This window comes from Oryza sativa, chromosome 3 (assembly GCF_034140825.1).
Source record: "Oryza sativa Japonica Group chromosome 3, ASM3414082v1".
Taxonomy (NCBI): Eukaryota; Viridiplantae; Streptophyta; class Magnoliopsida; order Poales; family Poaceae; genus Oryza; species Oryza sativa.
Genome location: NC_089037.1, coordinates 15,505,285 through 15,649,463, shown reverse-complemented (window position 1 = coordinate 15,649,463; position 144,179 = coordinate 15,505,285). Strand labels below are relative to the sequence as shown.

At 45.2% G+C, this 144,179-nt stretch overlaps 5 protein-coding genes, 2 long non-coding RNA genes and 2 other non-coding genes across 12 annotated transcripts in view; 4 read left to right on the top strand and 5 right to left on the bottom strand.

The window, feature by feature from the left end:
* Positions 1-2,381, top strand: part of LOC9272415 (uncharacterized) — a 2,550-nt gene extending 169 nt beyond the window's left edge. Inside the window, exon 2 of the mRNA XM_015773100.2 lies at positions 2,015-2,381. Within this exon, the coding sequence (XP_015628586.1) occupies positions 2,015-2,149 (135 nt within the window). The 3' untranslated portion in view covers positions 2,150-2,381. The remainder of the gene's footprint in view (positions 1-2,014) is intronic.
* A 69,729-nt stretch (positions 2,382-72,110) lies between these two features.
* On the bottom strand, positions 72,111-73,740 carry LOC4332989 (heavy metal-associated isoprenylated plant protein 23). Of its 3 annotated transcripts, none has more exons than XM_026023793.2 (3): positions 73,391-73,740; positions 72,894-73,113; positions 72,111-72,748 (listed from the first exon to the last, which is right to left on the bottom strand). In XM_026023793.2, exons 2-3 carry the CDS (start codon positions 73,057-73,059, stop codon positions 72,441-72,443), a joined length of 474 nt encoding a protein of 157 aa, XP_025879578.1. In that variant the 5' UTR covers positions 73,060-73,113; positions 73,391-73,740; the 3' UTR covers positions 72,111-72,440. The 3 variants fall into 3 exon arrangements, with proteins under 3 accessions (XP_025879578.1, XP_015630105.1, XP_066164355.1); XM_015774619.3 differs by having other exon boundaries at positions 73,349-73,737; XM_066308258.1 differs by lacking the exon at positions 73,391-73,740 and adding an exon at positions 73,245-73,261.
* Positions 73,741-78,651: 4,911 nt separating this feature from the next.
* LOC4332988 (uncharacterized) lies at positions 78,652-83,486 on the top strand. 2 transcript variants are annotated; one of them, XM_015776029.3, is made up of 7 exons: positions 78,652-78,982; positions 79,086-79,159; positions 79,550-80,887; positions 81,688-81,885; positions 81,976-82,127; positions 82,593-83,106; positions 83,189-83,486. In XM_015776029.3, exons 3-6 carry the CDS (start codon positions 79,555-79,557, stop codon positions 83,055-83,057), a joined length of 2,148 nt encoding a protein of 715 aa, XP_015631515.1. In that variant the 5' UTR covers positions 78,652-78,982; positions 79,086-79,159; positions 79,550-79,554; the 3' UTR covers positions 83,058-83,106; positions 83,189-83,486. The 2 variants fall into 2 exon arrangements, with proteins under 2 accessions (XP_015631515.1, XP_015631513.1); XM_015776027.3 differs by having other exon boundaries at positions 82,593-83,486.
* Positions 83,487-87,281: 3,795 nt separating this feature from the next.
* Positions 87,282-88,909, bottom strand: LOC4332986 (3-ketoacyl-CoA synthase 19). The gene has a single exon (XM_015774651.3). The coding sequence runs from the start codon at positions 88,827-88,829 to the stop codon at positions 87,411-87,413; it is 1,419 nt and encodes a 472-aa protein (XP_015630137.1). The 5' UTR covers positions 88,830-88,909; the 3' UTR covers positions 87,282-87,410.
* Positions 88,910-90,063: 1,154 nt separating this feature from the next.
* Positions 90,064-90,136, top strand: TRNAW-CCA (transfer RNA tryptophan (anticodon CCA)). Its single transcript has one exon. It is a non-coding gene; the product is annotated as a tRNA-Trp (tRNA).
* Positions 90,137-96,136: 6,000 nt separating this feature from the next.
* On the bottom strand, positions 96,137-96,208 carry TRNAW-CCA (transfer RNA tryptophan (anticodon CCA)). Its single transcript has one exon. It is a non-coding gene; the product is annotated as a tRNA-Trp (tRNA).
* A 5,757-nt stretch (positions 96,209-101,965) lies between these two features.
* LOC9269580 (3-ketoacyl-CoA synthase 19-like) lies at positions 101,966-103,487 on the top strand. Its single transcript, XM_015774045.3, has one exon. The coding sequence runs from the start codon at positions 101,975-101,977 to the stop codon at positions 103,373-103,375; it is 1,401 nt and encodes a 466-aa protein (XP_015629531.1). The 5' UTR covers positions 101,966-101,974; the 3' UTR covers positions 103,376-103,487.
* A 3,564-nt stretch (positions 103,488-107,051) lies between these two features.
* Positions 107,052-108,609, bottom strand: LOC136355586 (uncharacterized). Its single transcript, XR_010739866.1, has 3 exons — positions 108,399-108,609; positions 107,898-107,968; positions 107,052-107,375 (listed from the first exon to the last, which is right to left on the bottom strand). It is a non-coding gene; the product is annotated as an uncharacterized lncRNA (long non-coding RNA).
* A 27,054-nt stretch (positions 108,610-135,663) lies between these two features.
* LOC9271349 (uncharacterized) lies at positions 135,664-137,806 on the bottom strand. Its single transcript, XR_001544806.3, has 2 exons — positions 137,249-137,806; positions 135,664-136,947 (listed from the first exon to the last, which is right to left on the bottom strand). It is a non-coding gene; the product is annotated as an uncharacterized lncRNA (long non-coding RNA).
* Positions 137,807-144,179: the final 6,373 nt, after the last annotated feature.

The window sequence follows — 144,179 nt, the reverse complement described above, 5'->3', positions numbered from 1 at the left end:
GGCTAGTGAATTTTTCGCCATCGATTTAGGGCTACGATTTGCTTGTTTTTTTTTTTCCCTGTCAATTTCTGCCCGTTGCTAAGCTAGCGAGTAGCTCGTAATCTTTTGGGGTAGTTTTCCCCTGTACTAAGCTATTTGAATTAGTGGAAATTTGTATGCTTATCTCCAGATGCGGCCTAAATAGTTGTTATTGTGGCCCGCGGCTATTGGTGTCCTAAACTTCATTTTTAATCTTTTGTGCTGTATGCTTAACAAATCTTAGAACTGGACTCATGTGTTGGAAATTTGTGGTTTCACTGCCACCACCTGATGATATACACCTCTTTATCTTATGGAAATCGCACTTCTGAGTGATTAATTGCAAATGTTTTGGTGCTGTGTGCACGAGTCATCATCAACGGTGCTTTTCTGGCTGCAATTGCTCTTTTATGTTTCCATCTTTTTTCCACTAGGTGATTTGTGCTTTTTTGGGGAAACAAATGAGGCAACCCTTGTCTAGTGGGCTGTGAAAGAATCCCCTTCTTTTATTATAACTCTGTAACGTTGTTTCTCCTTTTGATTTCCTGTTCTGATTCATAAATAACACTTCTGTTCAATATGTGTTTGTTTCTATTAATTTATAATAACACTTCTGTTCAATATGTGTTTGTTTCTATTAATTTATGATTGTAATGCATGGTTACTCTAAAGCAGGTCAATTCTTCTTTATATTTATGCATGTCAGTCATTTAGTATAGGAAGTCTATATGTTTTCTTTGCTGGTAATGGTCCACTATTTCAGGCTTTAACTGTTCAGAGAGTTTTAATCTCATAAGGTGTTCTTACACAGATATTGAGATAATTGTAAATACAGTGAAACATGTAATGTACTTGTTAGATCTCTTGTTGTCTTCTATGTTCAGAGGCATGCCTCCAATTATTGTGGATGTCAATCAAACATTCTCATGAAGCTGTACCATTTTCTTCGTCTGTCCTCTTTGAGCATGAAATTCATAGTAATGTCATTCCTCTCTCTGAAAAGTTAGATCGTTGTCTATGCTAATCTGATGAGGAAGATGCTAAATACAGTTCTTACTACATGGAAGCTTGAGTTTGACAGTCTCACTATTGTCCATTTGTTATCTAATTAATGTAATTGCTTCAAAAGAAAAATGTTGTTTTTGGACTGTGATAGACAATAGCTTCTTATTACATGTTGTACTAAACATGTTGCAATCTAATTGAGTAAACTTTTTTTGTTGCGAGAAGATTAAACTTATTTATGTTTTGGTTTGATTCAGGATGGGAGAACAGTGGTCTTAGTTAAAAATGCTGCTAACTCCATCCCATATTAAAGCTACTATATCCATAATATGGGATGGAGGTAATATCTTTTAAGCACATTTTATGTTTTGGTTTGATTCAGGATGGGAGAACAGTGGTCTTAGTTAAAAATGCTGCTAACTCCATCCCATATTAAAGCTACTATATCCATAATATGGGATGGAGGTAATATCTTTTTAGGCTGATTTCTGCTTTCTCCACTCAGCTTCCCAATGTCATGCTAATGTCTACTACCTCCGCCCCAAAAATCACTTTTCTACACAAATCTAGATAGTCACTTGTCTAGATTTGTGTAGAGAAAATGATTGGAACAGAGGTAGTAGTTATCTGTTGCCCTTATGTGCATCTTCATGGTTAGTCTGTAGACCAATCAACCTCTTCCTTCATATTGAGAATCGAAAACTAAATATTTGCGTTGATTTTATCTAAAAAGAATTTGCGGGTGGTGGTCCTAATTTGCCAGTCAAAACATTTTGGACAGTTGTAGAATATGTATAAATTCTTGAATTTGTTTAATTAGTGGACCTGAGCCTGTGACTACATGGAGTGTACCGTTACCGTGTACATGTCTCAACCTATTGTTAGCTAATCTGGTGATTTTTTTTTTAAAAAAAAAATTCAAGCAAGGTCCCTAACTTTGCCTTGAAAAAGAAATTAATCTGAATAGCAACTTCGTTTCTTCATACTTCAGGATGCAGAGGAAGCTGCAAGGAAAGCTGAAGCAGCACAGAAGCGAGAGGCAGATATAGCTTCAGGAGCAGTACAAATGAATGGGCGAGAGCTGTTCAAGCATGAACCCTGGGTCTTTGACAATAGTATCTACTAAGACGAATGAACTCCGAGAAATTCACAACCATATGTGCTATATCTTCAATTGTGAAGTTCAACAGAGTAGTCTGCATGCAGAGGTAGTAGATATTGTTAGCTTAAGTGTATTTCATATTGTTAAGCATTGCACTTAAGCTAAGCATACGATTTGTTGTCTGTGTTACCGACTTGTGAATTCATATGATTCATATCTTTATGACCTCTATGAAGGCATTCGGATTCCGTAGAAAGCTGCCTGTGTTATCGACTTGTGAAGCATATATCTTCCGAAACGCTTCTCTCCACACGTCCGAGCAGAGGGAAATAATCGGACCGTATAGCATTCCAAGTACTCCCTATAAATGGTGAAATAAGAGGGTGAAATAAGAGTACAGAATAAGGTGATAGCAACAGCAGGCGGTTGTCATCTACGTTTAGGGATGCATGTGTCAGTGGTGCACTTTGAACTGTACCACGTTTTGAACTTTAAATGGCTTTGGACGATTTTTTTTTCTAAATTACTTATCTAAATTTAATCTAATTATACCATTATATGCTACAATTAAATCTTTATAATAAGATTTTACATAACTATATTTCAATAAAGAAAATATGCATGTTACATATAGAGTAAATTGCACCAGTAGTCTTTAAACTTGTCATGAGGTTTCACTTAGATCCACGAACTTGCAAAGCGCATATCGAGATCTCTAAACTTAGCTTATTTTGTATCACCCTGGTCCAAAAACTTGTTTGACAATGGTTTTTCCTATATGGCATATGCCATGTGGACGATGACATGGCCTTTTTTTACCATTTCCCCCTTTTCTTTTTCCTCCTCTTCTTTTATTTCTTCCTCTGCTAGAGCCACCTCGAGCTCCTCCGTGTCGACCGCCGTTGTCACCATGCGTCGCTGCTACTAGAGTCACTTTGAGCTCCTCTGCCTCGATTGCCGCTAGCGCTGAGCATCGCTACTACCAAAGCCGCGCCAACCATAGTCGCCACCGTATACCAGCCACGATGTCTATCCTATTTCTGTCGGATGATGAGCCCGAGCTCGTTCGTGCTGACCCGAGCTTCTCCACCGTCGTTGCTACTCTGTGTTGTTGCCGCTCTAGGCTACCGCCACCGCGCCGAGCCTTCGGTTAAAAATCGAGCTCAGCCACTGCCGTCGTTGCTCCGGACTACAACCACCACGCCTGAGCCACTGATTCAACCTTGGCCCCGTGCCATCTCAGGCTCGAGCTCAGCCGCCGCTGCCCTTGCGGCTCAGTCTCCGCCTGCACTACCCCGAGCACAACCTCGCCTAAATTCTATGGAGCCCGCCATGGCGCCGACGGAGTTGACAGCCGGAGGGGGAGGAGGCGGCATCATGGGGAAAGAAGGGGGCGGCGGCGCCGACAGAGTTGACCTCCACTCCTCTTGCATGGATGGACGACACCAAAGTAATGGTAGGCGGTGGCTGGAAGGTGAGAAAGGAGCAAGAGGCCAAAGGAGAGAGAAATGAAAGAGGAAGAAGGGAGAAAAAAGAAATAATAATAATAAAGCGCCTTGTAGTCATCCACGTGGCATGCCATGTAGGCAAGACCACGGTTAAGTGAGGTTTTGGACTGGAATAATACAATAAACCAAGTTAAGAGACCTCAATACACCATTTGTAAGTTCGTGGAACTAAATTAAACATGTTTGCAAGTTTAAGAACCGCCGGTGTAATTTACTCTTACATATAAGTACATTTTTACTATTGTACCGTAGTTAGCTTTTTCCCAATGTTGTATCTAAGTGAAATATTTTTTTACCAAGCGGTGAAACATTTTTAACCAAACGATGAATCATCTAAAACAATTTTTATTAAAACATTTTATTAAGTGATAAAACATCTTAAATTTTTTTTACACGGTAAAAAACCGTTCGGGTTTTGACTGGGATTCCGAATTTCCGATCCCCAGTCATCGCCAGTATCTTTTGTCCCTCAAGAGCAGACACATAACAAAAATACAAAACTGAAAAATACATTTATGGGGTCTGTCTCAGAGTTTCAACGCTCCCTCTTTTTCCGCGCGTACGCTTTTCAAACTGTTAAGCGGTGTATTTTTTTTAAAAGTTTTCTATAGAAAAATTGTTTTAAAAAAATATATTAATCTATTTTTCAAATTTTCTAGGCTAATATTTAATTAATCACATGTTAATGGGTAATATCGTTTCCGTGTGGTTAGGTAGAGTTCCTAACTTGCGAAAAAACCCGTAAGCCTCGGCAGCCGTTTTACAGGCAGCCTCCTCGAGGAAAACCCCCATCTAGCATGCTCCTAAAGTTTTCAACCAAAACTTATTCTTAAAATTTTTAGTAAAAAATAAAAAAAATCCTCCATACATACACTTGCATGGCTCGGTTGGAGGCTTGGAGCCTGGGTTTGGCTGGTAGGGCCTGATCGTGCACATGCCCCAAGCGCAGCAGAGCGGTTCGAGGCAGGGATCCAGGCCGTGTTGCCCCTGGGTGGCTAGGTCGCAACAGATCGGCCCAGGCGGCTCGGCGAGCGAGCGAGCAAGGCAGATTTTGTGGCAGCGAGGCCGGCCCACGCCGAAGGCCGACTCGGTTCCGATGGCCCACGCAGCAAGGCAGCGTGAGAAGACCGAATCCGAGTTGGAGCGGGACAGCGTGACGTGTCGTAGGATTTCTGTGTCTGCGGTTGCCAGTTTTTCAGAGAGAGTCGTATTCGGTATAGGAGTTGCAATCCTATTTTTCCTGTTATATAAATAGATGATCGAGAGATCTAATCTAGATAGTAAGATATTATTAGTAAAGTAAGAAATTGCTAAAGTGCTTCGGAGGCACATCCAATGTCCTTAGAAGGAAAGCACCGTGTGGAGGAGCGCGGTGATGAGATCGACAAGAGACAGGCCAAGAAGGCAAGGAAAACGTCAGCCGACTTGCTGCTACTCGACCACATCGGCTACCAAGATGAATCTCAAGATGACGGTGGCTCGACATGGACTGCCCCTATGGTCACGTCCCGCGGCGTGCGTTTCCAACTGTCCTTACGCCCAAAAGAGCCACCGGATGTCTCTCGCATGCTGTTCAAGGCGGTCGTTCCAGCTGACATCCTGACGTCCTACGACCCTAACAACACCGCCAACCCCTTCTTACGACCATCGGCACGATTCGTTCTTATTGTGATATCGTCCAACGACAAAGCTATACTCCTGCAGGCCTTATGCGCTGGTGGCATAGACTACTTTGTGATGGATCATCTCGACCACTCGCCTCCTGCCATGACTCGTCTTCCATAGATGCCGCCTTGCATGTGGGGCCTTCGTAATATGGGTTTAATGCGTCGTGATGGCTCTTGCTCTTATGTAGTCGCGGGGCTAGAGCGTAGAAGGTCCGAGGAGGGGTGGCATGTCTTCTTCTTATCGACGTCAACTAATATATGGCGCCGTAAGCTGGTGTGCCTCGCCCCTGATCATGAGCTCCGTGACTACCATTGGGAGGTGTCGTCGATACTAACCTACCGAGGTAGGTTCTGGTGGGTGGACCTGCGCCGCGGTTTGCTATCCTGTTCCTGCGATTCTCTCTTGCTAGAAGACGACATCGAAGCTACCACCCAACAGCCGCTGGACCTCGATTTCACACTGCTCCCAAACGTCACCATGGAGGAGGCCAAGGAGGCCCGTCTATCCGAGTATCCGCTGCAACGAGACCGGTGCGTTGGTATCAGCAGCAATGGCCTTAGGTACGTCGAGGTGCGCGCGCATAGGCATCGGTGCCCGAGCAAATCACCGGTAGCACCCCCGCCTCTCTGCGACGATTGTCGGGCCGACTCTATCACGTCCTGGGTCCTGTACGACCACAGCGGTGCATGGGCAGAGGAGCGCACGCTCAAGCTTGCAGATGTCTGGAGGGACGAGAGCTACCGATCCACGGGTCTACCGAAGAAGGTGGTGGAGTTCTCTTATCGACCCGTTCGATGGTAACATCGTCTACTTCTCTATCAATGAAGGCAAAGTTGGCGACGGCCGCGAGTTTTGCGTCCATCTAAGGACCAAGCAGATCAAGGCCTGCAGCAGCAGCTACAAGGGCTTGAACGACGGAGCTTTGGAGCCTGGTAAGTTCACTGGTCGCCTCCGTTTCAACATGTTGTTTTTATCAATGTACTATATTAATTATTTTGCTATTTTCTCTTGCAGTGTTCACGGCGAGTTTGAAAAGCACCCGCAACTATGATGTTTGCTTCGACGACTGACTAGGATTTGTCAAACCCTGCTCTCTTCCACGCTTTTCAACATCTTCAACCTGTTCTTTTATATCATGATCAGTAAGGGTGAAGAATACAAACGGGCTTGTCCACGAGTCCGCAAATAAACCCTTTTTTTGGTCGAGTTTTGCTTGTATTTAAGTAGGGCTATACGTTTTGTTGCCAAGTGATCACGAACCTGTTTGTTCAATTTTTGATGCAGCCTCTGATAAAAAAAATACTGTAGTGAATTAATAATGTCCATGTATCTCAAAGTATTTTGCTACGTCAACAGCAAAATATGAGTCGTCCTATTCATTCTCCAACCATTAGAAGCCGTTAGATCTCTTAGGACTTGTTCGGTTACGTCTGGATTTAATTCGGGCCGGGAATAAAATTTATGATTGATATAATGAGAGACCGGGATTTATTTTGGACCGGGAACCAATTTACTTATGATAGAGACAACAAAATATTCGGATTAGTTCCACACCTCTTACTAGTGGATTGATTACCGGTCTCTTATTGTCCCTATTATAAGTAAATTGGTTTCCAACTCGAAATAAATCACGGCCTCTCATTGTATCTACATAAATTTCTTACTATACTTATCATTCCCGACCCGGGTTGAATCCGTGTGTAACCGAACAAGGCCTTAAGTGGTAAAACCTCTTCCCCACCCTTCCGAAAACTTCTTCCACGTCCCTATGCTAAAAAAATTGCGGATGAGCCGCTCCGCCTCCAGGAAGACCTCCATCTTCTTTCCCTCCCGTTCTACCGACGGTATGGCGTCCCTTGTGACTACCACCGTCGTTGCCTCCTTTTCCTATTCACAACAGCTGCAGCCCGTCTTTCCCATATCTCCCCATGCTGGCTCGGCCAGACGGCCACCTCTGCCCCCACGCGCTTGAACTGCTGCACCTGCGCTTCCGTCATCAGCACGTCGTCCCCGAATCTCCGCTGTATGGTTGGGATTGGGAATGGGATCGAATGGGATCAATCAAGTATCTGTGACATCTCTGCAGTTTGCCTTCACACATCCGGCCCTCTATCATAATTCTTTCTGCAAGGTCACAATGTAGTACATATTTTTATTTTCAAGTTGCACAGAACATTCTTGGTGGATTCGGATCGATGTGATGAAAAACACACTTATGTTGTTTTATGAACTGCAACATAACATATTAGGAACTAGGTTCCTAATTGGCAATGATTTAAGCCAATTTATGTCGGTTCCTAATCAGCCTCTTCCTTCATATCGAGAATCCAAAACTAAATGTTTGCATTGATTTTATCTATGAAGAATTTGTGGGTGGTAGTCCTAATTTGCCGGTCAAAACATTTTGGACAGTTGTAGAATATGTATAAATTCGTGAAACTGTTTAATTAGTGGGCTGGGAATGTGACTACAAGGAGTGTACCGTGTACATGTCTTAACTTATTGTTAGCTAATCTGGTGATTTAAAAAAAACAATCAAGCAAGGTCCCTAACTTTGCCTGGAAATAGAAATTAATCTGAATAGCAACTTTGTTTCTTCATACTTCAGGATGCAGAGGAAGCTGCAAGGAAAGCTGAAGCAGCACAGAAGCGAGAGGCTGATAGAGCTTCAGGAGCAGTGCAAATGAATGGCCGATAGCTGTTCAAGCATGAACCCTGGGTCTTTGACAATAATATCTACTAAGACGAATGAACTCCGAGAAATTCACAACCATGCGCTATATCTTCAATTGTGAAGTTCAACAGAGTAGTCTGCATGCAGAAGGTAGTCACTACTACATAAACGATTTTTCTGTGAGACCTCATGATTTCTGTAAACGGATAGCTTCTGCAAAAATCGAGCGCCATTTTCGCAGATGGCTCCTTAAGACGCCCTTAAGAGGTCTCATTTTTGCATGCAGCTCGCTTAAGTGCCCGCATGGGAAAATCGATTTTTTCCATACGGGCGTGTTAAAGGAGTGGTATGCGAAAATAAAATTTGAAAAATTTGAAACTAGTTTATCTTATTCATATGAACTCCAAATTAGATGATTCTTTTTCCTAAATGTTTCTAAAATCATGCTCTATCATATTATTGTGTTCTTACTGCTATTATTTTGGCCATTTTTTTCTTGTGACTTTGTTTTATCAATTAAAAATTTGAATTTCACATGTTCAAATAATATTTTAAGGCCGTAAATGATTTCATCTGAAAAAGTCATCAACAACAAAGTTGTATAACTCATCAAAATATATAACTTTTATTCTGGTTATTTTTTCATCCGACAAAGTGATAGTAACATTTTTTATAAAATTTACATATCTATCTTATAGTTTATAAAACTATACAAGAGATATGTACATCTTGTGAACAATGTTACAAATCACTTTATCAGATGAAAAAATAACCAAAATAGAAATTATAGATCTTGATGAGTTATACCACTTTGTTATTGATGACCTTTTCAGTTGAAATCATTTAGTATTTGAAAATATTATTTGAAGTTGTCATAATTTGAAATTCAAATTCAAAATGTTCAAACAAAGTCATATAGAAAATTGACCAAAACAAAAGTTGTAGACCTTGATAAGTTATACAACTTTGTTGTTGATAATGTTTTCATTTGAAATCATTTACTACCTGAAAAATTATTTGAATTTGTTATATTTTAAAATTCAAATTTTATATAGTTCAATTAAACTCGGATGGAGAAATGACCAAAAGAACATTGGTAGATCTTAACGAGTTCTTCAACTTTGTTTCTGGTAACTTTTTCATATGAGTTCTTTTAATATCATAAAATTTGGTTCGAAGTTCTTATATTTTTAAATTAATTTTTTTAATAACTATTTTCGCATGCGGTCTACTTAAGGAGCCGCATGCCAAAATCTATTTTCGCATGCGGACTCTTAAGTGGCTCGCATGTAAAAATATCTTCACATCTAAACAGTTTTTCCTCTCCTCACCACTTCAAGAATTTTCATCTCTTCTCCTCTTCCTCTCTCTCCCCTCTTATATTTTCCCCACTCTTTCTCTTCCTCTCTCACTCTTTCTCTCCTCTCCCTCTCTTTCTCTTCCTCCTCTCGCGTATGTGGGCAGCGCGGCCGAGGAGGAGGCGCCGGGAGCGGGCGTCGCCGCCGCCGCTGCGGCCTGGAGCGGCCGATGAGGAGGCACCGGGCAGGCGGCGCGGCGTGGTCAACGAGGAGGCACTGGGAGCGGCGCCACCACCGCCGCGGCCCTCCCCCGACCCGATCTGCCGGCTGCCGCCCTCCCCCGTGGCGACGATGACCTCAGTGATGACGGTGGGGGCGGGCGGCGGCGGCGAGCTCAGGCGCGACGGATCTGGTGGCGGCACGGTGGATCCGGCTCAGGCGTGGCAGATCCGGCAGCGGCGCGATGGATCCGACGCGGTGGCGAGTGGCAGCGGCGAGCTCGGGCGCTGGCGGGTAGGTTTTTTTTGGGGGGGTAATTTTTTTTCGTGATTTTTTCTTTTTGCATGCGGTTGGCTTAAGCGCCCGCATGCGAAAGCCCTAGCCACATGTAAAGGTCGCGATTTGGCGCATGCGGTTGGCGCAACCGCATGCGAAAATCGCTCCCGCCCGTATGAAAAACCCGTTTTGTAGTCGTGAGTAGATATTGTTAGCACAAGTGTATTGCAAATTGTTAAGCATTGCATTTAAGCTAAGCATAAGATTTGTTGTCTGTGTTACCGATTTGTGAATTCATATGATTATCTTTATGACCTCTACGAAGGCATTCGGATTCCATAGAAAGCTGCCTGTGTTACCGACTTGTGAAGCATATATCTTCCAAAACGCTTCCCTCCAAATGTCCGAGCTGAGGGAAATAAGCTAACATTCCAAGTACTCTACGGCAGGCAGTTGTCATCTACGTTCTTGCAGTTTAGGGATGCATGTGTTCCACTTTTTGAACTCTAAATGGCTTTAGACGCTTTTTTTTTTCTAAATTATGTAGGATCGAAATACCATAACTAAGCCAACCAAAGGGGGGTTGAATGGTTGATATACTGTCACACCCTGAAAATTTTAAAATTTATAAATTGTTGTTTAAATGGAATTTTTAGAAATAATTTTAAAAGTCTTGAAGAGAAGATCTAGTTTTAATTAATAAATTCCAATATAAAATGGGGCCAGATAAAATTTCATCAAATACTTTGCTTAATTCTATAATTCCTAGATTTTTCTGGGATTTATTTGAGCTAAGGAAGTATTTTTAATAAATGGAATTGCATTTAAGAAATAATTTAAATTGAAAAAGGTTTTAAAAAGTCTCTTTTGGCTTTGGGCCGAAAGTCGGCCCAAAACCCCCCTCTCTCTCCTCGGCCCAGTTCGGCCCAGTCCGCCGCGCGCGCGCCCTTTCGCTGTCGCTGACAGGTGGGTCCCGCCTGTCAGGACCTTCGTCCTCCTTCGGCCGCCGCCGCCGAAACCCTAGTTTCGCGCCGCCGCCGTTTCCTTCCAAATCCGGCCGTTCCTTTCCTTCTCCGGTCGAATCAAAAGAGGGAAAACAATCTCCGGGATCTCCTCTACCTTTTCTCCTTTGGAATCTTCGGCTTAATCGGTTTGGAAGTTCATGGAATCGAGTTCGATTCGGATCGACCTCTTTCCTTCGAGCCGCGAGTTTCCTTCGCCGTTGCCGCCGTCGTGGGCCTTTGCCGCCGCCTCCGAGCCCCTTTAAAAGGACCCTCGGTGTCTCCTCTACCCGCCGCCACCCTCGCCTTCGCCTCTCGTCGCCGGAAGAGCTCTAGCGCCGTGTGCCCTAGCTTTGCCGTCGCCGCCGCCGCTCCAGCCGTGCGCCGTCGTCGCTTCAGCCGTCACCGTCGCTCGGGAAGACCGTCGTTGTGGTCGCCGTCGCGTCGCCGTTCTCGTCCGCCCCTTCGCCGTTGCCGGAGATCGCCGGAGCTTCGTCGCCGTCGACAACCCGAAGGTTTCCGCCGTTTCCTCCTCGTCGTCGTCGTCGTCCGTTGTTCTTCCGCCGCCGTTTTGGTCACCGGTGTGTTCGCCGCGTCGTCCTCTACGTGCTGGTGCCCTCCGTTTGCGTCCTGGTGCCGCCGTTCGCCGGCAAGCGTGCGCCGCCCGAGCCGTCCGCTCCGCCGAGCCGCCGCCGCTGTCGGTGACGTCACCGCTGACGTCATCGGGGTCGTCCGCCGTGAGCCGGTCGTGGACCGTTCGATCTCGGCCGTCCGTTTTGGATTGGTTCGATCTCGGCCGTCCGTTCGTGTGAACCGCCGCCCGTGCGCCCGGTCCACCAAACCCTAGCCCGCTGACGCAATAACCCTTCTTTTCCTTTTCAAAAATAATTCATTATTGCGTCATAATTCAATTTTAACCGATATAAGTGTTTTAATCCGATTTAATCTTTAAAAATTCATAACTAATTCATCTTAGCTCCGATTTAGTTGGTTCAAGTCTCTAAATTTTTCTAAAATTGAGATTTACACTTTAAAAATATCCACATGTACTGTTCATGCTTGTTTATGTGCTGTTTTGGTGATTTTGCTCTTTTCTGCTTAGATTCCGTCGTTTCCGGAGAGTCCGTTTTCGCAGAAGAAGAGTTTGAAGAGTTCCAAGGCCAGCAAGGCAAGTCACACAGATCCCAAACAACCCTTTGAGCATGTTGATCCTATTTAAAGCTATTGTTTCTATTCAACTATTGCATCTATTTTCGAATCTCATTGGGTGGAATTGACCTATTCTTTGTTATGGCCCTTTTCGTACTTGATTACCTTATTCCTTGATACCTTGGGTTATTACAATTTGACTAGTTGAGCTTTATTTATATTGGTTCAACTAGATATTAGATATAATTGCTTAGCCCTGCTTAGAAACATTAGTACACATTCGGGATAACTAATGACTCACTGTTATTTAATGATGGTTTCATGATAGTTCACGATGGTCAATCGTGATTAGTTAATTAATTAATGTGCCAACTAAAAGCTGGTAATGGTGGGTTGTGAGCACATGGTTTTGTTGGTCGTGCTCATGACAATTAAGGACCGGTTCACGAGTTTCGGTTGTGAAACATTAACCGTGCCAACCACAAGCCAGCATGGGCAACGGCTTTATCTTTTGTATAGCATGGTTCATTGCGGGGCACCAGACTGAGAAGTGGCGGAGATAAGCCCACGGGGGTCGCTGGGGAGTCCATGCCTTGTTTATAAGGGGGTGATTATGATCCAGGAAGGTGCGCTGCAGTGGATTGTGTTATGCGAGGGGTATTGTCACAACTCCTTTCCGAGATACCGTGGTGGTATTGAGGCACATGGTGACATGATGTGGGGTTGTGTCTTGTGGGTACAGTGGTACACCTCTGATCAGAGTAAAACTATTCGAATAGCCGTGCCCGCGGTTATGGGTGGGTCTAACAATGTCTTTCGTGATTAGTCTCACACCTCTCATCATTGTAAAAGATGCTTAAACTGGTAATAATTTGATTAGCTCCTGGTTTGGAATGGTATATTCCTGGTTTGGAGATAGAACTGTGCAGCCGGGGTGGTTGTTCAGAATGGTTGGGCCTATACAACAGGGTATGTTGTATAGCGTTGGATTAATATTGTTTAATTACTTAACTGTTTTATCAAATTCTCAAATGTTTGCTAAATGCTGCTTTTGCAAATGCAACCCTATTATGCCATCCTTTGTTATCCTGTGCACTTGCATATTTGCTGCGTGGCTTGCTGAGTATGTCATATACTCACCTTGCAATCATTCATCAGAGGAAGAGTTCTACAATGAGGCTGATGGTGTGGAGGATTAGGTGTAGCCTTGGTCAAGCTGCCTGTGGAGTGGAGCCGTCTGCGCCGTTTATTTATTTTCCGCTGCTTAGATCTTTATTGATTGAGAGGAACTATCTACCTCTGTAATGACATTTTATTCGCTTATTAATTAGAGTAATATTTGTACTCTATTATCAATTTGTTATTGTGTGCCTCGGCTGATTCCTGGACGAGGGTTCACACACATGTAAGCGTTTGGAATTTTGGATAGAAATTCCGGGCGTGACAAGTTGGTATCAGAGCCTCTTTGACCCTAGGTTATGCCAAATGGTTATCCATAGAAGCCCTCTAAAAATATTGGATAAGTAGAACTGTTCTCCTCCCTTTCTCTTTTAATTAAACCAAACTAATGGCACATGTACTTCATAATCTCTTTTAATGGTTCTCATTAAAAATTTATTTCAGTGTTATTAGTACTGTACATCTATTACTGTACTAATGGCTCATTTACCAGCAAAAGTTTTACAATACTGTTTTATTTAATCTTGCTGCAATAAAATAAATTTAGCATGTTGATTTTATAATTTTCTTTCTTTTCTTTTGAAACCAGTTATTCAAAATTACAAAATTTGTGACCTCGTTTCCAACTGTTTTAACTTATCTCGCAAAGCTTGGTTTACTTTATTTACTTACCTTTTACTCTGATTTTCTAACTTTATTCAAATTAATCCAAAAACTTGTGCTATTAATTGGATAAAGGTCTTAACTCCCTCCTTTCACTTGTCTTTAGATGCCGCGTTACAAGCCTGAGTACCTGTTTGGTGTTGAGGGTTTTGTCCAGGAGTTGCGTACGATGTCCTTTGTCATTGGATTTGGGACTGCCCCTTTTTATGCCCAGATTCCTCATGATCGTCATGAAGAGAAGTGCCGAGTCAAAGTCACCTTGAACAGTAATAGTGAAGATATCCCCTCAGTGATGTTTGAAGCTGGAGGAAGAAACTACATCCATGCATGTCAGGAGGCGGCAAGGATCGCCATAGGAGAGCTCCGTGATCGCTACAGTGATCAGTTGGCCGACACTGAGTATCGCTACCATCCTCGCCAACCCCAGGGAAGTGACCGTGACAGTTACCTTGAGACTGAAGGAATTGAGAATGATGCTACCACGAAGCATTTGGTTGAGATGTTGTGGGCTATGGATGAAAGTCGTGCGGAGACTGTGTTAGCCGCTCAAGATCGTGAAGACCGGAATCGCGGTAAGATTTGCAAGTTAGAAGACAAGGTGGATCGTTTGGAGAAGGAATTAGCCGCATTGAAGGGAGAAGCACCGCCGCAGAAGGCCAGGATTCGTCTTACCGCAAGGAAGAGAGCTCTATTTGTCCCTCGCTATCAACTGGCGCCAAAGGTTCATGTGATGGAGAAAGAAGTTGCCCCAGCTCAAGCGGATCCTCCGGTCATCATCATAAGTAGTGATGAAGAAGAAGAATCCAAGCGCAACAATTCCAAGATTGAGTGGGTAGCATCTCAAGATGATAAAGACGAGCCTTCAATCGACCTCCGATGCTTGGAAGAACTAGAGTGACTTGTTAAGTCGTTGTCTTAGATCGTTGTGTTAGTTTGCTTGCTTAAAGTTTGCTTGTGTGTGGCTCGCATGTGATTTACATCAGTGGTGGGATGTAAGTGCATGCGTTTGTTTGCTTTTGAGTGTTAGGAAGTTGGTGAGTTTAGTGGTGTGAGAGTCTTTAGTTTGTATTAATGAAACTCAGTTAAGATCAATAAAAGTTAAAGTAATTCTCTGTCCTAAGTAGTTTCCCCGGTTTCTCTTCTTGTGCCCTGTCCATGCCAGATGGTGAACACTCGCAGCAATGGGAATGGTCCCAACAACCCCAATAACAACAACAATGGAGAGAATCCCACTCTTGCTCAAGTTCTTGCTCAACAGACACAGCTTATGAACATGATGATGCAGCAATTTCAGAATCAGCAAAACCAAGGAAATAATCATGCACCTCCACAGAACAAGTTAGCAGAATTTCTTCGTGTGAGGCCGCCTGTTTTCTCTAGTACCACTAATCCTGTTGAAGCTAGTGATTGGCTGCATGCCATAGAGAAGAAGTTGGATTTACTTCAGTGTACTGATCAGGACAAGGTCTCATTTGCATCACATCAGTTGCATGGCCCTGCCTCTGAATGGTGGGATCACTTCCGCCTTAACAGGACTACTGCTGAACCTATCACTTGGCTTGAATTCACCGCTGCTTTCCGGAAGACGCATATACCATCAGGAGTAGTGTCTCTCAAGAAGAAGGAGTTCAGGTCGCTTACCCAGGGATCTCGCTCTGTTACGGAGTATCTGCACGAGTTCAATCGTCTTGCTCGTTATGCTCCGGAAGATGTGCGCAATGATGAAGAGCGCCAGGAGAAGTTTTTGGGAGGACTTAATGATGAGCTTTCTTACCCACTCATGGTTGGAGATTATCCTGATTTCCAGAAATTAGTGGATAAGGCTGTTCGTCAGGAGGACAAGTACAATCGCATGGAGCAGAAGAAACGCCGGATTGCTCAATTCAAGACACAACAGGGGAATAATCAGAAGCCGCGTCTTACTTTAGGACCCCAGTCTGTGCCACAGGGAGGTTCTTCGTCTGTTGTTCGTCCGCAGCGTCAGTTCTTCAACAACAATGCTGGCAACAACATCCGTAATCAAGCTCCACGTCCTGTTGCAGTTCCAGCACAGCAACAACCTGCCAAGAGGGAGCAAGGCAACAAGCCCGTGGTGTGTTTCAACTGTGGAGATCCAGGACATTATGCTGACAAGTGTCCGAAGCCCCGACGCGTGAAGGTTGTCCCTGCCCAGAATAACTCTGCTGTACCAGCATCCAAGGCTCGTGTAAATCATGTCGCTGCTGCAGAAGCTCAAGGTGCTCCAGATGTGATTTTGGGTACGTTCCTTGTTAACTCAGTTCCTGCAACAGTACTTTTCGATTCTGGTGCTACACATTCATTCCTATCTATGAGTTTTGCGGGAAATCATGGGATGGAAGTAGAAGATCTTAGACGTCCTTTGATGGTTAGTACCCCAAGTAATCAAGCACTCTCTTTGCAACGTAGCCCCTCTGTCAGAATAGAAATTCAAGGAGTACCATTTCTGGCCAATCTTATCTTGTTAGAATCCAAAGACCTTGATGTCATCCTAGGGATGGACTGGTTAGCCAGACATAAAGGTGTGATAGACTGTGCCAACAAAAAAGTAACTCTCACCAGCTATGATGGTCGAGTTGTAACTGTTCATGCATTGTCATCTGAGTCTTTAAGGTCAAGACTGAACCAGATAACTTTGGAAGAGATTCCTATAGTCCGGGAGTATCCTGATGTGTTCCCAGATGATTTACCTGGTATGCCGCCTAAAAGGGATATAGAGTTCAGAATAGATTTGGTACCTGGAACAACTCCGATCCATAAGAGACCTTATCGAATGGCAGCCAATGAGTTGGCAGAAGTTAAGAGGCAAGTAGATGATTTGCTACAGAAAGGATACATCAGACCGAGTTCATCACCATGGGGAGCTCCGGTTATTTTTGTGGAAAAGAAAGACCATACTCAGAGAATGTGTGTGGACTATCGTGCACTAAACGATGTGACTATCAAGAATAAGTATCCACTACCCAGGATTGATGATTTGTTTGATCAGCTTAAAGGTGCCACTGTTTTCTCCAAGATAGATCTTCGATCAGGGTATCATCAGTTGAGAATCAAAGAGGAAGATATACCTAAGACATCTTTTACCACTAGGTATGGGTTGTTCGAATGTACTGTTATGTCTTTTGGACTTACCAATGCCCCTGCTTTCTTCATGAACTTGATGAATAAGGTGTTTATGGAATACCTAGACAAGTTCGTGGTGGTCTTTATTGATGATATTCTTATCTACTCTCGAACCAAAGAAGAGCATGAGGAACATCTTCGCCTTGCATTGGAGAAGCTACGAGAACATCAACTGTATGCTAAGTTTAGCAAGTGTGAATTTTGGTTGTCTGAAGTGAAATTCCTTGGTCACGTCATCTCAGCCGGAGGAGTTGCCGTCGATCCTAGTAACGTGGAATCCGTAACCAATTGGAAGCAACCAAAGACAGTTTCAGAAATTCGCAGTTTCCTAGGCCTCGCAGGATATTATCGGAGGTTTATAGAGAATTTTTCCAAGATTGCTAAGCCCATGACACGACTGCTTCAGAAAGATGTGAAGTACAAGTGGTCGGAAGAATGTGAGCAGAGTTTTCAAGAGTTGAAAAGTCGCTTAATATCAGCTCCTATTTTGATTTTGCCTGATCCAAAGAAGGGTTTTCAAGTGTATTGCGATGCATCCAAACTTGGGTTAGGTTGTGTTCTGATGCAAGATGGGAAGGTGGTTGCCTATGCCTCTCGACAGTTACGTCCACATGAGAAGAACTACCCTACTCATGATATTGAGTTAGCTGCAGTCGTTCATGCATTGAAGATTTGGCGTCATTATCTTTTCGGTACTCGTACAGAAGTGTACACCGATCACAAGAGTTTAAAGTATATCTTTACTCAGCCGGATCTGAACATGAGACAACGGAGATGGTTGGAATTAATTAAGGATTATGACATGGGAATTCATTATCATCCGGGAAAGGCTAATGTTGTAGTAGACGCTCTTAGCGGAAAAGGCTATTGCAATGCTACAGAAGGACGACAGTTGCCATTGGAATTATGCAAGGAATTTGAAAGATTAAATTTGGGAATTGTCGGTAGAGGTTTCGTTGCAGCCTTAGAAGCGAAGCCCACTCTAATTGATCAAGTTAGAGAAGCCCAAATTAATGATCCTGATATTCAAGAGATCAAGAAGAATATGAGAAGAGGAAAAGCTATTGGTTTCTTGGAGGATGAGCAAGGAACTGTATGGTTGGGTGAGAGAATCTGTGTCCCCGACAACAAAGATCTAAAAGATGCAGTTCTGAAAGAAGCTCATGATACTTTATACTCCATTCACCCTGGTAGTACTAAGATGTACCAGGATCTCAAGGAAAGATTTTGGTGGGCAAGTATGAAGCGTGAAATCGTAGAATATGTAGCAGTATGTGATGTTTGTCAGCGAGTCAAGGCAGAACATCAGAAACCCGCCGGTTTGTTGCAGCCTTTGAAGATTCCTGAATGGAAATGGGAAGAAATAGGTATGGATTTTATTACTGGTTTACCCAGAACGTCATCAGGCCATGATTCTATTTGGGTGATAGTCGACAGACTTACCAAAGTGGCTCATTTTATTCCGGTAAAGACAACCTATTCCGGAAGTCGTTTGGCGGAATTGTATATGGCAAGGATTGTGTGTTTGCATGGCGTCCCTAAGAAGATAGTGTCTGATCGAGGCAGTCAGTTTACTTCAAATTTTTGGAAGAAACTTCAGGAAGAGATGGGTTCTAAGCTGAACTTTAGTACTGCTTATCATCCACAGACAGACGGACAAACCGAAAGGGTGAATCAGATTTTGGAAGACATGTTGAGAGCTTGTGCTTTAGATTTCGGTGGAAGTTGGGATAAGAATCTACCTTATGCAGAATTTTCATACAACAACAGTTATCAAGCTAGTTTACAGATGGCTCCTTACGAAGCACTGTATGGTCGGAAGTGCCGCACTCCGCTTTTGTGGGATCAAACGGGAGAACGTCAGGTTTTCGGGACGGATATCCTAAGGGAAGCAGAAGAAAAGGTAAAGGTCATTCAAGAAAGATTGCGAGTGGCTCAGTCTCGACATAAGAGTTATGCCGACAATCGCCGTAGAGATTTGAGTTTTGAAGAAGGAGACTATGTGTATCTTCGTGTCACGCCTCTTCGAGGAGTTCATCGTTTTCACACCAAGGGAAAATTGGCACCGCGTTTTGTGGGACCTTATAAGATTGTCAGTAGAAGAGGAGAGGTTGCTTATCAGTTAGAATTACCTCAATCTTTGGCAGGAGTCCATAATGTGTTCCATGTGTCACAATTGAAAAAATGTTTAAGGGTACCTACCGAAGAAGCTAATATTGAGCAGATAGAAGTCCAAGAGGATTTGACTTCTGTTGAGAAACCAATCCGTATCCTGGAAACAAATGAGAGAAGAACCAGGAATCGAGTTATCCGTTTCTGCAAAGTTCAATGGAGTAATCACTCGGAAGAAGAATCAACTTGGGAACGAGAAGATGAATTGAAGTCAGCTCATCCGCACCTGTTCGCCAGTTCTTCCAAATCTCGAGGACGAGATTCTGTTTAAGGGGGTAGGTTTGTCACACCCTGAAAATTTTAAAATTTATAAATTGTTGTTTAAATGGAATTTTTAGAAATAATTTTAAAAGTCTTGAAGAGAAGATCTAGTTTTAATTAATAAATTCCAATATAAAATGGGGCCAGATAAAATTTCATCAAATACTTTGCTTAATTCTATAATTCCTAGATTTTTCTGGGATTTATTTGAGCTAAGGAAGTATTTTTAATAAATGGAATTGCATTTAAGAAATAATTTAAATTGAAAAAGGTTTTAAAAAGTCTCTTTTGGCTTTGGGCCGAAAGTCGGCCCAAAACCCCCCTCTCTCTCCTCGGCCCAGTTCGGCCCAGTCCGCCGCGCGCGCGCCCTTTCGCTGTCGCTGACAGGTGGGTCCCGCCTGTCAGGACCTTCGTCCTCCTTCGGCCGCCGCCGCCGAAACCCTAGTTTCGCGCCGCCGCCGTTTCCTTCCAAATCCGGCCGTTCCTTTCCTTCTCCGGTCGAATCAAAAGAGGGGAAACAATCTCCGGGATCTCCTCTACCTTTTCTCCTTTGGAATCTTCGGCTTAATCGGTTTGGAAGTTCATGGAATCGAGTTCGATTCGGATCGACCTCTTTCCTTCGAGCCGCGAGTTTCCTTCGCCGTTGCCGCCGTCGTGGGCCTTTGCCGCCGCCTCCGAGCCCCTTTAAAAGGACCCTCGGTGTCTCCTCTACCCGCCGCCACCCTCGCCTTCGCCTCTCGTCGCCGGAAGAGCTCTAGCGCCGTGTGCCCTAGCTTTGCCGTCGCCGCCGCCGCTCCAGCCGTGCGCCGTCGTCGCTTCAGCCGTCACCGTCGCTCGGGAAGACCGTCGTCGTGGTCGCCATCGCGTCGCCGTTCTCGTCCGCCCCTTCGCCGTTGCCGGAGATCGCCGGAGCTTCGTCGCCGTCGACAACCCGAAGGTTTCCGCCGTTTCCTCCTCGTCGTCGTCGTCGTCCGTTGTTCTTCCGCCGCCGTTTTGGTCACCGGTGTGTTCGCCGCGTCGTCCTCTACGTGCTGGTGCCCTCCGTTTGCGTCCTGCTGCCGCCGTTCGCCGGCAAGCGTGCGCCGCCCGAGCCGTCCGCTCCGCCGAGCCGCCGCCGCTGTCGGTGACGTCACCGCTGACGTCATCGGGGTCGTCCGCCGTGAGCCGGTCGTGGACCGTTCGATCTCGGCCGTCCGTTTTGGATTGGTTCGATCTCGGCCGTCTGTTCGTGTGAACCGCCGCCCGTGCGCCCGGTCCACCAAACCCTAGCCCGCTGACGCAATAACCCTTCTTTTCCTTTTCAAAAATAATTCATTATTGCGTCATAATTCAATTTTAACCGATATAAGTGTTTTAATCCGATTTAATCTTTAAAAATTCATAACTAATTCATCTTAGCTCCGATTTAGTTGGTTCAAGTCTCTAAATTTTTCTAAAATTGAGATTTACACTTTAAAAATATCCACATGTACTGTTCATGCTTGTTTATGTGCTGTTTTGGTGATTTTGCTCTTTTCTGCTTAGATTCCGTCGTTTCCGGAGAGTCCGTTTTCGCAGAAGAAGAGTTTGAAGAGTTCCAAGGCCAGCAAGGCAAGTCACACAGATCCCAAACAACCCTTTGAGCATGTTGATCCTATTTAAAGCTATTGTTTCTATTCAACTATTGCATCTATTTTCGAATGTCATTGGGTGGAATTGACCTATTCTTTGTTATGGCCCTTTTCGTACTTGATTACCTTATTCCTTGATACCTTGGGTTATTACAATTTGACTAGTTGAGCTTTATTTATATTGGTTCAACTAGATATTAGATATAATTGCTTAGCCCTGCTTAGAAACATTAGTACACATTCGGGATAACTAATGACTCACTATTATTTAATGATGGTTTCATGATAGTTCACGATGGTCAATCGTGATTAGTTAATTAATTAATGTGCCAACTAAAACCTGGTAATGGTGGGTTGTGAGCACATGGTTTTGTTGGTCGTGCTCATGACAATTAAGGACCGGTTCACGAGTTTCGGTTGTGAAACATTAACCGTGCCAACCACAAGCCAGCATGGGCAACGGCTTTATCTTTTGTATAGCATGGTTCATTGCGGGGCACCAGACTGAGAAGTGGCGGAGATAAGCCCACGGGGGTCGCTGGAGAGTCCATGCCTTGTTTATAAGGGGGTGATTATGATCCAGGAAGGTGCGCTGCAGTGGATTGTGTTATGCGAGGGGTATTGTCACAACTCCTTTCCGAGATACCGTGGTGGTATTGAGGCACATGGTGACATGATGTGGGGTTGTGTCTTGTGGGTACAGTGGTACACCTCTGATCAGAGTAAAACTATTCGAATAGCCGTGCCCGCGGTTATGGGTGGGTCTAACAATGTCTTTCGTGATTAGTCTCACACCTCTCATCATTGTAAAAGATGCTTAAACTGGTAATAATTTGATTAGCTCCTGGTTTGGAATGGTATATTCCTGGTTTGGAGATAGAACTGTGCAGCCGGGGTGGTTGTTCAGAATGGTTGGGCCTATACAACAGGGTATGTTGTATAGCGTTGGATTAATATTGTTTAATTACTTAACTGTTTTATCAAATTCTCAAATGTTTGCTAAATGCTGCTTTTGCAAATGCAACCCTATTATGCCATCCTTTGTTATCCTGTGCACTTGCATATTTGCTACGTGGCTTGCTGAGTATGTCATATACTCACCTTGCAATCATTCATCAGAGGAAGAGTTCTACAATGAGGCTGATGGTGTGGAGGATTAGGTGTAGCCTTGGTCAAGCTGCCTGTGGAGTGGAGCCGTCTGCGCCGTTTATTTATTTTCCGCTGCTTAGATCTTTATTGATTGAGAGGAACTATCTACCTCTGTAATGACATTTTATTCGCTTATTAATTAGAGTAATATTTGTACTCTATTATCAATTTGTTATTGTGTGCCTCGGCTGATTCCTGGACGAGGGTTCACACACATGTAAGCGTTTGGAATTTTGGATAGAAATTCCGGGCGTGACATATACCCAAAAACCCAAAACTTTTAGCGGAAATAAAAGTTACCCTCGAATTCGACGGAGATCGGTCTGACCGAAGTAGTCCTGTCGGTATAACCGGGTGGATACCGTCAGTCTGACCGGAGTTGATCGCCCGGTCCAACCGCCTGAAGATCTTCTGCCGCGCCTGTAGCCGTTGCCGGTCTGACCGCAGGTACACCGCCGGTCTGACCGCCGCTTGCCGCCGGTTTGACCGCCGGTACGTCACCGGTTAAACCGCCGAAACCCGATGAAACACAAATAGAAGAACTCTCAAAGTAGATGACAACTTTATTACTTCTCGCTGTGTTTATAAAGTGCACCAATAACACTCCTTACAAAAATCTCGACTAAACTCGAAACCCTAACTAAACTAGCAACTCCACACTCTGAAAAGCGATACAAAAGAGAGATACCGGGAAGCCTCACGCTCCCCCTCTATTTATACATGACGTAGGCAGCCTAAAGCTGAAACCTTCTCGTATAAGAAACAAACTTTACATAACCAATCATACCAAATTTGGACTCCTTCCAATTCGACTCCGCATCCCATACGCACACAATACCTCCATCGTATGCCATATGGAATCTTCACCAATCACGTGCATCAACTCTAGCCTAAGTATCCCGCATGATATCTGACCACCACGGACATCGTCTTACCACCAAGCCGACTCCCGGTCCATCACCGTAAATACTATCCCGAGGCATCGAGTCACCTACACATGAATCAAACAAAGAAACCATATTCCGAGACCAAGCTATCACCAACTTGACTCATTGTTAGCAAACAACAGTAACACATACATATAGTATCCATCTAGAAGCCATAAACATGAAACAAACTTGGATATCCAAATAAACAACCCGAAACCGACACAGCGTCGGCCGGTCAGACCGCGGGCCGGCCGGTCTGACCGCTCGATCACCTTCGGTCTGACCGGCACACCGGTCAGACCGGACCACATAAAATAATAGCACCTTCAAAACCACTTCGAAGATTAACTCCAAATATCAAAACCAATAATCACAGATGCCAATTGTTCATCACAGAATAAGAATCAGAACACACGCTTTGATCTTACAAATTACTTACCCAAATTTATAATCTAATTATACCATTATAATTGCAACAATTGCATCTTTATAATAAGATTTTACATAAGTGTACACCAATAAAGTAAATATGCATGTTACATATAGTAAGTTCTAACTGTTGTAGTTAGCTAGCTTTTTCCCAATTCTGCATCTAAGTGAAATACTTTTTTTACCAAGAGGTGAAACATTTTTAACCAACCGATGAAACATCTAAAATAATTTTTATTAAGTGATAAAACATCATAAACATTTTTTACACGATAAAACACCGTTCAAATTTTGACTGGTATTCTGATCCCTAGTCATCGCCTGTATCTTTTCTTCCTTAAGACTTAAGAGCATATACATAAAAATATAAAACTGAAAAAAGACATTGATGGAGTATGTCTCAGAGCTGGTGGTTCACTACAACTTATGGAGTTATGGTGGTTCCTGAAGGAATACACATTCCTTCAGTATTTTCCATTTGTGGTCCACCGAAAAACACGATTCCCTCTGTTATAATCCTGATAAATGTTGCACTCAAATTATGTACTCATATAAGGCTTCATCCAATGTAGAAAAAAAAGAAGCAAGTTTCGTCGAGGGACACGTGTTGTCAAATTTGCAGGCGTCTGGAAATAAAAAGACCTTCCCTGTCGAAACATGAATTCGGCAATAATAAAAGGGATAGCGCACGATACCTAAAAGTGGATGGATGCGGAGATAAGGATTTAGACAGGTTCAGGCCCTCTCAATGAGAGGTAATACCCTACTCCTGTTTGGGGATTTGAATCCGCCGGGTGTAGTATAGATCTGACGATCATATGTGCTCATATGCCTCCTGCCCACCTTATATAGGATGGGGGTCAGGATTACAAGATAGAAACCTTAACCAATACGGTATCAGTTTCCTAAATCTACTTTACAATCTTATCAAACCAGGACTTTAGGCCGTTCCATAATATACAGGAAAACGTAATACCCAAATCATGATCCGTTACATATTTTATAGATATAAGTTATCCCTATAACTAGTCGGATAACCATGCCGTGTAGGTATGGGGTACCCATAATCTCCACAGTAGCCCCTGAGACCTTCACAGTCGAAAAGATAATCTTCTCTCGAACTAGATTACTCCAAAGCTGAGTGCTTCAATCATCTTCGCCATGGTCTCCCGAGTACTTTTACCAAATCAGAAGACTGTGGAGGGCTGAAAAATAATTAAATGAAATTTTGGGTGCATCGACTAGATGCACCTAATAGGTGTAGCCCCCGACTATGTGGTTAGTTGAGCAAACTGAACATATAGTGAAGGAGTAAATAATCCAACCAACTGAGTGGTTTTTGATAATTATAGTCAACTAAGTGACTTGATAGCATATGCGGTGTGAATCCCCGAATAACATGATCCAAGTGATATACCGACTGCTTTGTAAAATAAGATGCTTGCAACCTAAAGTCGACTTCATCATTGAAAGTTCACATGGCCAAACAGCTATAAAGAAGCTTGTGTGTTGTGAATAAAGAAATTTTCAAAGTATTGGGCACACACCATGCGCACACTGCTTTAACAGATGTGCTGAAGTCCCTAAAAGACACATGGTCTCACCACACCTGGAAATATATGGCATATGTGGTGTAACATCCGAGTAAATAAACTCATAAAGGATTTACCAACCGCCTGGAAAATGACCACAGTATATAATCAGCGTAAGCCGTAATATTGGTCAATAAAAATACACACTTACGTGGCAAAAAGCAATGATATTGTATCCAATCAATTGCTTGATAAACCCAAACAGCACCATGACTATATAAAAAAGTCAGCGGGGCAGCTATATAAAGCTTTACTATTTGACACCTTTTAAGATGCATTGTACCAACTTCTAAAAAGTTGAGTAACTATAGTATAAAAGGATTTTAAGGTATTGGGCACTTGATCACGCGCACTTTGGCCTAAGCAAAAAGTGCCTAAGTCCCTAAAAGAACGTGACAGGCCACATCTAAAAATATGGGCTGCAGACATATTAGGCCTAGGCCAAAAAATATGCCTTCGACACCCTTTAAAGGATGATGCATGTAACATGCTCCCGAGTAATAAATCTTCCGGGTGATATAGACCAAGTGTAGCTCATATGAATAGCTTCTGATCTGAGTGATTATCCCTTATGGGATACTCCAAAATAGATATAATAATTGAATCCCGACTGGCGCAAGTATTCGGTTGATAACCCTTACGGGGAATAATAAATAGTCCAGTCCTTAAGCATAGAAAATAGACCCATGATCATTCATGTTGCATGCATCCGGAACAAGTCCAAATTGAAGGTATGATGTTTGTGTTTGAGCTAGTAAGCCCCTGAGCATATAGCTTGTCCTTCTATCGTAGTCACAATTGTCCATTGATGGTAGCTGATGTAGTCGACATGGAGACGAAATGACCAACATGAAGATGATATCACCCATCAAAACTGACGAAGATGTTGGTGGTGGTAAAGACAATAACACCAATTAAAGGTAATGAAGTCGCATAGCCATGGAGGCGAAGAAACCAGTCGGCGGCAGACAAGTCAGCCAGCAGTGAAGACGAAGGCGCCTAGTAACGGCGATAGAGTTGTGCAGCCATGGTAGTGAAATAATCAGTCGATAACAGATGAGGCGCCTAGTGAAGAAAACGAAGACGCCCATCAGTAGAGGCATAATAAGCCAGCCGTGAAAGCGAAGACACCATGGGTGGCGGCAGAGGAAAGCCAGTGGCGAAGACATAGATGCTCATCAATGGCAATGGCGAAATCTATCAATCATGAAGATGAAGAAAATAGTCAGCGACGACAAACACATCCGATGGAAATGATGATTTGCGGCAATAGAGATAGCCGGCTATGATGACGAAGTTTCCCATCAACGGCAGCAGAGTAAGCTATGTTGAAGAGGCTTGACAAGATGTTGATGAAGATGACAATGTCGGTGATCCAGTCAATAGCGGTGTAGCAGCCGATGATAATGACGAAGATGCTCATCAGCATTTGCATAGTAGGTCATCCATGAAGACAAAATAACAAGTCGGCGATGAAAGTCGGTGATGACAAAAGCAAGCGAAGGCGAAGACGTAGTCACCCCTTAGCAACGGCGGAGACATCAGGGCCGATGATGTAGATGTGCTGGTGATGATGTCAGTAACAACAATCCATCAAACTGTTGAGAAGAAATCCATGCTCAAGTAGTTTCCTTGGCGCGAGCATGTGTATAATGAAGATTGATGCAAAGCTCCTTGATTTATGAAGATGGCAGTAGAACTTGGTGTTATAGCTGTTGCAGATGCTTCACTTGGAGGAAAGTAGATGCTGTTGTCCAACTCGTCAAAACTGAGCTGATTGGTTGATAACTCCAAACTCCCGAACATGTAGATTAAATTTCAAACTTGATACTGGAAAAAATTTGGAGTAGATTGTGACGGCGTGAAGAAGCCAAAATTGCCGGTGTAATAATTGGAGTCGCTGAAATTAAATGTCGGCTCTGAAGCGAAGACGAAGATAATAACTCCCCAAATTGACTCGTTGATTGATTGATTGCTTCATCTTGACATAAAGCTTGTCGAATTTTGAGAGTCTTGTATTTGTGTAACCCCCGACTTTTTGGTTAGTTGGGAAACAACTGAACATAGAGTCGAGAATTGTAGCTTCGTGTCGTCGAGTAGTCATTGCTTGAGTGAAGATAAGCGTCGAGGATGTCCGAGTAGGAATATTGAAGATTGGAACACCACTTGTTGTAGTAAAATAACATGGCATCATATTTGGTGACGTATGCCGAGTTGTCAAAACTCTTGTAGTCGTCATGGTTGGTGAAGTAGCAAAGCTTGTGAAGTAGAGGCAATAGAGTTTGCCAATGCCAATGATAATAAAGATGAAGTCGCTCTACCATGGTGACAAAATTGCATAGCCGTGATGAGGTGAACACGAGTCAGCGGCAACAGAAGCAAACCGGTGGCGAAGACACGTAGTCATGAACATAAAAACACTAGTCGACGAAGGCAAGCCGGTCGGTGAAGACGTAGACACCCAACAACGGTGGCATAATAGGCCAGCCGTGCAAGCGGAAACACCAGTCGGCGGCGGCGAAGGCAAGCCGGTCGGTGAAGACGAAGACGCCTAACAACGGCAGCATAATAGGCCAGCCATGCAGGAGGAAACACCAGTCGGCGGCGGACGAGGCGATCGATTGGTGAAGACGTAGACGCCCAACAACGGCGGCAGAATAGGCCAACCATGCAGGCGAAGACACCAGTCGGCGGCGGACGAGGCGGCCGGTCGGTGAAGACGTAGACGCCCAACAACAACGGCATAATAGGCTAGCCGTGCAGGCGGAAACACCAGTCGGCGGCCGGTCGGTGAAGACGTAGACGCCCATCAACGGCGGCAGAATAGGCCAACCATGCAGGCGAAGACACCAGTCGGCGGCGGACGAGGCGGCCGGTCGGTGAAGACGTAGACGCCCATCCACAGCGGCATAATAGGCCAATCATGCAGGCGGTGACACCAGTCGGTGGCGGACGAGGCGGCTGGTCGGTGAAGACGTAGACGCCCAACAACGGCGGCATAATAGGCCGGCCGTGCAAGCGGAAACACCAGTCGGCGGCGGCGAAGGCAAGCCGGTGTCACGACCGGAAATAACCCAACGGGCGTTCCTTACGTGCGTGCATTATTCCTTGTCCCAGGAGGCAAGGTACACCAAAAGTTGATACAATTAAGAGTTTAACAAGCGGAAGCGTAATTAATTAATTTATTACATGGGCGGCGAAGACCACGCACACAAGAAGACAAACGAAAAACAGCGGAAGACTAGGGCGACGACCACAGGCACTTGACGGCAGGCACGAGCTAGACACTGAAGCCTTCATCATCCAGGGGCTCCTCTTCTGGGTTTGGGAAAAATTGAGCAAGACTGAGTACAACCACCGTACTCAACAAGACACACCCACAAGTGCAGAATAAATGCAAGGGAGTACAAGGGAGCCATAATATAGGGGGTTAGGGTTTGCAGTAAACAGCATTAAAAGTCACTTAGTTGCTCAAAGCTACTTTGTAAACACGGTCCTAGAGCTATACAAGATTATTAATCAAGGCCGTGAACCCACACGAACCTGCCTTAACCCAAGGCCTACGATGATTCAGACCGAACTGGCAACCCGACCCTGGGTCCCAGCTCGTCCCAAGCCAACCCAGGCCAACCATTCCACATTTTAGTTGTTAAGCCGGTTTTAAGAATTAAAACACTAACTTTGGTACATTGCTCGGCTTGCCCATAATCGAGGGCGCGGCTATTCGAATAGGTTATACTCTGATCAGAGGTGTACAACTTTACCCACAAGACACATCTTCCTCACGTGTAACCACATGCCACATACCACCACGGTATACGGACGGAAGACGTGGCATAGTTTCCAACCCATCCTAGCCATAGACAAGAGTACCGACCCAACCCCACTTACGGCCGGAACCCCCGGGACAGGTAGGCAGGACTTAGCCCCTAGAAGCAGGACACCGGCCCTGTGCCATGACATCTCGACAACCGGGCCGCAGCTCGTGTAGCTTTCATTTGTCCTAGAGATGTCCATCGACCCCTGACTTTGTCCATCTCCATCCGTGTACTTTTGTTTATAACCAGACTGAGCCACAAACTAAGCCTTACCCACTAGACATGTGGAAGTACGGTAGTGCTTTGCAACAAAGGCCCGAAGACCGGTCCTTATATGGCCGAGGTGCTACTATCAAAACCATGCACCCCGAGCCCAGCCTAAAACCATTTTGAGGGTTTTGAATAGAGGGGGAGGTGTGAATCCAATTCCAAAATAATCCAACCATTCCATAGTATCCAGGTGATATGAATATTCCCAAAGTCTAGAGTTGTAAAACCACCTAATGTTGCCTAATTAACCAGCGAAGTATCTACCTAAAATCATACTAGTGGTACCATGAGTAGAGTGTCCACTAGTTGGGGTTTTGTTTAATCTAGGGTGAACAAGGTAATAATAACAATAACAATAATAAGGTCATAACAAAGGTAAATAGGCATGGCTAGATAAAACAGTGATAACGCGGGAATTTAAGTAAAACGATAATGCAATAATTTAAATCAAAATAATTTTATAAACTGGGATTCAATATGTTCAGGGATGATGTGACTTGCCTTGCTCACTTTCCCAAACGTCGGCTTCAACCTCCACGAAGAGCGGATCTTCCGAAGCTGCAACGTCTACACGACCAACGGAAAATTAAAGGGCTTTTACTCTAATAAACTCCATATAACAAGTAGGAACAAAGCACAAAAATGGGTTCTTGACTTCTTAAGGAAAAATTAGAGACTTGAACGGTCCAATTCCGAATTCAAATGGCCAAGTTATGGCCATTTGAAGTTTATATGCTCTTTAAATGAATATTTGCGAATTTCTTCATTTAAAATTTTAATTTAAAAAGGGTTTATTGCGTCAGCCGAGGGGGAGGGGCACGCGGACCGGGTCCACGGGAGTGGGGCCCACGCGGCAGCCTCACGGTCCACGGTCGACCAGGTGCACCCGGGCTCACACCGGCCGGCGCCGTGGGCCCCACGCGTCAGCCGCACCCGAGGGCACGGGCGGCTGACGGCCGGGCCCCAAGCGGCAGCCACTCGGCGCGCCCGAGGGCGGCCATGCCGGCGCGGTCGGCGGGAGGCGGCGCGCCCGCGCCCCGATGGTCGCCGGCGGCGGCCATAGACGCGGCGGAGCGGCGGCCGAGAGAGGGGAGGGAAGGGGGAAAGGAGGCGACGGTCCACGGCTCACCCCGGGGCGACGGCGGCGACGGAGGAGGCGGCCGGAGCGGAGGGAGGCGGTGGCGCGGCTCAGGTCGACGGGGACGGCGGCGCTCCGGCGGTCGGCGACCGAAACGGAGAGGTGGACGAGGTCGGCGTGGATGCGGCGAAGCCGAAGGAGGCGGCGCCGAGGCGGGAGACGGTCCCGGCGAGTGGAGAAAGCCGGCCGGAGGTCGTTGGCGACGGAGGAGAGAGAGAGCGACGGCGCGAGCTCGATTTCGGCGAGGAGGAAGGGCGGCGAGAGGCGGAAACGGACGGAGGAGGTGCGGGGAGGTTTTAAATTGGGTTGGAAGGGGGAGAGAGCGACCGGAGGGGAAGGAAACCGGCGCGGCGTTCTCGGGCTCCATCAATGGCGCCGGCAGGATTAGGGGAGGGTTTCCAAACGAATCCAAGGGAGAGAGGGAGGGAAAATTTGGGGGAAAGGGAGAGGGGATCACGGGGAGTGATTTCTCCCACTTTATTGCACGTGGGGACGGCGGGATGCGGCGGATTTGGCGGCGGCGGCGGCGCTTGGCGCAGGCGGAGCGACGGGAGCGGCGGGAGGACGGGGATGACGGGTGGGCCCCACCCGTCAGCGAGGGTGGCGGGCGGGCCCGCCCGTCAGCGGCGCGCGCGCGGGGAGAGGCCGAGTGGGCCGCGGGGAGAGGAGAGAGAGGGGGAGGGAGATGGGCCGAATTCGGCCCATTAGAGAGAAGGAGGGATTTTAGGGTTTTTCTTTTTATAAAACCTTTTTAAGTTTGTTTATTTCTTAATAATTATTATTTGTGCTCTAAAAATTCCACTAAAATTTATTTACACATTTTAGGCTTTTAGGAAATATACAAAAATCCTCTAAGCCTTGTTTGACTTTTACTTTGCACATTTTAATTTTTGGAGGCTTTCACAAGGATTTTAATTATTCTAGGCATAATTTAAAGGATATATTTTAGAGTCGTTTTGGGACGTGACAAACCTACCCCCTTAAACGGAATCTCGACCCCGAGATTCGGAAGAACTAGCAAAGAGATCGGGATGGGCTGCCTTCAGCTCGTCTTCACGTTCTCAAGTAGCTTCTTCCTCAGCGTGGTTGCTCCATTGGACCTTGCAAAAACTGATTACCCGTTTCCTTGTCCTGCGCTCCATGGCGTCCAGGATTTTCACCGGTCTCTCCACGTAGGTCAAGTCTTCGCGAACTTCAATTTGCTCTGAATCGGCCTGCTCGGATGGCACTCGAAGACATTTCTTGAGTTGCGACACATGGAACACATCATGCACGTTGCCCAAGGAGGCGGGCAGCTCCAACTGGTAAGCGACTTCTCCGCGTCAAGCAATGATACGGAAAGGACCAACGAACTGAGGTGCGAGCTTCCCTTTCGTCTGAAACCGGTGTACGCCTCGCAACAGCGTGACCCGGAGATACACAAAGTCATCCACTGCGAATTCCAGGTCACGGCGTCGGTTGTCTGCATAACTCTTCTACCGAGACTGTGCCACCTTTAGATTATCCCGAATGGTTCTGACCTTCGCTTCAGCTTCTCTCAGGATATCAGTCCCGAACACTTGGTTTTCCCCAACTTGGTCCCACAATAGCGGTGTCCGGCATTTGCGTCCATACAACGCTTCATAGGGTGCCATTTGTATGCTGGCTTGGTAGCTGTTATTGTAGGAGAACTCGGCATTGGGGAGACTCTTATCCCAGGTCTTCCCAAAATCTAGAACACAGGCACAGAGCATATCTTCTAGGATCTGATTAAGACGCTCGGTCTGTCCATCTGTCTGCGGGTGATACGCGGTGCTGAAATTTAATCGGGTATCCAACTCTTCTTGGAGTTTCTTCTAAAAGTGAGAGGTGAATTGGCTTCCCCTATCAGATACAATTTTCTTAGGAACGCCATGGAGACTCACGATCCTAGCGAAGTAGAGTTCAGCTAGTTTGTTCCCTCCATAGGTGGTCTTCACAGGAATAAACCGGGCTACCTTGGTTAGTCGATCCACGACTACCCATATAGAATCATATCCGCCCTAGGTTTTTGGAAGTCCGGTGATGAAATCTATCCCAATTTCATCCCATTTCCATTCTGGTACTTGGAGAGGTTGGAGAAGTCTGGCCGGTCGCTGGTGCTCTGCCTTGACACGCTGGCACACATCACAAAGGGCCACGAACTCTGCAATTTCCCGCTTCATACTAACCCACCAGTATTTCTCTTTCAAGTCTAAGTACATCTTCGTACTGCCAGGGTGGATGGAATAAGGACTTTCGTGAGCTTCCTGAAGTATCAACTGTTTAAGTTCTCTGTCGTCTGGAATGCATACCCGATTTCCGTTCCATAGGGTTCCGTGTTCATCCTCTGTGAAATCAGCGGCTTTACCCTATTTCATATTCTTGAGGAGTCCACGCATATCCGGATCATTCTTCTGAGCCTCGCGGATTTGATCGAGCAAGGTAGGCTTGGCTTCCAGCGTAGCCAAGAATCCACGACCAACTATGCTTAGGTTCAGGGCTTCCATCTGTTGATTAAGTTCCGGTGGAATGCCACGGACGCCAAGAGCGTCGGCGACCACGTTGGCCTTACCAGGATGATAGTGGATTCCCACATCATAATCCTTGATGAGTTCTAACCATCTTCTCTGCCGAAGATTCAGATCCGACCGAGTGAAGATGTATTTCAAACTCTTATGATCAGTATATATTTCACAGCGATTCCCAATGAGATAGTGCCGCCAGATCTTTAGAGCATGAACCACAGCGGCTAACTCCAAATCATGGGTAGGGTAGTTGCCTTCATGAGGCCGAAGCTGGCGTGAGGCATAGGCTACCACATGACCTTCCTGCATTAATACGCACCCCAATCCTTGGCGCGAAGCGTCACAGTACACCAGGAAGTCCTTATGAGTATCCGGTAAGATCAACACTGGCGAGGAAACCAGCTTTTCTTTGAGAGTTTGGAACGCTTTCTCGCATTGCGGGCTCCACACAAATTTTTCTTCTTTCTTCAGCAACTGTGTCATGGGTCGAGCGATTTTGGAGAAGTTCTCGATGAATCTTCGGTAGTACCCGGCCAAACCCAAAAAGCTGCGGACTTGAGTGACTGTCTTGGGTTGCTTCTAATCAGTGACGGCGGTCACTGTTTCGGGGTCCACAGCAACTCCTTTAGCAGATATCACGTGCCCTAAGAATTTGACTTCGGACAACCAGAACTCACACTTGCTAAGCTTGGCATACAATTGATGTTCCTGCAACTTTCCCAACACCAGACGGAGATGCTGCTGATGGTCTTCCTCTGATTGTGAGTACACCAGAATGTCGTCAATGAAAACCACAACAAACTTATCCAAATATTCCATGAACACTTTGTTCATTAAGTTCATGAAGAAGGCAGGAGCATTGGTTAGACCGAACGACATCACCGTGAATTCATACAGCCCGTATCGCGTGGTGAATGAGGTCTTCGGGATATCTTCTTCACGAATACGCAATTGGTGATATCCGGAGCGAAGATCGATTTTTGAAAAGACAGTGGCACCTTTAAGCTGATCGAACAGATCATCGATCCGGGGAAGAGGGTACTTGTTTTTGATAGTAACTTCATTGAGAGCTCTGTAGTCAACACACATCCTCTTTGTCTTGTCCTTCTTTTCCACAAAAATCACGGGAGCACCCCAGGGCGAAGTGCTCGGCCGTATATACCCCTTTTCTTTCAACTCTTCCAACTGTTTCTTGACTTCGGCCAGTTCATTTGCTGCCATACGGTAGGGTCGCTTGTACAGAGGAGTGGTTCCTGGAGCAAGATCTATCCGGAACTCAATCTCTCGCTTGGGCGGCATACCGGGTAGTTCTTCCGGAAACACATCTCCGAACTCACTGACGATGGGGGTTTCCGACAGTCCTATCTAATGAAGTTCGGAACTGCCGACAGAGGTTGGGGGTGCAAAGAAAACAACCGGTTGTTCTGGCCCTCGGTACAGAGTGAGTGCGTCTTGCGCAATCCACTACTCCTTGGAATTGAGCCAACCAATCCATCCCAAGGATCACATCCAAGTTCTTGGTGTCTAGAAGAATCAGATCCGAGGGAAAAGGAATTCCCTGGATTTCTATAGGAACGGCAGGGCTATAATACTTTGTTGTCATAACCCCTCCAGGGGTGGTGATGAGCAGAGGGTTCCTAAGCCTTTCTACCCCCAACTGATTTCTCCCCACGAATGGCACAGATATAAACGAGTGGGAAGCTCCAGAGTCGAACAAAATGGTAGCAGGGGTAGAATGAATGAGGAACGTACCCACGATGACGTCTGGAGTTGTCAGCACATCCTCGGCGGTCACGTGGTTCACACGACCCCGAATGACATCCTTACCACCGTTGTTGGGGCGGGGAGGCGCTTGGCCTTGCTGGCGCCTCGGCTTTGGGCATTTATCCACAAAGTGCCCGGGCTCGAAGCAGTTGAAACACAGACGCTGCTGAACTTGAATGTCTCTGCGGCCTTGTCCAGGCTGCACGGCTGGCGTAGGAGGACGGGGCGCACGGGTCCCTTGCTGACTCTGCTGTTGCTGCGGCTGTGGGATGCGCACCACGAATTGAGGTCGGGGCGCGGAGCGTGGTTGCTGCTGCTGCTGCTGCGAGAAGGATCCCCCTGGATAGGGATTGGTGTAGCGGACCCTTTGGTTAGCCCCCTGTTGATTGCGGAAATTCGCTAGGCGACTCTTGTGCGACTCCAGTTCCTTGTGCTTGGCTTCCAAGCGGATGCTCTTGTCCACCAAACGCTGGAAATCTGGATAGTCCCCGGAGACCAGACGCACGGACAGCTCAGGGTCCATTCCTGCCAAGAACTTCTCCTGCTTTTAGTCATCTTTACGAACATCCTCCGGGGCGTGCCGGGCCAGGTTGTTAAACTCATGCAAATACTCCATCACGGAGCGGTTGTCTTGCTTCAACTCTCGGAATTCCCTTTTCTTAAGGGCCATGATTCCAGCGGGCACATGGGTCCTCCGGAAAGCGGCGGTGAAGCGGGCCCAAGTAATAGGCTGTCCTTCTGGCTGCATAGCCTGGAAGTGGTCCCACCATAGAGATGCGGGCCCCTGCAGTTGGTGAGCGGCAAAGATGACTTTCTCCTCATCGTTGCACTGCACGGTGTCTAACTTTTTCCCCACGGCATGCAACCAATCCAAAGCATCCACGGGGTTATTGGAGCTAGAGAAGATAGGCGGGCGGATGCGGAGGAACTCTGCGAGTTTAGAATGTTGCGGGGGTGGTGGTGGAGGTGGAGCATTATGCTGTGGCGGATTTTGGATGTGGTGGAGGAAAGCAGCCATCATGTTGGCCTGCTGGGCGAGGATTTGGATGAGGATGGAGTTGGTGTCTGGTGGTGGTGGTGGAGGCGGGGGAGGAGGTGGAGGTGGGCTGCCATGGTTGTTGTGGTTGCTACCTTCGGGTTGGTTGCCATCACCGGTAGTAGCACTTCTCCTGGTTGTCACCATATGAAAATCCCACACAGACCCGGCAAACAGAGAGAGCTGACTATTAAAACTAATCACCCATGACTACCATAATTCTTGAATTTATTACTGCTATTAAATTGGTTCATTAAGGTTCAAGTTGCTTAAGCAAATAAAATAAAGACAGGCTCCGACACAGTTATACCACACACCGGTATAACCATGCCCCACACAACTCAAGCAAAAAAACCAACGAGAAGAACACACGCGCAAGCCTACTAACTGCTCGTCTACTTCTGCGACGGGCCAGGGCGGAAGGTGAGCAGCAGCGCATCCTCCATGCTACCAACGCCAGAGGCTCCCTCCTCCTGAGGAACCACGGGCGCGGGCTCGGCACGAGGGGTCTCGACGAAGCAGGTCCACGCCAGGGACTGACGAACAAGCTCGGGCCTGGAGGTACTCTTGCGGGCGGTGATCTTCAGGCTGCGGCAGACGCGGCGGCGCTTGGGGCGACAGACCTCTCCCTGGGCGATCTTGAGCTAACACAGCTGCGCCTCCACTGCGTCTAGGTCCTCTTCAGCTGCAGATTCTCCTGTCGCAGCTCCAGGATCTTCATGTTGTTCTCGACCAACCCACGACGCACCATCTGATGGAAGTCGATACGAGGCGCGTCGTACGCCTCCACCATGCGCGCCAGGTGCATGATGGTAGCGTCATCCTCCGAGCTAGCATCCCTGAAGGTGGCGTAGTCACGGGCTCCTCCGCGACGAGGGTGGTAGCGGTAGGGCGAGTGCTGCAACTCGTCCGGGTAGCGCTGGTGAGGAGTGCCGATGGCGAGGAGAGCGGCGTTCTGGCAAGTGGCGGAGAAAGAATCTCCACCCGCGGTGACTGCCAACGAAGTCCTCTCGGGTGAGCCAGTGAGGATCACTGCAGTGACCTCCCAAGCAGCGTGGGGCTCTGCATCGTCACCCTCCTGCTCCGGGAGCTGCTTGCCCTGGTAGTCCACTCCATGCGGATACCCCAGGACAACGCACATGCCCCGCAGCTCCAAAATGAAGCCAGTCAGGTCCAGACCACGACGGTTGATGCTGCCGGCCATCTACAGACAAAAAAAAACAAAAGAGAAAAGCAACATTTTAAAGGTTAGATTTTGGCGATAAATGAAGCAGCAGGACAGAGAGAGACTAGAGGATTTTCACAAATAAGAAAGGATATTTATTTCGAAAATATTGCTAAGGCTTGGGATCTAAGGCTCGTCCTAGGGTCAAGGAGGCTCTGATACCAACTTGTCACGACCGGAAATAACCCAACGGGCGTTCCTTACGTGCGTGCATTATTCCTTGTCCCAGGAGGCAAGGTACACCAAAAGTTGATACAATTCAGAGTTTAACAAGCGGAAGCGTAATTAATTAATTTATTACATGGGCAGCGAAGACCCAGCACACAAGAAGACAAACGAAAAACAGCGGAAGACTAGGGCGACGACCACAGGCACTTGACGGCAGGCACGAGCTAGACATCGAAGCCTTCATCATCCAGGGGCTCCTCTTCTGGGTTTGGGAAAAATTGAGCAAGACTGAGTACAACCACCGTACTCAACAAGACACACCCACAAGTGCAGAATAAATGCAAGGGAGTACAAGGGAGCCATAATATAGGGGGTTAGGGTTTGCAGTAAACAGCATTAAAAGTCACTTAGTTGCTCAAAGCTACTTTGTAAACACGGTCCTAGAGCTTTACAAGATTATTAATCAAGGCCGTGAACCCACACGAACCTGCCTTAACCCAAGGCCTACGATGATTCAGACCGAACTGGCAACCCGACCCTGGGTCCCAGCTCGTCCCAAGCCAACCCAGGCCAACCATTCCACATTTTAGTTGTTAAGCCGGTTTTAAGAATTAAAACACTAACTTGGGTACATTGCTCGGCTTGCCCATAACCGAGGGGGCGGCTATTCGAATAGGTTATACTCTGATCAAAGGTTTACAACTTTACCCACAAGACACATCTTCCTCACGTGTAACCAAATGCCACATACAACCACGGTATACGAACGGAAGACGTGACATAGTTTCCAACCCATCCTAGCCATAGACAAGAGTACTGACCCAACCCCACCTACGGCTGGAACCCCCGGGACAGGTAGGCAGGACTGAGCCCCTAGCAGCAGGACACCGGCCCTGTGCCATGACATCTCGACTACCGGGCCGCAGCTCGTGTAGCCTTCATTTGTCCTAGAGATGTCCATCGACCCCCGACTTCGTCCATCTCCATCCGTATACTTTTGTTTATAACCAGACTGAGCCACAAACAAAGCCTTACCCACTAGACATGTGGAAGTACGGTAGTGCTTTGCAACAGAGGCCCGAAGATCGGTCCTTATATGGCCGAGGTGCTACTATCAAAACCATGCACCCCGAGCCCAGCCTAAAACCATTTTGAGGGTTTTGAATAGAGGGGGAGGTGTGAATCCAATTCCACAATAATCCAACCATTCCATAGTGTCTAGGTGATATGAATATTCCCAAAGTCTAGAGTTGTAAAACCACCTAATGTTGCCTAATTAACCAGCGAAGCATCTACCTAAAATCATACTAGTGGTACCATGAGTAGAGTGTCCACTAGTTGGGGTTTTGTTTAATCTAGGGTGAACAAGGTAATAATAACAATAACAATAATAAGGTCATAACAAAGGTAAATAGGCATGGCTAGATAAAACAGTGATAACGCGGGAATTTAAGTAAAGCGATAATGCAATAATTTAAATCAAAATAATTGTATAAACTGGGATTCAATATGTTCAAGGATGATGTGACTTGCCTTGCTCACTTTCCCAAACGTTGGCTTCAACCTCCACGAAGAGCGGATCTTCCGAAGCTGCAGCGTCTACACGACCAACGGAAAATAAAAGGGCTTTTACTCTAATAAACTCCATATAACAAGCAGGAATAAAGCACAAAAATGGGTTCTTGACTTCTTAAGGAAAAATTAGATACTTGAACGGTCCAATTCCGAGTTCAAATGGCCAAGTTATGGCCATTTGAAGTTTATATGCTCTTTAAATGAATATTTGCGAATTTCTTCATTTAAAATTTTAATTTAAAACGGGTTTATTGCGTCAGCCGAGGGGGAGGGGCGCGCGGACCGGGTCCACGGGAGTTGGGCCCACGCGGCAGCCTCACGGTCCACGGTGGACCGGGTGCACCCGGGCTCACACCGGCCGGCGCCGTGGGCCCCACGCGTCAGCCGCACCAGAGGGCGCGGGCGGCTGACGGCCGGGCCCCACGCGGCAGCCACTCGGCGTGCCCAAGGGCGGCCACGCCGGCACGGTCAGCGGGAGGCAGCGCGCCTGCGCCCCGATGGTCGCCGGCGGCGGCCATAGACGCGGCGGAGCGGCGGCCGAGAGAGGGGAGGGACGGGGGAAAGGAGGCGACGGTCCACGGCTCACCCCGGGGCGATGGCGGCGACGGAGGAGGCGGCCGGAGCGGAGGGAGGCGGTGGCGCGGCTCGGGTCGACGGGGTCGGCGGCGCTCCGGCGGTCGGCGACCGAAACGGAGAGGTGGATGAGGTCGGCGAGGATGCGGCGAAGCCGAAGGAGGCGGCGCCGAGGCGGGAGACGGTCCCGGCGAGCGGAGAAAGCCGGCCGGAGGTCGTCGGCGACGGAGGAGAGAGAGAGCGACGGCGCGAGCTCGATTTCGCCGAGGAGGAAGGGCGGCGAGAGGCGGAAACGGACGGAGGAGGGGCGGGGAGGGTTTAAATAGGGTTGGAAGGGGGAGAGAGCGGCCGGAGGGGATGGAAACCGGCGCGGCGTTTTCGGGCTCCATCAATGGCGCCGGCAGGATTAGGGGAGGGTTTCCAAACGAATCCAAGGGAGAGAGGGAGGGAAAATTGGGGGGAAAGGGAGAGGGGATCACGGGGAGTGATTTCCCCCACTTTATTGCACGTGGGGACGGCGGGATGCGGCGGATTTGGCGGCGGCGGCGGCGCTTGGCGCAGGCGGAGCGGCGGGAGCGGCGGGAGGACGGGGATGACGGGTGGGCCCCACCCGTCAGCGAGGGTGGCGGGCGGGCCCGCCCGTCAGCGGCGCACGCGCGGGGAGAGGCCGAGTGGGCCGCGGGGAGAGGAGAGAGGGGGGGGAGGGAGATGGGCCGAATTCGGCCCATTAGAGAGAAGGAGGGATTTTAGGGTTTTTCTTTTTATAAAACCTTTTTAACTTTGTTTATTTCTTAATAATTATTATTTGTGCTCTGAAAATTCCACTAAAATTTATTTACACATTTTAGGCTTTTAGGACATATACAAAAATCCTCTAAGCCTTGTTTGACTTTTACTTTGCACATTTTAATTTTTGGAGGCTTTCACAAGGATTTTAATTATTCTAGGCATAATTTAAAGGATATATTTTAGAGTCGTTTTGGGACGTGACAGCCGGTCGGTGAGGACGTAGACACCCAACAACGGCGGTATAATAGGCCAGGCGTGGAAGTGGAAACACCAGTTGGCGGCGGCTAAGGCAAGCCGGTCGGTGAAGACGTAGACGCCCAACAACAGCGGCATAATAGGCCAGCCGTGCAGGCGGTGACACCAGTCGGCGGCGGACGAGGCGGCCGGTCGGTGAAGACGTAGACGCCCAACAACGGCGGCATAATAGGCCAGCCGTGCAGGCGGAAACACCAGTCGGCGGCGGACGACGGCAAGCCGGTGGTGATGTTCTGACTGATCCATTCCTGGAGCGTAAGAGATAAGCTTAAAGCCATGAATCCCTTTTATGCATATCTAGATCTGGATCCTGCAGAACAAACATATAGGATGAGTAATATCTGATGTAAATATAATACTCAAGAAAAATTCAAGTATTTTAAAATGTTTATAAATATGTATTTCTCCTCTTGTCAATATTGATTTCCCCGAGAAGATGACTCTTTACGTTTAAACACTCTGCCTGACTAGTCATAGACCCAAGCACCGGGAGTCGGCCTAGGCACTTCCCAAACATGCATATGAGTGACATGAGTTCGTCATTAATGGAACAAAGTTTCACGAATCAGAATTTACTACTCGGGTACTTTTGCAATTGTTAAGAGCAGAAAATAAATTTATATTAATCTCTATGCTTTTGATTTATTCTGAATAATACTTATTACCTTGCGTTACTCGGTCCATCCAACGAGCCCCCGGGTGCTAGGAATCGGCCCAAAGGCAACTATCCATCGACAAACCAAACGGAAAGCATAGGAAGATTGAACTCCATAACTCAATAGGCACTTTTTGTACTCAGATTATGTCGCAAGCAATCAAGATAAAATTTTAAAAATTGTTGAAAAATATGATATAACATATGTATCCCTCGACTCACTAGTAAACGGCGAACCAGTTGATGTAGTGAGGCAAAGGAAAAGAAAAATGTCATATAAAGAATAAAATAATGATGACTTAGCTTTTTCATATTCCCTCGGTGACAGCAGAAGTAGCCGATGTGGGAACGAAGTCATCCATCAACGGTTAATGAAAACACCAGTCGGCGGCAATGACGGCAGCCAGTAGTGAAGACATGGTCGCCATCAACAACGGCGGCGGAATACACCAACCATGGAAGCGGAGAAAACGGTCGGCGGTGATGATGACGGCCGGTGGTGAAGGTGTAGATGCCCAACAACGGTGGTGTGACCAACCAACCGTATAGGCGAGGTCACCAGTCGGCGGCGACGGAGGCAAGCCGGCGGTATAGTCGTAGACGCCCAACAACGGCGGCATAATAGACCAGCCGTGTAGGCGGAAACACCAGTCGGCGGCGACGGAGGCAAGCCGGCGGTGAAGTCGTAGACGCCCAACAATGGCGACATAATATGTCAGCCGTGCTGGTAGAAACACCAGTCGACGGCGGCGAAGTCTAGCCGGTCGGTGAAGACGTGGACGCCCATGAACGGTGGTGTGACTAACCAACCGTATAGGCGAGGACACCAGTCGGTGGCGACAGAGGCCAGCCGGTCGGTGAAGACGTGGACGCCCATGAACTGTGGTGTGACCAAGCAACCGTATAGGCGAGGACACCAGTCGGCGGCGACGGAGGCAGGCCGGTGGTGAAGACATAGACGCCCAACAACGGTGGCATAATAGGCCAGCCGTGCAGGCGGAAACACCAGTCGATGGCGGCGAAGGCTAGCCGGTCGGTGAAGACGTGGACGCCCATAAACGGTGGTGTGACCAACCAACCGTATAGGCGAGGACACCAGTCGGCGGTGACGGAGGCAGGCCAGCGATGAAGTCGTAGACACCCAACAATGGTGGCATAATAGGCTAGCCGTGCAGGCGGAAACACCAGTTGGCGGCGGGGAAGTCCAGCCGGTCGGTGAAGACGTGGACGCCCATGAACGGTGGTGTGACCAACTAACCGTATAGGCGAGGACACCAGTCGGCGGCGACGGAGGCAGGCCGGTGGTGAAGTCGTAGACGCCCAACAATGGTGGCATAATAGGCCAGCCGTGCAGGCGGAAACACCAGTCGGCAGCGGCGAAGTCCAACCGGTCGGTGAAGTCGTGTACGCCCATGAACGGTGGTGTGACCAACCAACCGTATAGGCGAGGACACCAGTCAGCGGTGATGGAAGCAGGCCGACAGTGAAGTCGTAGACGCCCAACAACAGCGGCATAATAGACCGGCCGTGCAGGCGTAAACACCAGTTGGCGGCGGCGAAGGCCAGCCGGTCGGTGAAGACGTGGACGCCCATGAACGGTGGTGTGACCAACCAACCGTATAGGCGAGGGCACCAGTTGGCGGCGGACGAGGTGGCCGGTCTGTGAGGACGTTGTTGCTATCAGCGGCGGTGGCGAAGGCAAGCCGGTGGAGTGGACTCGCGGCCGATTGACCGAATAGCTGGGACGCCTCGAGTCCATGACCAGCATAGATCACCTCAGTATGCCGCGTAATTATATGTGATCAACAACAACAAAAAATAATAAGAGATTAATCTGATATTTAGAGATCAATCTAATAAACAACAATAAATTGGAAGAGAAAAAACCCGGCAAAGTCGAAGATTAAATCATTGAACTCGCCGAGATTAATCTTCTCGATTGGACTGACTCCAAGATGGAGAAAATTGACAGTTGATCTTGTACTGTGTGTCGCCAGGGCTAATCAAGCAACCGACACTGAGATGGTGAGGCCTCCCGGCGGTAGTGGAAGCAGCCAGAAGGAATCGGCCAACCAGCAAACGATGATTACGTGCAAGCAAAAACCCAGATTGATCTAATTAGAAATACAAAGCATATGTATAATATATAGCTGTATAAATTTGGGTATGCATGCACGTTTCGAACATGCAAGCTGGCCTGGCTCCCTGCAATCCTGTGCGAGCTATGCATCTAGATGCATTTGTATATGGACGTCAGCACTTCTCAATCTATGTATTCCGTAGCACTCGGCCGGGCGCGCCGCCCATGCTCACGGTGATCAAAGCTTGTGCATGGCGTCATGGGATGTAGGCTCGCCGCCACAGGATCATGCAGAAGAAAGAAAGACCAACAAATCAAACTGGTTAGAAGGATGAAAGCGTATATATAAATATCTGTATATGCATATGTGAAGAGGATTAATCGCGTTGATCGGCGCTTGTTCCATGACCATATATTCAGGTTGCATCACGCATATATATATAAGCCCCTCCTTGTTGGTTGTTCTGCTGTCTGCACGTGTTCCCTCCATGTGACTGGCCGATCCGGCTAGTCCGCGCGTAGAGCGGCACAACATGAATACGTGATAGGGATTTTTTTTTGGGGGGGGGGGGGGGGGGGGGGGGGGAAGCAGCCGGCGTCAGCAATGTAAGGGCAACGACGACTCCATCTCAGATCCACCCACAACATGAAAGCAACCAAATACCAGGGGTCAATCTGTAATTAAAAGTTTATCTAACAATAACATTGGCTAGATTGAAACGACAAACCCGATATCGATTTGATCAGAAGATTGCGTTGATGACGGCAGAATCCATGAAACTCGAGGGAGGATGATGCCGGCGACTCAGGTTGATTCCATCACACTTCTTGACAGATAATTCGACGCACTCCTACCTGGCGCGCCAACTGTCGAAATATGAATTCGGCAATAATAAAAGGGGTAGCGCACGAGACCTAAAAGTGGATGGATGCGGAGACAAGGATTTAGACAGGTTCAGACCCTCTCAATGAGAGGTAATACCCTACTCCTGTTTGGGGATTTGAATCCGCCGGGTGTATTATAGATCTGACGATCATATGTGCTCATATGCCCCCTAGAGGGCCTCCTGCCCACCTTATATAGGATGGGGGGCAGGATTACAAGATAGAAATTTTAACCAATATAGTATCAGTTTCCTAAATCTACTTTACAATCTTATCAAACCAGGACTTTAGGCCGTTCCATAATATATAGGAAAACGTAATATCCAAGTCATGATCCGTTACATATTTTATAGATATAAGTTATCCTCAATAACCAGTCGGATAACCATGCCGTGTGGGTATGGGATACCCATAATCTCCACAGTAGCCCCTGAGACCTTCACAGTTGAAAAGATAATTTTCTCTCGAACTAGATTACTTAAATTATGTACTCATCTAAGGCTTCATCCAATGTAGAAAAAAAAGAAGCAAGTTTCGTCAAGGGACACGTGTTGTCAAATTTGCAGGCGTCTGGACAAAAAAAGACCTTCCCAGAGAGCAGAAGGGCGCCACCAGCAAAATGGTAGCCCCCGTTAGAGTAAAAAAAATATAATACCCTCGCAGAGAATGGCAAAGAGTCCGCCTACAAAATGGCGAGGCCCTTGGCTAAAGCCTCTCGTAGTCATAGACGGTCCCCCATAGAAAAACACCCTCCCAAAAGACGGGGGCTCACGGTAGAGCGGCAGCGAGGTCGGCCCACGCGGAAGGCCGACTCGGTTCCGATGGCCCGGGCAGCAAGGCAGCGCGAGAAGACGTACTGAATCCGAGTTGGAGAGGACAGCGTGACGTGTCGTCGTGGATTGGCGCGCGCGTGGGCTTTCTGTGTCTGCGGTTGCCAGTTTTTGAGAGAGAGTCGTATTCGGTACAGGAGTTGCGATCCTATTTTTCTCGATAATGCTCTGCTCCGGACGACTGGCGCCCACGTGTGTATCTGCTGAACTCACCTATTTCTCTCTCATTTTTTTAATAAAAGATGTTTCACCTAGTATACTTACAATATTTCACTATTTATAGATCTAATGTTGCAGTGAATTAAAATATTCTTTTGCAACAAAAAAATCCACATATTTTGGAAACTCTCTATTAAGGGAATTTGGTTTATTTTTTGTTCCACCAAAAATGTTTCCCCTAGTGTACTCACAATGTTTCACTATGTATAGATCTAATGTTGCAATGAACGAAACATTCCATTGCAATAAAAAAAACCCACATATTTTGGAAACCCCATATTAAGGGAATTTGGTTTATTTTTTGTTCCACCGAAAAATGTTTCACATAGTGTACTCACAATATTTCACTATGTATAGATCTAATGTTGCAGTGAACTGAAACATTCTTTCGCTATTTGCTGAAACATTGATTTTATATAAGGTGAAACAACATCCGATTTAAACGAGTGAAATATTTTCGATCTACTTAGTGAAACAATTCTGATATACCTAGTGGAACATCGTGCAACATTTAAAAATAATTCAATAATAAGCTATTTTTTTCATTGGAATATATCCATGTGTGGTCTTGTTTTAAAGATTTAATTGCAACGAATTTAATGGTGCAATCAGATCATAATTTGGATAAGTAATTTAGGAGAAAGATCAGTTTAAAGTAGTTTTGCACGTAAATCGGGCACTAACGTCAGTGCCTGATTCCCCCAGCCCCGGATCGGGCGACCGATCCGTAGGCGCGTCCTATTTTTCTTGCTATATAAATAGATAAGGGAGAGGTCTAATCTAGATAATAAGATATCAATAAAGTAAGAAATAAATAAAAATCAAGGTGCTTTGGATCGGAGGCGCATCCATGTCTTTGGAGGGAAGGCATCGTGTGGAGGAGCGTGGTGATGCGATCAACAAGAGACAAGCCAAGAAGGCAAGGAAAACGTCAGCCGACTTGCTACTACTCGACCGCCTTGGCTACCAAGATGAATCTGAAGATGTCGGTAGCTCAACATGGACTGCCCCTATGGCCACGTCCCGCGGCGTGCGTTTCCAACTATCCCTACGCCCAAAAGAGACACCAGGAGTCTCTCGCCTGCTGTTCAAGGCGGTCGTTCCGGCTGATATCCTGACATCCTATGACCCTAGCAACACAGACAGCCCCTTCATACGACAATCATCGGCATTGTTCGTTCTTATTGTGGCATCATCCAACGACAAAGCTATACTCCTGCAGGCCTTATGCGCTGGTGGCATAGACTACTTCGTGATGGACCATCTCGACCACTCGTCCCTTGCCATGACCCGCTTTCCAGACATGCCGCCTCGCGTGTGGGGCATCCGTGATATGGGTCTCATGCGTCGTGACGGCTCCTCTTGCTCTTACGTGGTCGCATGGTGTTAACGACCAAATTTGGTAACCTCAGTATCGGAGATGGAGATTAGATCAAAGCGGAATCGAAGACGAAGATCGTTTCGGAAACAGAGCAAGAATCGGCTGGAGTCCAAATCGGCTACGACCAGATCGGCAGGGTTCGAGTCGGACAGGGTTAGCCGATACAGCCGATTCCGACAATACGACTCGGTGTATGTCATTGGGTTGAGTTAATGTGCTTCACATGGATTGCCACACTCGGATTGAGTCCTGATTAGGCAATTGTATCTATTAATTAGGATATCTTATGTATTTCCTTAGAGATAAGTGTGGGCAAAAGTCTGCCGCAAAGACTTATGGTATCCTAAAGTTTGTTAGAGTTAAGAGTCGTGTCCGACAAGGACATATCTTGTAATCTCGGGTATAAATAGACCCCGAGCCCCATGTAATCAATTAACACACCTTCAAATACAATCTCGGCGCATCGCCACCCTTTTACTTTCGTTTTGATTCGACGAGTTCTTGCTTTCGGGTTGAGCTGCATCGATTTTGATCTTCAACTAGAGGTATGACTTGTTATGGCGGCTTGCATTCTCGGGATTAGTGCTTCCATCATTATGATACTCTAATCTTGTCTATGTAAGTTGCTGAGTTATCACATATCTTATATAATCTCTGACAATATCGCTATCTAACCTTCAATCGGCTAATTTTTATCGCTAGGGAGCAGCCGATCAGGTTAAATATCGACGTTGGCTTAGATTATATAGGATATCCACCACTCTATGAAGCTCCCAATAGCTTGATTGTCTAGATATTGCATTTCTTTTCATACTTATGGCTGCATCAGTTGAGTTTGACCTCATAAGTCGTGCTTAGAGCTATAATCTCTAGCCTGCTTCTTGGTTGTCGATTAGAGTAGTATCGGGGTTTCAGCCGATCTTACCTGATTTAGCCCTATATTTCATGTGCTCAAGTGATATGCTAGATCCGCCCTTTATATTGAGATCTTATTGCTTTTAGATATGTTAAGCTTCTTGTTTAATATATTTTACTCGCTTTAGTATCTTAATATAGAGTGGTATCGGAGTATTAGCCAATACATGCTAGATCTATCTTATCGGCTATGCTATGAGCATATATAATTTCGTTGTTAATCTATATTTCAATCTAAGTGATTTATATTGTCTCGGCATAGCGACCGATCTATCCCAATCACTTGATTTAAGTATATATCGACATAAAGATTATATATTGTTAATAACTACAATCGATCGAATAGGTTTAGTTCCTATATTATTGCCTCGCACAGCCGATCGATGCAAAGATGACATCGGCTCGAGTACAAATGATACGTCATCGGCGGCTGGCCGATCGGCTATCATTTATGGATTAACTACGGTTTCTTTATCTTTATTTCTTGTTGATTGCAGGATTAAATCAACTGGCACGCTCACGAACCTAAAAGGCAAGATTTTGGACCTGCACTGGAGTTAAGCAGATCTCCCCGGCCTCGTGTTTTTACATCAACACGTTCTAGGCACGCCCGGTGGGACCCGAGTTTTCAACGACTTTGTCCCGATGACTGAAAAACTACCACCATCACCGGGAACAGGAGTCAAACCTCCTGTGAACAAAACAGAAGCCAAAAATCCATCAGCTGAAGTGGACCCTTCCAACATTGTTCCAATTACATTGGATAGGCTGACAGCTGAGCAAAGGGATGAGCTTGAACAGATGATGAGCAACGTGAAGAACAAGTTCATGGATTCTTTTCAGGAGACCCGCAGAGAAACCATCGTATAGAAGTACAAGTTGAAGGTGGTTGCAGCCGATGAGGTCGGCTCGAGTTCATCTCAAGGTGACAAAGGTACTGCAACTGGCTCAGGTGACAAAGGTGACATTCCTCAAGATGGTACAGTTGAAGACCTTGGTGCAGATGGCAACCAAGAGCCACTGCATTTCAATAATTTTCAAGATAGGATCGACTATGCCGTGCAACATGCCTTGATTAACCAGTCTGGAGTATTAGTTAATACCTTAACCAACATGGTGAAGACTGTTGTCGATGGTTCGATAGCCGAGCACCAAGCCTCAGGACTAGTTTTTCTACCAGGAGGTGTTTTTCCAAATTATAGACCTTTGGTTACAGCAAATTAGCAAAATACCTCTAATGAACTGCCTGCTGAGCCGACGGCTCCAGCTTCAACTACTGCACAAGCTACATCATCAGCACCAAGACAGATAGTTAACCCCAGGTTGTTGACCAGAGAGCAGCCACAACTTGCTGGGCAAAATGTCAATCGGTTGACTCAGGAGCAAGTTGCTGTAATGTTTCTGCCAAATCCGTCAATAGCCGACCCAGCACAGCCGTTGCCGACTCAGCAAGCACAACCGAGGCAGCACACGGTCCAGCCGACTCAGCAGCAGAACTTGCAGCATGCATCAGCAAGGTTGAGAACACCTGACAATCGGCCAATACAGCATCCCTTGAACCAAGTTATTCCCGAACACTTGGTCCATCATGTACAGGCCGATCAGTCAGTTTTGCCTCAGGTTATCCCTGAACATTTGGTGCATAATATTCAACCGAATCTCCAGAACTATCAAGGAGGAAATCTGAATTATCAATATCAGCCTCCGTCACGTCATGTTCAATATCAACAGACAGGATCGCCTCAACCTTAGTATGCTCCTCAATTCAATCAGTTTGAGCCAATGCATCACCAAATGCAAGGAGTACCTCAGCAAACGTCATGGGCTGATATGATCGCAGATGTAATGAGGGAACAGTTTGGGCTCAAACCAAAAGATACTGAAAATTTGTATCAGCATCCTTATCCTGAGTGGTTTGAGAGGGTTCCATTGCCTAGCCGATACAAAGTGCCCGATTTCTCAAAGTTCTCGAGGCAAGATAATATTTCGACTTATGAACATGTCAGCCGATTCTTGGCTCAATGTGGTGAAGCATCGGCTATTGACGCCTTGAGAGTTAGGCTGTTTCCTTTATCTTTGTCAGGATCAGCATTCACATGGTTTTCTTCTTTACCATACAATTCTGTCAATAGTGGGCTGATTTGGAGAAGCAGTTGCATAGTTATTTTTACAGTGGAATTCATGAGATGAAACTGTCCGATTTAACCGCAATTAAACAAAGGCATGATGAGTCTGTGCAAGATTACATTCAAAGGTTCAGGGAGATGAGAAACAGATGTTACAGTTTATCTTTGACAGATTCTCAGTTAGCCGATTTGGCTTTTCAGGTGTTGATAGCACCAATCAAAGAAAAGTTTTCGGCTCAAGATTTTGAGAGTTTATCACATCTTGCACAAAAGGTGACTCTACATGAGCAAAGGTTTGCTGAGGCAAAGAAGAACTTCAAGAAAATCAATCATGTATATCCTTACATGTGTGATTCTGATGATGAGGATGATGATTCCGAAGTTGCAGCAGCCGAATGGGTCAAGAGAAAGAAAGTCATACCATGCCAATGGGTAAAGAGCTCTGGAAAAGAGGAAAGGTTTGACTTCGACATCACCAAGGCCGACAAGATTTTTGACATATTGCTTCGAGAAAAGCAGATACAACTTCCTGCTGGTCATATAATTCCATCGGCTGAGGAATTAGGAAAAAGGAGATACTGCAAATGGCATAATTCTGGTTCTCACTCAACCAATGATTGCAAGGTTTTTAGGCAGCAAATCCAGGCAGCCATTGAAGGGGGGAAGATCAAATTTGATGATTCAAAGAAGCCAATGAAAGTTGATGGCAACCCTTTCCTTGTTAATATGGTGCATACGTCTGAAAGGGCAGCCGATGGGGGGAGTAATAGAAAATTTCAGGTGAATTCGGCTAGGATTATAAGCAAATACCAGAGGAAGTATGATAGGCAGCAAGGTGAATATCATGAAGAAGATGGCGGTTTTGATCCTCATTGGGATTGTGAATTTTTTAGATTTTGCTGGAATGAGGGTATGAGGCTGCCATCTATCGAGGATTGCCCTGGATGCAGTAATGCAGGGAATTCGAGCCGATCCTATTCTAGAGGTAATCGGCTGAGTCAGAAAAGGGTTCCTGTTCATCAGAGGTTGGGCCCGGTGAATCAAGATTATGACCATGATGAGGGTGAAGATAGGAAAGCACAATGGTGTCCTATGGGTATTTTCACCAAGAATCAGAAAAGAAGGGTTCAAAGGATGAGGAATAGAGAACAATTTTAGGAAGTACGACAAGAGATTAATCATCGGCTGAAGAAAATAAAGACTAGGCAAGAGTGGCGTGTTAAGAGCACAGTTACAACAGCCGATGAAGTCGAAGCCGATAAAGCAAGGAGGTTGCTCAAGGGTAAAGCCGTTGCATCTGCATCGGTGAACATGGTTTTCATGCTACCAGCCGAATTTGAAGCTAAACAAGCCGATGTTGATGATGTTGAAGAGGCTTCGGCTAAGGTAGTTTTGTCACCAGAGCAAGCAATTTTTGAGAAGCCAGAAGGGATAGAAAATCGGCATCTCAAGCCTTTGTATATTAATGGGTTTGCCAATGGGAAGCCGATGTCCAAAATGATGGTTGACGGAGGAGCTGCTGTGAATTTAATGCCATATGCTACATTCAGGAAGTTGGGCAGAAATCCAAATGATCTCATTAAGACCAATATGGTTCTCAAAGATTTTGGTGGTAATCCATCAGAAACCAAAGGAGTTTTAAATGTGGAGCTGACAGTCGGCAGTAAGACTGTTCCTACAACGTTTTTTTGTCATCGATGGGAAGGGTTCCTATAGCCTGTTGCTTGGAAGGGATTGGATTCATGCTAATTGTTGTATTCCTTCAACCACGCATCAGTGTTTGATTCAATGGCAAGGTGACAAGATTGAAATTGTATCAGCCGAATGTCAGTTAATGTTGCTAATGTCGATTTAGCTCTTTGGGAGATGGACGGTATTGATTGCTTGTCTGGAAAAGTTTGGGATAGATATTTTCTAAAAGTGTCCGATTGTGATATACAGCCAATTGAAGATGGAGAGCCCAAATTATTACATTGAGGGCATTGTGAAGGGTTCAAACGTCTACAACAAGGACACAATAGATGATCTCGATGACAAGCAAGGATAGGGTTTCATGTCGGCTGATGATTTGAAAGAAATTGACATAGGTCCGGGAGACAGACCACGGCCGACATTTATTAGTAAGAATTTATCTTCAGAATTTAGAACCAAGTTGATAGAGCTTTTAAAAGAGTACAGAGATTGCTTTGCTTGGGAGTATTATGAGATGCCAGGACTCAGCCGATCGGTTGTCGAACATCGGCTTCCTATTAAGCCTGGGATTCGGCCATATCAGCAGCCACCAAGGAGGTGCAAAGCCGATATGCTTGAGGTTGTCAAGGCTGAGGTGAAGCACTTGTATGATGCTGGTTTTATTCATCCATGCCGATATGCTGAATGGGTTTCAAATATAGTTCCAGTTATCAAGAAGAATGGCAAAGTTAGGGTGTGTATTGATTTTCGTGATCTAAACAAGGCTACACCAAAAGACGAGTACCCAATGCCAATAGCCGATCAGTTGGTTGATGCTGCTTCAGGGCATAAGATTTTGAGTTTTATGGATGGCAATGCAGGTTACAACCAAATTTTTATGGCCGAAGAAGACATTCATAAGACAGCTTTGAGATGTCCTGGTGCAATCGGCTTGTTTGAATGGGTTGTGATGACTTTTGGTTTAAAGAGTGCTGGAGCTACATATTAAAGAGCCATGAATTATATATTTCATGATCTGATCGGCTGGTTGGTTGAGGTTTATATTGATGATGAGGTTGTTATATCAAAGGAAATAGAAGACCACATAGCCGATTTGAGGAAAGTTTTTGAGAGAACTCGGAAGTATGGCTTGAAGATGAACCCGACAAAATGTGCTTTTGGTGTGTTGGCTGTCTAGTTTTTGGGATTTCTTGTTTATGAGAGGGGAATTGAAGTGACTCAAAGGAGCATTAATGCAATTCAGAATATTCAAACCTCCAGTGGACAAGAAGAAACTGCAGGAATTGATCGGCAAGATAAATTATGTTAGGAGATTTATTTCTAATTTATTAGGAAAGTTAGAACCTTTTACACCTTTGTTGAGATTGAAAGCCGATCAAAAGTTCACTTGGGGGGCAGAGCAGCAAAAAGCTTTGGATAATATCAAGAAATATCTTAGTTCCCCACCAGTTTTGATTCCTCCACAAAAAGGGATATCTTTTAGATTATACCTATCGGCTGGTGACAAGTCGATCGGCTCAGTGTTGATTCAGGAGCTTGAAAGAAAAGAAAGGGCTATATTTTATTTAAGTCGAAGGCTCTTGGATGCAGAGACAAGGTATTCTCCAGTGGAAAAATTGTGCTTGTGTTTGTATTTTTCTTGCACCAAGTTGAGGCATTATCTATTGTCCAATGAATGTACTGTGATATGTAAAGCCGATGTGGTTAAGTATATGCTATCGGCTCCAATTCTAAAAGGGAGGGTTGGAAAGTGGATATTTGCTTTGACAGAGTTTGATCTTCGGTATGAATCACCAAAGACGATTAAGGGACAAGCTATAGCCGATTTTATTATGGATCATCGTGATGACTCAATCGGCTCGGTTGATATCGTACCTTGGACTTTATTCTTCGATGGATCAGTATGCACTCATGGTTGTGGTATTGGCTTGGTTATAATTTCTCCTCGGGGGGCAAGTTTTGAGTTTGCTTACACTATTAAGCCTTATGTAACTAACAATCAGGCCGAATATGAAGCTGTTCTCAAAGGGTTGCAATTGCTTAAGGAAGTTGAAGCCGATGCTATAGAGATCATGGGTGATTCATTATTGGTAATCAGTCAATTGGCAGGAGAATATGAATGCAAGAATGATACATTGATGGTTTACAATGAAAAGTGCCGAGAATTGATGAGTGGATTTCGGCTCGTAACTTTGAAACATGTATCACGAGAACAGAATGTTGAGGCTAATGATTTGGCTCAAGGGGCATCAGGATATAAGCCAATGTTGAAAGATGTTGAGATAGAAGTTGCTACAATTACAGCCGATGATTGGAGATATGTTGTATTTCAGTATTTGCAGAATCCATCTCAATCGGCTTCAAGGAAATTATGTTATAAGGCTTTGAAATACACCTTGTTGGATGATGAGTTATATTATCGGACGATTCACGGGGTGTTACTCAAGTATTTGAGTGCTGATCAAGCCATGGTTGTGATGGGCGAGGTACATGAAGGAATTTGTGGTACTCATCAATCGGCTCACAAGATGAAGTGGTTGCTTTGGCGTGCAGGATATTTTTTGGCCGACAATGTAGGAAGATTGCTTCAGATACTACGAAGGATGTCAGGATTGTCAGAAGTTTGGAGCAATTCAAAGAGCACCAGCATCGGCTATGAATCCCATTATCAAGCCATGGCCGTTTAGAGGATGGGGTATGGACATGATCGGCCAGATTAATCCACCTTCAAGTAAAGGACATAAATTTATATTGGTTGCGATTGATTATTTCACCAAGTGGGTAGAAGCTATTCCTTTAAAGAAGGTTGATTCAGGAGATGCAATACAATTTGTTCAGGAACATATTATCTACCGATTTGGTATTCCCCAGACCATTACCACTGATCAGGGCTCGATATTTGTGTCCGAAGAGTTTGTTCAGTTTGCCGATAGCATGGGCATCAGGTTGCTTAATTCTTCACCATATTATGCACAAGCCAACGGGCAAGCCGAGGCATCCAATAAGAACTTGATTAAGTTGATTAAAAGGAAGATTTCCGATTTTCCTCGGCAATGGCACACTAGGTTAGCCGAAGCATTATGGTCTTATTGGATGGCTTGTCATGGATCGATTTAGATTCCTCCTTACAAGCTTGTTTATGGACATGAAGCAGTTTTACCATGGGAAGTTAGAATCGGCTCAAGAAGAACATATTTGCAGGATGAATTGACCACCGATGAATATTACAATCTCATGGCTGATGAAAGAGAAGATTTGGTCCAGTCAAGGTTGCGAGCTCTTGCAAAAGTTACCAAGGATAAGGAAAGAGTTGCTCGGCATTATAATAAGAAAGTGGTGCCTAAATCTTTTTCTGAAGGAGAGCTTGTTTGGAAGTTGATCTTGCCGATCGGAACTCGTGATAATAAATTCGGTAAGTGGTCACCAAATTGGGAAGGACCGTTTCAGATCCACAAAGTTGTGTCCAAAGGAGCTTATATGTTGAAAGGACTTGTTGGAAAGGTTTATGGACGGGCACTCAATGGAAAATATTTGAAGAAATATTACCCAAATGTGTGGGTTAATTTATGATCGGCTGAGTTTGCCGATATATGTACAGCCGATGTGTTTACATCGCCTTGAGATGGCCGATATAGTTATATCGCCCTTAGTCGTTTTCTTATCATAATCGGCTGTGACTTTGCCGATGTATGATGGCCGATATGGTTATATCGCCCTTAGATCAAATTGTAATTTTATCAACACCTTCATCATTGCAAAATTAGGGGGGCACATATATACAAAATTGGAGATTTTCGAGAAATTGGAGATTTTCGAGCATTCAACAGCCATATTAATCGGCATAAGTGATGGTGAAACAGCTAAATAAAGTATCATAGTATCTTAGTCGATTACAAAAATATTCTAAGTCCTATTACATAAATGTTCACTGAGACAAATAGCGCTGGATAGCCGATATAGCTCGTTGCCTAATTTGTTCCACTTCTTCTAAGGCTTGGACGTCTTGAGCATCGGTTCCAGGAATGACTTTAAGGGACTTAGTCATATCAACGACATTTCTGATGGCCGATTTCAGCTGTGATTTCTGTTCTTCAATCGCCTTCGGGAGATCGGCTAGCTTCTTTTGCTCCAGAGCCAGCTCGGCGTTGCATTCTTCAAGTTGGGCTATGAGCTCAATCTTCCGAGCTTCGAGCCGATCAATGTTGGACTTGATCGGACCCTCAGACAGCTAATCAAGCTTGGACTTTTCTTCGTGCAAAAGCTGTCGATTGACCTGGATTGTAGCTTCAATATCCTTGCGCTCCCGGTGATCGGCTAATCTTTGCTTGGCCTTCTCCAGCTTGAATTGGTGCTGCTCGAGGTAGACGGCTGGAGTGAGGGCGTTGGCTAGCTCATTTGGGATCAGAGCTTGAATTTTGTGAAGCCGAGCCCTAATTGATCCATAGTCGACCACCAGGGTGTCTAATGATGATTCCTCTAGCCGATGAGAGATATCTTCAAGTGTTCTTTTCACGTCATCGGACAAAGAAGCCAAGGCCTTGCTGGTGGTATCTTCTTCTGTCTCATCAAGATAATCCTTGATATCAAATGAGAACAGATCGGCTAAGACCTACAACAAAGGAAAGTTGAAGATAGTCAAGTATCAAGACAGGTTGAACAGCTGATTTGAAAATTTTAAAGGCAAAACTTACTGGGATAGCAGGAGCAGCCGGTTGCTCTTCTTCTTCAACATTGTGACTGCCTGCAGCCGATGGAGTACGATTGCTTGTTTCTGGCTGCACAGGAGGTGAAGGAGGAGGAGGAGGAGGTTGAAAAAGACAAATGTTAGTTAACATCGGCTACAATTAGACTTAAAGAGATAAAGAATTCTACCGGTGGAGCTGGCTTAGATTGTATTGCTGCTGATTTCTTCTTTACAGTAGTCTTCTTTTTCTACAAAATCAAGATTAATAAGCAATCAGCTATTTAAATTTGTTTATCTCAAGAAATAAGTAAGACGAGTTCCTTACCCGAGAAAAGTGAGCTGGAGCAGCGGGAGTTGGAGGAGTCTGCTTGGGTGAAGCCGATGGTGTCTTCTCTGGATTACTCAGTTCAGCTGCTGCTTGGTCGACATCTTCCTCGATCTCTTCTTCATCTAAGGCTTGTTCTATGGATGGATCTAAGGCAGGCAAATCATCAGTTGGTTTGGATTTCTTCTTTTTGGCCCTTTTCTTCGGAGCCAGAGCCGATGGATCAACAGTTGATGCCTTGGTTTTTCTCTTCTTGCTGGCATCAGCTGGTTCTCTTAGTTGCCCTTGGAGTAGGCTTGAGGTCTTGGGGGCATGGTAGCCGATGACAGGGGGAGATGGTCCACCTCCATTTGGAACGAGACCAGGAGCATAATCTATGTCCTCGCCGCTTTTGCTCTTGCAAGGAGGAGAAGATTCTGTGGTCTGCAAAATAGAAAATGAGATCAGTCAAGATATTAATCGGCTGACAGTTATGTTTGCAAAACTGACAAGAAACTTACTTGAGGGATAGCTTCTAGAAAGAGATCTATCATATACATGGAGGCTGATTGATGGAACAGATGTAGTTTCCATTCACCCCACCACCTGTCAAATGCTTTGCTCCTGAACCTTGCCAATTCTATGTTCTCAATACTGCCTAGTTGAGGTCTTGGGATGTTGTTGATGTAAAAACACGAGGCTTGGGAGATCTGCTTAACTCCAGTGCAGGTCCAAAATATCTTGCCTTTAGGTTCAAGGGCGTGCCAGTTGATTTGATCCTGCAATCAACAAGGAATAAAGACAAAGAAAACGTAGTTAAATCATAAATGATAGCCGATCAGCCAGCCGCCGATGACGTATCATTTATACTCGAGCCGATGTCATCTTTGCATCGATCGGCTGTGCGAGGCAATAATAAAGGAACTAAACCTATTCGATCGGCTGTAGTTATTAACAATATATAATCTTTATGTCGGTATATGCTTAAACCAAGTGATTGGGATAGATCAGTCGCCATACCGAGGCAGTATAAATCACTTAGATCGAAACATGTATTAACAATGGGATTATATATGTTCATAGCATAGCCGATAAGATAGATCTAGCATGTATCGGCTAATACTCCGATACTACTCTATATTAAGATATTACCGCAAGGAAATATATCAAACAAGAAGCTTAACATATGTAAAAAAGCAATAAGATCTTAACATAAAGGGCAGATCTTGCATATATATTAAGTATATGAAATATAAGGCTAAATCAGGTAAGATCAGCTGAAACCCCGATACTACTCTAATCGACAACCAAGAAGCAGGCTAGAGATTATAGTTCTAAGCACGACTTATGAGATCAAACTCAACTGATGCAGCCATAAGTATGAAAAGAAAGACAATATCTAGACAATCAAGCTATTGGAAGCTTTATAGAGTGGTAGATATCTTATATAATCTAAGCCAATGTCGATATTTAACCTGATCGGCTACTCCCTAGCGATAGAAATTAGCTGATTGGAGGTTAGATAGCGATATTGTCAGAGATTATATGAGATATATGATAACTCAGCAACTTACATAGACAAGATTAGAGTATCATAATGATGGAAGCACTAATCCCGAGAACGCAAGCCGCCATAACAAGTCATACCTCTAGTTGAAGATCGAAATCGATGCAGCTCAACCTGAAAGCAAGAACTCGTCGAAACAAAATGAAAGTAAAAGGGTGGCGATGCGCCGAGATTGTATTTGAACGTGTGTTAATTGATTACATGGGGCTCGGGGTCTATTTATACCCGAGATTACAAAATATGTCCTTGTCGGACATGACTCTTATCTCTAACAAACTCTAAGATACCGTAAGTCTTTACGGCAGACTTTTGCCCAAACTTATCTCTAAGGAAATTACATAAAATATCCTAATTACTAGATTCAATTGCCTAATCAGGACTCTATCCATGTGTGGCAATCCACGTGAAGCACATCAACTCAGCCTGATGACGCAAACCGAGTCATATTGTTGGAATCGGATGTATCGGCTATCCCTATCTAACTCGGACTCAGCCGATCTGGTCGTAGCCGATTTGGACTCTAGCCGATTCTTGCTCTGTTTTCGAAATGATCTTCGTCTTCGATTCCGCTTCGATCTAATCTCCATCTCCGATACTAAGGTTACCAAATTTGGTCGTTAACAGATGTTCAGCAGCCGATCCAGCAAGAAGGCTGAAGATATATCACCTCGGCATTGAATCTTGTCGGCAAAGTACAAGCCGATCGGTAGCTGCCCCATTCCAAGCTGCCTAGCCGAAGTCATCGGATGGTAGAATTCGTATGAAGCCTAAATATTTCTGCCCTAGTGAATGCCGACTGGAAGAATGCACGGGCTGATAGCAGTAGTGAAGACTTATCTGGATGACTAATATCTTTCATGGTTGATGTCTTCAAATCTGAAATCGGCTGGCAGTTCAAAATCCATTGAGTCGGCATAAGGGAACCAGACCCGGGTATCTTTTTGAAATCCATCATAAAAACTAAAGAATCAGTCTTTCAGGAATTCAGCCGATAACTTTGCTCCAGCATCGGCTGGTGTAGATGCATATTCACCATAAGACATGCACCTACGGTGGGTTCGCTCTTCCCCATCTTCATCTGTGATCGGCTCCAGTCTTGGGAATTCTGCTTCTGTCACAGATGGCTGATTGACAGCTTTCATGGCTACTAAGTTCAGCCAAGACTGCAACAACCACCATGGCCCACCTGCTCCAACCACTGAGCCGACGGCTATCTTAGCCGATGCATTGTTCAACATTTGGTATAGATAGCCGAGGAGAATTTTGCCCAAAGGGAATTGTCTCTTTGTTTCTAAGGCTTCGGCTAAGAATTGCCAGTTGGTTGTAGGACCACTGCTTGATCCACAAAAAAGAAATTTCTCCAACCACATCAGCAGAAAAGCTACATGCTCTCGAGAGGTGACTGGCCGTTTGCCCATGTATGCTGCAATATACCCCGACCAACCCCCAATGCTTTTGGTCTTGAAATCAAAGGTATTTTTGGTGTTCAAGCTCATAGAATTAGCTGATGAGGTCACATCCAGACCAGTAATCATGATGATATCTAACAAAGTAGGGGTCATCGGTCCTTGGTTGAACAAGAAGGCATTAAGAGTATTGGACCAAAAATAAGTTGCAGCGGCTATCAGGGGCTCATCCTTTGCCGAATTTGCTATTGTGAGGGATAGGGCTTGACCGATTCCGATTTCATCCCAGTGGGCCTGCATGCTAGCCGATACACGCTTGTACCATACAGGCCAACTTTTCTCAAGGGAAGGCCATGACTTAAAAGTGTTTTTCCAATGACTTATGTTTGGATTGGCCAGCCTAAAAGGGATCCTATTGGTTTCGACTATGATGAATTCAGTGGGATCAAGGTTGCCGATTGGACCGAGAAAGTACTGATGGTCGTGCGACAAGCTGGGAACCGCAACAAGATTGGAAAGATGCTACAAGTGCAAAAGAGGTAGAGAAGAAGAAAACAAGATGAGATGAAGAAAATCGATCTACTACACAGGAAAAAGGCATCTAGCCGATGGATACATACCTCTGCATACTCGGCTGGTGGTGCAGCAGACGGGCTGGTTGATGGCGCAGCGGACGGGCCAGTGGAAGTCGACATCACTGCGAGCAGAGGCTTGGTCGGAGAAGAGATCGCCTTGAAATCGCCGAGCGCACTGAGGGGATCGCCGGAGAGAGGAAAAACTAGGTTGGCTTTAGCGGTGAAAACGGAGGAAACAGCGTGAAGTTTCTCGGAGGTGACGGTTAGTATTTAAAGCGCTGGAGTAACGGTCAGAAAACGGCAAGTGCGAGTTTCTCTCGGAAATGGATATGGCAAATCCGAAACATTACCAAATATTCCGGACTTTGGGAGCATGTGTTAACGACCAAATTTGGTAACCTCAGTATCGGAGATGGAGATTAGATCGAAGCGGAATCGAAGACGAAGATCGTTTCGGAAACAGAGCAAGAATCGGCTGGAGTCCAAATCGGCGACGACCAGATCGGCAGGGTTCGAGTCGGACAGGGTTAGCCGATACAGCCGATTCCGACAATACGACTCGGTGTATGTCATTGGGTTGAGTTAATGTGCTTCACATGGATTGCCACACTCGGATTGGGTCCTGATTAGGCAATTGTATCTATTAATTAGGATATCTTATGTATTTCCTTAGAGATAAGTGTGGGCAAAAGTCTGCCGCAAAGACTTATGGTATCTTAAAGTTTGTTAGAGTTAAGAGTCGTGTCCGACAAGGACATATCTTGTAATCTCGGGTATAAATAGACCCCGAGCCCCATGTAATCGGATAACACACATTTAAATACAATCTCGGCGCATCGCCACCCTTTTACTTTCATTTTGTTTCGACAAGTTCTTGCTTTCGGGTTGAGCTGCATCGATTTCGATCTTCAACTAGAGTTATGACTTGTTATGGCGGCTTGCGTTCTCGGGATTAGTGCTTCCATCATTATGATACTCTAATCTTGTCTATGTAAGTTGCTGAGTTATCACATATCTTATATAATCTCTGACAATATCGCTATCTAACCTTCAATCGGCTAATTTCTATCGCTAGGGAGCAGCCGATCAGGTTAAATATCGACGTTGGCTTAGATTATATAGGATATCCACCACTCTATGAAGCTCCCAATAGCTTGATTGTCTAGATATTGTATTTCTTTTCATACTTATGACTGCATCAGTTGAGTTTGACCTCATAAGTCGTGCTTAGAACTATAATCTCTAGCCTGCTTCTTGGTTGTCGATTAGAATAGTATCGGGGTTTCAGCCGATCTTACCTGATTTAGCCCTATATTTCATGTGCTTAAGTGATATGCTAGATCCGCCCTTTATATTGAGATCTTATTGCTTTTAGATATGTTAAGCTTCTTGTTTAATATATTTTACTCGCTTTAGTATCTTAATATAGAGTGGTATCGGAGTATTAGCCGATACATGCTAGATCTATCTTATCGGCTATGCTATGAGCATATATAATTTCGTTGTTAATATATATTTCGATCTAAGTGATTTATACTGTCTCGGAATGGCGACCGATCTATCCCAATCACTTGACTTAAGTATATAGCGATATAAAGATTATATATTATTAATAACTACAGCCGATCGAATAGGTTTAGTTCCTTTATTATCGCCTCGCACAGCCGATCGATGCAAAGATGACATCGGCTCGAGTACAAATGATACGTCATCGGCGGCTGGCCGATCGGCTATCATTTTTGGATTAACTACGGTTTCTTTGTCTTTATTTCTTGTTGATTGCAGGATCAAATCAACTAGCACGCTCACGAACCTAAAAGGCAAGATTTTGGACCTGCATTGGAGTTAAGCAGATCTCCCAGGCCTCGTGTTTTTACATCAACACATGGCTAGAGCGTGCAAGGACCGAGGAGGGGTGGCATGTCTACTTCTTATCGACGTCGACCAATATATGGCGCCGTAAGCCGGTGCGCCTCGCCCCTGATCACGAGCTCCATGACTGCTTCTGGGAGGTGTCGTCGATACTATCCTACCGAGGTAGGTTCTGGTGGGTGGACCTACGTCGCGGTTTGCTATCCTGTTCCTACGATTCTCTCTTGCTAGAAGACGACGATCCGCTAGACCTCGATTTCACACTGCTCCCGAACGTCGCCATGGAGGAGGCCAAGAAGGGCCATCTATCCGAGTATCCGCTGAACCGAGACCGGTGCGTTGGTGTCAGCAGCAACGGCCTTAGGTATGTCAAGGTGCGCGCACACAGGCAACAGCACTGCCCGAGCAAATCGCCGGTAGCACCCCCGCCTCTCTGCGACGATTGTCGGGCCGGCCCTGTCACGTCCTCGGTCCTGTACGACCACAGCGGTGCATGGGCAGAGGAGCGCATGCTCAAGCTTGCAGATGTCTGGAGGGACGAGAGCTACCGATCCACGGGTCTACCGAAGGAGGTGGTGGAGTTCCCTCTCATTGACCCGTTCGATGGTAACATCGTCTACTTCTGTATCAATGAAGGCAAAGATGGCGACGGCCGCGAGTTCTGCGTCCATCTAGGGACCAAGCAGATCAAGGCCTACAGCAGCAGCTACAAGGGCTTGAACAACGGAGCCTTGGAGCCTGTAAGTTCACTGGTCGCCCCCGTTTCAACATGTTGTTTTCATCAATGTACTATATTAATTATTTTGCTATTTTCTCTTGCAGTGTTCACAGCGAGTTTGAAAAGCACCCGCAACTATGATTAGCACCCGCAACTATGATGTCTGCTTCGACGACTGACTGGGATTTGTCAAACCCTGCTCTCTTCCACGCCTTTCAACATCTTCAACCTATTCTTCAACATCTTCAATTTCTGTGAAGCGACTAAAAATGGCATGAAAATATATGCCAACTTCCCAAATAAACACAAGGCTCTGAGTGCACCTATTATAGGTCTTTTTTTTTTGGGACTGCACTTCCAAAAAGAAAAAAAACTGTAAATCATAGGGCCATAACATATCTTGGTTCTTGTCTTATCCGCACCATTGGCAAACAATATCATTGCTATATCTCTATTTCTACTCTGTATAGCTAAATGCAACGGTGTCCACCAATCATGCATGAAACAAAAAATTATAAAAGAAAAATCAATGGCACTGTGAAGGGTTGAACCAATAAGAAAAAAAATGCACAATAGACAACTCTTACATTATCAGCAACATTGACATCAACCATGTTTTTATCAGTAACTTCACAGTTTGCAGGACACCAACTTGAATTGCATAATATAATGGTGTGGCTCCATCATGCAAATCATACAGATTTAATTCAAGGGCCAACATGACATAAAAATATCTCAAATTGGAGTGGAAATTGTGATGTACTTACGTTGCTAGAGAGAAACCAGATCAATGTGAGAGGCGCTAACATCACAAAGTTTACTATATTCCACATACTAATGTTATTATGGAACACAATTCATAGAAATAGTTTGCAGCCTTTAAATCATAAGTCATCAAAAAGCCGCATAATAAATCTGGAGTGCAAGAATAATGGAATTAATTATAACTTGATTGTTTTCAAACTTAGCAGCTTTATAGAAGTTCGGTGCCATCACTAGTTCAGAATTGTGCACAGTAAAACACATAGAAACAATGCAGTGGTTGGTTTCATCGTAAAGAAATTAAATTGAGCCTTTAGAGTTATGGAGCAATACGTTATGTTTTTTTAGCAAATCATTTAATACAATAAAGCAAATGTTTAGGACAGGGCATCAAAATAAAATTATAACATATAGTTATCAATTTATACAGTTAAACTCTTCCTTTATCAAAATTCTAATAAAATATTTCATAAGTTAACCAATCATATAGGGTAATAATCAGGACATAAAGACAGTAGAAATAAATCATTGAAAGAAATCAGTCACCATCTATTTGTATTCAAGATTAGATTTCAAGGGTTATAATATAATTCCATTATGTGCTATTGAGTGTGCTAGTTAGGCATACTTCTTGTGCGTGTACTAGTGATACTTGCGTGCGACTTTCGTCGCGTTCGGGTAGAACATTAAAAGTTTTGGCGGTATTCAATGCAAATGCGATGCATCGTATTACCATACTCTCTCTGGGTCATCTGCTTGGTGAATCATAGTCGAAAAATACCCATTCTTGCTTATAGTTCTTGTTCTATGAGAGGTAGGGTATGTACCATAATCCTCTAAATGCTAACGTGCTCATTCGTTTAGCGTACTTATTCATGAGAGTAGCTTGGAGGCACTGGCGAGAGATTGAAATGCTAAATCAAACTCATCGAGTTAATGCACATAGCGCGATTGGATTAATGATACCGTAGAGCTTCTTGCTCTATCGTAATTTCGACATTGAACAAATAATATGTCAGAAATATTCTAGATTTAGCAAATTTCTAATTTGCGATGCCAGTCATCTTTCGTTATTCAAAAATATGCACAAATTAAATGCCGATAAAATGCACAAGTGTTGCAATATAATGGTACACAAAATTCTCGCAAATTATTTCAGTATATACTATGCAATTCTATACATTTTATCGCAACGATATTAATTAAAAGTAATGAACGCATCGCAAATAATTAATAATGCGATAAATTTCATAATCACATATATCAGCAATAAAGGTACCTGAAAAGCAAATCGGGGTCGAAATCCAATGTCCCGTGGTCCCTTTTATGCGAGAATATGATTTTGGTGATATTTGCAAATTTCAAATGCCACTCAAACAAATATCCCAATACAGAGGGTTAATTGTGTATTTTCTGAAAAATTCAGGGTTTAAAAAGGAAAATTTCCTAAGTAGTGGAATATGCACTTAATTTCCAAAAAATACGAGGGCCTTTTTGCAAAATTACGGGAATATTTCCACTTTTCCTTTTTCTTTCCCTTTTTTTTTTCTTACCTTCCTTTTCCTCTTCCTTTCCTTATCTTCTTCTCCCGTTGACTGCGTGGTCGAGGAGGCGCAGGCGACCAGGCGACGGCGCGGCCGTGCGCCGGCGGCCAGGGGGTGGCGCGGCCAGGCGGTGGTGCGGCCAGGCATCGGCGCGGCCGTGCGCCGGCGGCCAGGCGAGGGGGGCGACTCGGCCGGCGGCCAGGCGAGGGGGGCGACTCGGCCGGCGGCCAGGAGTCCCGGCGCGGCCAGCCGGCGGCCAGGAGGGGCGGCGCCGTCGGCGCCCAACGCAAGCCGGCGCGGCGGGGAAGTGCGGTCCGTGCGGTGGCGGTGCGTGGCCGTGTTGCGTGGCTCGACGCGGTGCGGAGGCCGGGATGGCACGACGGCGGATGGCGGCGGGCGGTCGGCGGCGGTTGCTTGGCCATCCGATTCGGCTCGCCACCTTTTCTTTTTTTTTTCTTTTCCCTTTTTTTTTTCATTTTCTTTTCCTCCTCCTGTTTCCTTATCTCCTTCTTTCGTTCTATTCCCCTTTCTCTGTGCCCCCGATGGCGCCTTGCCATGTGTGGTCGTCGGCCGGCAGCGCGCCTGGCGGTGGCGCAACTGGCGCGGCGAGCCGAGGGGTGCACCCATGTGGCGGGCCACTACCGGGCTGTGGCGGAGTGGAGGAGGAACTCAATCGGCCGGGCAGTGGCTGCAGCCTGTAGGTGCGGCAACGGCACGACGTCTGTGTTGTGGCGGCACGTCTGCCGTGCTGGGCGATGCGTCCTCCAGGTGCGGGCGCGACTGCAGTTGGCACGGCCGGTGTGGCCGTCGGGTGCGCGGTCATGGTGCGGCCATGTCGCGGCCAACAGACGGAGCATGTACGGCCATTTCTTCTTTTGCTTCTTTCCTTCATCTTCAGTCCTCTCTGGCCAGTACATCCATGGCACGTCGGCACGCCGCCTTGCAGGGTGCGGCCGTGGTGTCGCATGTGCGGGCTAGCGGCCATGGCGCGGGTTCGCTGCCGTGGCGTGTTGCCGTCACGCCAGTGCCGTGTTTCGTCGATCGCGGTTTCCACCAATCGGCATAAGCCGGCGACTCCAAGTCGGCTGTGGTAGATTTCGTCGAGAACGGCAACGGCGGAATAAGAACGAAAAGAGGAATTGGTTTTCGCGATTAGATCGGCGAGATGCAAAATGGATGTGTGAGTTCTTACCCTTCTTCTTCCTCGGTCTTCGGGTCTTCGGTAGAACGTTGTGCTCGGTCTTTGGTAGAACGTCGTGCTGATAACGTATTACGCAACCCTTCTGCTACTATACGAAGTAGTCCAAGAGAGTCCTGTAACTCTGCAAAAGTGGAGACACAAGATATGAGGGTGTGACATCCTTTTAAATTCATCCATTGCATTCTCAAGTGTATAAAACCTCTCCTCCAACCATCTATTTATAGGACAATGCCTTGCCCACTTTTCATATTAGTGATGAGTCCAATTAATGGGTAACCGGGCTGGGTCTTCATGGTCCGACGGTTTCCTAACACCTACCTCTGCTTTTTCAGTTTTCTTTTTTTTTATCCCCTTCTACGTCCCCTCTCAGAAGTGAAAACAAGAAAAAAAAAATACTTCCCTCCGTTTATGTCCCTTATCTCGTTCCGTTATTCGAGTAAAACAATTATGGACATGACTGCATAGCTACCGGTCTCTGGTTTGCCTAAAGGAGCGATCACTCCATCCTAGATTTAAATCTCCTTTTAGCTTAAAAAGTACTATAGTGTATGTTTTTTTACCTCTTTAATCACTTATATCTTTTAAATCACATATTATTTTTAAGATCTATTTGCATCATTGTACTCCACTTAAAATATGTGACAAAATGAGATCCATGTTGAATATATTAAAATATTTTATAAATTTAAAAGTAATTTATTTAAATTGTAGAAGTAACTTAGCTATATAATAGTATAATAGAAGTAACTCTATGTAGCATTAGAAGTAATTACATTATGAGTGAGTTCCAATAAGAAACTATGTGGAGTAAATTCAAAAGTGTAGAGAAGATTTTCATGTAAATACATTTATGAAAGTAAATTTAATAAAACTTGAAAGTAATTTATATAAATTATAAAAGTAACTTAGCATAAAATAAAAGTAAGTTGTTACGATATTAAAAGTAAATTCGTCGTAGGAATAAAAATATAAGTCTATTTAGAAATTAAATTTAATCAGCACAAATTATGGAATTGAGTAAAAACAATAATAAAAGTAATCAACTCAAAGCATTATGAAATTATGAGAAGTAACTTAATCAAATCTAAAAGTAATTTATATATAAGATAAAAGTAACTTACATATATGATAAAAGTAATTTACAACATAAATATTTTTTCATCATAATATTATCATGTAAGATCTTGTTATAAAGATTTAATTGCAACAAACATAATGATGTAATCGGATTATAGATCGGATAAGTAATTTAAGAGAAAATTTTATAAGAAGAAAAAAATATGCACAACCTAATAACAAAAACTACTTGCATGCATGTCTGTAATGCTACTAGTACTTCTCACGTAATTGTCCGCACGTAATTGTTCGCGTCGCTCGTTAAGTCTAAATCGATATGCCTCTCGAAATAGATTTTGCAAACAATTATCATTGTAAAACCCATTTATATCCCTCGTGTTCCATTATCTGAGTATAAAATAATTATCCTAGTGAAATGCAAGCCTAGTTACCCTAGTTTTGTATCTATTTCTACCTATCATCTCGTTCTATTATCAGAGTAAAAAACAATTATCCTGATAAAATATCAAGCTATTTACTCCATGTCTAATAATTGCCACTACGGTAAATTTTATTCACGTTTTCATTTGTAAGAGTAATCTATTTACTCCATTTTTATTGGGACAGAACCCTGAGTAATCTATTTAATCCATTTTTTATCGGGACAGAACAATGAGTAATCTATTTACTCCATTTATTTTTTTGGAGAGAACACACTGCACTTGGTGTGGGTAAAACAATTACACAATGCAGAACAATCCATTCTTGTGGTCACTTCTGTGAGTAAAACAATTACACAATGCGCCAATAGATCTTCAGTCATGTACTCCTGTGGCCGGTGTGTACAGCCAGCGGAACGCAGCGGCATTGGAGACGCATCATGCATGCAATGGCGGTAGTCGGTAGAGGAGCCAGGGCAGCAGCAGCCCATCGGAGGCGATCAGCAGGTGGAGGAACCACCAGGGACCAGATCCAAGGCAGCGCGATGAATGGAGATGAGCAATGTGCTGACGATGACGACGGGGCGCTGCAATGTGCTGAGGACGACACCGTCACAATTAGGGATGGCAATTTAATTCGTTTGCTCGTTTACTCGTGGGTAAAAACTCTAATAGAGTTGGTTTTGTTCTCCATTTAATACCCATGAGTTTTTTATTGGGTCAAAACCTGTACGCAACGGGCATACGGGCACGGGCATGGGTAGTGACTACCCATGCCCGCTTCGCCCGTTTACCCGCAAAAACCAACTGACATGTGTTCCCTCAATCAAATTAGTATAAATGCCACCATCTAGTATTGATGAACTTGTAATACTTGTATTGTTGAACTTGGTACAACTGTACCTTTTCTTTAAACTGTGATAATGTCTCTCTGCTTGTGGAGCTTTGTGGTTAAAGTGTCGAACTGTGAGTACGTGGCAGGTAAACAGGCATGCCCGTGGGCACATGGCGCCCGCGGGCAACGGGCATGGATAGTGTTCCTTACCCGTCATGTAGTAATGAGCATGCCCGCGGGCATGAATTACCTCGCGGGCACGAGCATGGGTAGTCACTACCCGTGCCTATGACATCTCAGCCCAGGGCTTAATAGAATTAATAGAATACTCATATCAACAAGTTGCAACTTCTTTTCTGGAAGCCGATCTATAAAGAACTCTGAGGTTAAGAGTGCTTGGACTAGAGCAATTTAGGGATGGATGACCGATCGGGAAATTCTTTCCGAGTGCGCACGAGTGAGGACAAAGTGTACAGAAAAGACATGTGTTGGTCTGTGAGGGCAGTCTATGACCTATGAAAGCTACCAGATGTAAGCGGGCCCGGCCTGGAAAAGGCGGGACGTTACAAAATGGTATTAGAGCCGACTCTCGTGGTTTCACGGGCACGTGTGTCGCAGTATGGTATCAGAGCTAGGCATGGTGCGCATGGCTGGTGTGGACCCGGAGTGGTCATACAGCATGGCACATGCGCTGGCACTAGACACACAGACGTGGCCAAGAGGGGACGTTCCGACTCTCGCGGTTTCACGGGCGCGTGTGTACAAAGTGTGCAGAAAAGACATGTGTTGGTCTGTGAGGGCAGTCTATGACCTATGAAAGCTGCCAGATGTAAGCGGGCCCGGCCTGGAAAAGGCGGGACGTTACAAAATGGTATCAGAGCCGACTCTCGCGGTTTCACGGGCGCATGTGTCGCAGTATGGTATCAGAGCCGACTCTCGCGGTTTCACGGGCGCGCGTGTCGCAGTTGCGCAGGCATGGTGCGCATGGCTGGTGTGGACCCGGAGTGGTCACACAGCATGGCACATGCGCTGGCACTAGACACACGGACGTGCCCAAGAGGGGACGTTCCAGGCCTAGGGTTGATCGACGGGGATGTCGATCTCTCTTTAGGGGGTGAGGATTGTGACATCCGTGTTGGTCTATGAGGGCAGTCTATGACCTATGAAAGCTGCCAGATGTAAGCGGGCCCGGCCTGGGAAAGGCGGGACGTTACAAAATGGTATCAGAGCCGACTCTCGCGGTTTCACGGGCGCATGTGTCGCAGTTGCGCAGGCATGGTGCGCATGGCTGGCGTGGACCCGGAGTGGTCACACAGCTTGGCACATGCGCTGGTACTAGACACACGGACGTGGCCAAGAGGGGACGTTCCAGGCCTAGGGTTGATCGACGGGGACGTCGATCTCTCTTAAGGGGGTGAGGTGAGGATTGTGACATCCCAGCCCAGGGCTTAATAGGATCAATAGAATACTCATATCAACAAGTTGCAACTTCTTTTCCGCAAGCCGATCTCTAAAGAACTCTGAGGTTAAGCGTGCTTGGCCTGGAGCAATTTAGGGATGGGTAACCGATCGGGAACGGGAAATTCTTTCCGAGTGCGCACGAGTGAGGACAAAGTGTGCAGAAAAGACATGTGTTGGTCTGTGAGGACAGTCTATGACCTATGAAAGCTGCCAGATATAAGCGGGCCCGGCTTCGGAAAGGCGGGACGTTACAGTGCCCGTCATCTCGGCCACATCAATCCGCTCTGGTTGCCGCACTTGCTCGATCTGTCAATGGCGATGAGGAAGGCATATAGGACTGGAGGACCCCGCGCTGCCGGCGAGGGTGATGCGAACCTCACCCTCACCCGTTGCCTCGAGCGCGTCGACGCGGCGACGCCTGTCATCCTAAGCACCATGATGCCTGCCAGCAAGAGGGTCTCGATGCCGCCGCCGCTAGAAGCGCCTCATCCCCACTGATCCCCCCTCTGCCGGCAAGGGTGACCCTCACATGCGGCTTCGGAAAGGCGGGACGTTACAGTGCCCGTCATCTCGGCCACATCAATCCGCTCTGGTTGCCGCACTTGCTTGATCTGTCAATGGCGATGAGGAAGGCAGATAGGACTGGAGGACCCCGCGCTGCTGGCGAGGGTGATGCGAACCTCACCCTCACCCGTTGCCTCGAGCGCGTCGACGCGGCGACGCCTGTCGTCCTAAGCACCATGATGCCTGCCAGCAAGAGGGTCTCGATGCCGCCGCCGCTAGAAAGCACCTCATCCCCACTGATCCCCCCTCTGCCGGCAAGGGTGACCTTCACATGCCACCTCAAGCGCGTCGATGCCCATAGAGAGGAGGGACTCGATGTTGCTGCTGCCGGGAACGCCTCCTCCCTCGATGGTGCCACCGTAAACCGGTTGCTTCATCGATGGCAATGGGACGAACTCCTCCATCGATGGCTGCCGCCAGCAAATCCTCGCATGGTGGCAACTAGAACAGCCTCCTCTCGCTCCGGATAAAGCGGAGTGGACAACGGTCAAATGAGTGGTGGGTGGTTTGTATGTGGTAAAAAAAACCATATAAATAGGAAGGTTCATGATATAGCTAGTAAAAAAAATTACAACTTTGATTTGTTCATTGTCTTGCTGAGTGGGGCTCATGCATGTGGGAGCGCTGGCGCTGGTAGTGGCGCGTTGCAACGCACTACGTGTTGGATAGTAGTTCTATTAAATTCTATGCATTGGAAATATTAATATTTACATTATTGTGATATTAAACTAAACATAAAAGATGGATTATAAAATGAAATAGAGGAGAAAAGGAAATAGGGGCTAAGAAATAGATGTTGTTGTTGGAGTTAGAACCATTTTTAGAGACATAAGGAAATGGGGGCAGCCCTCATTTAACTTTTAGGGACTCTAAAATAAGAGCTATTGTTGGAGATGCTACAAAACTAAAATTTTAGAATATGGAAGAGCATAGGGGAACTAGTCTATAATAAATACCCTACCATATGATAGCTGAAACAACACCACGAACTTATCAGGCCTCCATTACTTACGGGATCTAAAAAAAACTACATTAATTATTTACCTCGTAGAATCTGGAATCAAGAGTAAATTTCACGTTACTACAGATTTAAAATGTTCTCTCATAAAATTATAGATTTAGCGTCAATTTTATCACGAAACTACAGATAGAACACTAAGTATCACAAAATTATAGATTTAGTATTGAAGTTATCACAAGACTAAATATTTTAGAGTTCAAATCACTAGCATTACCATTATGTTGGAGTTATAAATATTGTAGTTTTGTGACTAAATTGTTACTAAACAAATAATTTTGTTAAATTTGCTAATTAATCTATAGTTTCATAATAAATTTAGTGTTAAATCCAATAGTTTTTTATACAACTTCAATTTTATAATAGCTTAGTTAAAATACGGATAACACTTCATATCGCGTGTTCGACGCAACAACAAATATCGGACGGCTAATCTACCCATGCTTTTCTTATCCTCCCTCGTTTTTTCGCTGCTCCCCATTTTCTCCGTCGCTCACGCCCTTTTTTCCTCTGCTAATGGTGTTGCCCCGCCCCAGCCACGCGCCGCCGGCCTGATGTCAGCTCCTCAGTCAGGTTCGAGCGGGAGCGCTGGATCTGGCCGCGGGGGACCGGATCCGTTGCCTCGACGGCAGCTTCGCAGAGTCGCGCCGCCGTCTCTCGTCACCACTTCCCTTCATCGTCGCTGCCCGTTGCCTCCCGTCTGTCGCCACCGCAACCGGAGCCGCCCCAGATCTGGTTTGCGGGCTTCAATCTCGAAGTCTTTAGGGTGGAAGGGCTGGCCCCGTGTGCCACCGTCCTTGCAGTCGACGGCGGCAAGACGGGGGATAGGAGGAGGTGACGGTTGGCGACAGGGCGAGGGGGAACGCCGCCCGTGTCACCCCAAGTCCCCAGTCCAGAGTGTTAAATATTTTTTTTTATGTTTCACTTGTTTGCGTTTGGTGTTGCAATCATTACTTTTGGATGTTGCATCTGACTTATACCTTTTTTTTGAGAAATGATCTGAAATAACTCTTTGTTGAAACAATTTTTATTGGTTGGTGAAACATTTTCCATTGAATAATGAAACATCTTAATGAAATATTTTTTAATGAGATGTGAAACATCTGCAACATTTTTTTTACGTGATGAAATACTGTCCGGATTTTTGACTGTGATCGGACATCTGAAACAAGTTTATTGAAACATCTTTTAATGAGTGGTGAAACATGTGCAACATTTTCTTTTATGTGATGAAACATTGTCTGAAATTTTAACTGGGATCGGACGTCCGATCCCTAGTCATCTCCTTAAAATACTTGTAGTTTTATGGAATTTACTCTAGACTAGAATCAACTACCGAAAACAAGCAAACTCATTCGGTCACTGCGCTCAGACAGCCAAAATTAAAGCTAGTACAAATTTAAACCTCTGAATTTAAAATTGAAAGCTTCAATCTAGCTACTCAGATACTCTGATCTCTTTTGCATTTTCATCACATGAGGGAGCATGCGTTGGGGTCCTCGTCGTTGAACAGGTTGGTGAGCCGCTCCTCCGTCCTGCCGCCGCCGGACACGTAGGCGGCGGAAGAGGCCTCCACGTTCCTGACGTGGCCGGGTGGGGCCCGCCTGTCATAGGCGGCGGCGGCGACGTACGGCTGGCTCGCCGCGCTGTACGGCACGTACGGCCACAGCTCGGACTTCTTCCCCGTCGACTGCGCCTTCCTCAGCACCTTGCTGGCCTCCACGTACCCGCTCACCGTCACCTTCTGCTGCTTCCTGTTAATCTTCACCGACTCGACGCCTGAAAAATCATACAAAAAACAAACAGAAACTAAAACATTCAAATTCAAATTCAGGCGAGGAAAACCACAAGATCTTTGTGCCAAAATACTGCATGCATATATGTGTGTTTTGCTGGAAAAAAAATTACAGGACAGGAGAAGAACCTTTCAAGGTGGAGAGGGCGTTCTTGACCTTGAGCTCGCACCCATCACAGTCCATCCTGACCTTCAGCTCCACAGTCTGCAGCTGCCTCCTCTTGCTGTTCTTGTGGCCATGGTGATGATCGCCACAACTGAACAGGCCGGCCAAGTACTCCAATGAGCCTCCCATTTGACACCAAGTTTCTGAAGAACCGAAAGAGATCGATCTGAGCCGCTAGCTTGACTGCAAACACGAATGGAAACCAAATGTGAGGCAGATTAACTAGTATATATGCATGTTCAGCACGAGATAGAAAGCATCTGCTGTTCCTTTTGGCAGTGATAGTAAAAGCCAGATAATCTGAAAAGTGTCACCGATCAGATGCAGCCTTTTTTTTTCCCCTCTTTTTCTCCCCTCAAATAGGCAACGACAAAGTGATGATGGATTGAAAGCAAAAAGGAGATGAGAAAATCAGTGCCTTTGATGCAAGGAAGCTCAGCTCAGATCACTATTTAGATACCTATCACCTTGTGGTTTTCACAGTTCAGATCTCACTATCTATCTGTGAGTACTGCTCTCTACATGGCCACATATCTCCTTTTTTATAGGCACCTGCAACTGCAAAAGCATGAGGCTGCCTGAATGCCACAGCTGTCAAGTGCACACAATGCTTAGCACTGGTGGTAAGCAAGAGCCTCTCATCAAGGAAGGCACAACTGTGGCATGCAGGGGCAAATCAACAAGAAAGATCCCCTCAAGGAAATTAGAACACAAGAAAGGCACTGAGCCAAAAAGGACGAAACAATGGCAACCTTGTGTTAACTGTTAAATCTTGAGAGAGACTACTCTTTGTGAAAGGTGAGGTCTCTAAATGTTAAGGTTTGTGTTGCAGCTAATAGTGTTCTATTGGATTAACTCGTGCAGTCATCTGATGTGCACCCTCTATTCTGAAAAAAAAAAACTTCTACCTATAAATCAGGACACACCATTATTTCGATTTCAAAGTTGATTTTTTCTTCTTCTTTTTTTTTGACAGAGCAAGTAATGGTGATTGATCACAGAGACACAGGAAGGAAGCATGTGGTCTTTGGTCTTCCTTATCTTGTCCCACTGTCCACTGATGGACGTGATGCCCCCTTTCTCTCGGATGACAACAGAGCTCAGGCATTATCTTCTGAATCCATTTACCTGACGATAAAAGGTAAAAAACTACTTCAGGGAAATCAATTCTTTACACGAGTTTGAACTCTTTTATGAATTTAATCGTTTTCCATAAAATTCTCGCGAAATATCACGCATGCATGTTGCATTCCAACGGGATGATAATAGCACCCAATAAGTTTTGCATGATATACACATTTTACTCTGCCAACACAATGTATGTGTATACAGTCTTTCCACTGATCAGATATGCACAGAATTGCAGGGGGGAAATAAACTGTTTCTCCATCAGTGCAGAAAAAAGGAGTGAAGCACTGACGGTGATCCATAATGACTAGCAATACACTGTTGCAAATCTGTCTGCTAAACACAAGAAAATTGCATATCCACCATCGCATAAGGTTGGATTCGCTGAAATGTCATCACTTAAATGGGCTTCGCTAGAATACCACCCTCAACCGAATACCATTTGACACAATGCCATTTTCATCATTTCTTCCATTTTAAGCTCATTTTATCATCTTTGCAGTTGTTTTCCGACGGAAATACTCTTGGTTCAAATGGTTGAACCTGACATATAATTTTTATCTCCCCAATGCTAGAACTTTGTCATGTGTACAGTGTATTTGGCATATAAATTGGAATGCATATTTTGCATATAAAATGCGATGTTTTCTGGCATATAAATTAATAATTTAGCAAGTAATAAGTAATCCAAAATGTTAGAAATAAATCAATCACGTGGAAGGTAATCCAAAATGTTAGAAATAAGTCAATTACAATGGGAGAGATAAATAACCCAGAACAGCACTATCACATTCTAGGTCCAGGGGCAATTCTGGCAATAAAAATCTTAAAAGAGAGTAAAATATTTTCTAAGTGCCAAAAAGGATGAAAATGGTATTGTGTCAAACGGTACTTGGTTAAGAATGGTATTCTATCGAAGCTCATTTAAATGATGTTATTCTTGCGAATCTAGTCTTACACGATGATAGATATGCAATTTTCTCGTTAAACACTTCACCTTTTCCTTTGGTTCATCATGCAGAAGTGCATTTCACTTTCAAATGATTACTAGCTTATTGCTCGTACTATGTACTTTCACGGTCTATTGTCTTTAAGTTGTTCACATCGACAAGCCGACAAGCATTAGTGGGGCATTTGCCATGTTGCACTTGTAACTTGTTGAATTCATCCTGCTGGCTCAATGCCTGTCGACTGAATTTTTGTCATGTAATTTTTGATTGATTTTTTTTTGTTCTAGATTTCTTCAGACTGTAGGTGATGACCACAGAACATCGCCCTACCTATACTATACTGCTATACGCCACTGCATTTTCTTCTGATATTTTGGTGCTGCTCCTACAGTTTGTGCAGTTTCCTTCTGATATATTGGTGCAGAGGCCTAACTGTACATGCGTCAACTGCATATATATCAGGTCGCAGAAACTCTAACAAGAATCCTATAGCCAAGCCTGAATGCCATAACTGAAAGAGAAAAAAAGAGGCCTGTTTCTGCTCATGGCCAATGTGTAACGCAAGCATTATGCATGTTCACACAGGGTACTGCACATAAACAGAATCCAAAATCATAGGGATGGTCAGGTCACACATGAGGATGGCACAATTATTTGCCCTGTCATAAATTTGCCGTGAGCAATGCAACCAGGAAAAGTTCTTGCCAGGAACTACACACTGTATTCCCAAATATAAGCATGTTTAGCATTGAAATTTTGTACACAATATAATCATTTGTAAAACATTGGTTCCAATGTACGGGAATCTAGGCATTTTCAGCCAATCAGGTGCTTATGAGGGGAATCCAAATAATTCAAAATTCAAAATTTGACCAACGAGTAACTGAAAAGAAATAGTTTCTTTTATCCTTAATATTTGCTAAACAACTTAGAAATTCTTATTTCTAGGAACCGAGGGAGTAGAAGAGATGTGTGCAAGTGGACTGACCTGACATGACTTTGCCTGGCTAAATACATCCATGCAGGAGCTAGACACCAGGTGGTGGGTTGAGGCTTTGTCAAGTTGATCAGTCAAGACTGAAGTGAAGGAAGGAGATATCTGAAGAATGGACATGATGAAGAGGAAAAGAACACTTCCGAAAATCATCAAAGAAAAAAAAGGTTATTGATTTGGTACTGCTTGATTGCTACAAGTGTCATAAACACCCTTTGCTTCTAAACCTGGATTGCCTGAAGATCGAAGTCATGGGTAATACGTTTTAGTGCAAGTTAGTTAGCATGCAAATCTGGTTTTTGGCCTGCTTTCGTACTGCTGCTTTATTATGCCAGGACAGGAATGTGATTATGGAAAGGTGTTTTGTGCAAGCCAAGACCAGCAATCAGCAATGCACCCTGCATCTTGATGTCGTCCCCTGTTCAAGTTTATGAGGCATCATTGCGTATTTGCATTACAAGTTTCGAATCAGGCCAAGAATAGCTGCATCAGGCAGACTTGGAAAATGATACTTCCTCCGTTTCACAATGTAAGTCATTTTAGCATTTTCCACATTCATATTGATAGTAATGAATCTAGATAGATATATATGTCTAGATTCATTAATATTAATATGAATATGGAAAATGCTAGAATGACTTACATTGTTAAACGGAGGAAGTAGCTAACAGACAGAGAATTAGGAATGAATCTTATGGCACATAATAATCATTATCAGCAGCAGCAATGGAGAACAGAAAACATAGGTGGTACGGAATATATAGACTCCAAATGATAACCGTAAAGCATTCTTTGCTTGGCCAATATTAAAGCTTCATGTTTTGCTAACTATCGCTAATCATCTGTAATTCTGAAATCTGAATCCATGTTGAAAGCCTGAAGCTGAAGTGTTTCAATTCGTTTCACAAATACCGAAGAAACTGAAAAAGCTAGTGAGTCGTTGAGCCCAGCCCAGGACCGGAATAGATATGCGAGCAGAAGCATGGTAGATTGGCCAGAAATCCCAGAAATGGAAAAGGCAAAAAGCCCAAGGCCCAAGCGAGGCTTTTATTGGGAAAAGGCCATATTGACTCTCAGATATTGCCGCAATTTTATTCCTATGCCTTAATCGGACTATCGAATATTTTAACCCCCAACTATTAAAACCGGTGCAATTTAACTCCCTCGGCTATTTTGAGGGTGGTTTTCGTTGATGTGGATTGTTAACCTGGTTCACCCGGCTAAGTCAACGTGTGGGGCCTACATGTTATTCTCTCTCTCTCCTCCGCTTCTTCCTCCTTCCGGTCTCTCCCCCTTCTATATGTCCTTCCTCTTCTCCCCTTCGGCCCTTCCTCCATCTATATGTCCTTCCTCTTCTCCCCTTCGGCCCTTCCTCCAGACCTCTCTGTTTGGGTCCTCTCATTCCTCCTCTCCACTACGGCCATGGGAAGTAGAGGGACGACAACTAGTGGGACTTGGGGACGTGCGAAGCCCTACCGTGGAATCGGCCGCGCCGTGGCCTTTGATTCGGGGGCGATCTCATTGTTATCTCGCCGCAAAAAGCCTGACGACAGGAGTTCTATAGATGGTGCCGAGGTGGAGGGTGGTGAGCTTGAAGAAGGAGGGGTCGATGTCCATCTCATCGGGGAGGGAGGGTGGCGGGAGGAGGACAGAGATCCTATATCGTCGGTGCTAATTCCACTTAGCTCCTATATCTTCCTTCCAAAATCAGGCGCTAACATTGTCAGAGCTTCTAGCCATGTCTACTCACCGCCTCGATAAGGCCGACACCATATCCTCCTCCTTCTCCTCCTCCAGGGGCGAACCATGCTTGGAAGCGTGCCACCTTGGTCTTGGTGGCAGCCGTGGCGTAGCCACTTTGCACGGTGCTTGCGGTGGCGACAACGTTGATTTGACCTGGCACGAGGACTGGGCGGCCCTAGAGGTAGAGGAGGAGTGAGGTCTAAAGTCATGGTTCCCTCGCAATGGGGCAATCGCTGTCATAATCATGTTGGTCGGTGGCAACGAGCTGCTTAACACGGGGTGCCTCGTTTGGCATCCTCATCTATGCGTGGCACAACGTGCTGGCTTGGTGATTCCGGAGATTGATGTTTGAGAGAGATAAAGGGGAGAGAGAGGAACGAAGGAATGAGAGAGAGAATACCATGTAGGCCCCTCAAGCTGACTCGCCCTGAGTAGACCAGGTCAATGAAAACTATCCTCAAAACAATATAGGGAGTCAAATTGCACCCATTTTATAATTGGGAGGTCAAGATATTCAATATTGGGGTTGAGGAATACGAATCAATTGCACCTATATTTCAGAGAATCGAAGTGAACTTGTTACTTTTTTAAGGAAACCTTGCGCTGAATTTGTCCCCACCTAAATTTTTGGCCTGAAAACGTAGATATATTTGAAAAATCAAACGTGCAAATGAAAGTGGGTTCCTCATTTCCCTCTCAAATCATGTTTCCCAAGAACTTACTGATAATAAATGAATACACAATCTGATTATCTGAAGAGAAATACGTGTCCTACACACGGAAGCGCACTCCGCAAAACCTCAAAAACGAAACGATAAGGTGTTTCTGTTCCGCGGGGGGACCCCACCTGTCAGCCCCCCAGCCCCCAAGCCGCTAGAAAGATCCAAACCCCCCTCGCCTCTCGCTGTCCCCCGCACCACACGCGCCCCGTACCCCGCACATCCACCTCCTCTCTCTCCTCCCTCCGCGCCGCGCGCCCCCAAACCCTAGAACTCCACGCACGCGACGCGAGCTCCAATCCCACCCGGTGTTCCCCCCCTCCCCCTGATTCGCCTGCAACCACCACTCCCCTCTCCAATCTAATCCTCTTCCGGCTGTGCCGTCCTCCTGCTCCGCTTCCCTTTTTTCCGCGAGATTTTGTTCTGTTTGGGGGAGAAACTTTTTTTGGGTGCTTTTTTTTTTCTTTGGTTGTGTTGTTTCAGGAGCGCGCGTGGCCTCGGAGGATTCGCGGCGGCTGGTAAGAGAGGAATCGGCTCTTTTTTTTCCCACCCCCTGCGGTTGCGGTGGGATTTTTGTTAGGGTTCGTGTTTGATCTGACGGTTCCGTGTTTCCTGGGCTAGGGTTTTGGCGCTTCCGTGAAGGGTCGTGCCCCTCCCGTCTCCGACGTCCGATCTCTGTGCGCCGGGGTTGTCAGGTGAGCCTCCCCGCCCTCTGTGCCTAGCGATTTGTTCTACGGTTAGGATCCAGGAGTGGTGCTGGGACGTGGGGTCAGTGTAATGGTATCGGATTGAATGATATCCAGATTTATGTGTGAGTTATAATATTGCTACTATTTTGTTATTTCATATATCATTTGGTGAATTAGTAATTTAGTATAGTTCATTCATTTAGTCTTTAAGATAGAAAACTACCTATACTATTACTCCATAAAATAGAAACAACACTACAGAGAGTTGGAAAATTATGTCGGTGTGTCGCTGACATGTGGTCCTACTTGCCATCATTTGATATTATTTTCTACCGTATGCATGTTTTTATGTGACCAAGCAAATCATTGACATTTACTGATTTCCCATGTTGGCAGCTACAATGTCATCATACCCTGTGCTAAACAACAGACCTATTGATCAATGGAGAGTTACTGATCTGAAGGATGAACTTCGTAAGAGGAGGCTCCCTGTTAAAGGCTTGAAAGATGAACTTGTAAGGCGACTCTTCGAGTCAATTCAGAGTGAAAAAGAAGAAGAAGAAGAAGAACAAGATAATGAAACTGTCGAAGTGAATCCAGCAGCTAACCAGGCATCTGAAATACAGAGTGTTTCTCAGGAAACTACAGTTTCTATTACAGAAGTTCACAAGGAAACTGTGGTTCAAGTAACTCAGGAAGCTACACCTCCTATCACTGAAGTAAGTCAGTCGCTCACAGTTTCAGCTGCCGAAGAGCCCCCCAAGGTTAACGCGGTGGCAACCCATGAAGCTCCCTTAAGCAAGGCCCCAACAGACAAAGGAGAAGAGCCACCAATTGCAGGAGATGTTTCCACAGTGGAAAACGAACATCTTCATGCTGAAAATAATACTGAACCTTTTGTTGAGAAGACACAAGATGTTGGCACCAACGAAGCAATTGGTGCCCTTGATATGACCAGTGCTGATGTAGAGTCAGACATGACCTCTTCTGATATCAAGATAGATGCTACTGAAGCCAGCAAAGTTCAACAACATGACACAGTAGCAACAACTGTGGATGCCATCCCAACAGATGCTGATCCTATGGATACTGATGTTGCAACTGAGAAGGCGGTTCTTAATGATTTGGGTGACACTACTTCAGTGTATGATGAAGAGCGCAAAGATTCTGAGCTCACGAATGAGGACGAGAAGCCCATCGCACCAAAACCAAATGATCAGGTACCTGAGGTTAGCCCAGATTTAGGGTCTCCAATTAAGTGTGAGTCAATTTCTAGCGATGATATATCAACTAACAAAAAGAATAATATAAAGGATAATTTGAATGCTAATAATTTTGATTTAGAACTAGAGGCTAAGCCAGAGATGGTAAAACCATCTTCTGGCATTACTTCCATAGGTGGAGATTTGCAGCCATTGGATGATGACAAAGATCTGGGTAAAAACCAGTCATCTTTGGAATACATAGATTCCACAGCTAATGTGGATGAAGGCGGCTCTCCAGAGAAACTAAATTTAGACAGGAGTTCAGGTGATGAGTCAATGGAGGAGGATGTCATGGAGATTAAGCAAGTTGAGTCCAACATTAAATCTGAAGGAACAGCTGAGCTTAGCTCAGATCATGTGAAAGAGGTGTCCCTCCCTGATACTGTTGTGGACAATTCCTCTGTTGACACGAAAGAAGTTATAGCTGATGAAAAGACAGCAGCTTCAACTGAAAAGAGGAAACTCGAAGGTTTATTTCCTGACATTCCCTTTATGCTTCTCATTATTCCTTCAACTTGAAATTGCATATTTTCAGCATAGCCATTCATGGATTATAATATCTTGAATCAGACTGTCCTTGTCATTATGATTGTGCACAAAGTTGCGCAGATTTTTATTATGTTCTTTTTTCGTCCTTAGTATCTTGCAGTCATGTAAATAAATTATACCTTCAAAGATTTAAGCATCAATAGCCTGTAAGTAAATTTGTTTTTCACCAATAGCAAACAAGTGTTACTCCCTCTGGTTGGGAATACATGACTGTTGACTCAAGTATTCCTGACCGGGGGGAGTACTGTATAATAGCGGTTGTGGGCGCTATCTGCAAAATAGCGGTTGCTATTTGGTTCATGTAAAATGTACATATTTTTATTTTTTGGACTTGGCTCTATGAATAATTAGTTTTCTAAACAATGATTTTAGAGTAAATTAAGGACTACTTTACAATTTTTAATTTCAACAAATAAACCTGTAGTTTGAGTTTTCTTTTATTCCATTATTGGAATATGGTGTCCATTATATCGATCGCTACGCTAATCTGATGGAAATCTGCTACTACCCTGCTATCTGCTATTTAGTACCTTAGCTAGGACAAGCACATCTGCTATGTAGTTCTTTAAAAAAAAAATTATGAGAGGTCATGTGCTATTGTTGTCAACCGAGTTAACTAAAACTCTTAAATATTAGATAATTTGATGAAGTTGCGTGGCTATATTGTGTGATTGCTTTGAATTAACGTCTGTTTTTTGTTTTGGTGTCTGCTGAACGCAGCTGAAGAAACTGTTGCTGCCACTGAGCCAATCAAACGCCAGCGTCGATGGGCTGCAGATGGTGCCAAAGTTCCAGAGAGACAACCAATAAGTCATAGTGGCTCTGATGCTCCTAAGGAAAATTTTCAGCCTGCTTTAAAACGATCTTTTGGCAGGTCTGATTCAACAGCTAGTGGAGATTCCCCAAAGGAGCGGGTTGGTGAGTCCTCTATTTGCTGATCACAAGTCTATATATTTCATTAGTCACAATCCTGTAATCGAACTGTTTTTCCTTTATTTTGGCTTGCAGTGCCACCATCTCAGAAACCTGCAACAGCTTCCTTGAGAATTGATCGATTTGTAAGGCCATTTACGCTGAAGGCTGTGCAAGAACTTCTTGGTAAAACTGGATCTCTTTGTAGTTTCTGGATGGATCACATCAAGACCCACTGCTATGTTACGGTATTTTTCCTTTCTATCGAAGATTTACAATTGTTCTTAGTTTGTTACTTATCATATCATCTGAATTGCATAAACATAGTTAACTGAATACATGAATTTCTGCACAAAAAATCTCTTTAGCCCTTTTTGTTAATTAGCATTACCAAAATGTGTTCAATCATGGGTATAATGGATCATTTCGACATGGGAATTCTTAACATGGACCCAGTGATAGATCATCTTGAGATGGTAACCAGAGAACTTAAAATTGGTTTTATAAATGTACTCCCTGTAGTCTAGTCAAATATATTTGATGCGAGAACTAAGTTTAGGTGTCCCAACGTCTGGAGGGAGTACTCTGTACCAGAATAATTTCATTCTAGTATAGCATTTGAAGTTATTGTGTGGACTGGTTGTGCGTTAAATGTGAGCTTGAGCTTGCGTTGTTGTTCCACTGACTTTGCCTACATGGCCCCCATCTTGCAGTTTTCATCAGTAGAGGAAGCTGTGGCTACTCGGGATGCTGTCTACGATTTGCAGTGGCCACCAAACAACGGCAATCGTTTGGTTGCTGAATTTGTTGATCCCCAGGAAGTGAAGCTCAAACTTGAACCTCCTCCGCCAGCGGCGGCTCCTATTAGCCCTGCTACTACACCAAAGGAGCCACCCTTTCAACAGGCTCAGGCTAATCAAAACATGCCTCGTCAAGCCGCTGCACCAAGGGAGCACTTGCCACCTCCACCGCCTCTTACTACGCTTCCTACATCTGACTCAGGATCAGCAAAGGAGAGGCTTCCACCCACCCCAAAGAAACAGCCGGAACCTCCTGTTGTGACACTCGATGATCTCTTCAGGAAGACACATTCTTCTCCTAGGATTTATTACCTTCCTTTATCAGAAGAGGAAGTGGCAGCCAAGCTTGCTTCACAGGGCAAAGGCAAGAGAGAATGAGGAGCTGTAGCCTCTTTTTTTCTTGTCGCTAGTATGGGGGCATGTGGAGGTATGTAGTGGTTACATACTTGCATGTGTACGCTGCAGGTTGTAGGGCTGAGAGCCTGAGATCTTTCTTCCTAACTTTCCAGGAAAAATGGTGTATTACAGCTCAGCAGCTGGCTCTTGCAGTTCATTTGAAATAACAGGAGGCGGCGACTGCTGTTAGGTATTTTGCTGCAAGAGAGAGTAGCTGTAGGCTAGTGTAGAAGCAGCAAATGTATTTTCTACAGAAGGAATGTTTTTTGTTCTATCACTGTCTAGTGTGTTGCGTCTAACTCTTGTTACTTGGAACGTCTGACGTCTGAGATTATGGTTGGTTTAAACAATCGGGTATGGTTGCGACTTGTGACTCCTGTTATAATTTAATTGCGAGGATATTTATTGTCACATTGGCCATTTTGCTTGGTAAATTCTCACCTGTATGGGATGTGCTTCGGTTTGTGTTCTTTTGCTGCTTGTACTGATAGGTTTGTCTTCTGTTCTGCTCGATACTCTTTCTGGAATGTGGCAAAATAGTTCGATGTGCAATCTGAATGCATGCTCAGTTTGCAGTACATTAGTCTCCCCAAAATAAATGTTTTAGAGCAGTAATAAGTAATAGCTGGATACATTGATACTACATAGACATAAAATTGAGGTCTCAGTGCTTCGTGGGGGTCAGAAATTGCATCTTTAGCTGCTTCGGTGTTGTAGACAACTTATATCTTCTTACACTTTAGATGATAATATTCAGAGAAGAATTAATAAGGTTGGAAGCCACCTTTTGTTGGTATCGAGTGGTGTCCTGCAGTGGATTGTGAATTAATTTTAGTGAGTATATAATATATAGGACATATATCTAGCTGCATGCGGTTGAATAATACCATTGTGTAGAACTCGCTGGACAAGTCTTTTCCGTTCCAATTCTACGAATCTCAGAGCAATGCCACCCACATGACCAACCGTGGGTTAGAAATATTTATTAACTGCATAGTCACAGAAGGAATGAGAGGGTTGAAGTAATATTTTGCATTATTACCTGTCATCTTGCTGGGGGACTTGCATAGGGCGCCCCAGGCGGTCACTCTCTTGTTCCTCCATTGTGTTTGTAAACCATTTTCTTGTTTTGCATGCTGAATGTATGTACTCGTCAATTCCTTTGATCTGGGACATAATAAAACCAATATGTCTAGTTGAAGTAAAATAGCGTGCACTAAAATTAGAAGAGCTGAAGCTTATATATTTGAGAGGTCTTTGTATTCAGCATTGCTATCTCTGAACATAACTATTGAGTCTAGTATCTGAATGTTTTCATTCTTAGCATTGCGCCAAACCTGTGGTTTTTGTTTCAATATACTGGGATGAAAACCTACAATAGATATCGTTACTATCTTTGCAGATAACGGGATGAAAACCAGTATGAGAAGATGATAAATTAAACAATTATTTATTTACCATATCTTGTTTTGAGAGCAAGATAATAGTGGACTACATGTCAACTATAAGCTTATGTGAAAGAGAGAAAAATAAGAAGTGCTGGCTCTTATGTCAGAGTTAGCTATATACATGTTTTAAGATATTTACATTAAATTATAGTAAGAAAAAGAGAGAGTAAAGAAAAAAAAGAACTAACTTCATAGATAACCTATTATATTCAGTGTTGTGGATAACGGGTGATGATACGGCCGTATATACTGACGTTAAAACGGTGGCGCCGACCTCTCCGTCACGTTTTAGCAAAACGGTGCACATTAGTGGTCCGGGACGTATAATCACCGTTATTACCGACTAATCGGCCGAATAACCGGGCCTAATCACGTGATAAGGCCCTACCCAGCCAGCCCACGATAACACGCTGGCCCATTAGTTGTGTAACCTAGCACCATATTGGTAGCAGAAAGTCGTTTTCAATCCCAAAACCCTGGCATTTCATTCCTGCCGCTACAAGCTACAAGTCTAGGGTTAGTTATTTTCATCTAATCCTGTTTCAAATCCAATCTCTCATATTTTGTTGTCCTCATTTTAATCTTTTGTTTGAATCTCGAATAGGACCTTTATGCATTACGAACCAAACATATCACTATTTGATGCACAACTATGAGTGTCTAGGCCTATATTTTACTATATATCGAGTTAATGTCGTGTTATCCTTATTTTTATTTAAGAATAGTAGGTGTATATGTAGTTATATGCATTTATGTGCCAAAAATAACAAGCTATTATGAGTTATGTACGTATATTTGTCCAAAACGTTAAATTTCCGTCAAATTCCGATTAATTGTCCGCACTCCGATTTGTCCTTCAAAGAGTAATTCTCTAACCAATTATCCTTCTAGAATCTAACTGGCTCACCTTTATTAATAATCTAGGAGCCCGTATTTAAGAAGTAATTCTTAACCTCCATTAGATCTGATAAAAAAGGGGAATCCCCTTGTTTTCTTCTCGACCCGAGTTATTGATTTACCACTGAGATATTTTCTTTTTAATAGATTTTGTCACACACCTTGCTCATTTATTAATTTAAACAACCATTTACTTAAAAGACATTGGTTTGAATTTCTAAATTGTGAACGCCAAGACCACCCTGATCTTTTGGCTAACATATAATGTCCCATTTTGTCAATCTATACTTTTTTTTATATTCATCCCCTTGCCAAAAGAATCAGGATCTATAATAACTGATTTTTTTAATGTGAATGTTATATTGGTTGATGGGTAGGTGAGGGGTATTGAAGTAATAAAATTTCTCGATTTGCGGATTGATGGTAAGTAAGAAGGTAGGAGTTAGGCTGTGTTTAGTTCGCGTGCTAAATTTTTTTAAAGTATGTGAACACACATTTGAAGTATTAAACGTAGACTAATAATAAAACAAATTACAAATTCTGCTTGTAAACTGCGAGACGAATCTATTAAGCCTAATTAATCCGTCATTAGCAACTATTTACTGTAGCGCCACATTATTAAATCATGGCATAATTAGGCTCAAAAGATTCGTCTCGCGATTTAGATGCAAACAGTGTAATTGTTTTTTTCGTCCACATTTAATACTTCATGCATGTGTCCAAACATTTGATGTGATGGAAAAGTTGAAAGTTTGAAGAAAAAAGTTTGAATCTAAACACGGCCTTGGTTTAATTTGGGACAAATTTCAAACTCTAGGAGTTGATTTATTTTGGAACGGAGGGAGTATGTGTCATAGATTTGTGAGATTGGGTTTACCTCAAAATCTGCCATGGCCGTTGGTGGAGAAATCTGCCCGTCAGTTAAAAACTAGAGAATGATTTAATCCTATTGATTTATCATTTTTTTTCTTATTCTTCTCTCCTCCCTATTATATTAGGCCTTGTTTAGTTCATACCAAACTTCCCCAAACTCCTAACTTTCCATCACATCACATTACATTCAAAACTTTCCTACTCACATAAACTCCTAACTTTTTTTTTCCAAACTACCAACTTTCCCTAAACTTCTTCCAAATTTCAGGAATTAAACACAACCTTAGTACTGCAGAGAAATATAAAAGTTCATCGATTGCTAGTTTCCCATGTACAACTAAAATAGAAATATGTATCGGCGTGAAAAGGATCGGCATCGTCCCCTCTACTTTTCTAGATTTTCATCTTTACGAGTTGGACTGCATTTGTTGATTTCAATCTCCAATAACAAGGTAAGTTACATCTATTTCGCTTGTACCGTCTATAACTTATGGACGATTCAATCCCTGCATCAGCTGAATTAATATGATACAACATCGGCCCATCAACCAATGGACTATTGTCAATGTTGTCTTTCTGGTTGGTTGCAGGATCAAACCAGTTGGCACGCCTTGAATCTAAATTTTAAGACCTACACTGAAGTAATGCAAATATTCCTTGGCTTCGTTTGGCGGTGAAAAATTTTACATTAACAGGTCGTCATCGTCTTAGACCTCTTGGGTTTTATTTATAGGCAGAGAAAGTTAGAGGCTTCCACCATAAGCTGGTTTGTGTCGTATGCTTACTTCTCCTGCAAGCTGGCTTTCACGGCAAGCTTGTTTCTGCCTCAAAGCGCTTCTCTTGTAAGATTGCTCACACTGCAAGCTTCCTTCCGCGATAAGTTATTTTCTATGTAAGTTTTCTTCCGGCGTAAGCTTCCTTCTGTACTGAGCTTTTTACTTACATCTTAAATCATCCACGTTAAAATAGATTTTATAACACCTACATCTGTCGTCAAGAAATCCACGTTATTCTTTAGGAATATACTATTTGTTATAGCAAAATTATACTCGAGGCGGGTTGCGCTTTATTTACTCCTAGTCTCCTACTGCCAATGCGTGTCGCGTGATCCCGTCCTCTAGAACGGCGAGGAGGATTCATCGGCGACTTCATCGTTGACCCAAGCGAACTTCTCCAAGAACGGGCTGGGCTTGCTCTCCGGTGGGTACGCGTCGATGCAGTCGGCCCACGCGCCCTTGTCGGCCATGTCGCCGGTCACCTCCCACACGCAGCTGTTGCACTTGAACCCCGACCCGAACGTCACCATCAGCACCTTGTCGCCTCGCCTCAACCTCCCCTTCGCCTCCATGTACGACAGCACGTACCACACGCTGCTCGCCGACGTGTTCCCCCACCTGTGCAACGTCATCCTCGACGGCTCGACGTCTCGCTCCTCCAGCCCGAAACTCTTCTTCACCGCGTCGATCACCGCCACCCCGCCGGCGTGGAGGCAGATGTGGTCCACCCCTGCCTTGAGGTTGATCTTCAGCTTGGTCTGCCCTCGGTGGCGGCGGCGCTGCAACAGATTCTGCCATGCCAGGTCGGCGGCGAGCCGGGCGATCTCCATGGCCGGGAGGACGCGCGGCAGGAGGCGCTGCAGGTTGGCGGCGAACGCGCGGAGCGCGGCCTTGGGGAGGGCCTTGCTGATGCTGACCCCGCGGAGGCCATCGTCGTCCTCGCGCTGCATGATGCAGGAGTAGGCGTCGTCGCTGGCCGCGGTGGTGGAGCGCACAAGGCGGCGGAGCTCCATCTTGGCGCGGCCGCGGTGGGCCGGGTCGCTGCTGAGCAGCACGGCCGCCCCGCCGCACCGGAAGAGGCACTGCCCCAGCATCATGGTCCTGTCCTTCCCGGCGTACCAGTGCGGCGCCAGCGACTCCGTCGAGACCACCAGCGCCATCACGGGCCGCGGCGACCGCGCGCGCATGGCGTTCCGGGCGACGTCCACCGCGACCAGCGTGGCGCTGCACCCCATCCCGGAGAGGTTGTACGCCGCGACGTCCTCGCGCATGCCGTACCGGCGCACCACCCTGGACGCGAGGCAGGGCTCCGGGAAGAAGCCGCTGACGTTGACGACGAGCACGTCAACGTCGCGGGCGCGGAGCCCCGTCCTGGCGAGGAGCTCCGGAACGGCGCCGTCGAAGCAGGCGTCCATCTCGTCGACCGCGTGAAGCTGCCCCGCGGCGAGCTCCTCGCGGCCGTCGAGGAGGTTCCGCGGCACGTAGGTCCGGTCGCCAAGTCCCGCGCGGGAGATGAGGCGGAGGAGGAAGCGGAACTCCGCCATCCCGAGCCGCTCGTTGCGCTGGACAATCTCGCCGGCGAGCTCCGCCGTCAGCGTGCGGTCATCCTCCGGCTTGTAGCAGACGTAGTCCAAGAGGTAGCACCGCGTGTGGCGGCGGCGGGAGGCGGCCGTCCATGCCATGTGCGCCACCGCGAGCGCCGGCGGCAGGAGGAGCACGACGGCGAGCAAAGGCGTGAGCTCCATCGTGTTCGCATGCATGTGATGTGTGGGTGCGAGTGCGTTTCAGAGCCAAGAGGCGACTGGTATATATAACAGCGACCGTTGCAACGACGAAATTAATTACAGTTTCTAACTTGGTTTTCTTGTTTCGCAGAACTAGTACATTTTACAGTTAGCAGTAGCAATTGACGGGCCAATATTCGCACCACATATGAATCGCATGTTTCAGAAAACGGATTTGCTGAATCTTGTGCGCCTGAAATGTCAAATCTGCAGCCACATTTTCAACAACAGCTTGGCTATTTTGTGAAAAAGTTGCGCTTGTTTTTTCAAAAAGAAAAAGAAAAAGATAAGCCAGAGTAATCTGATGTTATTTGTAAAGATAGTGAAAAGGCACACATTTTAATTATTGATAGCCAAAAAATATCGGAGGGTAGCGATAAACGGGATTATCGGAATTCTATTGGCGATAGAAAATTTTTTTAGACAAAATTAGTTTTCTAGTTTAATATAGTTTTCGTCGGCGTGCTCAATATTTTAGTTTAATATAGTTTTCATCGGCGAGCCCGGGCGGACGGTGGCTCTAGCCCCGTTGGAATACTACCGCTTGATAGTTTGATTTAGGAGTACTTCTTCCAGTTTGATTTACTTGGCGCAATCACCTAAGAACGACCAAAATATAAAAGTGTTGCCAAAACTTGATAGGAGGAAGTCGTTTTCCTTTTAACAACAGAGCTAGGGCTGTGTTCGGAAGTATCGGTTCCCAACACGCACAGTACATACAAAAAACGGAACGGTCCATTAGCACATGATTGATTGAGTATTAGCTATTTCTTTTCAAAATAAATATAATTTTTTAAGCAACTTTTGTATAGAAACTTTTTAAAAAACACATGGTTTAGCAGTTTGAAAAGCACATGCGCGTGGAATACGATGGAGTGGGGGTTGAGAACCCTGGGTTCTGAACAAAGCCTAAGCATGGCTGTGAGGACTCTTTTTTTTCTCTCTTTCTCAATCACACAAAACAAATTAAGTCGACTAAAAACACCTTTTCTATCCTGGAAACTGGAAGAATGTCTAATCCAACACTATTGCTGTTTATATTAACCTTTACCATTCTTACTGAACTTATTTTGTACCTAGAAAATTAAGAATAGGTGTCTCCATATCCAATCAACATGTAAGTCCCCTGTTTAGTAAGTCCCCTGTTTAGTAAGGATAGTCTGGTTTACTCGATGATAACACAAGGTTATGTACAGCCCTGAACACGGCCGGATCCGTGGCGCAATGGTAGCGCGTCTGACTCCAGATCAGAAGGTTGCGTCTTTCGATTCACGTCGGGTTTAATACCCCGATCAAATATCCGGATTATCTTTTTATTCCTTCGTTTTGATGTTCACGCGATAAGCGAGTTAATGCTGATACGAACACGCCTTTCTTTTTTCTTCGTTCTGATGTCACTACAGTGGCCAAGATCACCTGTGACGTATCTAAATCCTCACCTTTGACGGTTTCGCGCATGGTCAGTGATCAGTGGTCACTGGTGAGTCCAGTCACCTTTTACGGGTGGCCGACCATCACAGATGACACCCACCTCTGACGAGCAAGTTACTAGAAAGCCGTTAGAGGTGTTGGTCTCCGCTAGCCTTATGACCAGTTGGGAACCGTCATAGGTGACTCATCTCTGACGGCCCTTTAAATAAAGACCGTCAGAGGTGATGGTCTCCGTAGATAGAAGCTGTCACAGGTGATCTACATGCAACGGCCCCGAAAGTAAAGGCCCGTCACAGATAGGTCACCTCTGACGGGCCTTTATTTGCGAGTCCATCACAGGTGAGGTAACCATTGACGGATTTTGGTTCCGACCCGTCACTGATTGACCCATCGACAACGAAACAACGATACTTTGAACTTCAAGTAATCTAGCTCCAATATTTTCTCAACTCTGCCATAGTATTGATCATGCCGATCACCGTCACTAGCAGCCTCGATGCGTAACCCACTGTTCTGCACTGTGTATTTGCTGTCTTGCTTTACCGTGTGAAAGGTGTATCCATTTATGTCATATCCTTGCCAGGTGGTGGCACTCCATTCAGGACCCTATGACAACCACTGAAGTGTTTCACTAGACAAGTTCTGCAACCTGGCAATTCGGTTATTCAGCCACTCGTTGAAAGAAGACATGTGCTTGTTTCTGACCCAACTCTTTAATCGGCCTAGGATCTCCTATCGGAGAACTAAAAGGTGTTCGTCAACGTACGGCACCATCTCAGTCATAAGCTGCAGTACCTTGAAATGTGCTTTATCATATACCTTCCGATCCAACCTAACAATCTTCCTTCCAATAGTACCAACACCATCAAGCCTCCCTTCGTGATGAGATCGTGGTAATCCAATTGAAAATGTTTCTGACATGTAGTCCACACAAAAATTGATGACCTCTTTGGTGGTGTAACTCTCGATGATACTCCCCTCGGGGTGTGAACGGTTCCGTACATAACCCTTAAGGATCCCCAGGTACCTTTCGCAAGGATACATCTGCGTCATGAAAACTGGACCACAACACTTTGTTTGCCTCACAAGGTGCACGGAAAGATGTTCATCTAGTCCCACAGGAAAGCTGGACCACAATTTCTGCCTGTAGTTCATCCAGTCCCTCGGAATCAATGATCTTTTGGCCGATTGCATGGAAGAAGGAGCACAACCGCTGGATCGTGTGTCGCACGCACAACCGCTGGATCGTGTGTCGCACGCACAACCGCTGGATCGTGTGTCGCACCTTAGGAGGCAAAATATTCTTTATTGCAACGAGCAACAGCTGTGTTGTAACAACGTAGCAATCATGCGACTTCATTCCTACCAATTTAAGGTCTTGCAGTGAAACGAACCTACTAATTCTTGATGAGTAACCAGATGGAACCTTTATACCACTCAAACATGTTAGCAAATCAATCTTCTCTTCTTTCGAGAGAGTGTAGCAGGCTGGAGGAAGGTACACCCTGCCGGATTCCTTGGTTATGGGATGTAGTTCCGAGTGAACACCTATGTCTTCCAGATCTCGTCGGGCGTTGAGACCATCCTTGGTAGTACCTGGGTTAAGCAGTAATCCCATTAAACTCTTACATACATTCTTCTCGACATGCATCAAATCTATGCCGTGGCGAACTTCAAGATCCTTCCAGCATGGTAGTCTCCAAAATATTGACTTTTTTTTCCACATGCTCTTCTATTTTGTCTTTTGTTTTTCCACATGCTCTTCTGTTTTGTCCTTCGACATGCTCTTGTCTTTTGTTTTTCCAACTTTCCTCTTTTTTCCAAACTCGTTGGTTATTCCCATCACTAAGTTGTGCACCTCTGTCCCTGTTAGCTCTGCCGGGGGTCCGACTGTATCTTTGTGTCCATTGAAATTCTTTCTCATATTCCTATACGGGTGATACCTTGGGAGAAATCTCCTGTGACCCATGTAGACCATCTTGTGTGAATGCTTCAACCATTTGCTTCTTGTTTCCTTCATACACTCCAAACACACCCATTTCCCTTTCACAGTTTGGCCAGAAAGGTTGCCAAGGGCCGGATAATCGTTGATGGTACAAAACAGCATCGCATGGAGGTTGAAATACTCTTGTGCATATGCGTCCCATGTTCGTGTGCCCTCATTTCATAGCCTTTCAAAGTCATCGATTATTGGTTTAAGGAACACATCGATATCGTTGCCAGGTTGTCTCGGTCCTTGAATGAGCATGGCAAGCATAATATACTTTCTTTTGAAGCACAACGAGTTAGTAAGGTTATAGTTAACAAGCAGAACTGGCCATGTACTGTGACGACTGCTCAAATCACCAAATGTATTAATGCCGTCCGAACACATTGCGAAACGCATGTTTCTTGGGTCATTTGAGAATTCCTGGTAAATCCTATCGATTGTCCTCCATTGTACTGAATCTGCTGGGTGCCTCAACATTCTATCGACTTTCCGTTCTTCGGCATACCAGCGCACTAGCTTTGCTTGTTCCTTATTCGCAAACATTATCTCCATGCGCTTCGCAATTGGGAGATACCACACCACCTTTGCGGGGCCTCCCCTCTTTGACTTACTTCCTTCACCTTCACTCTTTGCTCGTTTGTATCTAGATGCCCCATAGACAGAGCAGACATCCAAGTCAGCATATTCCTTGTAATACAAAATGCAGTCGTTCGGACAAGCATGAATTCTTCTGACCTCCAGGCCCAACGGACATAATACTTGCTTCGCTTCATATGTCATCTGCGGTAAATTGTTCCCCTCTTGCAACAGGTCCTTTAACAGCTCAAGAAGTTCTGTAAAACTCTTGTCGGACTAGCCATTACTAGCCTTAAGCTTCATGAGTTCCAACACGCATGACAACTTGTTGTGCTTCGACTTGCATCCATCATACAATGGCATCTGACAATCTTCCATCAACTTACTAAACTTCTCAAAATCTCTGTCGTTGTCCTCTGCGTCTTCAATGTCATGCAACATTGTAGATAGAAATTGAGTGTCCAAATCTATGGTCTCTCCACCTAATGGAGAAGGTACGAACATGCCTTCTCGAGCTGCGGCGGTGTTCTCTACATCCTGATCCAACACTTCTTCAGCCGTGGCATCAGGCGCCTCTTGCTCTCCATGCTTGGTCCAGCAGATATATTTCTTCATGAATCCATTCGTTATCAAATGAGAATACACTTCTGAGCTATCAAGGATCATCTTTTCATTCTTACAGTCCCTACATGGACACAATATGTACATGCTCATCCTACTTTTTCTGTCATTCTCCGCAAATGTGACAAATTCATTGACCCCCTCTCTATACTCTATGGACGAACGATGAACATGGTACATCCAACTACGATCCATTTGAAATCAACAACATAGGAAGAAAAATATATGATGATCGATATATTGAGAATGAAGGGAAGAATAATATGTTTTTTACCTTGAATTTTAGCAAAAATTCGCCCCCCTTGCCCTTCCAACCGATTTGTGAATAGTGAACTACTCGGGATGGAAAGCAGTTGGCGGTTTGGGGGGTATTTATAGACCCAACACACCTCAAACGGGTTAGGTAAAAAAAAGCCCATCAAATGTATTGGTCATACCTTTGACAGGCTTCAATTGAGTTGCCCGTCACTGGTATCCCTTCACTTGTGACGGGCCGGGAAACAAAGTCGTCACAGGTGGCGGCCCATCACCTGTGACGGCTTATAATGCCTCGGCCCATCACATGTGAGGGGATACCAGTGACGGGTTGGAAGCAAAACTCGTCACTGACTCACCTGTGACGGATTTTCCTTTCGGCCCGTCACAGGTGAGGGGATACCTGTGATGGGCCACGGCCGGATGCCTCACCGTTGACGGCATCCCTTATTACCCTTCATAGGTGACGGTCACTAGTGACCAAATCGTTTGCCCGTCACAGGTATCCCGTCAGAAGTGTGAGAATCTGGCGTAGTGTGAGCCAAGTAGCCGTCTTTTCTTTCGTTCTAATTTTTTCATGTTCACGTACTCCCGCATGGCGTCCAACACAGGAGGAGAGCGGCGAGGAATGGCGTGACACGTCGTCGAAGGGGAGAAGTGCAGGGACGCACAGTGCAGTCCACCAAAGCGAGGGAGGGGAGGGAGAGATCAGCGGCGCGAACAGATCTCCGAGCAGGTCACCGGTGCTGCAGGTGCAGCAATGCGTGCAACCAACTGATGAAGAGACGAGGGCAACCTGTGGTAGCTGTGGATATCTGCTGTTGTTTCTCTCTGTTGTTCTTTCATCCGGCCGGTACATCTCCTGGACCGTTTGATTTGAACCGGTACCTCGAGTACTTACCTCAAGTTACTGCTTCAAGGATGATAAAAAAACTCATTGATTTAGAAAAACGATCTCTTTTTTATTTCTTTCCCGCCGAATCACGTACAAAGGCCGATCTCCTCTCACGTCCTTAAGTGCTATGCAGCACAGCATAGGAGACTCTTTTGGGAACTAAAACTCTCCGTCAAAAACATAAAACCGATTCTATCTACAATTCTAACAATGGTATAAAAAAGACAAGTCTTCCTCGTACTTTGGTCATAATTTTTTGAATACCTGCCATGAAAGAAGGCTATAAGCACTATCCTTCTCCTCCATCCCTATCGCTGGCAGCCTTCTCCATGAAAGAAGGCTACAAGCTCCCGTCATCGTCATCGCCAGGATGACTCGGGAGGAGCCTGTGGAAAAATTGGGCGCTGACACTTTTAAACTGTTGTTTCTCTTAAATTATTTTTCCAAATCATGATTCAATTGCACCATTAAATTCGTTGCAATTAAATCTTTAAAACAATTTCATACATGGATATATTCCGATGAAAAGTTTTTTTTAACTTACTATTGAATTATGTTTAAATGTTGCACGATGTTCCACCAAGTATATCGGAATTGTTTCACTAAGTAGATCGAAAATGTTTCAATCATTTAAATCGGACGTTGTTTCACCTAATATAATAACAATGTTTCAGCAAATAATGAAAGAATGTTCCAGTTCATTGCGACATTTGATTCATACATAGTGAAACATTATAAGTACACTAGGTGAAACTTTTTTGGTGGAACAAAAAATGAAACGAATTCCCTTAATAGAGGGTTTATGTGTGTGATTTGTTGCAAAAAATGTTTCAACTCACTGCAACATTAGATCTATATATAGTGAAACATTGTGAGTACACTAGGTGAAACATTTTTGGTGGAATAAAAAATGAAACGAATTCTATTAATAGAGGGTTTCCAAAATATGTTGGTGATTTGTTAGCGGTGTTGTCACAGAAGAAACATTGCTCTCCTGCTTCGGCACCGGCAACATTAGTGGTGGGGAGTTCAAACTCAAAGCCATGGCCGTTGGTGGAGAAAGATTTTCTCGCGACGGACATGGTGTTGTACGGCTGTATATATCGGTCGAGGCTATCCGTGTTCGAGGCAATCTGCCCATCAGTTGAAAACTCGAGAACACTTTAATCATCACTTTTTTTATTCGCCTTTTTCCCTAATATATTAGTAGTGCAAATAAATAGAAGTTCATCGATTGCTAGCTTTCCATATATAACTTCGTATCAGTATGATTAGAAATACATATTAGCATGGACATGAAATTAGAAAAAAAAGGATGGGTATGGATTAATGGATAAATATATGTATAGGCGTGAACATCAGAGTGGAAAAAAAAGGTGTATTCGAATCGGCATGAACAGAACATCAGAAGGAAAAAAAATGCGTATTCCTATCGGCATGAACAGAAATACGCTTATCGATGTGAATATAAGGTAATTAGGAAATAAAAATAATACGGACATTGGATCGGGGTATTGAACCCGACGTGAATCGAACACGCAACCTTCTGATCTGGAGTCAGACGCGCTACCATTGCGCCACGGATCCGTTTGTGTTCCAAACAGCACATAATGTTATCTGTTTTAACAGTTATCAGATGGCTAATTTTAGGTACAAAATAAGTTCAGTAAGAACGTAAACAGCAATAGTGTTGGATCAGTCCTTCTTCCAGTTTCCAGGATAGAAAAGGTGTTTCTGGTCGACTTGGTTTTGTGTGATTGAGAAAAGGAGAGAAAAAAATATACTACCTTCGGAGTCTTCACTGCCCTGCTTAGCTCTGTTGTTAAAAGGAAAGCGACTTCTTCCTATCAAATTTTGGCAACACTTAAATATGTGTTGTTATAGAAGCTAGGGAAATTTTGATCGTTCTCAGGTGATTGGCTCAATATGTGTGCGTTGATCAAAAGTGCCAAGTAAATCAAGCAGGAAGAAGTATAACCAGAGTATCAAACGGCAGTACTCCAGCAGGGGTGGAGCTACCGCCCGCGCGGCTCCATTAAATTTTAATATTAATTTTTTTGTCAAATAAATTGATAAGAATTTTACAGCAAATATTAGTTATAGTAATTTCAGGCTCAAAAATCTTTCTAACTTCGTCACGGTACTTCAGTATATTACCGAAGAACTTCATGATCCAAACATAAAGACTAAGGCTCCGATCGTTTCCACTTAAAAAGTGGATTAAGTTTTGGATATTCATGGTACGTTTTTTAAACGGCTAAACTGTGTGTTTTGTGCAAAAATTTTCTATATAAAAGTTGTTCTAAAATATCATATTAATCTATTTTTCAAGTTTACAATAATTAAAACTCAATTAATCACATGTTATTACCACCCCGTTTTGCATAAAATACTTAATCTTTATCTTCAGGAGATTCAAACACCACCTAAAGAGGGTGAGGTAAAAACCTAATCTTTTTCATACTTCTGGCTTGTGAAAATCTCTATAAGTGAAAGTATAAGTGAAAGGTAAAACTCAAAATAAAGCATCGTTGAACCACGTCATTAGAGAAGCACGAGCCGTCGGATGCAACAGAAATACAATATGAACCGTTGGATCATAAAAAAACCGTTGTGAAAAAAATGGTGAAAGGTTAAATTCTTCGGGAATATTCGACACGTTCTCTAGCGTAAAAAGTTAAATTCTTCGTGAGTCTCCAACACTTCTCCAGGATATACAAAGAAACACGAGTCGGGAGAGAAAGGAACAGAGTGGAGATTAAGAAACGAAATAAATAATATGGGAGAATTCTACGCTGTGTAGCTCTCCTCCTCCAACTCCAACTCCAGCCGGGGCTGCGTTCCAGACCACCAGCCCGGCCCGGTAAGAAACGATCAGAACACCAGAGAAACACGATAATGGAGTTCGGAAGGTGGTTGACATATCCGGCGCTTCACTGTCCACCACCACCACCACCACCTGATGGGAATGGGGAAGCACGGCAGAGGTACCTTCCTGCTTCCTCCGCCGTATCCCCACCAGGGTTGGAAATTTCAGATTTCGTTCACCTCCGTTACGATATTATTTTGACCGAAATTTTTTATTTTTTCATTCATTTGGGTAATATTTGTTCAAATTTAACTAAATTTTACTTAAAATTTCGGACCAAAATTTTCGAAATTTCGGTGACCCCGATATAAAGGCCTCAACCGATAGAGTGAACCCTTATCCCCACCGTAACCACCGTCTCCAAATCAAGTAGACCAGAGCATCGCCATGACCAGATCGGTATCTACTACATCTTGTCCCTCCTCCTGCAGGTAGCCGGAGACGCCACCGTGATCCCAGACACATCGGTGGGGGAACGGGCATAGCTCGGCACTCCATGGCACGCTGCTAGAGGCCCCGAACAGGACAGTCACGCCGCCTGCATCTTTGCTGTTCTCAACGGTGTGGCGCGCACCTCCCTCTGGCTTCCTCCATGCTAGCCGCACAGATCTGGGTTGCTTCTGCTACTGCGGCCATATCACAGGGAGAAAGTTTTTGAGTGAGCAGCAGCACCGTGTGAGAGCTGATTGAGAAAGAAATAGATAAGGGAGTGAGAGAGGAATTTTTTAGAAAGAATACAATTTTAATAGAAAATCGCAAAAATATAGGTCGGTTAGACGAAATCACAAATTTAGCACCCTGTTGAACAACCGTGGTTCGACAGGGGTACTGCGGTTGTTCCTTGTCGAACCGTAGTTGTTCAACAGGGTAGTTGGTAAAAAAAAGTATATGAAGAGTGTTGCGTGGTGGTTGTGGCATATCGAACTGTCCATGTTTGATACGTCCGCATGAACAGTGCGCTAAAATGCCGCTAAAGAGATTATTCTCTTTTTTAAAATTTTTTATTACTTGTCGAACCACGGTTGTTCGACATGGTACTAAACTTGCAGTTTCGTATAACCAACTTATATTTTAATGATTTTTCATTAAAATCGTATTATTTCTAAAAAAAAATCATGAGCGGGTGACTAAGCGAGAGAAAAAGCAAGATGTCCACATCTGGTGAATCGGGGATTCTCCGTCCTGTCACTTTTGCATGTTCATGCCTAACAAAATTTCTAAGGAGAGCGCTACGTGTCGGACGTATGGCACGAGACCAAAAATCGGACGCCTCGCGCGACCGTCCGATCCACGCACTCGCGCGCTAGCCATTCATCATGGATGGATTAAGTGAGCTTTAAACTATTTTTTCTCATAAAATATTTATCCAAATCATGATCCAATTGCACCATTAAATCCGTTGCAATTAAATCTTTAAAACAAGACCACACATGAATATAACCCGATGAAAAAAAAGCTTATTATTGAATTGTTTATAAATGTTGCATGATGTTGCGCCAAGTATATCGGAATTGTTTCACTAGGTAGATCAAAAATGTTTCATCGGACGTTGTTTCACCTTATATGAAAATAATGTTTCAGCGAATAGCGAAAGGATGATTCAATTCACTGCAACATTTGATCCATACATAGTGAACGTTACGAGTACACTAGGTGAAACATTTTAAATTGATAAAAAAAAATCAGATGGTCAAATGTTGCAGTTGACCAATAAGTGAAAAATTAAGTTACATATGGTGAAACAAAAAAATAGCAACTGGAACATTTAAATATTTTATGAAACATGGTGAAGATACACGTTGAAACATGTCGCTGATACATTTGAAACAATAAGTATTAACAGACTGAAACATATGCTTTTCTTTTATCAAAATATAATCATACGATATCTTGTTGTAAAGATTTAATTACAACGAATACAACGGTGTGATCGGATCATAGATTGAATAAGTAATTTAAGAGAAAAATCATTTTAAAGCTTGCTAAAATACATGCATATATGTATGAATGAGGTGGAGAGAGAGTAGTAGCAGGTAGTTTCAGAAATTTTGTGAAACACACTGAAGACGCACATTGAAACATATCCCTATCACATATGAAACATTTAGTTTTAGCGGTTTGAAACACATGTTTTTCTTTTGACATAATATAATCATATGATAACTTGTTGTAATGATTTAATTACAACGAATACAACGGTATGATCGGTTCGTAGATCGGATAAGTAATTTAGGAGGAAAAATATTTAAAGAGAGGTGGAAAGAATGAAAAGAAACAGCTAGGCATGCATGTTACGGTAACATGGTTCGTCCGATTCATCCGGCTGTCGATTTGCAGCATTTTTCTGACGTCAACAGAGAGAAAGGAGAAATTAGTAAGTAAGGAGTGAGCTGGTCGTAGGGTCTAATATTTTTTATCTGATCGGATGTTCGAAGAGAAGCATTTTCAAATTTTTAATCCTACTCCAGTAAATAAAAGTAGCGGGGTGTCGCTCTACAGGTAAATCATGTATGTTAGTTGAGGCTGTGTTTAGTTCTACACCAAAATTGGAAGTTTGAAGAAATTGGAATGATGTGAGACGGAAAAATTGAAAGTTTGTGTGTGTAGAAAAGTTCGATGTGACGGAAAAGTTGAAAGTTTGAAAAAAAAAGTAGGAATCTAAACAGGGCCTGAGTTGAATTGGGAGTGCCAGAGTATACAATTGGCAAAGAAAAGAAGTTTACGCTGCACCGCATCTACCAAATTAAAATATCCTAAATTTTTGTTTTACCTAACTAAACTAAAATTGCCTGCTAATTTCATTCTCACCATTGACTTTTCAATTTTTATTAATCGCAATTTTTCATTTATGTTATTACTAATTTGAACTAATTATAGTTGTTACTGGGAAACTACAGTCGCGCAAATGTGCGACATATTGTACTAGTACGGAGTGAACGAAATCGAACAGATCAACCTATAAATCATGTGTGATGCAAAGGACTATGAGAATATTGCACTAAAAATTTAAATTTTGTTTGGCGCGCAGCTGATGGGGCGTGGCTAGGGGTGGGCAGAAAAAGACCGAACCGAAAAGATTGAGACCAAGACCAAAAAAATCGAGATTGAGAAATTCAGTACTAGGCAGTGAAAGACCGAATTTTGTTCGGTCAATTCGGTTATTCTCCTCGGGTAACTGGATAGACCGAAAAGACCGAATTATCAAAAAATGTCTAAATACAACCTACAATCCACTATATTTAATAGGATTAAACTCTAATTTTTATATCCTACTTGTTCTAGGCATGCAACCTAATAAGAGTCTTTATTCATAAGGGCTTACGAATTTTTTTAGGATTTTCTGTTGAAAATTTCCATTATTTCTTTGCATATATGAAAATGTCGTTGAATTTCGGTCAGGACCGAGACCGAGACCGAAAAAACCTAGATCGAATTTGTCGGTCCTGATATTTTTACGCTGAAATTCGATCTTCACTTTTCAAAGACCGAAAAAGCTGAAATTCGATCTTCACTTTTCAAAGACCGAAAAAACCGAAAGATCGAAGACCGAGACCGAAATTTTCAGTTAGACCGAATGCCCACCCCTAGGCGTGGCGCTGTGGTCTTTATCTATGTTTTCACCATCTAGTGTAAACTTTACAAATAACTTATTCCCCTGCTTAATATAAACACCAGATTAATTTGGCTTGTCTTGTTTTTTAAAAAAAGGGCCCAACTTTTTTTTTTTCACAAAATAGCCAAGCTGTTGTTAAAAACGTGGCTGCAGATTTGACATTTCAGGCGCACAAGATTCAGCAAATCCGTTTTCTGAAACATGTGATTCATATGTGGTGCGAATATTGGCCCGTCAATTGCATCTCCTAGCTGTAAAATGTACTTAGACCATTCCCAAACCAGATATTAGACATAATTTTCATAATCTCTACATCATAAAAAAAAACTTATACTAGATACTACTATTACAATGCAAACAACACTATTTCATATTTAAATTTAATGCTACTTATCTCACATGATGTCTTGGATATTGTGTAGAAACCGTGTTTCATGCAAGACATGTTTTCTTCTATTTCATTATTTATTCACTTGCCACATTATTTTTCATTTTAGTTGGCAGCTTATTTAATGCTATAGACACCATTCTAGTCATTGGGTTGGGAATGATCTTTGTACTCCCTCTGTCCCATTTTAAGTACAGTCATGATTTTCCGTGCACAACTTTAACCGTCCGTCTTATTTGATTTGTTTTTTAAAAAATTAAAAATATAAGTTAAGTATAAAGTACTAATTATAAAAATATTTTAAATAAGATAGAAGATTAAAATTAAACATAAAAAACTTATAGTTACACCTAGATTGGGATTACTAGTCTTGTGAAACAAGAAAATTAAGTTAGAAACTGTAATTAATTTCGTTGCTGCGACGGTCGCTGGTATATATTACCAGCCTGTGGTCTCTCTAGCTCATGCATGCATGCGAACACTATGGAGCTCACGCCTTTGCTCGCCGTCGTGCTCTTCCTCCCGCCGCCACTCGCGGTGGCGCACATGGCATGGACGGCCGCCTCCCGCCGCCGCGGCATGCGGTGCTACCTCCTGGACTACGTCTGCTACAAGCCGGCGGATGACCTCACGCTGACGACGGAGCTGGCATGCGCGATTGTCCAGCGCAACGAGCGGCTTGGGATACCGGAGTTTCGCTTCCTCGTCCGCCTCATCTCCCGCACGGGACTCGGCGACCGGACCTACGCGCCGCGGAACCTCCTCGACGGCCGCGAGGAGCTCGCCGCCCAGAGGGATTCGGTCGACGAGATGGACGCCTGCTTCGACGGCGCCGTCCCGGAGCTCCTCGCCAGGACGGGGCTCCGGGCCCGCGACGTCGACGTGCTCGTCGTCAACGTCAATGGCTTCTTCCCGGAGCCCTGCCTCGCGTCCAGGGTGGTGCGCCGGTACGGCATGCGCGAGGACGTCGCGGCGTACAACCTCTCCGGGATGGGGTGCAGCGCCACGCTGGTCGCGGTGGACGTCGGCCGGAACGCCATGCGCGCTCGGTCGCCGCGGCCCGTGGTGGCGCTGGTGGTATCGACGGAGTCGCTGGCGCCGCACTGGTACGCCGGGAAGGAGAGGACCATGATGCTGGCACAGTGCCTGTTCCGGTGCGGCGGGGCAGCCGTGCTGCTCAGCAACGACCCGGCCCACCGCGGCCGCGCCAAGATGGAGCTCCGCCGCCTTGTGCGCTCCACCACCGCGGCCAGCGACGACGCCTACTCCTGCATCATGCAGCGCGAGGACGACGATGGCCTCCGCGGGGTCAGCATCAGCAAGGCCCTCCCCAAGGCCGCGCTCCGCGCGTTCGCCGCCAACCTGCAGCGCCTCCTGCCGCGCGTCCTCCCGGCCATGGAAATCGCCCGGCTCGCCGCCGACCTGGCATGGCAGAATCTGTTGCAGCGCCGCCGCCACCGAGGGCAGACCAAGCTGAAGATCAACCTCAAGGCAGGGGTGGACCACATCTGCCTCCACGCCGGCGGGGTGGCGGTGATCGACGCGGTGAAGAAGAGTTTCGGGCTGGAGGAGCGAGACGTCGAGCCGTTGAGGATGACGTTGCACAGGTGGGGGAACACGTCGGCGAGCAGCGTGTGGTACGTGCTGTCGTACATGGAGGCGAAGGGGAGGTTGAGGCGAGGCGACAAGGTGCTGATGGTGACGTTCGGGTCGGGGTTCAAGTGCAACAGCTGCGTGTGGGAGGTGGCCGGCGACATGGCCGACAAGGGCGCGTGGGCCGACTGCATCGACGCGTACCCACCGGAGAGCAAGCCCAGCCCGTTCTTGGAGAAGTTCGCTTGGATCAACGACGAAGCAGCCGATGAATCCTCCTCGCCGTTCTAGAGGACGTGAGACGCATTAATTGGCAGTAGGAGTAAAGCGCAACCCGCCTCGAGTATAGTTTCGCTATAAAAGCTCACAAACAATATATTCCAAGATAATAAGGGTGTGTTTAGATCACACCAAACTTCCCCCAAACTCTAAACTTTTCATCACATCAAAAACTTTTCTACTCACATAAACTCCCAACTTTTTTTCCAAACTACCAACTTTCTCCAAACTTATCCCTAAACTTCGGAACTAAACACAGCCTAACTTGGAGAAGCAAGCTTTGCCCAAAAAGCCAGCTTGCAGGGGAAGCAATTTTACAGTGGAAACCTCTGTCACAGCCTGATTTTCCGTTTCAGGATTTATAAATTATTTAATAAATTATTAATAGAATTTATATTAAATGTTCATTAATTTACAAGTGAAGTTAAATGTGGGAAATAAAATTTCCTAAATTTAGAGCATGGATGGATTTAATTTTTATTAAATTCTCCATGATTAATTATACTCTCTGAAATTTTCTCGGATTTTTCAGAGCTCAATTCCTAAATGATACAAAGAACAGCTCAGTAATTAGTTAATCAATTAATGATCTAATTATAATTATGTTAAGTGCTTTTCTTGTTTAAAAATCCTTAAATTATAAATTGTTGTTTAAAAGAAATTATTAGAAATAATCTTAAAAGCCTAAAAGAGAAGATCTAATTTTAATTTAATAAATCTCAATATAAAAGTGAGATAGATAAAATTTTGTTAAATACTTCTTTTGTTTCTATAGTTTCTAGATTTTTCTAGGATTTATTTGAGCAAAGGAAGCATTTTTAATAAACGGAATATCATTTCATGAATAATTTAAATAGAAAAATGTTTTTAAATCCTTCTTTTGGATTTGGGCCGAAAGTCGGCCCAAGTCTCTCCCTTCCCCTCGGCCTGCTCACGCCCGACCCAAGCCGGCCCAGTCCGCCACCCCAGCCTTGCCGCGCGCCGCCGATCTCCTTCCAAAATCCGGCCGCCCCTATCCTTCTCCGATCAAATTGATAGAGGGGAAATGATCCTCGGGATCTCCTCTTCCTTTTCTTTTTTGGAAACTTTGGCTAATTTCGTTTGGAAACTGACGGATTTGAGCTCGATTCGGATCGATTTTTCTCCCTTCAACCCTAGCTTTCCATCTCCTTGCCACCGCCGTGGGCCTAGCCGCTGCCCCCTAGCCCCTATAAAAGGACCCCCGGGACCTCCTCTTTTCGCCGCCACCTTCGCCCTAGCCTGCCACCTTCTCTAGCGTCGCCTTCGCGTGGTTCTTTGCGTCGCTGCCGCCGGCGGGTGTCCAGTCGGGCGCCGCCATCGCTTCGGTCGTCGCCGTCAGTCGCCGTCTCCTTCATCAGTATCGCGAGGTCGCCGCCGTCCTCGTCCCGTCCTCCGTTTCCGCCGCAGATCACCGGAGCGCCGCCGACACCATCGACCCGAAGCTCTCCACCGTCGACGTCGGTCCAGCCACGCCGCACCGCCGTTGCAGCCGCCGCCTTCGGTTGCCGTTGCCACCATCGGGTTCGCGAGGAGGAGAAGAACCTCGGCCAGCCCTCCGTTGCCGCTGTTTCCCGCCGGAGCACCACCGTCATCGCCGACCCGAAGACCGCCGCCGCCTCGACCTCGCCGCTGTCGTCATCCGTCGTCGTTTGCCGTCGTCCAAGTGCTCGGTGAGTTCGCCGCGTCGCCCTCTACCCGTTGGTGCCCTCCGTTTGCGCCGCCTCGCCGCCGTTCACCGTCGAGCATGGTGCCGAGCCGCCGGCGATGACATCATCACTGATGTCAGCGCTTTGTCAGCCGTAGACCCGTGGTAGTCCGGATCGATCTCGGTCGTCCGATTCGGTCAATTTTAGGTCAATTAGATCTTGGGCGTTGGATCCGTGGACCGCTTCTGTGAACCCGGTTTACCGTGGACTGTCCTTGATGACGCAAAAATCTCTTTTCCTTTTAAAAATAATACTTTATTGCGTCATAATTCAATTAAAATCTATATAAATGCTTTAATTCGGTTTAATGTTTAAAAATTCATAACTAATTCATTGCAACTCGGTTTAATGTGGTTCAAGTTGCAAAAGTTGTAGAAAATAAAGATCTATATAGTAAAATTATCCATAAATTGTGTTAAATTTATTTAATCCTTTAATTAGGTTTAATCTTGTAAAATTGGTAATTAATTCATATGAAGTCAGAATGAGGCCGTTCAAGTCTCATAATTCATCTAAAATCATGATCTACATGTTTGTTTACTTTATATGTATTGTTTATTTGGAGTTTCTTAGTATTTTTCCTCGTTTTGCGTGTTAGCTTGTCGTTTCCGTCGTTTCGAAGGTTCGCAAGTGCGCCGGAAGTGTTCAAGAAGATTAATTGAAGACCGAATGTTGCAAGGCAAGTCACACAGATCCCAAACACAATTCCTTTGAGCATGTTGATCCTATATTTAAATTCTCTATTTATTTCAACTGTACATTTATTTTCGAATGTCACCGGGTGGTGTGAACCTATTCCTTTGTTATGGCCAATTTGCATTGATTACCCTATTTCTTGATTACCTCGGGTTATAATTTGACTAGTTGGATTTATATATTGGTTCAACTAGATGTATTAGATCTAATTGCTTAGCCATGCTTAGAAACATTAGCACACTATTGGGATAACTAATGTTTCACCATTACTTAATGATGTACATGGTAAAGGTAGCTCACGATGGTCAATCGTGATTGGTTAATTAATTAATGTGCCAACTAAAACTTGATAATGGTGGGTTGTGAGCACATGGTTTTGATGGTCGTGCTCATAACAATTAAGGACCGGTTCACGAGTTTCGGTTGTGAAACATTAACCGTGCCAACCACAAGCCAGAGTGGGCAACGGCTGGACACTTTGTATAGCAAGACTCATTGTGGTGTGCCAGACTGAGAAGTGGCGGAGATAAGCCCACGGGGGTCGTTGGGGAGTCTATGCCTTGTTTTATATGGGGGTGATTATGATCCAGGAACGGTGTATTACTTTGAGTTGAGTTATGCGAGGGGTCTTGTCACAATCACTCGCCATGGTGACGTGTCTGCGCGGACACAGTGACATGACAGTGGGTTGTGTCTTGTGGGTACAGTGGTACATCTCTGGCCAGAGTAAAACTATTCGAATAGCCGTGCCCGCGGTTATGGGCGGGTCTAACAATGTCTTTCGTGATTAGTCCCACACCACTCATTAATAATAATGTGATAATTGATGGCAATTAATTTAGCTCCTAGTTTGGAATGGTACATTCCTGGTTTGGAGATAGATCTGTACAGCCGGGTATAGTTGTTCAGGATGGTTGGGCCTGTGCAGCATGGGTGTGTTGTTCAGCGTTGATTAATATTGATGATTAATTACTCTACTGTTTTACAATTATTAACTGTTTGCTAAATGTTGCTTTTGCAAATGAGCCCTATATTATGCTATCCTTTGGTATCCTTGTGCACTTGCATATTTGCTGTGTGGCTTGCTGAGTATGTCATATGCTCACCTTGTAATAATCAATCAAACCTCAGTTGAAGTTAAGTTGCGAAGGAGAAGACGTTTGACTTATACCCCAGTTGAGCTACCTGTGGGAGTGGAGCCAGAGCTTCGCTAGACCGTTATTCCGCTGCTGTTTTCTTTTCATTTGTAAGTATGTAACGTTGTATTATTGATGAATCTGTATATTAAATTGTCAGTTTGTGTACCTCGGCTGATTACTGGACGAGGATTTCATGCACAAATAAGTTCGGAAATTACTAGTGAATTTCTGGGCGTGACAATCTCTTATCAGCTCCACCTATATATAAATAGGACCCCGAGGTCCAATACGGTGACAAACACTCTCCGACACCTCCTATCTTCCTTCTTGTAGCTTGTTCTCAAATCAGAAGAAATAAAGCTTCCACTCTCGCCCATATTTTTTGTGTTTGCCTGCTTGTGTGCTGATGAGTAGAATAGACCGATTTCTCAACGTCATGAGCATGAGTCTCTACCGACCAAAATAGGTAAACATGTGAGAAAATCAGTTTGTTTTGATCATTTTGTTCTTTACATGCAAATCATCATTCTGCTATAGTTGAAATAAGCATAAGAACATCATGATAATTGAAGTACCATCCTCCGACATTATCTTAGCAATTAATACCCAGTGGTGGAGCTGGAGAGGAATTGAGGGGGGTGCACCACTTTGTTGTGCATAAAGCGGGATAAAAATAATACTTAAGCAAATGACCATATAACGAGGGATTGCAATTTCGGTAATTTTGGACACCTCAGCAAGTGATTATCTCGGCCAAAATTTTTGTTTTTCTCAAAATTTTATGAAGTTGATTAAAATTTAGTCAAATTCAGTTAAATTATGTTAAAATATGCCAAAAATCCTGAAATTTCGGTAAAACCAAAATGAGTGAAATTTTAGCCGAAATCGAAATCGAAAACCCTGCATATAACACGAACAATTTAACTGTTCATAATTACAGCACCAAATAAGAAGCAATAACAAAATGCTTACCAAAATATAGCGAAAGAAGTTAATATCATATACACTCAAATCATCAGCCAACCTGAGTATACTTAAATCACCTACAGCATAAAAGTGAGTAAAATCATCAAAATTTGCAACTGAATAACCGTCAAAAAATAATTTAATGTTAGATGCATTTTCCTTTCTCGTTGATTAGGGTGGTACTTGTGAACATATTATTGGTATTTTGTGGTGATTTGCTTTTGAGAAATTTCTCCAATACATCCGCCTGTCATTTATAGCCATGATGCAAAAGGAGAATAGCGATATAATAAAGTCATAGCCCCAAATATGTTAATAGTGCTGTACAGTTTTGCTTCAAACTGACAAATCCTAACCCTACAACCTAGAAAATTAATAACAACAAAATAATTTCAAATCTTCTATTCTAATTTCACTAAATTCGCTTGCAAAGATCAGATTAATTAATTTATAGAAAAAAAAATAGAGCTGAGGAAACAAGACACAAGAAAATTTTTGAGGTCTTGCCTGTTGCGCTCAAGATCTTGAAGGGAAAGAAACATGGGTGGAATTAAATGGCGTGGCAGCTAGCGAGAGAGACGGTCTTGGGCACAGCCAGAAGATGAACCACTCCGGTGGCGAAACTCATGGCCGGAGGTGTCCACACCAGTTCACCGAGAGGAGAGAAGGAAAGGGGAAAAAGATGCGAACAAGAACCACTTGCCGTCGTGCGGCATCTGAAACGATAAAAAGGAAACCCTCCATCCAGGCGTGCAAACATTTGCTCTTCCTAAACTCTATGGGCCTGATCTATTTAGAACGTCGTTCATGGGCCAGTAATGTCTTCGTTGTTGTTTTGGGCTGATCGGGGGTACACCAACTAGGCTCGAGGGGGGTGCACATATTGTCAAGGTAGGGTGGTAAGCACTAATTTTGTCTTTCGGCCCGGGTGCCTGGGAACCCCCTCTGGCCCATTGGGCTCCGCCCCTGTTAATACCCGATAACATGAAGGCGGCTCTAACACTATTATCGTCCAAAGGCTTGAGATGATACATCCTCTCAGTACTTCTCGATAACACGATGGCAGCTCTACCACCGTTATTGTTCAAATGCTAGAGACGATATAGATGCTTGAAGCACTGGCATGGCAACTTATTGGACGGCTCTGCTGCCGTTGCCACCAAATAACGGAGGCAAACAAACCTTCTGCATGGCCCTGAAGTGTTGTTATGGATGTCCTTCGATTCTATAGGCATCACTCATGTGGGCCCTTGATGTCACTAAGGTCAGCTCTGCTGCCAAGGATCATGGGCAAATAGTATGGAAGTGTTGCCTGGTACTATTCATTTTTAAAATTTTGCACAATATGCATGGAGTTTGTGCTCATGTATGCTCCTCATTTTGTGTTATATGCTTACTATACTGTTTGCATGATCTTTTGTAACATTTTATTTTAATTTTATAAAATTAATTGCCAAGCATGAAATTAATTTTCTAGCATGATTGATAATCTCTAATCAAGCAATATGTAATCTTGAAGATTACTTAAGGTAATTTGCTTGGAAAGTTTCCATGGAAAATTATGTGGTAATCCTGAAGATTACACACACTAGTAATTCTGAAGATTACGCATGACCAAATTTATGTTGACCCTGCACATTGTATTTACATGTTGTAAATACCAAATGATGTCGCAGACATGTCAGACATAGTGAAAAGTAATTCGCCACGCTTACCTTGGATGACATAACTACCTCACTTGGGCATTGGATGTTGAGATTGACCACAACTCTATGGGTCTCGGTCATACTATTATGTTGCCCGAGGCTGGCACAAAGTAGCCTAGGAAGGCCATTGCATTTCTTGCGCCACCATCTCCACCAAGACCGGAAGTCTGAGTATATGACCGAGAAAGATCCATTGGTATTATGGCAATCCATGAATGATCATTTCGACTAGCAAGGATCAATTGTGCCCCAAAGGCACAACATGACTGGATCACCCTACGCTTCCAAGACTACAAGTCTATAGTAGCATATAACTCTACATTTATGTGACCAGAAGTTCACTGACGCTAAGATGATCGAGAAAACCTTATCCACCTTCCACCTAGGGGCAGATCTACAGTAGTATGAGCGGTGTCAGGCAACATCAACGACTTTCAGCAAAACCTATAGCAAAACTGCTTATTCATATGTTATAACACTATGACCTAAGCATAATTAACATACTATATGACACTAATAGACACGTTATGACACCAACGAGTCGATTTTCTGGATCCGCCACTGCTTCCACCCCAACAACATGGAGTTGCAATAACAATATAGGAACTCAAAGTACTCTATGTACTCTGAGCTTATCTTAGTACTACTTCTTAGTATTGCTAGTTGTAGAAATGTAGAATGAGGTTCTTTTAATGAATCATTCCACTCGACCTACTGGGTCTATGGCAGTGTCTGAAGTACAAGCCAATGATGATGGGGGGACTTAGGTGAACGAATGGGGCCACATTGAGAAGAGATGCAGGGTAAGGGAAGTATCATGTCCAAGGGTAAGAGTAAGGGTAAGTCCTAAGGTAACGACGAACTCAAGAAGGTTATAGGTGACACATCTGGGGGAAAGCAGGATAACTGCTACAGATGTGGAGGCAAAGGACATTGGTGTCGTAACTGTCGTGTCCCTAAGCACTTGGTTGAGTTCAATGAGAAATGGAGCTAACATGAGTCCCACTTCATCATTGAGCCTGATGTTCATATTGAAAAGCATCATGACATGCTTATCGATGCTAAGGATGGTGCAGACGTCCATATGGACGATGATGAGGACAAACCTTCTTGAAGAAGAGAATGGCATATTTAAGGACCTGAAGTAATCTCCTATATGTCTCTTATATGTGCCCTACATGCGCAGAACATGTAGAACTTTAGTCATGAATAATGCTCCTAAAGAGCATGCTAATACAATATTAAGAAAAACTAGATATTTTCATACCTTAACTAAGAAAACTAAAAATATTGTGACCATTGCAGGAAGCAATGCTCATATAGTAGGCACTGTAAGTTCTAATCTAGTTCTCCCTATGGATACTCTAGTTCAAAGCGTACCCTCTTAAGCTATAATGATATCTGTGCAAACGATTTCCATATAGAAACCGAGGTTGAGCAAGATGTTGAATATCTTCTCATATCCAAAATAGATGGATATCAAAAGCAAGTCGTGTAAAGACTCCCTTCATCGCCATCGGGTTTTGAACTACACGTACATAAAACCCACTAAAGAATATGATGAAAACAATATTTTGAAACCCAAAGTTATTTAAAATTTGGCATGACGGGTTGGGTCATCCTAGGTTGGGTATGATGAGAAGAATCATCAACAATTTTGCTGGCCACATTGTTGAAACTAGAGACTTCCCTAATCCTGAAGATTTTATTTGCTTTGCTTGTGAAAAAGGAAGTTGATCACTAGACCATCCCTCCTGAAGATTAGGGATGAGTCACCTTTTCCTGGTAAGGATACAAGGTGACATATGTGGACCTATCTAGCCCCTGTCGGGACAGTTTAGGTATTTTATGGTTCATATGTATGCTTCTTCTAGGTGGAGCCATGTGGTCTTGTTGTCCATAGGAACCATGCTTTTTCAAAACTAATTACGCAAATCATCATGCTAGAAGCTAGCTTCCCTAATAACCGCGTACAATCCATTTGGATGGATAATACTGGTGGGTTGAGGTCAAAGGCTTTCGATGATTATTGTTTTGCCATGAGTATTAAGGTAGAATATTATACCGCATGTTCACACTCAAAATGGTCTAGCTGAGTCCTGTTGGTAATTCTTATGGTCGCAGATAAAATCCGCAAGACAATACCGACTAACTCAAGTAGTACCAGCCAAACCGAACCCCTTTTTTTTTCCAAAAAATCAGACCGGTTTTCTTTTACTTAGTCAAGAACCTGTCAACGCGTCAGGAATCCAGATCAATCCGCTTTCCTTGCTCCTTCTGCTTGCCTCTTATCCTCGGCTCGACTGACGCCGCCGCCCAGTGCCTACCATGCCGCTCTTCCTTGCTGACCAGCCGGCCTTTAGAGCTACTCCACCTCACCACCTCCTCCATGCTGCCACCAAAGACGCTTTAGTCTTGATGCCGCCACAGTCCTGGAGGACCGCCACGCAAAGGTGTAGAGCTCCCGCTACACTGCCTAAACTCAGGACCTTGCCAGTGAGGGTCGCAGCTGCCATGGGCTTCCCACCATGCAGTGAGGATGTTGATGACCACGGGCTGACTCTGACACAGAAGCTGATGCCATCCCTAGCTGTTGGAACCCGCCACCTCCACGACCTGGAGATGGCCGCGCCAACCCTCTCCACTACCTACACCACCACTTGCCGAAGCCGTGCACTGCTACCCGAGCTCGTCGCCTACAAATCGAACGCACTCGGAGAAAATCAGGTTCAACTCTCTCCCTTTGTCACGCCCGAAATTTCTATCCAAAACTCCAAACGCTTACATGTGTGTAAACCCTCATCCAGAAATTAGCCAAGGCACACAATAACAAATTGATAATAGAGTGCAAATATTTATCTAATTAATAGGCGAATATAAAGTCACTACACAGGTAGATAGTTCCTCTCAAACAAAAAGATCTAAGCAGCGGAAATTAAAATAAAATAGCGTAGACGACTCCATCCCACAAGCAGCTTGACCAAGGCTACGCCTAATCCTCCACACCATCAGCATCACTGTAGAACTCCTCCTCTGATGAATGATTGCAAGGTGAGTATATGACATACTCAACAAGCCACACAGCAAATATGCAAGTGTAGGGGATAACAAAGGATGGATAATAGTCTCATTTGCATAAATGGCATTTAATAAATACTTCAGAATTTAGAAAAATAGTAAAGTATTTCATTAAATAATATTAATCCAACGCTATACAGCATACCCGTTGCATAGACCCAACCATTCTGAACAACCATTCCCGGCTGTATAGTTCTATCTCCAAACCAGGAATATACCATTCCAAACCAGAAGCTAAACAAGTTATTACCAATTACAGCATCATTTATTATGGTGAGAGGTCCGAGACTAATCATGAAAGACATTGTTAGACCCGCCCATAACCACGGGCACGGCTATTTGAATAGTTTTACTCTTGCCAGAGTTGTACCACTATACCCACAAGACACAACCTCAACATCATGTCAACTATGCATCGCGTACTTAACAAGTACCCGAATAGAGATTGTGACAATACCCTCCGCATAACACAATTCAAAGCAGTGCACCATTTCTGGATCATAATCACCCCCTTATAAAACAAGGCATGGACTCTCCAGCGACCCCCGTGGGCTTATCTCCGCCACTTCTCAGTCTGGTGCCCCACAATGAACCACACTATACAAAAGGTAAAGCTGTTGCCCACGCTGGCTTGTGGTTGGCACGGTTAATGTTTCACAACCGAAAATCGTGAACCGGTCCTTAATTGTCATGAGCACGACTATCAAAACCATGTGCTCACAACCCACCATTATCATGTTTTAGTTGGCATTTTAATTAACCATCCTATCATGATTAACCATCATGAGCTACCATTAATCCATCATTAAGTAATAGTGAAGCATTAATTATCCCATTCATATGAGCTAGTGTCTCTAAGCATGGCTAAGCATCCTAATTAATTTAGCTAAAACCATATAATGTTCCAGCTAATCCAATTATTAACCAGGTGACAAAGTATAGGTAATCAATAACAAAGGGCGATAACAAAGGCAATAGGTTGCTTCCACCCGGTGACATTAAAAAATAAATGCAATAGTTGAATAGAAACAATAGCTTTAAACGGGATCAACATGCTCAAAGGGGTATTTAGGATCTGTGTGACTTGTCTTGCTGGCCTTGGAACTCTTCAAAGTCTTCTCCTGCAAAATCGGACTCTCCGAAAACGTCAGAATCTAAGTATAAAAGAGAAAAAAATCACCAAAACAGTACAGAAACAATCATAAACAGTACATGTGGATATTTTTAACATGTAGATCTCAATTTTAGAAAAAATTAGAGACTTGAACCAACTAAATCCGAGCTAAGATGAATTAGTTATGAATTTATAAAGTTTAAATCGGATTAAAGCATTTATATGGATTTAATTAGATTATGGAGCAATAAAGAATTATTTTTGAAAAGGAAAAATGATTTATTGCGTCAACAGCTCGGGTTCACGGTGGACTGGGTTCACATAAGCAGTCTATGGAACAGACGGCCGAGATCTAATCTAATCAAATCGAATGGCCGAGATCTTGTTGGCTGCAACCCTCAATTCTCACTCTAAACTCACTCTTGGCTGGAGGTAGAAGATGATGAATAGTGAAATCACCAAGTGTTCGACACAGGAAAAGTTTTTGGTGCTGCGTAGAAACGTTGTAGCTTTTTCGCGGTTTACTTCTGTAATATAAAGCAAATTACATGCAAACTGAAAAATAGAAAAAAAAAAAAGGCAAAGACCGGGAGGTGCCATAGTGGACTCCGCCATGCGCGCCAGTACTCCATCCAACGTGCGCCATCCCCCACGTCGAAGCACCAGCGTGATATGCATCCTAAAGACACGTTCCAGACCATCGAGGCCAAGAACTCGCACACGACGCTCACGCCGCGAACAAGCAGGCGCGCTCATGCAAAAACCGAAAAGAAATGACAAGCTACAGTGACATACATGATTTTGTAGGCGCAGGATTATTCCTCCTAACAATCTCCCCTTAATCCTGACGCCGAGTGACAATCTGGACCACGCCCGCCTTGTTGCGAAATTCTTGAAACTTGATGCGCGCGAGTGGCTTGGTCAGAATGTCTGCCACCTGTTCGTCCGTGGAGATGAACTCAACCTCAACTTTTTTCTCCTCTATGCACTGCCTGATAAAGTGATATCGAGTGTCGATATGTTTGCTTCGATCATGGAACACAGGATTCTTGCACACAGAAATCGCCGACTTGTTGTCAACCTTGAGGATGGCCATCTCCGGTTCGGTGCCCAGCACTTCAGCCAGCAATCGTGCAAGCCACATACCGAGGCAAGCCGCTCCTGTGGCGGCAATATACTATGCTTCACAGGAGGAAAGGGCCACCACCTTCTGTTTCTGAGATTGCCACGCAATTGGACTGGAGCCGAGAAAGAACAAAGCCCCTGAGGTGCTCTTCCGATCATCAACGTCTCCCCCCAAATCACTGTCTGATAAACCCAGCAAATGTATTCCCTTTTCCCCTGATCTTGCAAAGCAACATCCAAAGTTCAGAGTACCTGCTACATACTGTAGGATGTGCTTCACTGCTGCCATATGATTATCATGTGGTGTCTCCATGAATCGGCTCACATAGCTGACGGCGAAGGCGATGTTTGGCCGCGCGTGCACGAGGTACCGTAGGCTGCCCACCAGGCTGCGATACAGAGTGGAGTCGACGGCCATCCTGTCACTGTTCTTGGTCAGCTTCAGTCTAGGCTCCATGGGGATGCAAGTCGAATTGCAATCCGCCAACCCACCGATCTTTAGTAGCTTCTGTGCATAGGCTGACTGATTAATAGTGATGTCGTCGTCGCTTTGATGTACCTCAATGCCGAGGTAGTAGCTGAGCAATCCGAGGTCGCTGATGCAGAAGAGAGAGTGCATCTCTCCCTTGAAGTGCCGAATTTCTTCAGCGTGTGCACCGGTGATGATGAGGTCATCGACGTAGACACCAACGATCAGACGCTTGGTCCCCTCGCCACGAGTGTACACCGCGTGCTCGGTGGTGCTCCGTTTGAAGCCCAGCTCATGTAGACAGGTGTCTAGCTTTGCATTCTAGGCTCGTGGAGATTGACGTAGACCGTACAGGGCTCGGTTCAGGCACAAAACACGCCTTGGATGCTTGTCGTCGATGAAGCCCGGCGGCTACGAGACATCGACCTCCTCCTCCAGCTCCCTATTGAGGAACGCCGATTTGACGTCCATGTGATGCACAGTCCACTCGAGATGAGCAGCGACAGCGAGGAGAAGCCGCATGGATTCCATCTGCGCAACCGGGGCGAAGACTTCATCAAAGTTGATTCCATGGCACTGGACATAGCCTTTTGCCATGAGCCGCGCCTCGTGCCAGATCACGGCGCCGGTCTCGTTCTTGTTCAACTTGAACACCCACTTGAGGTCGATTGGACACTTGCCGGCCGGGAGCTCAGTGAGTATCCAAGTGCTGTTCTCCTCAATGGATTTGATTTCATCTTGCATCGCTTGCCGCCAATGTTCATCCTGCTCTGCTTCAGTGAGGTTCGCCGGCTCCTTCGCGACTGCCAGGTAGAGCTCGTCCGAATCGAGCTCCACCAGCGCCGTCGTGTCGAGGATGTTCGCCATGCTCCGGTAGCGACGCGGCGCGCCCTGGTCATCATCGACGTTTGGCGTCGAGCTCGGCGGCGACACGAACTCAACTGGGGGTGTGTCAGAAGGTGTTGCCGGTGTCACAGAAGGCACTGGTGACGTGGCCCCGACGCTGGGAGGTGGGCTTGCAGGCGCAGTGCTTGAGGCCACCTCTTAATGGACGGTGAACGAGTCGTCTGAGGACGCCTCTCCTTGTTCGACAGGTTCTCCCCATGGCCACGACGCTGCTTCATCGAACACGGCGTCGCGCGTGACGGCGACGCGGTTGGCCTCCGGGTCGAAGACACGGTAGCCCTTCGTTCCTGGCTCATAGCCGAGAAAAACCATCACCTTGTTGCGATCGTCAAGTTTCTTGAGATGCGGCTTCACCTCCTTGACGTGGACGACGCACCCGAATGTCCTGAAGTAGTGCATGTCAGGTGTTCGTCCGTGCCACGCTTCGTAGGGAGTCTTATCTGGTACGGCCTTCGTGGGCGACCGGTTGAGGATGAAGACGGCGGTCGTCACCGCCTCCCCCCAGAACTTCCCGGGCATTTGCTTCGCCTTCATCATGCACCTCGCCATGGCCATAACTGTTTGGTTATGGCGCTCGACGACGCCATTTTGCTGGGGAGAGTACGGCGCCGTCAGTTGCCGAGTGACGCCCTCATTCGCGCAGTACAAGCTGAACTCGATGGAGGTGAACTCTCCCCCACGATCAGTGCGGAGGACACGCAGCTTGCAGCCAGTCTCCATCTCCACCCCCGCTTTGAAGCGCTTGATTGTCGCCGAAGCCTCACTTTTGCATGTCAGCGGAAACAGCCACATATAGCGAGACATGTCACCGATTAGCAACAAGAAGTACTTTTTACCGCCATGGGTGGAAGACGAAATAGGGCCGCAGATGTCGCCGTGAACGAGGTCGAGCCGACTCGTGGCCCGGAACATCGCCATTACGGGGAACGGCGCTCGACGCTGCTTGCCGATGAGGCATTCATCGCAGACTTGCCTGACATGCTCCAGCTCCGGCAACCCGCGCGCCATGCCACGGGTGGAGAGCATGCGCAGTGCATCAAAGTTAAGATGCCCGAATCGAGCATGCCAGATCCACGCGTCTTTAGAACTCCTTGCCGCGAGGGACACCGGCTGGGCGAGGTCGACCTGGAGCACATATAGGCGCCACGTTCCGCGACGAACGCGACACAACGGACGCCGCCGTTGGTCATGAAGGGTGAGGATTCCGTCCTCGATCACCATCTTGCACCCAACCTCGTCGAGTTGGCCAAGACTGGCCATGTTGTTGTGGAACTTGGGGATGTAGTAAACGCCGGTGAGCACACAATAGTCGCCGTTCTTGCAGGCGAACAGCACGGTGCTGCGTCCCTCGATCCGCATGCGCGAGGCATCACCGAACTTGACCGTGCCGTGCACGGTGGTGTCGAGGTTGGAGAAGGCATCCCGCGCCCCAGTCATGTGGTTGGAGGCGCCCGTGTCAAGGATCCAGTCGGGGTCGACCGGCTACCCCTCGTCACAGAGAGAAACGAGCACGCGTTCCTCGTTCAGGTGCACCTCGCCATTGGTCAGCTCGGGTTCATCGACGGGAGCAAGCTTGCAGACCTGAGCCATCAGCAACGTGGGCTCCTCATCACCACCAGCCTGCTGTGGTTCTGCAACAAGGAGATTACCTGGGCCAGCTTTTCGCGATCCCGCTTTGCCTTGCGGCAATCTTTGGCCCAGTGGCCTAGCTTGCCGTAGTAGCGACACTAGTCTTTGGAGACGTTGCGGCTTCCCAGTTGTGATGGCGTGGACTTGGTGTCGCCACCATTGCCGTCGTGCCCTTGCTGGCGTGATCCCGCGTTGGCGCCCCCGATTACTAGTGTCACGAGACAACTGCCCGGTCTGCTTGGTGTTGCGAGCAGGTGTCTCCGTTTCCCCGAGCAGAGCCTGGCCCGCGTCTTCCCCGTCGGAATCCGGATGGTCGTCGATGGTGAGGAGCCGGCCAGTCAGGTCCTCGATGGATAAAATCGTGAGATCAATCAATGTTTCAATTGACAAGGCCATCTGACGATACCTGCGGGGAACAACACAAAGTAACTTGCGAACGATTTTCTCCTCGGTGATGTCATCACCAAGAAGACGGAGGTCGCTGACAACCCCCTGAAGCCGAAGTGAAGTCCTCGACTGATTCGCCGGGCTTGCATCGCATGGACTCCCACGCTTGGCGTAGCTTCTGCGCATGGGATTCTTTCATGCGATCCGCGCCCACTCGCATGGACTTGAGCGCATCCCAGGTGTCCTTGGCGCATCTCAGCCGGCACAGCTCGCAGGATGGCCGAAAGAACCTGACGATCTTCATGAAAGGGCACGTCGCCGGTGTCGACAGCTTCCCACAGACCCTGAGCCTGCAGGTTCACTCGCATCAACACCGCCCAATCAGAGTAATTGGAACGAGTAAGCGTGGGGTAGGTGACAGAGCCCCCTTCCTTGACTACCCGCTGCACGACAAGCTGCTGGCCGCGAGTGCGAGGAGGGGACGGCGAATGCTGTCGCCCACGCCGGTGTGGCGTGCAGGACTGACCACCCACAAGAGCCGACATGGCTCTGATACCAAATGTTGGCGGCAACCCTCAATTCTCACTCTAAACTCACTCGTGGCTGGAGGTAGAAGATGATAAACAGTAAAATCACCAAGTGTTCGACACAGGAAAAGTTTTTGGTGCTGCGTAGAAACGTTGCAACATTTTCGGGGTTTACTTGTGTAATATAAAGCAAATTACATGCAAACTGAAAAACAGAAAAAAAAAACGCAAAGACCGGGAGGTGCCGTAGTGGCCTCCGCCATGCGCGCCAGTACTCCATCCAATCGTGGCCAAGAACTCACACACGACGCTCACGCCGTGAACAAGCAGGCTCGCTCATGCAAAAACCGAAAAGAAATGACAAGCTACAGTGACATACATGATTTTGTAGGCGTTGGATAATTCCTCCTAATAGATCTGACCGATCTACCACCGGTCTAGGGCTGACGTGGCGCTGACGTCGATGATGACATCATCGCCGGCGGCGGCTCGGCACACCATGCTCGCCGGCGAACGACGGCGCGACAGCGCAAACGAAGGGCACCAGCGGGTAGAGCGCAACGCGGCGAACTCACCGAAGGCTCAGATGACGACGGACGGCAATAGATGGCAACGGCGGCGAGGTCGAGGCGGCGGAGACCTTCGGGACGACGGCGACGGCGATGATCCGGTGGTCTTCGGTGGAAACGGAGGATGGGACGGGGACGGCGATGACTTGGCGATCCCGACGGCGGCGGCTTGCACGCGGCTAGGGCGCGGCTGGCGGCTGGAGGTGGAAGACGGCCCTGACAGGTGGGCCCCACCTGTTAGTGGGAGAGAGGGGGAGAGAGGGGCGGCTCGGCTTGGTGGGCTGGCTCGGGCCGCACGCGCACAGGCTGAAGGAAGGAAGGGAGAGAGAAGGGAAGGTTTTGGGCCGACTTTCGGCGCAAAGCCAAAAGAAAGATTTTAAACCTTTTTCTTTTTTAAATTATTCATGAAATGCAATTCCATTTATTAAAAAATACTTTCTTGGCTCAAATAAATCCTAGAAAAATCTAGGAACTATAGAATCAAGAGAAGTACTTAATAAAATTTTATCTATCCCACTTTTATATAGGAATTTATTACTTAAAATTAGATCTTTTCTTCTAGGCTTTTAAAATCATTTCTAATAATTCCATTTAAACAACAATTTATAAATTTGGGATTTTTTGGGTCTGACACCCTTGCTTTGTGATTTGCTTGATTGCAATCCCATGGAAGCCTCACTATATTTATTGGGGAATTTTCAGTCTGATTCAAGAACAAATTGTAGTCATCGTATGATTCCCTTTCATGTCCAACGTGGTGTCTTCTTTTGCATGTCTTTGTCCGCAGCGATGTTTTACTCGAGCCAAAGTTGGCCTCTGAGTTCAAGTCCATTACTACAGCATGAACCATAAAGCACACCTTACACTACCTCATGGCATGGCTCCTATATGGTTATCTTCTGCAGCATGGCCTCGACGTGGATAGCACGCACACCGCCGTGACACCTGACTTCCCGAGCCTCCTTTACCTTCACGATATCCCGCAGAGCCTTGCACCATTGGCCAACATCGTGATAACGACCGCCGCTGATGAATTGATGCGTGCTATTGTGCCAAGCTTAGCAGATGAAAATGGCGTATCCATGATCAGGCCAGCTAGGGAGTGATGAGGATGCTAGTTCATGATCTTCCGATAGGTAATGATAACTCTCGATTTGGTGGAAACTTGACACACACGATCCGGCTTCCGATCAACACGATCCGAACCTTGCAATCGCAACACCACATCTCCTCTGGTTATCAACCATTCTGAAACCCGATCGACCTCGTCGAGAAGGCTAATCCCTGCATGCGAATCGAAGAACAAAAGCAAGAACAAGATAGATAGCAACACCGTTGCATATGAATGATTAAACACTTGAATTTGGGGTTCAACAAACCGATCTAGCGGCGAAACTGTAATGGCAGAAATAATCTAAGAAAAACCCGATTGTAAACTATGATGGCTACTGAATAAAAATGATTTAGGACGTCCTAGGGTTGCCCTAGGACGCACACCCACTTGGGCTTAACCTACGACACAATTACAAGGCCCAAGACCCAAATCAGATTCGGATTAGATGAGGTATGTGGCTTGTTTTGCAGATTCCCAACAGCTCGGTGGGAATTTTGATGTGGGACCAACAAGTACTCATGAGCCCTAAAATTCCTATTAGATTAGCGGCTAGATCCGTTTGAAACTGATGCTGTTAGGAGGCCCGAATCCGAATCCAAAACGTGTAGAACTTTATATCTTGTCTTCTATGAACCTAAAGTGATGTGGTGAGATAGAAGTGGACTTGGAGAAGGTCTTGGTTTGGTCCCCAATCAACTTCTTTGATCATCCATGCATTCCTTACGCTATCGCGACCGAGAAAATTACCTTTTCCCGAACGCTAGTGTACTAATCCCCGTCCTAGGAAAAGCCGGGGTACACCGAACAAACATGATACAAAAGGCACATCTTTATTATATCGATAATATTTACATTATTACAAAGGCACTTAAGGCCTGACAATCAAAAATAAACAGCAGCGGACTAGCGGGCCTACGGCTCCATCTTCACAGGCGCTCAACTGGGGTATAAGCCAGGACTCCACCTAAGACTTCTTCTCCAAAGCTTCTCTTACTGAAGGGGGGGGGAAGATTGAGCAAGAATGAGTACAACCACAGTACTCAGCAAGCCACACCGGAGATGCGTAATTAATGCAAGGGAGTACAAGGGGATAATAATAAGGGTTAAGTTTTGCAGTAAACCGCATTTAAAAGTCACTTAGTTGCCCAAAGCCATTTTAAAAAGACGATCCTAGAGCTACACAGTGTTATTAATCAAGGTCGTGAACCCTCACGAACCTGCCTTAACCCAAGGCCTACGATGATTCAGACCGAACTGGCAACCCGACCCTGGGTCCCAGCTCGTCCCAAGCCAACCCAGGCCAACCATTCCACATTTTAGTTGTTAAGCAAATTTTAAGAATTAAAACACTAACTTGGGTACATTGCTAGGCTTGCCCATAACCGAGGGCGCGGCTATTCGAATAGATTATACTCTGATCAGAGGTGTACATCTTTACCCACAAGACACATCTTCCTCATGTGTAACCACGTGCCACATACCACCACGGTATACGGACGGAAGACGTGACATATTTCCCAACCCATCCTAGCCATAAACAAGAGTACCGACCCAACCCCACCTACGGCCGGAACCTCCGGGACAGGTAGGCAGGATTGAGCCCCTAGCAGCAGGACACCAGCCCTGTGCCATGACATCTCGACTACCGGGCCGCAGCTCGTGTAGCCTTCATTTGTCCTAGAGATGTCCATCGACCCCCGACTTCGTCCATCTCCATCCGTGTACTTTTGTTTATAACTAGACTGAGCCACAAACTAAGCCTTACCCACTAGACATGTGAAAGTACGGTAGTGCTTTGCAACAGAGGCCCGAGCTTAATCCTTATAGTGGCCGGGGTGCTACTTCCCACAACTGGCATGCACCCAAACCCCACCGAAAAACAGGTTTTAGGGGCTTTGAAAGAGGAAGAGAGGGGTATGTCCAATTCCACCATAATCCAACAATTCCATAATGTCCAAATGATATGAGATTTCCCAAAGTCTAAAGTTATAAAACCACCTAATGTTGCCTAATTAACCAGCGAAGCATCTACCTAAGTTCATACTAGTGGAACCATAAATAGAGTACCCACTAGTTGGGGTTTTATTTTCCTAGGGTGAACAAGGTAATAATAACAATAGCAATAATAATGTCTTAACAACGATAAATAGGCATGGCTAAATAAAACAGTGATAACGCGGGAATTTAAATAAAGCGGTAATGCATTAATTTAAATCAACATAATTTTATAAACTGGGATTCAATATGCTCAAGGATGATGTGACTTGCCTTGCTCGCTTTCCCAAACGTCGGCTTCAACCTCCACGAAGAGCGGATCTTCCGAAGCTGCAGCGTCTACACGACCAACGGAAAAGAAACGGCTTTTACTCTAATAAACTCCATATAACAAGCAGAAACAAAGCACAAAAATGGGTTCTTGACTTCTTAAGGAAAAATTAGAGACTTGAACGGTCCAATTCCGAGTTCAAATGGCCAAGTTATGGCCATTTGAAGGTTATATGCTCTTTAAATGAATATTTGCGAATTTCTTCATTTAAATTTTAATTTAAAATCGGATTTATTGCGTCAGCCGAGGAGAGGGGCGCGCGGACCGGGTCCATGGGAGTGGGGCCCACGCGGCAGCCTCACGGTCCACGGTGGACCGGGTGCACGCGGCTTACGCCGGCCGGCGCCGTGGGTCCCACGCGTCAGCCGCACCCGAGGGCACGGGCGGCTGACAGCCGGGCCCCACATGGCAGCCGCGGGGCGCGCCCGAAGGCGGCCTCGCCGGCACAGCCGACGGGAGGCGGCGCGCCCGCGCCCCGATGGTCGCCGCCGGCGACCACCGGCGCGGCGGAGCGGCGCCCGAGAGAGGGGAGGGAAGGGGGAAGCGAAACGGCGGTCCACGGCTCACCCCGGGTCGACGGCGACGACGGGAACGGCTACCGGAGCGGAGGAAGGCGGCGGCGCGGCTCGGGTCGACGGGGACGGCGGCGTTCGGGCGGTCGGCGGGCGAAACGGAGGGGTGGACGAGGTCGGCGAGGACGCGGCGAAGCCGAAGGAGGCGACGCCGAGGCGAGAGGCGGTCCGGGGTGACGACGGCGGCGGACCGGAGCTCGGCGGCGACGGCGGAGAGAGAGAGCGACGTCGCGAGCTCAAATCCGGCGAGGAGGAAGGGCGGCGAGAGGCGGAACCGGACGGAGGAGGTGCGGGGAGGGTTTAAATAGAGCCGGGGCGAGAGAGGCTGGCCGGGGAAGGGAGGAAACCAGCGCGGGAGGTCGGCCGCCATCAATGGCGCCGGCGAGATTAGGGGAGCGGTTTCCAACCGAATCCGAGGGAGAGAGGGAGGGAAAAATGGGGGGAAAGAGAGAGGGAATCACGGGGAGTGATTTCCCCCTCTTTATTGCGCGCGGGGACGGCGGGAGGCGGCGGGATTCGCGGCGGCGGCGGCGCTAGGGCACGGGCGAGGCGGCGGGAGCGGCGGGAGGATAGGGATGACAGGTGGGCCCCACCCGTCAGCGAGGGTGGCGGGCGGGCCCGCCCGTCAGCGGCACGCGCGCGGGGAGGAGGCCGATTGGGCCGCGGGGGAGAGGAGAGAGAGGGAGGGAGGTGGGCCGAGCCGGCCCAAGAGGGGAAGGGGGAAAAAAGGACTTTTTAGGGCTTTTCTTTTTATAAAACCATTTTAACTTTGTTTATTTCTTAATAATTATTATTTGTGCTCTGAAAATTCCACTAAAATTTGAGGGCTCCTTTTAGACCAAGGAGAATTTAACAAAAATTCTCCGGGCCACATTCGAATTTTTCTTGTACGTATTTTAATGTTTGCCAATTTCTTTTCGAATTTTAATTAATTCTATTATTCCTTTTAGAAAATGAATTTTATTTCGGAATGAATTTATCAGGACGTGACAAATCCACCCCCCTTACAAGAATCTCATCCCCGAGATTCGAGGAGGCTAGCAAGAAGATAGGTTGGGCGGTCTTCTCTTCTTGTCTGACTTCTTCCGTCGCGTCTTCTATAACGAACTTGCCTAGCAAAACTTCTCCACTCTGGACTGCTTGTCTCGATCTCCTGTTGCAGATGGAATCTTCTGTTCACCCGACTTGTCCCTGGTTGCACCTTTAACTGACTCAGACTAGGCTGTGGTAGTTGAGGATGGGGCTTCAGTCCTAGAACTTCTTATCATTCATATCTTTGGCGTCAACCTCATACAAGTTACCACCTTCATGACATGCGTCGACATCAGCTTTGTCATTACTAGGATACCATGCTTGTCATCATGAGAATACCATGCTTGTCATTTACTTCTAACTTGCCACCAACTGCCTCATATTAGCTTTCCTGGTCTCCGGGTGCAAGCTACTTCTGCTATTCGATGCAAGGGTCGGTAACTTTGCCTTTGAATTATGTTTCTAAGAAGAACCAACTTATCCCACTTGACATGCTTTGACGTCTCCCCAAATGACTTTACTGCTGGACTTGTTATGGTCTGATCGTTATCCTGCCAAATCTGAAGCTTCGTTGTTAGATGCGATTTTAATCTGACCTCCATAGACTATCTTCGAGCATATCACTTGGTTCATAACTGGGAATAGCTCCCACGAACAGACAACTCGGATTCACTTTCTTTACATTCAGTTTACTTTCCACTATTCTCTTCATGTTGTCATCATTTAGCATTCAACGTATTCCTTTGCACCTTCAGCCTCGATGTGTTCTTTCTCGATGGATCGATTGCTAGGAAAGTGCGTTGAATGATACTAGTGCAAGTGCTTTTATTCTAGTAGCATCTGATACAAAGCCCAAGGTTGAACCGAGCTTTAGATTCCACTGTTCAGGTTTTACTTCTTGACTTCTTGGTCATGTCACAAAAGTTTCCATCCTTGTCCCCATAGAAGTACTTCTACCTGTGGTCATCTCTCTTACTCGTGAATTCACCTACTTTAATGACAGGGCAACTGTTGTAGGGTTGTTTGCTATCGGGAGTCTTCCTCGAGTGACACAAATCATGGTTCTCGTTATCCTTTATCAATCACCTTTCGGCCTACATCTTTCCTGCTAGAGAACCTCTTTGCCAACCTCCTTGATCAATCATCTTTCGGGCTATCTCTAACAGGTGGTACTCTTTAAGGTGGGTCGCGGACACTTCTGGTGGCGATGAGATCCTTTGGCTTGCTGCCTTTCAGTGAAACCTTGACGGGGTTCGTCAAAAAGCTGCACTGACTACCTTCAGGGAAATACATTGCTTGCTATCTGTATCTATGCCACTAGGGTTTAATTGCCGATGATCATCTTTAGTGCTTCCTCGAGATGGGGAGCATCCAAATTGTTCTTCTGCCATATCACCTTTGACCCTTTTCTGATACCTGATAGACTAATTACCAACCATCGACTACTATGTCCTCAAATGTTGATGTCTCCTGGATCTTCTTAACTGTTTGTAGGTATATCCGAACTTATCAATGTAGAGGCATGGCGGGTACCCTTATGGGTTTCATCCAACAATCCTTATCTTGATATGTAAAAGGCGTACCCAAACTCTTATCCCCAACTACTGTCTCATTGGCTTTTTAACCCAACACAGTTTAATTGGTTTTCTTTTCCATCAACAGGTTGGTTATTAACTCGAGGTTAGAATATAGTTCCTCTGACACGAGACCCTAGGTCTCCTTTGTCAGTAAACAATTTTACACATGATCACATATCCGCATCTTCCAAAAGAATCCTCTTAGAACTTGTCTGTATTACACATTTCTTCCTTATTACACGAATACAAGGCCCTGCCTTAAACAAAAAGGGAAGGTGCTTAACATCGGTACATTGTATCCTCAACAGGAATCATCCATAAACATAGCAAGCTCACTGTTTATAGACATGAATATATTTATTTATTACATGATTGCTGCAAACTTTTGATTACAGTGATAAGTAGCGAACTGAAAATCACAAACATGGCTACTCATTCTAATTCTGGAGAGATATAGCTGGCATTGTTCTAGTGACTACATCATCCTTGATTGGTTCTGTGATGATGTGATAGGACTGCATATTGCTATCATTCACAGGAGAAGCTTCCTTCTGATTGCTGTTTGAAGCAGATGACAGTCTTCTGCTTGGTATCGCCCTCCTGAGGTTGATTGCCCTTTGCTCGGCCTGGAGTAGGTCGGGGAGAGACACAACTTCTTCCATCGATGACAATTCTTTGCTGAGGCTGTCGGTGCAGAGAATGGTTGGTGCTGAAGGTATTATTGCTATGATTTATTGCAGAGTCAGGTGCAGCAGGAGGAGCATTGGTGCTGTGGATGATATCGTCGATGTTGCTGTTGGAGCTAACTAGCTGATGAGACAATCGTAGGGTTGTTCGTTGGATTTCTGCGGTCTTGGTCAACAACACACTGAGTTGGCAATCCTTGGGCACATGGTTTGTACCTTCGCACAGAAAACATGTGACCTTGCGGGTGGGACACTCCCCTGGTGGATGGTCTTCTTCACAATAAGGGCAGAGTGTGAGACACATGCTAGCAATGTGTCCAATTTCTCCACAACGGGTGCATGCCTTTGATTCCATCTCTTCCTCGCCGACATGTCGGGGAGACTCATCTTCATCATCCGAGGAGACTTGATCTGACCCTTCACTATCAGATACTCTGCCACCATGGCTTAGAAGGTGCTGGGTCAACTGTCGTGCACCTCGAAAGGTATTTCCTCTTTGATGTCTAGGAATAGTTATCCCTGCTGGAGGCCATTCGGTGCTGGTAATAGTCATCTTACGTACTTCTTCTTCAGTTCGCATCGGTGCTTTTCTCTGCTGATTCTTACTCTTCTTGCCTTTGGCTTGCTTAGTACGTGACCCCACGTGGTACGAAAGGCTAGGAGGAAAGCAATTCTCGGGATTCAATGGATTCTCTCCATTGGGCTCTCTACTTTGCACACTAGGCTGCAAGCTTGACTTGGTGCGAGGAGGCTGGTTTAGCGATGTCTGCCCTGCTAAACCAAAGGAAGGGGCTTCTTTGGCATATACCCATGGACAATTCAGGGCATAGTGTCCTCGTTCTCTACAATCGTGACAAAAGGGGACATCCTCTTCTGGCATTGGAAGCTCATTGACCTGGGTGGCAAATGCTCGATCAAACACATACTGATTTTGGTCTTGACTTCCAACCAATGGTAGCTGTGAACTAAGCAGCATGCTTGGAATGGACCAAGGGTGTGCCCTGGTTAACTCTCTTGAGGCCAGTGGTGGATTGAGTTGAAAACTTGAGTTACTTGAGGCATACCCGCTGACATTCTTTCCTTTTTCTCTGTTAAACATCTGTTACAGGGATTGAGGTGAGAGAGGAAACAAGCCAGGAAAGAATAGACCAGAACTAGAGACAGGACCTTAAAGGAACTAACTCTTCTTGCTGATGTGTTGTTTGTTTCACGTATTCTGCAAGTTGATTAAGCAAACAACCTAGCATGGTTACATCACAACCCGCTGATGCAAACCACGCGCTACACACACAAGCAAGGAAACACACGACTAACGACTCTACCCTAGAGGGTGGCTTAGGTTCTGTGACGGGTTCTCAAGATCTTCACTCCTGCTTCACAGCTGGCTTCACTGCTTCCTCCACTTCGCTAGCGGATCCTGCAGTCTTCTGGAGTTTCGGCAGACAATTGACGACATCTTCTTCTTCACAAAGCTGACCAACTAGTACTAGTTGAAATTTGAAGAAGGAAGAAAGAGTAAACATTTTGCAAATAGCACAGGGGAAAGGAGGAAAAAGGAACTTTCGCAAATAGTTTCATTTATAAAATATGTCCTTAGGTTTTATCCACTTGGCTTATCCTACAGTCGAGATGGTTCTGATACCAGCTTGTCGCGACCGAGAAAATTACCTTTTCCCGAACGCTAGTGTACTAATCCCCGTCCCAGGAAAAGCCGGGGTACACCGAACAAACATGATACAAAAGGCACATCTTTATTATATCGATAATATTTACATTATTACAAAGGCACTTAAGGCCTGACAATCAAAAATAAACAGCAGCGGACTAGCGGGCCTACGGCTCCATCTTCACAGGCGCTCAACTGGGGTATAAGCCAGGACTCCACCTAAGACTTCTTCTCCAAAGCTTCTCTTACTGAAGGGGGGGGAAAAGATTGAGCAAGAATGAGTACAACCACAGTACTCAGCAAGCCACACCGGAGATGCGTAATTAATGCAAGGGAGTACAAGGGGATAATAATAAGGGTTAAGTTTTGCAGTAAACCGCATTTAAAAGTCACTTAGTTGCCCAAAGCCATTTTAAAAAGACGATCCTAGAGCTACACAGTGTTATTAATCAAGGTCGTGAACCCTCACGAACCTGCCTTAACCCAAGGCCTACGATGATTCAGACCGAACTGGCAACCCGACCCTGGGTCCCAGCTCGTCCCAAGCCAACCCAGGCCAACCATTCCACATTTTAGTTGTTAAGCAAATTTTAAGAATTAAAACACTAACTTGGGTACATTGCTAGGCTTGCCCATAACCGAGGGCGTGGCTATTCGAATAGATTATACTCTGATCAGAGGTGTACATCTTTACCCACAAGACACATCTTCCTCACGTGTAACCACGTGCCACATACCACCACGGTATACGGACGGAAGACATGACATAATTCCCAACCCATCCTAGCCATAAACAAGAGTACCGACCCAACCCCACCTACGGCCGGAACCTCCGGGACAGGTAGGCAGGATTGAGCCCCTAGCAGCAGGACACCAGCCCTGTGCCATGACATCTCGACTACCGGGCCGCAGCTCGTGTAGCCTTCATTTGTCCTAGAGATGTCCATCGACCCCCGACTTCGTCCATCTCCATCCGTGTACTTTTGTTTATAACCAGACTGAGCCACAAACTAAGCCTTACCCACTAGACATGTGGAAGTACGGTAGTGCTTTGCAACAGAGGCCCGAGCTTAATCCTTATAGTGGCCGGGGTGCTACTTCCCACAACTGGCATGCACCCAAACCCCACCGAAAAACAGGTTTTAGGGGCTTTGAAAGAGGAAGAGAGGGGTATGTCCAATTCCACCATAATCCAACAATTCCATAATGTCCAAATGATATGAGATTTCCCAAAGTCTAAAGTTATAAAACCACCTAATGTTGCCTAATTAACCAGCGAAGCATCTACCTAAGTTCATACTAGTGGAACCATAAATAGAGTACCCACTAGTTGGGGTTTTATTTTCCTAGGGTGAACAAGGTAATAATAACAATAGCAATAATAATGTCTTAACAACGATAAATAGGCATGGCTAAATAAAACAGTGATAACGCGGGAATTTAAATAAAGCGGTAATGCATTAATTTAAATCAACATAATTTTATAAACTGGGATTCAATATGCTCAAGGATGATGTGACTTGCCTTGCTCGCTTTCCCAAACGTCGGCTTCAACCTCCACGAAGAGCGGATCTTCCGAAGCTGCAGCGTCTACACGACCAACGGAAAAGAAACGGCTTTTACTCTAATAAACTCCATATAACAAGCAGAAACAAAGCACAAAAATGGGTTCTTGACTTCTTAAGGAAAAATTAGAGACTTGAACGGTCCAATTCCGAGTTCAAATGGCCAAGTTATGGCCATTTAAAGGTTATATGCTCTTTAAATGAATATTTGCGAATTTCTTCATTTAAATTTTAATTTAAAATCGGATTTATTGCGTCAGCCGAGGGGAGGGGCGCGCGGACCGGGTCCACGGGAGTGGGGCCCACGCGGCAGCCTCACGGTCCACGGTGGACCGGGTGCACGCGGCTTACGCCGGCCGGCGCCGTGGGTCCCACGCGTCAGCCGCACCCGAGGGCACGGGCGGCTGACGGCCGGGCCCCACATGGCAGCCGCGGGGCGCGCCCGAAGGCGGCCTCGCCGGCACAGCCGACGGGAGGCGGCGCGCCCGCGCCCCGATGGTCGCCGCCGGCGACCACCGGCGCGGCGGAGCGGCGCCCGAGAGAGGGGAGGGAAGGGGGAAGCGAAACGGCGGTCCACGGCTCACCCCGGGTCGACGGCGACGACGGGAACGGCTACCGGAGCGGAGGAAGGCGGCGGCGCGGCTCGGGTCGACGGGGACGGCGGCGTTCCGGCGGTCGGCGGGTGAAACGGAGGGGTGGACGAGGTCGGCGAGGACGCGGCGAAGCCGAAGGAGGCGACGCCGAGGCGGGAGGCGGTCCGGGGTGACGACGGCGGCGGACCGGAGCTCGGCGGCGACGGCGGAGAGAGAGAGCGACGTCGCGAGCTCAAATCCGGCGAGGAGGAAGGGCGGCGAGAGGCGGAACCGGACGGAGGAGGTGCGGGGAGGGTTTAAATAGAGCCGGGGCGAGAGAGGCTGGCCGGGGAAGGGAGGAAACCGGCGCGGGAGGTCGGCCGCCATCAATGGCGCCGGCGAGATTAGGGGAGCGGTTTCCAACCGAATCCGAGGGAGAGAGGGAGGGAAAAATGGGGGGAAAGAGAGAGGGAATCACGGGGAGTGATTTCCCCCTCTTTATTGCGCGCGGGGACGGCGGGAGGCGGCGGGATTCGCGGCGGCGGCGGCGCTAGGGCACGGGCGAGGCGGCGGGAGCGGCGGGAGGATAGGGATGACAGGTGGGCCCCACCCGTCAGCGAGGGTGGCGGGCGGGCCCGCCCGTCAGCGGCACGCGCGCGGGGAGGAGGCCGATTGGGCCGCGGGGGAGAGGAGAGAGAGGGAGGGAGGTGGGCCGAGCCGGCCCAAGAGGGGAAGGGGGGAAAAAGGACTTTTTAGGGCTTTTCTTTTTATAAAACCATTTTAACTTTGTTTATTTCTTAATAATTATTATTTGTGCTCTGAAAATTCCACTAAAATTTGAGGGCTCCTTTTAGACCAAGGAGAATTTAACAAAAATTCTCCGGGCCACATTCGAATTTTTCTTGTACGTATTTTAATGTTTGCCAATTTCTTTTCGAATTTTAATTAATTCTATTATTCCTTTTAGAAAATGAATTTTATTTCGGAATGAATTTATCAGGACGTGACATACGCTCGGTCTCTTTTCCTTCACCCAAGTAAGTACCTCTGCAAACGAGAACACACAAAACTCATTGTGTAGCAATGTTTGTTCAAATATATAACAAGTAAATCTAATATAGAACATATGCACCTTTGGTTGATGAATACATAAGGTAGTCATGGTTATATCCGAGCTAGTTGTGTCCTCATTAGGGAGGCTGTCCTAAACGTTCTCGGCCCAATTTGTATGCTTGTCATCCATACACTGCCTATGTAGCAATCCAACACGCACCATCTTGTCAACACCTCCTAAAGCAACCTCAAGGATCCACCCACATTGACCTTCAATTGAATGACATCAATCTATGCGGAAGCACGAAGCCGAGAAATTGCCATGTCGTCTCCACAGCCATCGAACGACCCGAAGGCCACGTCTAGCCATCTCTCTATCGAACGCAGCTCACCGAAACGCCCGTGCCACCATGCCCCAATTGTTCGATTCCACCTGTTGAGACCACCGATCACCTCCAGCTTCAATCAACCTGAGCGTGCGACCACACGTCTTCCTATTGAATCGCCCGCCTGAAGTTTCTGACCCACCGGTTGGATCGCCAATCGCTTCCATCGCATCAACCCGAACACCATGTCTGGTTGTCTCCCTGTTGAAAACAACCACTGAACGGTTCATACCGTCGCCTGAAGTGTCCGATCCACCTGTCAAAATCCGTTGATCACCATCGTGCACCACCATGCACACATGTCCTTCCATGGACATAAACCACGAGCGGTGCAGTGTGGGCTACCCCATCGCGCCTCTATCCATGGACCTCCTGCAGGCTTTGATACCACTTGTTATAAAACTGGCTTCAATAGCACATCGAGAACCAAACGTGGAAGAAACGCCATAGGATATCCAAACATGATAACAACACTGAGGCACGATATTTGTTAACAAGGTTCAGCTGTAGCCTACATCCCTGTGGCACTGATTACGGGTGCTACTCTCCGATCCAGCATATTAGAGCATATCAGAGTTACAACGACTCACGGCCGGACACCGACGATAGCCGCTCCCTCGCTCTATGTTAAGGCCCAGTTCTTTCCCCCAACTTTCCCAACTCACCTCCCTCGCACGCGCACACTTTTCAAACGGCTAAACGGTGTGTTTTTTTGCCAAAAAAAAGTTGCTTTAAAAATTATATTAATCCATTTTTTAAAGTTTTTTATAGTTAATACTTAATTAACCATGCGTTAATCTATCGCTCCATTTTGCGTGTGGAGGGGAGGGGTTCCCAACCCCTCCAAAAGAACACAGCCTAAGTCACCATATGGTTTCAATAGGTTGGCTCCTCTATTTAAGAGAGATCTTATGATAGAGTCCAACTCTTCCTCTATTCCTAACACCTAGTACAACTCCAAGTTCTAAACTGGAACTAACTTTGTAGACATATTTGATGCGAACTATAACATTTATAATTTATAATTTACTATTTTTTATATGTAAACATAATAATAAACACTAAATAATGAAGAATTCACTAGATAAAAAATAGTTTGGCTGTAACTAAAGGACTAAAGAAGCACTAAGTATATGAAAATATGTTATCTCTTGTACTAACGAGCTAAAGAGCAGTTCATGAGTCAGCTCATTAAAGTCACAAGCTAAACGTTTAGCTTGGCTCGATTTATTAAGATTACAGTTCGAGTCAATCCGAACCAAACTCGCTACGAATCAATCACAAGCTTTGAGTTTCTTTTCCACCCCTATACCGTAGTAAAAAAAACCGGACCTACCCAACGGTTGAACCGGAAAACCGGAACCACAAGCTACGAGTTTTTTTTTTCCACCATGCCTATACCTGAGTGAGACACAATTGTAACAATCGGTACTATAAATTCAATGGCCAACCAAATCCTACTTTCGGGTAAATGATTGTCCACGGATGATCATAGCTACCCCAGGGATTTTTCTTAAAACATACTACTCATAATGTCCAAATCAATTAATTAATTAGTAAGATTTCTACTTATGTATAGTATACATACTAGAATATACTACAATTGTCGATGGTAACCTTTGGTCAAATATAACAAAATTAAGTTCCATTCATAAAATTAAAGTAAATCGATCAGTGTCACACACAGACAGGACCGGATGGTTGGTGGTTTTGCAGCTGTGCGCATTAAATGGTCCAGTGCATGCACACAGAAGGCATTATAAATGTAACTTTTATCCCATGATGAAAGCCTTCTCTTCTGCTGGTTCCATCTGGCCCTCCCTTTCAACCTTTTTTCAGAATTTAATTGCAGAGATTTATTTGACTTGGAATGGACTATATATCAGGTTCATCCAATCAGAAAACCGCGGCGGAGCTGCCGACCCGTTCGCTGAAAAAGAACCTTCTTAGAATTAAACTGCCTTTTGCCTTTCATCTCCACACCCTGAATCTCTTGTAAAAGATATAAAATAAAAAGGAATATCAAATTTGTTAAAATGACTTGTTTTTACCAGTACTTACGTGTAGCAAAACTTGAAACATATAGCCAGCCTAGTATATTATTAAGATCATGTGTCAGAAAAGAGCCATTATATTGCCTTCGTTGCTAGAAATTAGGGTTAATTGGATCAATGCCACTAGAAATATGTTATTTTAGATAAATGACAGTACTATTCATGATATCGGCTACATGTCACTCGAATTTATAGAAATTGGGATCATGCCACTCTGTCGTATTTTCCATCAAAACTCTCTGTAAGCCTCAATTGCACGTGGGTAAGAAAGAAGAGGGGGATTGAAGGAAGATGGAACTGACATGTGGGTCCAACGTCTAGGGGTCTGACGGAAAATACGACGGAGTGGCACGGTTCTAATTTCCCAAAATTTCAGTGGCACATAGCTGATATCATGAATAGAAATGTTATTTATCTAAAGTGGTATATTTGTAGTTGCATGGATCCAATTAACCGTAGAAATTATCATTTTCTTTAGAGAAATTATAATATTTATTAATATTAAAGGAAAAGAGCTGAACCTACATCGAATATATGGAAACATAAATAAGCTAGACATGTATATACATGAAATCGCTTTTTTTAATATATCTAGTTCCACACAATTGCGCTGGGAAACCCACTATTTTTTAACTTAAAATCACAAAGAAACCAGAACAGATATACCACTGCGTTGCCACAATAAACAGGAAGATATATAGAGGTGTACGTGCATGCTATCCTCCGTACGCTACTTTCCCGTCATAAAATGATGATTGGTTTATCGAATTAAATTTGAAAATATACTTTTTTTAATATTTTACGTTCATATACATGCATGGAAAATATTTGTACAAATATACCTCCTCCAGACAACGGTGACGCGGGACCGAGGCAGTGCGGCTCTTTCATTCCGCAGGACCGGCGGTCGCGCAGGACGGCCGTGTGGTACCACCTCGCTCCCACATCCCGAGAGAGCGGTAGCGTGGTGGAGGGCAGTACCGCGTGCAACCGGCGCGGTCCCACGCGATGGTGCTGCACGACCGGCTCGGTCCCACGCCGTACGACCGGCTCGGTCCCGTGCAACGGCGCCGCGCGAATGGCTTGGTCCTGCGCAACGGTGCCGCTCGATCACCTCGGAACCACGTGCGACCGCCCTCCACCACGCTGCCTTTCTCCCGGACTGCGGGAGTGAGGCGTTGTCGCACGGCCGTCATGCGCGACCGCTCACTACAAGATATCTTATGATAGATGACGCTTCATTTACGTCACAAACATTGAATTTTTCGTCACGTTTCGTAATCTGTGACGCTCGCGTGACGAAAATTTATTCGTCACCTATCATGCGTCTCTAATGGCATTCTATGACGAAACCTTATTTTTTCGTCATTAATCTAGTGACGATCCTTCTGTCGTCATAACTTTGTGACTCTCACATTCGTCATTATCTAGCCTAAAAAACGTCACAAAATATCAGATGGCCCATTAAAATCCATGTATTGAGCACCCTGTTTATGGGCTTAGCCCAATGGCAAGCCCAACTACATTTTAGCCTGGCCCATCTATGATGTAGCATATTTTCAGCCCAATTTTATTATATCCATTTGCTTTAATATCAAATAATAAATGGGCCAAGTCCATTGCAAAAGCCCATGTAAGCCAAAACATTACACCACACCATTTTCAGCCCATCATATTATATTCATTTATATTAGTATCAAATAACAAGTGGGCTAAGCCCACATAGGCCCAACAATCAACCACAATAACAACAACCCATATAGCACAAAGGTTACAACCCATATAGCAACTGGTTCTTCTGATAATGCACCAGAAGTCTTACAAACCGAAAAAAAACAAAGGTTTCAACAAACTGCATGCACCATCAACAATCACCTACAAGGATATGTTGTATCAAACTAGCAAAGATATCTGATTCTAAGGTTGCCAAATGTTCATAGCATGTATTTCTGAGATATTTCACCACTCCAGATGGCAAAATCTTCAGCTGCCTCCATCCTGTACATTTCTTCTCTTGAAAATCAACCAATGGCATCAATGTATCTTTACCCTTTACAAGATCCTACTCAACAGACATCATTGTAAGTACAGAGAAATGCAGTACTGAAATGCAGTATACAGTAGAGAGAAATCTAATCTAGTTCTCAACAAACTGACATAGTATACAGTAGAGAGAGAAGTACAGAGAAATGCAGTACTGAATGCAGCACTACAGGAAAGAAACTCTTAAGTTAATTAATTTCAGGCTAAGTTAAAACTACTGGTGCAACTGGGTAAATTTGGACCACTCATCCAACCAAGGATTGGAATCAAACCAGCAAGCTAAAGTCTAAAGGGTAGCCTCTGATCAGGATCAGATTCTTCACCAGCTAATTGAAGCAGAAATGCTGAATGCTAAATTGCTTGCTTCTGTAAAGCGCACTGAACTGAACTAAATGAATTACAGTGTGAAAGAAGATACAGTAGAAGTAGCAGATTACTTCTCTGTTTTAGCAGATTAGCTCATGGCAAGATGTTTAGATAATGGAATAGATATCTAGTTTGATTGCCAGATGCAAGTTGATCTCTTTGCCTAGAAATTGAGCATAAACATGCACAGTGCATGATGCACTCACTCTCATTCATCAGTCATCACCTACATGAATGTAATTTTTTTACAGGCGGTTCTTAATAACTACTAATTAAAGTATTGGTGTAAGCATCTAATGTATGCAGACTGCATGCCAATATTCTTAGGGATCACATGAATAAAAAATCATTTTGAGGTAGCAAATGTTTGTGTTCAAGAATAGGAAAAGGTAGTAAGAAGAAGGTGGGAAAATGACACTTATCTTTCTAGTCAATGGGATCTTTGAACGCAGTGGCACACAACCCTCTGTAGCTTGCAATTCATATCTGCAACAGAGCAACTGCAAGCTTGCATCCTTCTCTTTTCATCAGAAACTTACAGCTCCAAATGAATATGCAATGAAACAAGTTCAGAATATTTAGTCTCTACCTATGTAGCGTGGCAAGAAAGCTCTGCTACATAAATTGATTTACTTTCTGTAGGACAGGGGAATAAGACTTAAGTACACATGCCAAGAATTACCATTGCTGAGAGGAGTTGCAACTGTACTTAGATCTAAGTATCATCATACGCAAGTAAATGCATCCAGAACTTGCAGATCGAGGGAACAGTGCTACCGGATGAATCGTAGGATCAACCATCATTCAACAGAGACAGACAGAGATTAAAGCTTACTGTTGTGGCTCGATGATGGCGGATGAGTGCTCGACCCATCGGCGCTCCACGGGAAGCCACTTGAGCACCCTCCTGCCCAGCGGCTCGCCGCGACGCCGCCGCTGATTCACCGATGCGGCAGGGGACTGCGACGCGGACGCACTACCTCCGGACCTCCCTGCTGCCCCCGAAGAGAAGGCCCGACCTCGCCTCCTCCAGCCAGGAGGGCAGGCCGGTGATGCGGCAGATGCGGCGTGGATCGGGGATGTGGCTGCAGCGTTGACGAGGGGGGAGGGTCGCCGCCGCCGGCCGTCGCCGTGCCCGCCGCGCGCCGAGCTCCTCCGTAGGGCGGCGGATCCGGCCCTCCCGAGGACGGCGCCGCCGGATCCGCCGCCGCAGGCCGTCGCCGAGCCCGCCGCCCGCCGCCGTCGGGGAAGGGAGGCCACCGCCGCGCATGGGAGGTCGGGGAACGAAGGCCGCCGCCGGTGCCGAGCGAGTCGCCGCCGAGCCCGCCACGCCGCACAGCTCCCGTCGGTGAGAGAGAGAGAGAGAGAGGAGAGGAGGAAAGAGTGAGAGGCTGAGAGGAGAGGAGAGGATAGGATAGGATAAGGACGGTGGAAGTTAAAATATCAGGAGAGGAGGGGGGAGAGAAGAGGAGAGGAAAAATTTTGAATGGAGGAGGAGGGAAAAAATTTAATTTTAAAATATTAAAATTTCTAATCGAATTTTATCATACTAAATAAACTTATGTGAAAAATTTTTTTTTGTCATTTCGCCATCCGATTTTGATTTAACTATATAAAATTTGAATTTTAAAATATAAGAAAATCTTTCAGGTAGTAAATGATTTCAAATGGAAAAGTTGTTAACAACAAAATTGTATAACTTATCAAGATCTATAACTTTTATTTTCATCATTTTTCTATATGACTTTGTATGCACAGTTTCAATTTGAATTTCATATTATGATAAATTCAAACGACATTTTACAAGTACTAAATGATTTCAACTGAAAATGTTATCAATAACAAAGTTCTATAACTCATCAAGACCTATAACTTTTATTTGGGTCATTCTTTCATCCGACAAAGTGATTTATAACATTATTCACAAAATGTACATATCCCTTATATAGTTTATAAACTATAGGAGAGATATGTAAATTTTGTGAACAATGTTACTATTACTTTGTCGGATGAAGAAATAACCAAAATAAAAGTTATAGATACTGATGAGTTATACAACTTTGATGTTGATGACTTTTTCAGTTGAAATCATTTAGTATTTAAAAATATTGTTTGAAGTTGTCATAATTTGAAATTCAAATTCAAATTATTGAAACAGAGTCATATAGCAAAATTACCAAAACAAAAGTTGTAGATATTGATGATTTATATAACTTTGTTGTTGATGACTTTTTTAGTTGAAATTATTTAATATTTGAAAATGTTATTTGAAGTTGTCATAAGTCAATCAAACTTAGATGGATAAATAACCAAAATAAAATTGGTAGATCTCAATAAATTATATACCTTTGTTTTTGACAATTTTTTTACATAAGTTCAATTAGTATGATAAAATTCGATTTGATGTTTTAATATTTTGAAATTAATTGAGAGGAGGGAGGCAATATGAACTTCTGGTTGGAGGGAGGAGGGGAAGGGGCAGCTTGGCGGCTGGGCCGGCTAGTTCAGTGGCGCGGCCCATGGAGGAGTAGAGGAGGGTTGCACAGCTTGGGCCGAGGTGGGCCGAGGGAGAAAGGAGGGAGAGGGAAGGGAATGGGAGGAGGAAAAAGGCCGAGCGGGCTGGCGGGGATTTGAATCAGACTTTAGTACGGATTTGGCCCAAATGACAAAGGAGGATTGTTTTTAGTTTTTCTTTTTAATAAATTCTGTTAATTGTTTTTTTGCTTAGTAAATATTTCGGTGCTTTGAAAATTCAAGTAAACATCCAGGACATATTTTAAACCGAGGAGAATTTATGAAAAATACTTTGGGTCACAATCAAATTTTTTCTTGCACGTATTTTAGTGTTTGCCATTTACTTTTAGGATTTTAGTTAATTATATTATTCATTTTAGAGAATAATTTTTAATTTGGGTGAATTTATCAGGATGTGACAATTATTTTAGGGCGTTACAAAGGGCAGTTCAAGCATTCATCAATTTTAAAAAGAAAAAAACTTATGATAAACGAACATTGTTAGGAACTTGTGACGTTTGTTGGTTGGTCTCTTATGACAAAATAATAACAGTCACAATACACCATTAGACAAGTTTATGACGATCTGTATTTGATCTTAGTGACGACCACCCCATTTTTGTCACTAACCAGCACCGCCCCATATTAAACGTCATAAAACGAAATGGCATAGTGACGAAAAGCACCATCGTCACAAGGAATTCGTCACAGAAGATCACATTTCTTGTAGTGGCTGGTCACGTGGAATGGGAAAGCGGCACCGCCTCGGTCCCGCGCGTCCCCGTTGTGCGGAGGAGGTATATTTGTGCAAATATTTTCCATGCCTGTATATAAACAAAAAATATTGAAACAAAATTTATATTTTCAAATTTAATTCTTGGTTTATCCCCAGTACGTGCATGATATTTTTTTTAGGTGAGCACATGTATTAAGAAAGTAGATATAAATGATTAAAGAAAAGTTGTGAATTTGTGATTGGTTGAGAAAAAAAGTGAATAAATTAATTGGTAATGGTTGTGATTGGTTGAGAGAAGGCGTGGTAGATGGAGAAATAACTTTATTCTTATTTTAATTATATTTTAAGATGGAGGTAGCAGCATGCTACTGCTGGAGAAGCTTGGAAGCTAGAAATTGGCATATAAGGCCATCACCAATGCGGTGCTTCAGCCCGTCCCCTTAGCGCCGGCTGTCCCCTTTTCCGTCCGCGTCGTTCCCCTTGGACGGAACGCGTCCCTCAGCTAGGGAACGCGTTGCTCGCCGCACCTCGCCAGCTTTTCGTGGGGAGACGCAGCCAGGCGCCACACTGTGCGCGTGTGCAGCTCATGGGCACGGTGTCGTCTCCCCCCCCAAAATTTCCCCTTGCACCCTCGCCTTTCTCGCTCTCCCCTCGGTCTCATCGCGCCGCGCCCACCACTGCCAGGACCGCCACTGTCGGCCTTAGAGAGAGAGAAGACATCGACGACAGTGACAATGGATCCGCGACGGCGACGACCGGATCCGATCGCCGTGCGCCGCGGCAGCCATCGGCCACCAGCCGGCGACGAGCGGAGACGGCTTGAGACGCACGTGCTCGCCGCCTCGCGCACCTTTCCCGGCCTCCTCTGTCGGCGCCTTGCCCACCACCGCCGGCGCCGCGGGAGGCCCAGATCCACGACGGGAGAGAGGGAGAGAGAAGGGCGGCGGTGGATGCCAGCAACGGGAGAGGCGGCCCTCCTCGTCGTCCTCGCCGCCGCTCCCCGGGTCTGACAAGGCTGCCGCGGCCGAGGACCGTGCCATCGCCGAGCACGCCTGGCGTCTCCGACGAGCGGCGGCGCGGCGTGGGATCGGAGGGGGAGCGTGGGATCTGGCGACGGCGGGGAGAGTGGCGAGCGGCGTCGGCGAGAGGGAGAGAGAGAGGCGAGCGGCGGAGGGGAGGAAGCGAGCACGCGTGGAGGCGGAGGGGAGGAGGTGCGCCGGTAAATGAGGAGAAGAGAGAGAGAGAGAGGGAGGAGAGAAGAGAGGGGTTGATGTGACCATGGTTACCACAGATGCAACCATTGCTCACATCATGGATGAACAAGATGACATCAAGGTCAAGGCCTCCAAGTGCTGGAATCCGATCCGGCCACCTGCTGCATTGCTGATTTCAAACAGCCGCCAAATCTCCATACGAGCTCTGTTTTCGGCCCGTGAGTACTTGATGGAAAGCTCTCGGAGTCCTCTTTCCAACGGATACAGCCTCATTGCGAAATTCCATCTTATTGAGCCGCAATTGAAGCAACAAGGTGCTGCGTCACCTATCATGGGCCTTTGGGCTTGTAACTTCGTTTGGGACCCTGGCCCAAGTGGGGCCCATGTGGGGTGCGCCCTAATCTGGTGGAGCACGACCCTAGGATCCTCATGGTCGTTCTCCCACCCCTATAAGTAGCTAGATACCCCTTCAGGGTTGCTTGGGTTTTGATTAATTGTAAGTTTAGCCATTGCTACTTCGCTTGCAGCGCGCGTGTCGGCTATACCGTCCGTCTGCTTGTTCGGAACCCCACTTTATCATGTATCAATTTATCTTTGTGCGTCTTGTCTATCTAGTAATTCAGTTGCTTTATATCTTGTTCTTGCTTGTTCTCGATTGCTTGCAGGAATAAGGTTGATCTGCACCGGCAAGATCAACAACCCACGGAGAGGTGTATCGATCGCTAAGGCGCAACGCAACGTCTTGTACGGTTGTAGTCGGATCGTCAACGTTTCTCCCAAATCGTAGTTATCATCAACTCACCGAAAGATCGGGCCAAACAACTGCCTTGAGTGTCGAGTGGAACTCAGGGTTCATCAGGGGTAGTATAGTAAAATACCTACGTAGGCTTTTTAGGTTAGGGGCACTCGTTAGGCTACTAGGGTATCTTTCATTGTGTGGGGGGTTTCCCAGAGAGTGCCCTCAGTTAGTGAGGGTACTCTTAGAGTGTCCCTGATTGTAGATGCCCTAAGAAAAGGCAAGAAAAAGGATTTGTATCATTAGATGTTACTACCTTTATATTTTAATATATGACGTCGTTGACTTTTTGTCCAACGTTTGACCGTTTGTCTTATTCAAAAAATTTATGTAATTATCATTTATTTTATTGTAACTTGATTCGTCATCAAATATTCTTTAAGCATGATATAAGTATTTTTATATTTGCATAAATATTTTGAATAAAACGAATGGTCAAACGTTGGTCGAATAGTCAACAGCGTCATACATTAAAATACGGAGGGAGTAGATATTACTGTATAATGTATGTCTACCCTAAGAAAAGGATATGATACTACATAATGTATGTCTTGTTAGATGTTTCTGTAATGCAATAATTACTGACAGGCCCCAGTGGTCGTCCCCTATACCTGAGGCTTTCGTTCCGATTAACGTTAGTATAGGAACAGAAATCAATTAATTAACTTCCTCTTAAACTCTCTAGCCAGCTAGCTTGTACCAGAAGCCATGTACAACCAGCACGTACAATTAAATACACTGTTACGATACACTGTCGTCTCAGCACGTGAACATGTGTCCAGCTTCCTTTCGGTTAATTAGGGATAAAAATGGTCACGAAAAGTTTCGATTGACAGATGCTCGTTTTTTTTTCATTGACCGAAGCATCTGAAAAAGGTAAATAAAGACGAAAAGGACAAATTTAATAAATTTGAAAATGGAAATGGAACGATTATACTATTTTACCGATTACTTCCATATATACCCAACGGAAATTACTATATTTATAAGATAATAAGTTTAATTTATTGTTGTAAGATTGAATATCTATGATCATACTCCCTCTATTTTTTAATAAATAATAATGTTAACTTTTAAACACATGTTTGACTATTCGTCTTATTCAAAAATTTTATTCAAATGTATAAGGTATAATCACGCTTAAAATATTTTAAGTGATAAAACAATTCACAACAAAATAAATTAGAATTACGTAAATTTTTTTATTAAAAAGAATGGTTAAACTTGTGACAAAAAAACTAACGATGTCATCTATTAGAAAACAAAGATAGTATTACATATAATCATGTTATGTGAAATATATATATGGTTTTACAGTTATTCAAACAGTACTTACCGGTTACCGGATTCTAATCGATACCGGCACGTTCTCATTCATATAATTCCGTTTTCGATTTTCTGATATTATTGCAGCTTTTCATTCTCACCTCTACCTTTTTATTCTATTTTTAAGAAAAATATATATGGTCACAGAAATGGTTTTGATGGTGTTCTCCAACCCATTTGTTGTCTGGATAAACATTTTACGTAGAACTGTGGGAGTGAGCCCAAAAAAAAAAAAACCGTACGTGTGTCCGTGCTGCTGATTTTGTCCGACATGGATGCATGCGTGCACATGTATTAAGCTAAGCTAGTAGTAGTAGGCAGCACAGATCGATCGAGCACGTACGTTATGTGTACAGCCCGAAACTAGCTGGAGTAGATCGATCGATCGATCGATCAGGAGCAAATCATATCCTTTGCTTCCAGTAGGAATGTGCGTACGTAGGACGATATATGTGCAGGTTCGATCTCCGTCGGTGGCGTTGGCCGTCTCCCTCGATCTCTCAACCACGACCGGCCGGTGGCGTAATTCCTTCGATAGGGTTCCATACCCTCTCTGCAAGATAGAGCTGCTAATTAACATGGTCGACGATCCAAGAAGCTATCCTTTCTAATTCGTCACTCCGATTCCACAAGCAATTAAAGTCGGTTTAGAGTTCTCAATTACATCTTTTTGCTAAAGTTTGGATTTTTAGATATAGTAGAAAAAAGTGCCAGTGCGTTGCAACAGGTAAATGCTATTTTAATTTTATTGTTGTTATACGATTTAACTAGCGTAAAATTAATTCACTATGGGAATCTGCTTGGATATTCTTTTTAGAAAATCATAAGCTACAATTAGGAGTCCGTAGTTAATCTCAAGTTAGCACGCGAGTTTTTTTAAAGAAATTTATTGTACGACTCCTTTTGTATTTTCCAAATTAAATGAGCTTAAAATCCAACTCAAATATGGATATATATTTCTAAAAGTCAACAAATTTAAAAACCAACTCAAACACGGATGACGTACCAAAATACCGGCAAAAACATCTTCAATTTTTATAACAATAGAGAAGAGATAGATAAGAGAAAAGATATAGATTAAAACCGAAACATAAAAGTAAAACCGACTCAAACACGGATGATGAACCACGGAAATATCTTCAATTTTTATAACCGATTAAACACGGATGACGGACCACGG

Coding starts and splice junctions, on each gene's coding strand:
- LOC4332986 (XM_015774651.3), bottom strand. CDS start 88,829: ATGCATGCGAACACGATGGAGCTCACGCCTTTGCTCGCCGTCGTGCTC.
- LOC9269580 (XM_015774045.3), top strand. CDS start 101,975: ATGGAGCTCACGCCTTTGCTCGCCGTCGTGCTCTTCCTCCCGCCGCCA.
- LOC4332988 (XM_015776029.3), top strand. CDS start 79,555: ATGTCATCATACCCTGTGCTAAACAACAGACCTATTGATCAATGGAGA. Junction 80,888..81,687: donor TGAAAAGAGGAAACTCGAAG/GTTTATTTCCTG, acceptor TGCTGAACGCAG/CTGAAGAAACTGTTGCTGCC. Junction 81,886..81,975: donor TTCCCCAAAGGAGCGGGTTG/GTGAGTCCTCTA, acceptor TTTGGCTTGCAG/TGCCACCATCTCAGAAACCT.
- LOC4332989 (XM_026023793.2), bottom strand. CDS start 73,059: ATGGGAGGCTCATTGGAGTACTTGGCCGGCCTGTTCAGTTGTGGCGAT. Junction 72,749..72,893: donor CGCCCTCTCCACCTTGAAAG/GTTCTTCTCCTG, acceptor ATGATTTTTCAG/GCGTCGAGTCGGTGAAGATT.